Raw genomic sequence first — 131,600 nt, 5'->3', positions numbered from 1 at the left:
TTAGGATTCTTTCCTGCTTTGTTGAAGATTAGTTTACTGTAGACTTGAGAGTCATTTTCTGGGCTCACTGTTGTGTTCCATTGATTTATGGGTCTGTTTTTGTGTCAGTACCATACTGTCTTGATGATTATAACTTTGTAATAGAGCTTGAAGTCTGGCATTGTGATGCCACCAGCTTTGCTTTGCTTTTCAACATTCTTCTGGCTACTGAGGGTCTTTTCTGGTTCCATACAAAATTTAGGATTATTTGTTCCAGCTCTTGTGAAAAATGTTGGTATTTTGATAGGGACTGCACTGAATGTCTAGGTTGTTCTGGGTAGCATAGACATTTTAACAATTTTGTTCTTCCAATCCATGAGCATGGAATGTTCTTCCATTTCTTTGTATCTTCCTTAATTTCTTTCATAAGTGTTCTGTAGTTTTTGGAGTATAGATCCTGTACCTCTTTGGTTAGGTTTAGTCCTAGGTATCTTATGGTTTTTAGTACAACTATAAATTGGATCAATTCCTTAATTTCTCTTTATTCTGTCTCACTGTTAGTATATAGAAATGCAACTGATTTCTGAGTTTTGATTTTATATCCTGCCACATTGCTGAATTCCTATATTCCTATATTCCTGAGTTCTAGCAATTTTGGAGTGGAGTCTTTTGTGTTTCCCACATAAAGTGTCATCTCATCTGAAAAAATGCTCCACATGACTTGGCATCAGCGAAATACAAATCAAAACCACAATGAGATACCACCTCACACCAATCAGAATGGCTAATATTAGCAAGAAAGGAAACAATAAATGTTGGCGAGGATGTGGAGAAAGGGGAACCCTCTTACACTGTTGGTGGGAATGCAAGTTGGTATAGCCACTCTGGAAAACAGTATGGAGGTTCCTCAAGAAGTTAAAAATAGAACTACCCTATGACCAGCAACTGCACTATTGGGTATTTACCCCAAAGATACAAATGTAGTGGTCCAAAGGGGCACCTGCACCCCAATGTTCATAGCAGCAATGTCCACAATAGCCAAACTATGGAAAGAGCCAAGATGTCCATCAATGGAAGAATGGATAAAGAAGAAGTGGTATGTATATATACATATATATACACATACATATATGTATGTATGTACACATACACATACCACTTCATACATACACACATATACATATAGGTATATATACACATATACATGTGTATATACATATATATCACTTCATACATACATACATATACATATATGTATGTATATATGTATATACACATACCACTTCTTTATCCATTCTATTATATTATATCCATAATATTCCATTATATATATATAATGGACTATTACTCAGCCATCAGAAAGGGTGAATACTTACCATTTACATTGTTGTGGCTGGAACTGGAAGGTATAATGCTGAGTGAAATAAGTCCATCAGAGAAAGACAATTATCAAATGGGCTCATTAACATGTGGAACATAAGAAACAGGGCAGAGGACCATAGGGGAAGGGAGGGGAAAACAAAATGGGAAGTCATCAGAGAGGGAGAAAAACCATCAGACTCTTAACTACAGGAAACAAATTGAGCATTGCTGAAAGGGCATGGTTGGGGATTAGGGTAATTGAGTGATGGGCATTAAGGAGGACACATGATGTGATGAGCACTGGGTGTTATACAAAACTGATAAATTATTGAACACTACATCTGACACAACAATGTACTATATATTGGCTAATTAAATTTAAATAAAAAAAATACAGAAGAGCTAATATCTATTCTTCTCAAACTATTCCAAAAATATAGAAGAGGAAGGAAAGTTTCCAAATACATTCTACGAGGCCAGCATTACCCGGATACCAAAACCAAAGACATGACAAAAGAAAACTATAGACCAATATTCCTGATGAACATAGATGCAAAATTCCTCAACAAAATATCAGCAAACTGCATTCAACAATACATTAAAAGGATCATTGGGGTCAAGTGGGATTTACCTCAGGGATGCAAGGATGGTTCAGTATGTGCAAATCAATCAATGTGACACACCACTTCAACAAAATGAAAAATAAAAATCAGATGATCATCTCAATGGATGCTGAAAATCATTTGATTAAATTCAACATCCATTTATGTCAAAAACTTAACAAAGTGGGTGTAGAGGGAACATTCCTCAGTATAATAAAGATCATATATGAAAGATCCACAGGTAACATCATACTCAATGGTGAAAAACTGAGAAAGCTTTCCCTCTAAGACCAGGAATAAGACAAGGATGTCCACTCTCACTACTTCTATTCAACATACTATTGGAAGTCCTAGCCACAGTAATCAAAAGAAAGACAGAAAAATAAGAGGCATCTATTTTGATAAAGAATTAAACTGTCAGCTAACAGGCTCACGAAAAAATATTCATCATCATTAGCCACCAGGGAGATTCAAATCAAAACCACATTGAGATACCACCTTATACCAGTTAGAATGGCCAAAATCAACAAGACAGTAAACAAGTATTGGAGAGGATGTGGAGAAAGGGGAAACCTCTTACACTGTTGGTGGGAATGCAAGTTGGTGCAGCCACTTTGGGAAACACTATGGAGATTCCTTAAGAAATTAAAAACAGAGCTTCCCCATGACCCTGCAATTGCACTCCTGGGTATTTGCCCCCAAAATACAGATGTAGTGAAAAGAAGGACCATCTGTACCCCAATGTTCATAGCAGCAATGGCCACAGTTGCCAAACTGTGGAAAGAGCCAAAATGCCCTTTAACAGATGGCGAGATAAAGAAGATATGGTCCATACATACAATGGAGTATAACGCCTCCATCAGAAAGGATGAATATGCAAATTTTATATAAACATGGACGGGATTGGAGGAGATTATGCTGAGTGAAATAAGTCAAGCAGAGAAAGTAAATTATCATATGGTTTCACTTACTTGAGGAACATAAGAAATAACATGGAGGACATTGGGAGAAGGAGAGGAGAAGTGAGTTGGGGGAAATTGGAGGGGGAGAAAACCATGAGAGACTGTGGACTCTGAGAAACAAACTGAGGCTTTTGGAGGGGAGGGGGGTGGGGGGTTGGATGAGCCTGGTGGTGGGTATTAAAGAGGGCACGTATTGCATGGAGCACTGGTGTAATGCATAAACAATGAATCTTAGAACGCTGAAAAAAAAAAGAAATTACCAAAAAAATAGAGGCAAAAAAAAAAAAAAGAATTAAACTGTCACTATTTGCTGATGACATAATACTATACATAGAAAATCCTAGAAACTTCACCCAAAACTACCAGAAGTAATAAATGAATTCAGTAAAGTTGCAGTACACAAAGTTAATACCCGCAAATCAATACCATTTCTGTATGCTAATGACAAAGTAGCAGAAAGAGAAATTAAGAAAATAGTTCTCTTTACAACTGCACCAAAAAGGATAAAATACCTAGGAATAAACTTAACCTAGAAGGTAAAAGACCTGTATTATAAAAACTATAAAACTTGCATGAAATTGAAGATGACACAAACAAATGGAAAGATATTCCACACTCATGGATTGGAAGAATTAATAGGTAAAATATCCATACTACCCAAAGCGATCTACAGATTCAATGCATTCCCTATCAAAATACCAAGAACTACAACAAATAATCCTAAAATTTGTATAGAATCACAAAAGACCCCATATAGCCAAAAATCATCTTGATAAAGATGAACAAGGTTAGAAGTATCACACTCCCAGATTTTAAGATATACTACAAAGTTGTAGTTATCAAAACAATATAGTACTGAAGCAAAAAAAAAGACTTATATATCAATGGAATAGGATAGAGAGCCCAGACATACATACAAGCTTATGTGGCCAATGAATTTACAATAAATGAGACAAGATTATACAGTGGGGCAAAGACCATCTCTTCAATAAATGGTACTGGGGAACACTGGACACCTACATGCAAGAATGGCCACGAACCACTTTCTTACACCACACACACAAAGTCAAAATGGATTAAAGACTTAAATGTGAGACCTGAAACTGTAAAAGTCCTAAAAGAGAACACAGTAATTTCTCAAATATCAGATGTAGCAACATTTTTCCAGATATGTCTCCTAAGGCAAGAGCAAAAATAAATGATTGGGACTCCATCAAAATAAAAAACTTCAGCACAGTGAATGAAGGATACGAATGTGGAGAAAAAGGAACCCTTGTTTACTGCTAATGGAAATGCAAATTGGTGCAGCCACTGTGGAAAACAGTACGGAGGTCCCTCAAAAAATTAAAATAGAAATACCATATGATCCAACAATTCCACTACTGGGTATATTCTCAAAGAAAATGGAATCACTGCTTTGGAATTTTAGCATTATTTACAGTAGCCCTGATATGGAAGCAACGTAAGTGTCCATGGATAGAAAATGGGTAAGGAAGATGGGATATGTATACATACACACACACACAAGAATATTACGCAGCCATAGAAAAGGGTGAGATTGTGTCATTTGGGACAGCGTGGATGGACCTAGAAGGTATTGTGCTAAGTGAAGTAAGTCAGACTGAGAAAGAAAAATATGACTTCCATCATATGTGGAATCTAAAAAAACCCAAAACCAAATGAGTAAACAAACAAAAAGCAGAACCAGACCTATCAATATAGAGAACACACTGATGGTTGCCAGAGGGGAGCGGGAAGAGGGGTTCGGCAGAATAGGTGAAGGGGGAGGCACCTGGGTGGCTCAGTTGGTTGCGCATCTGCCTTCAGCTCAGGTCATGATCCCAGGGTCCCAGGATGGAGTCCTGCTTCAGGTTCCCTGCTCCCTGGAGAGCCTGCTTCTGCCTCTGCGCCTCTCCCCACTTCATGCTTGCTTGCTCTCTCTCTGTCAAATAAATAATAAATAATCAGTAAAAAAAAAATTGGTGAAGGGATCTATAATGTACAATTGTTGACGGGATTCGTTCTATAACAAATCAAATGCCTGGTAGAGGTTAAGTGCATTATTTGGTTACTTCATAAATAGTAGATATGATAATAAAATAATATTATCATGGTGGAAAAAAAATGGTGAAGGGGAGTGGAAGATTCCATTATTCAGTTATGGAATGAATAAATCATGGGAATAAAAGGCGTAACACAGGGAATATAGTCAATGCAATTGTACTAGCGCTCTATGGGGACAGAGGGCCCCCACACACTTGTCAGGTCACTATGTTGCACACCTGCAACTCATGTAACATTGTGTGTCAACTACACTCAAATTTCAAAAAAAAGTTTAATTAAAAAAAATACAAAATGTCTACAAGTGATTTGGCTCCACCTAACTCTCCTTTTCTGAGTGTGGGAGAGACGTACTGAGTGACTCCCATTGAGGAGAATACAGTGAAAGTGACGGCATGCGACTTCCAAGCTTAGGTTGTAAGAGATTGTGGTTCCCGCCTTCGTCTCACTCTCCAGGATCTGAGAAAAACCAGCTGCCATATTATAAGCAGCCGTGAGGAAAAGGTGCTGAGGAACTAAGGCCTCCTGCCAGCGGCCATGTTGGTGAAACACCTCAGCCATGGTACCTCCCGCCTCAGCCAAGCTTCAAGCTCTGCTTCAGCCCCAGCCGACATCTTGACGGCAACTCACGAGAGACCTAAACCCAACCATGCAGCTTGGCTGCTCCAAAATTCTTAACAGACAGTAACTGGTGTTTTAAGCCCCAGGGGACTGGGACAATTTGCTCTGTGTCAGTAAATCACTAATTTAGCCCTTGAGCCTAATCATATTTGGGGAACTTCGAGAACCTGACAACAGCAACCATATTACTTCGTGTCTCTTACAATTCTCTGCTAGTACGAGGTGGTGGTAGAGGTTTCCCCAAACTGGAACAACACTGCCCTTTTCTCTGAATTCTTACTGCCAATTTGGGGGGACAGAAAGATACAGAAACAGCTTGAATAGTAACTATTGACTCTTGACCGTCTACTGAGCCAAGTGCTTTAGCAACCTTATCTCCTGACAGAAATACCGCTAAGTTATGTGACCTAGATGCTAACTGAGGTCCCCTTACTTTCAGCTCTGGGTAAGATGGCCTGAATCCGGGGTACCTGGGGTGGCTCAGTGGGTTAAGCCTCTGCCTTTGGCTCAGGTCATGATCTCAGGGTCCTGGGATTGAGCCCCGAATCGGGATAGAGCCCCGAATCGGGCTCTCTGCTCAGCAGGGAGCCTGCTTCCCCTTCTCTCTCTGTCTGCCTCTATGCCTACTTGTGATCTCTCTCTGTGTCAAATAAAAAAATAAATAAAATCTTAAAAAAAGAAAAAAGAAAAAAGAAAGATGGCTTGAATACACCTTTCACTTCTTCCCAAAGACAGTGTCCCTGCCCTCCTCTCCCCGCAAGATTCCTGTGAGTTGTGGGGAGGTTAAAGAGCAAGGTTCAGGTTTTTACAGTCTCTCTCAATTATTTTCCACTGTCATACTTCAGTTCATAGCTGGTCTCACACTTGCATTTGACTTGGGTTAGGCTACAATGCAAAGTAGAGAGAGTGCATTTAATACACCCAGCCAGGGCTTATTAAGCCAGCTTATTTTGCTGAAGATCTTGGAAAGACAGGGAGGAGTTTACATTATAGAAACCCAAAACAACTTCAAATAGATATTCCTTTGTTTTATAAATCCTTTGTACCCTCCACATCAGCTAGTTTAGGAATCTCTGTTTTAACCTTTTCTGGTTTCCACATCTACCCCACACATCTGTTACTTTCTAATGCAGATCCGATTATCTCTTTCTCTGGGTCTCCTGCTTACTCATTCATCAAGCTCTCAGGACCTACTTACATCTCAAATGGTTTATCCAAGGTGGAGATGTCAATCCTCTGCTCTCAGTAAATGACAGAATAAGCAGAAAGTTTGACCAACACAGTTAAACTTAACCTAACACAGTTAATCTATAGAACAGTGCCCCAAAGCAACTTCCAATTATTCATTCTTTTCAAGTGCACATGGAATATTTCCCCAAATTGATCATGTACTGGGCCAAACAACTAAAATCCAACAATTCAAAGTATCAAGTTAATACAGAGCATATTCTCTAATGACAATGAAACTAAGCTATAAACAGATAACAAAAAGATAGTGAGAAATCCCTAATAAATAATAAACTTCTAAATAACCCATGTGTCAAATAAGAGCTCACAGTGGAAAATATTTTGAACTAAATAGTAATGAAAATATGGCATATTGAAAGATACAGGTGACTTAAATAGACCGCTGACCCTCTATGGAGCCAAGTGTTCTACCAAAATTATTTTTTGCTAATGAGCATCATTTGAGCCATACAGATATAACTGTATCTGTAGCTATGCTCTATGTAGGTATCTATCTATCATTTATCATCTCCTATTGTTCTGTTCTCTGGATGATCCAGACTAATACAATACCAAAATGGAAAAAAAAATCTTAAATGAAAGTAGAATTATAGGCCAATCTCTATCATGGGCATGGATGCAAAATTCCTAAGCAAAATATTGACAGACTAAATCCAGCATTGTATAAAGAGACAATATGTTATGACTAAGTTAGGTTTATCCCAGGGAAGCAGTCTGTTTAACCTTTGAAAAAGTCAACCAATATAATTCTCCACCTCCACAATATATGAAAAGATTTATCTAAGAAAGCATTTGTTAGAACTTGATACCCTTCATTATTTTTTAAAAGATTTCATTCATTTATTTGAGAAAGAGAATGAGAGAGAGAAAATGTGAGCAGGGAGAGGAGTAGATGGGGAGGGAGAGGGAGGGGAAAGAATCCCAAACAGACTCCACGCTGAGTGTGGAGCCCCACATGGGCCTCAATCCCATGACCTTGAGATAATGACCTGGGATGAAGTCAAGAGTTGGACAACCAACTGACTGAACCACCAAGGCATCCCTCATTCACTATTTTTTAGAAAATGTCTTAGCAATCTGGGAATAAGAAGAAAACTTAATAAAGTATATGTACTTACAGTGAACATGGCAACACTGAACTATTGAAAAAAAAGATTGGAAAAAAAAACTATTGAAAAAAAAAACTATTGAGAAAACTATTGAAAAAAAATTTTTTTCTTGAGATCAGGCATAGCTTTTTTTTTTTTTTAAAGATTTTATTTATTTATATGAGAGAGAAAGAGAGCAAGAGGGAGAGCACAAGAGGAAGGAGAGGGAGAAACAGGCTCCCCACTGAACAGGGAGCCTGACGTGGGGGCTTGATCCCAGGACCCTGAAATCATGACCTGAGCTGAAGGCAGACACTTAACCAACTGAGCCACACAGATGTTCCCAGACATGGCTTTTTTGATGAGGTCAACGAATGCCTGCTATGACCATTTCAGTTGTCCTAGAGGTCCTACCCAGAGCAATAGGGCTAGAAAAACAAATAAAAGGTATAAGGAAAAACAAATAAAAGGTATAAGAATTGGAAAATAAAAAATAAAATTGTCATTAATTCAGACCATATGATTTGTTTATGCAAGAAAACCCACCAGAATCTACAGATAAACTTTTAGAATTACTAGAAGCAGAAATGAAATGGAAAACCCATGTTAGGACAAACTGGAAATAAGTCATCACTCAAAAGAACTTCAAGCCTGCTTCAAGTCATTCTAAGTCTCTGCTCCTTAAAGTATGGAATCATGGACCATCAGCCCTGTATTAGGATTCTCCAGGGAGACAGAACCAATAGGATGGAGATTAGATAGATAGATAGAGATAGATAAATCCATCTATATAAGTGGATTTATAATATGAAATTGGCTCATACAATTACAGAGGCTGAGAAGTCCTATAATCTACCATCGGCAAACTGGAGACCCAGAGGAGCTGGTGGTATAATTCGGTCTGAATCTGAAGGCCTGAACCAGGAAAGCCAACGATACACATTCCAGTCTGGGTTTGAAGGCCCGAGAACCAAGAGGGCTAAGGGCAGGAGAAGATCTATATTCTGCTCAAGCAACCAGGCAGGAAGAAAAAAAGTGTGAATTCCCCCTTCTTCCACCTTTTGTTCTACTCAAGCCCTCACTAAACTGTATGTCGTCCACCCATATGAGGAGAGAAATATACTGAGTCCACAGATCTAAATGCTAATCTCATCCAGACACACCCTTCCAGAAATACTCAGATATGATGCTTAATCTGGGCATCCTCTGGCCTGTCAAGTTGACATGTAAACTTAACCATCACATCACTGACATCACTGGGTGGGGGGAGCTTCTGGAAAATGTGGATTCTCAAGGTTTGCCCCAGTTCTCCTATATCAAAATTTTCACTTTAACAAGAGCCACAAGTTATGTCAGTTGGAGAAGCTCTGATCTTGGTGGACCAAAAAAATCTCAAGCCCTGAACTGAGACTGAGGTGACTCCAAATGGCTGAAGACCCAAGACTCTTGGCAAAATAAGTAAATAAAATATGATAAAATAAAATCCAATGAATAATCCTCTTAGGAGGGAGCTAATAGATCTCAAAGTATTTCTATAAGTAATTCATACACACAATGTCCACTACATAACCAAAGATAACTGAGCACAATAGGGGATAGACACCATAAACCATGATGAGCAGAAACAACAGAAACAGACATACTGAGTCTTCAGGTATGGGATCTATCAGATACAGACTACAAAAATTATGCTTACTATGTTCAAGGACATAAAAGCCATGCTTGAATATTCTGACAGGAAACGAAAACTATAAAAAGTGACGTGGCAGGTTTGAAAAAAAAATTCTAGAATTCTCAAAAAAAACTATACTTGAAATCAAGAATTCAGTGAAATGTTTAAGAAAAAAAAAAAAAAAAAGAGGGGCGCCTGGGTGGCTCAGTGGGTTAAAGCCTTTGCCTTCGCTCAGGTCATGATCCCGGAGTCCTGGGATGGAGCCCCGCATCGGGCTCTCTGCTTGGTGGGGAGCCTGCTTCCCTTCCTCTCTCTGCCTGCTTCTCTGCCTACTTGTGATCTCCATCTCTCAAATACATAAATAAAATCTTTAAAAAAAAAGATTTTATTTATGTATTTGAGAGAGAGAGCTGGCAGGAGTATGGGCAGAGGGAGAGGGAGAAAGAATTTCCAGCAGATTCGATGATGAACAGGGAGCTCCATGCAGGCCTTGATCTTAGGACCCTGAGATCACGACCTGAAATGAAACCAGAAGTCAGAAGTTTAACTGACTGAGCCACCTACGTGCCCTCAGTGAAACGTTTTAATACCAGAATAGAAAACCAGCAGAAGAACTGAAGATAGGTAAGAAGAAACTCAGATCCAGAGATGGAAGTCTCCCAGGAAATAGAGAAAAGGGGAAAAGGCAAATGCATGCATTTTATTTTTGCAAAGACATTATCTTTGGTCTACACATAAAGAAAAACGTAGGGGCTCCTGGGTGGCTCAGTGGGTTAAGCCTCTGCCTTTGGCTCAGGTCATGATCCCAGGGTCCGGGATCGAACCCCAAGTTGGGCTTTCTGCTCAGCGGGGAGTCTGCTTCCCCCTTGCTCTCTGCCTGCTTCTCTGCCCACTTGTCATCTCTGTCTGTCAAATAAATAAATACAATCTTAGAAAAAAAAAGAAAAACATATTTAATAATCTCTTTACACCTTTATGCTAGTGCGCTTCAAAGTCGTGTGCTCTGTGTAAGTCTAAAGATACACCCTTCACTGGTTTTAACAGAAAGTACACAGAGCCCTGGTATTATGTAATCCCCCTTAACCTGATGGTTGTTATTCCAGTGAGTTTAGTCAGAGGGCCTTTAACCATGTGGTCTGGCACACGCTTGCCATTGCTGAGTCCTGAGGTAAAATAAAGGCCCTGATGTTTGGGGTGGGCTGAGGGTGTGGCTGACCACAACTTCCCTGACTCTGGGCCCTCTGAGTAGACCCGCTGGACTGCCTTGAAGTAGGAGGCTCAGGCCTGTGGTAGATTGCGGGAAAGGAGCTCAAGGGGACTGCTTTGGAGACTTCGAGAAGGTGGCTAAACTTGAAATGATTAATAATTTCGCTGGCAACCCAGCGAAATACAACATGCTCTTAGCTCTCCTTATTTTTAGGGGTTCTGAAGAAATCTATGGATTAGAAGTTAAATCAACTGTATGGAAATTTGGGGTTCCTGTTAATGATAGCACCAGAGTTCCTACTCTATAATTGGCTACAGGATGACTGGGAATTCTAATTCCTCTTCAATTGTAGCTTACTTTGTAGAGAAAGAAAGTGGACAGATTCCTCATGTTTGTACTGCTTCCTGGCAGAGTAAGATACTATATAAACATTTTCTTTGCCATAACAGAAATTTTCTAACAATATCCTTGTAAACATTTTCTAACGTTTCTGGCAGTTTTCCACTTGGATTTATTTTTTTCCCTTAAAAATTTTAGCTATCTAGCAATATGTTGACTATGGCTTTTGTTTTCTTTCTATTTTTTCCAGATTCCTTTTACATTTAAGATGATAATTCACTTGTTTCTTCAGTATACCTCTAGGGGGACAGGTATTATGGACGGACTGTGTGCCCCCTCAAATTCCTATGTTGGAATCCTACGTCTAATGTGACGGCATTAGGAGGTAGAGCCTTTGAGAAGAAATTTGGTCACAAGAGTGGAGCTGTCATGAATCTGATTGGTCCTTATAAAGAAGAGACCCAAAAGCTTTCTGTCTCTCTCTCTGCTCTTTATCATGTGACCATACAAGGAGAAGACAGCCGTCTACACTCCAGGAAAAGAGCCCTCACCAGATAGTGGATCTGCCGGCCCCTTGACCTTGGACTTCCCCCTCTCCAGAATTGTGGAAAGTATTTGTTACTGGTTGAAGCCACCCAGTCGATGGTCATTTGTTATATCGGCCCAAACAGACTAGAACAGCTCTGATAGCCCAGAGACTCAACCTGGCGTGGGGGTGGTCAGTAGAGAGGAAGGGAGTCCAGTGGCGAGAAATAGAAACATCCCAATCCCTGTCCCTACTTGACAGTGGTCACTCTTGTAATAGCTGATGTCTCCTCTGTTCCAGAGACCAGGCTTCACCTTTCTTCTCTCTTTGCTATCCAACAAAATTTACACTTAATGGAATCTGGTAACTCAAGAGTTATATTCTCTTGCCTCTCATTTCTTATTTATTTTTTTTTAAGATTTTATTTATTTATTTGACAGACAGAGATCACAAGTAGGCAGAGAGGCAGGCAGAGAGAGAGGAGGAAGCAGGCTCCCTGCTGAGCAGAGAGCCCAAGGTGAGGCTCAATCCGAGGACCCTGAGACCATGACCTGAGCTGAAGGCAGAGGCTTTAACCCACTGAGTCACCCAGGCACCCCTCTTATTTGCTTTTTGAACATCAGTATGCTCTTTTAAATTTTTTTAAGATTTTATTTATTTGACACAGAGAGAGAAAGAGAGAGCACACACAAGCAGGGGGAGCAGCAGGCAGAGGGAGAGAGAAGGGGGCTCCCAGCTGAGCAAGAAGCCCGATGTGGGGCTCGATCCCAGGATCCTGGGATCGAATTTAGGATTTAGGCAAATCCTAAGAGAATTTGCCCATTTCAGCATCCTGGAGTTCATCATCACAGGGCTGGAGAGGACTCCAGAACCCAGGTAAATCAGCTCTTACTCTACAGGTGAGAAGATGGAATTCAGAGGCACTAGGTGACTGATGGAAGGATACAGCTAAACAGTAGAAAAGCTGGATCAAGAACAGTTTTCTTTTTTTAAAATATTTTATTTATTTATTTGACAGACAGAGATCACAAGTAGGCAGAGAGGCAGGTAGAGAAAGAGGCAGGGAAGCAGGCTCCCTGTTGAGCAGAGAGCCCAACTCGGGGCTCAATCCCAGGACCCTGAGATCATGACCTGAGCCGACGGCAGACGCTTAACCCACTGAACCCCCCAGGTGCTCCCACAGTTTTCTTGACTCCCTGGCCCAGCATTCCACCTTCCTGAGGATCCTGCCTCTTGTAAAATTTGCTGGGGAAAAGCATTTCCAGGGAATATCATGAAAATCTGATGCGTAGTCCAAAGCTCTCTACTACGAAAACTGACGTTCCAAACTGAGTTACGGCTGCCTGACTTACACATGTCTCAGATACACGGACGGGGCCCTCGTCCTGGATTTACCACCCTGCTAGGGCAGAGTTGATCCCCCACTGGGGCAGGGCCCACATTTCTGGGGCAGATTTCTTTCCCAGCCACCCCTCTGACCTCATGTGTCTCCTTCACTTTGTCAGACCCAGCGTCAGCTGCCTTGTGGAAGTTCTACTTCCTCCATCTCGTGAGGTCCCTTGACGAGAGGGAAGCCATGTCCACCCACTGGCTAACTTGGTCACCAATGGATTGCCTGCTGGCTGGCTGGCTGTTAGAGTTCATCCCACTTTCCCCTACTCTCCCTCTCTCTTCTGCCCCTCCAACAACACTCCCACCTGAAGGTGGCAGGACTTTGCCTCTGCTGGAAATTTTGAGGGGACAGAGACTCAAAGACCCTCTTGTGGTTAAGGACATTAGCTCCTTCCACCTACGGCGGGGCTCCTTTGGGGTCAGGGTCTACTATCATAGCCCTTGTTCCCTTCCAGTGACTTAGCTGAAGGATCAGGCCAGGGCTCTTTGAACATTTTTAATGTGTATCTCTGTATTATTTAGAATTTAAACATGGAGCAATGCAGTGTATACTCTCGATGTATCTATTTGTAACTTACATGTATGTTTGCCTACAAATTCATATACCAAATACAAGTAAAGCTTAATTTCCCGCCAATATTTTGGGGTAAAAAGAAATAAACACAGAAGTCATAACAGTTTCTCGTTACACTTCCTCCCTCCCCCACCACTTCCCAGAACTGTAGAGGTAGGCAGTGGATGGAACCATAAATGGGACACGTTGGCATTCAGGAGTAGTAATAACAATTGCTGCCCCTTTTGGAGGACCTCCTGTGTGCCAGGCATGGCACCAAGGCCTCCCTTAAAATGTTCCATGGAATTCTTGCAGGGGCACCATGTGGTTAGCATTATTGATTCTCATTTTATTGTTGAGGAAACGGATGCTGAGTTCAGTTCATGATCACCACCAGCAAGAGGCAGGGCAGAATCCAAGTTCGGTCTCTCTGATTTGAACCACGTTTTAGTCGCTGTACCTGCTTCTTCCGGGGTCAACAGCAGACTGCTGCCGAGGGCTTCCCGGGGTTGGGATCTCTGCTGAGCCCTAGACAGACAGATAGCACGTAGCAGACGCTACCTCCCTAAAGCTGTTGCCCTCCTGGGTGGGCTCTGACATCCTGCAGACTCCCTTAGATCTGACTGAAAAGAGTTTGATAAGGTGGAGCCCATTTTATGAGGTTTAAAGAAATCACTGCATGGAATTTGCTGGGGACATTTTTTTTAAACATTAAAATATGGGGTGCCTGGGTGGCTCAGTGGGTTAAAGCCTCTGCCTTTGGCTCGGGTCATGATCCCAGAGTCCTGGGATGGAGCCCTGCATTGGGCTCTCTGCTCAGCAGGGAGCCTGTTTCCCTTCCTCTCTCTCTCTCTACCTGCCTCTCTGCCTACTTGTGATCTCTGCCTGTCAAATAAAAAAATAAAATCTTCTTAAAAAACTTAAAAAAAAACCCTTAAAATACATAATTATGCAGCCTTATAAAACATTGGTAATTCTATTGGCTTTGTGTCTTGGAATCTTATTTTCATTTATAGGGGCATTTCAGGGGGAAAATGCACTTTAAGTTTCAAACACTCAACGTATGAGGTAACTTTTCACAGTCTTTTCAAAGGTCTTGGATTTCCCGAACAACTGACACAGGCAAGAAAGCTATTATGGCATTTTGGAAAGATTTGCAATGAGAAGCATTGATGGAATTTTCAGATACAGTACCAGGTTTTTGTGTATTCCAGCTAATTGATTTGATTATTTCAAAATACTCTAAAGTGAATATAATCATAGGAAAAGAAAAGAAATCATTGCTCCCAATTCTTTTACCAAATAAATAACTCAAAGCCTGACGGTATGTTCTTTGCTCAGCAGGAGTTTGCGTTAGTGTCCCTTACTTACAGAGCCTTGGCCCTTATCAACATAAATATCTAGACATTGAAGGTATTTCTCTTAATCTCCATTACTGTCACCAGATGGCAAGTGACTGCATCCTTAAGTAGTAGTGGCAAATGTCACCAAAATTACTACTTAAACGCCTGTGTTCAGAGACTGAATTTGTTCTTTTCTATACTAGTGACAAAACTTGTTGCTTTGCAGTTGACAAGTCCTTTTCCATCTATAATCTCTTTTTGAGCCCCACTATCGTCTAAAACAGATTACCTATTATTATATAATAACTTATGTCTCACGATTTTGCAGGTTAGAAATTTGGGCAGAACTTGGCTGGGCAGTCCTTCTAAGTGTCACTGACTGGGGTCACTAGCCGGCATGTGTATGGTGGCTGGGCTGGACCAAAGAGTCCAAGTTGGTTTTCCCATATGACTGTGCCCTGATGAGGACAGCTGGAAGGCTAGATTTAGCTGAGCCCTTTAGCTGTTTTCTCTACGTTGTTGGGTAGTTGGACTTTATATATGGTGGCTCAGGGCACCCAAAGTATTTCTTGATAGAAAATGGAAGCTTCTAGAAGAGTAAGGCCTAGACTGGGAAATTGGAATAATGTCACTTCTGCCATATCCTATTTACTATTCAAAGATCGTGAGCCAAGACTCGACTTCTCAATAGGAAAGGTGTCAAAAATGTGTGGCCATCCTTACCCCGCCACAGCTAGATTTCAGGAGTCATCTTCTGCATTCTCCAGCCGAGGAAACTCATACTCAGTCTAACTGAGTTGACTTGCCCAGGATAGCACATTTAGTAACTGCTGATTCTAAGACCGGCATCCATACATTGCAGGACACCTTACTGGACTCAAATAAATATTTTTTGAGGGACATAATATGCAAACACTGCTTCTTGTTTTGCTCTTCCTCTTTGGAAAGTCAGTGGAGACGTCCGGGGCATCCGAAGCCCAGATGGGCCTTCTGTTTCTGTTTCTGTTTCTGACGGTGCATGTCCCCAGTGCCTCTCTTCTCCCGTTTGACCTGTCTGAGGCAGGAATGAGGTGAGGGGCAAGAGGGAGAAAGTGGAAGATGGTTAATCAAGACTTAATTCCACCAAAGCCAGCAATGGGTCACAGCGGTCTTCCTGTGCGGTGCAAATGGCTTTATGTAAAGCACTTCTCAGTCCATGACATTTGCTCTCTTGCTTGGATTTGGTCACAGGAAACTCCGGGATTATTTCTGGAAGCAGGCATTTTGTCTTTACCAATAAGCTACGCTTCCAGCTGCCTTTATGTTGAAATTTCAAAAGATGTTTCTTTTCTCAACTGCTGAAGCACTGGTTAACTTTTTTTCATCTTTCTTTTATAATACAGCCTATTGCTGTAATTTATAATATTTATAATATATCTTAATTATGTCAGATATTATTTATAATATAATCATATTCCTACAATAGCCTCCTGCTACTATAGCCCAATGCTATATAGTAACCTTTCAATTTAAATTTATGCACCAAGTTTTTGTAAATACCTTGCCTCTTCTCTTTCAAAGTGCTGGGACTGGTTTTATTTACTGCGTTTAAGCCTGCCTCATTTTTCACCCAAAACAGCAAACGCACTAAAGAAATCTACAAGGGCACACTGGAAATCTACATCGTATGTTGAGTAGGGAAAAATTCCCTTCCAAGTGCTTCTGAAAGTAACCAGGCTGAACAGCACATCACTTACACAGGGCCACGACTTCAAAGCAACAGCAAAATTAAAGTTCAATCAAAGCATCATTCACTCGGAACATTTTTGCTTTGTGGATATCAAGTACCACATGTACTTGCAGTGGCTAGAATTTCCATAAAAGGAACAACAGGGGTGCTAGATTGCGTTACCTGAAAGTGATGGTAGCTGTTATCACAAAGGGAAAAAAAATTAAGGCAGAGGAAAGATGATAGGAGTAGAGTTAGCTAAAGATGAAAGGCAGAGTGCTTGAGCTCGACAGGGGGATATTAGTGGGCCCGAGAGCTGTGCCCATCTGATGTGTCCCTTTATTATCTCCTTCATTCGCAACGTTTGAGGTTTGGGAAATTTCTGTGATTTCTGAAGTACCACCCGGCCTGCCTCTCTGGCAGTGTGGCTCCGTGTAATGCCCCGGTTTCCAAAATGGAATCTCTGGCTCCTGGAGCCGCCCAAGACAATTATCTGGGTGCAGGAAAAATATTAATTAGAATTACTATTTTATTCCGTCATATTTTAGTGCTTTAAATTTCTGCCTTGGGGTTATGGTGATGGCAATGCTATTGAAAGCCAGGTCCATCAGAGGCTGCTTCGACATCACCGGGGAACCAGGTGATGATTAAAAGTACAAACTCTTGGGTCACATCACCTGGGAACCAGGTGATGGTTAAAAGTACAAACTCTTGGGTCACATCTCAAACCTACGGGGTGTCTGGTGCTCTGGGGAGGGGGCCGGAGGAGCTGTGCCTGAACACCACAGCTGCTGCTGTCACCCACTAAGGTCTGAAGAGCAGACTGGTTTCTGATGTATATATTTATAATTAAGTACATATGGGAGACACACTTGGAAGCTTCTCCTGTGGGGATGGGCAAACACAACAGTTTGAAGATGTGCTGTGGCGGAAATGTGTTAATTCGAGAACCACAGATATCCTTGTCCCTTTTCTTCTACTTTGCTAATTGACCCTGAGTCAAGGAGGGTCGGTTAGCCTCTTGTACTTCCTGGGGGAGATGAAGTAGGTTACTTAAGCACTCCGGAGAATGAGAATCAAGTGAGATGTCACTCTCTCCCGCGGGACTCTTGGGAGTGTCCTATGAGTCTGTGTACATCAGAAACCCGTGGTGAGCCCTGAGCACAGAACAGATGCTCGCTTCTTCTCCACTACCACCCCCCACAACCCACCTCCACCCCGGACGGCTGTGGACCCCACAGCCCAGCGGTTTATGCTTTTCTGCCTGCTAGGGGAGATCTATCAGTCCCGAGCTCATCCGTGTATGTACGGAAGCCAAAAAGATCTCTTACATCTGCAGGCTACAACCTGGTACATTACACTTGGTGAAGCCTGGACCAGAAAGACAGGTGGAGAAGGCAGCAAATGAGTTTACTGGACGTACTGACCTTCCAAGAGTTGCTTATAATTTTAAGCTGCAAAGAAGAGCTGTGTCAGGGATGGGGCTAGAGACTGTAGCGGTTCAACCTCGTGCTGTGAGGGACATTTGGTAAAACCACGACATCACCGAACATCCTCAGAAAGGCGGGAGCCTCAGCCTCCAGCTGCCCGAGCTGCCTGGCAGCCAGACACAGGGCAAGGAGTCCACGGGAGACTGGGAAAAGTGCTGGCCAGAGCTCTTCCCAAGATCCCTAGAAGTACTCCTAACCTCCAGCGTCCTTAGGAATCACCCGGAGAGCCTGTGCCCTTGGTGCATTTCTGGGCCTCACTCCCAGAGATTTTTAGTCTATGGTATGAAGTGGGCCGGGGACCCACTGTATTGTGAGCTGTGTTTGTTCTGTGAACTGTTCAGTGAACTCTATTGTCCACTGTACTGCGAACAAGCTTCCCAGGTGAAAGACTGTAAAGGGTTCGTGCAGAAGAGATTTTATATGCCCTGAATCGCATATGTCTTCAAGATGATAAGCCCTTTCCGAGCTCACTTGCTGTAAGATTTCTTAACCTTCTTCCCTTCACAAATGCCAATGTGATTGCCATTAAGATAAGTGCATGACACTTTCTTATTAATGTATTCACACTGGACAAAACCACAAACGTTGGTAAGGACTCCCTATCAGCTGCAATAATTCCCTGCAGACCGAGGCACTGAAAAGGCTATGTTTCACTAAGTTCCCTACTGTTGAACTAAACACTGCCTCAAAGAAAAACTCATCAAGATATAAAGAAGAGAGAATAGGTGTTAATATGGGGATGACCTTGAATCCACCCATGGTTTTTCAAATAATTCATTAGTAATTTTGAGTACTTAATTACTCAATTACTAGGTTTCCTGGCGCACAAATCACCACTGGCACATCACCGTGGCAGAGCCTGTGGCTGTCCCCTGATGTTTCTTTTCCTTGGGCCTCTGTAAGAAACTTCAAATTTTAGCTGGGCACATGGACACCCGGGGTGGTGGGGGCGGGGGTGGGGAACTACATTTCCCAGCCTCTCTTGCAGCTACAGCGATCATTGTAGGGGTTAGGAACAAGTTTCTGGGGACAGGATATAAAAGGAAGTGGCATGTGAGGTTTCAGACAGGGTCCTTAAAGGGGGCCATTCCCTTTCCTTCCTTCTGTTGCCGAAATGTGGAGATGAAAGCTAAAGACGACATCTTGGACCATGGTGCGGAAAGCAGGTGTTGAGGACGGCAAGGAAAAGCCAAGAAGGAGGAGCCTGGGTGCCTGAAGATGCTGGAGCTGTCATGAGATCCTTGGGCTGTCTATTTACAATATAGAGAACTTTATTTCTATCCTACTTAAACCATTGTTATTTCTGGCTTTTTGACACGTGCTGGAATCTGAAGGTTGAGAGCCTCTAATCCGGCCAACCCGCCTGGGTTTCAGAAGAGGCAAGAAGCCTGGAGAAGTGAATGGCTCACCTGAAATCACATAGCAAGTGAGCACAGACCCAGGAATGAAATCTAGGTATCTTGGCTTCTGGATCAATGCCATTTTTACCACCCCAGGCTTTCACAAAGTCACTGCGAGAAGCCATGCCTAGAATGGAGATCAGAATTCTGCTACTGAACCGAGATGACTGACTGAACACGTGTGCCTACCTATCTCCTGTCCAAAGTCTTGTTGTAAAGGCAGAGAAAACATTTTTAAAAGGGTAAGTCCATGATAGTGTGGGAATACAAAAGATGGTACTGTTAGCAGATTACAGATTGAGCGTTCCTAGAAATATTGCTGAGAAATTCACAAAAGACAGAAGCAGATGGGATTGGACTGAGGAATGTAGCAAGCTGTCCAACTGCATGATACATTGAGGCATCAGGAAGGAAAGCAGAGGACTCCACCTTCTGTCTCGGTCTGCTCAGGCTGCTATAACAAAATAACTATAGACCAGTGGCTTCATGCAACAGATATTTATTTCTCACAGTTCTGGAGGCTGGAAAGTCCAAGATCGAAATGCAGGCAAATTTGGTTCCTGGCTTATAGACAGCTGCCCTCTCTCTCCGTCCTCACATGGTGGAGAAAGCAAGCTCTGGTGTCTCCTCTTTTGTTAGGTTGCTAATCCCATCATGGGAGCTCCATACTCCAGACTTCCTCTAAACCTAATTACCTTCCAAAGGTCCTACCTCCAAATGCATTGGTGGTTAGGGCCTCAACATACCAATTTTAGAGGGACATAAACATTCAGTCCATTACAATTCCCCATGCCACAGCTAAACTCAGGGAGGTCTAAGAAGCTGTTACATTCATAAAACAAGGGGAGAAAACCCTTTGCTGATGGGTTATTATATAGCACATAGTTGAAAACTGAATTACTGAGTAGGAAGACCAACCCAAGAGGTTGGGCTAGAAATCAAAAAGAAGATGGCTAAAGGGGGAAAAAAGTTAAGATTCATGGTGGATAGACCTAGAAGTTTATGCATTTGTGTAGAAGGGAATAATGAAGAGACTGGAGGGGAAGAAATAAAGAAATAGTAGAAGAAAAATGTTCAGGGCTGTACAAAGAGGGATCTTCTCATAGAACACATCCTCTAAATCCTGAATAGGATGAAGGAGACTAAATCCAAGTCAAGAGACACCCTGGTGACATTTCAGAAATCACAGTCCTTGTTGCTACTGGATCTAGACACATTTCAAAATTGCTTAAGACTGTGGGATTGCTACAGCTTCAGTAACTCAATTCCTGAAACAACTCTCCTATACTCTGTTCTCAAAGTGTACAGAACAAGGAGCCAAAGGCTGGGTCTTGATTGATGTGCCTCAAGAGGAAAATGCACAGAAACACTATAAATTTAGATTCTAGGGATAGTATCACATAATACAGAATGCAAAATAATAGTGAGGGAGATAAACAATAATTCATGGTAGAAAATAATATTATATCTGTGCCTGCTCTTAGAGCCCAACAAAAAGAACACCAAGGAAACCTGCTGCTTATAAAGCTAAGTTTATTGAAGTTGCTGAGCAAGAAAAAACATGAGCTGACAAAGACCCTACTCTTTGGAGTAGGGTCTCCAAAGAGAGAAGTTAGGGAAGGATACTTACAGAGTTTATAGGACTGAAGGACATCCCATTCTGTCAAGATTGACAGAATTTGTACATCTGGCCAGTTGCTAGAACTGTCTGTGGTCTTTGGAACACATAAATCCATGTGATGTTACTGTTACTACAGTCTTATCTAGAAACATATGGGTCTGAATGAACTGGTGTTGAAATAATTTGGGTTTAGATAGTTTATATTGAACAATGGTTTGGTACTTTTGAAAAATCAAAGTACAGGGTTTAAAAAAATTTTTGTTTATATGTTTGTTTTTGCAAATTGGGGTTCCCATTTCTTTTCCTCACCTTAGATCTAGGCTACTGCCTGGATGGACACTCAGTGTTGAATGAATTAGTAAATTAACTATTAATGGGGAATCCAGAACAAAGGTAAAGGTCTTAAATGTCTACATGCAGAAGCATATGGCAATGTTGCTTAATGAAAATGCAGATTCCTGGGGATTCTCCCCCCCCCCCCCGCCAGATAATTTGATTCAGTAAGTCTAGCTTTGGGGTGAGGTGATTCTTTTTTTTTTTTTTTAAAGATTTTATTTATTTATTTGACAGAGAGAGATCACAAATAGGCAGAGAGGCAGGCAGAGAGAGAGAGGAGGAAGCAGGCTCCCTGCTGAGCAGAGAGCCCGATGCGGGACTCGATCCCAGGACCCTGAGATCATGACCTGAGCTGAAGGCAGCGGCTTAATCCACTGAGCCACCCAGGCGCCCGGGGTGAGGTGATTCTGATGCAACCGGTCTACAGTGGTCACTTTTGAGAAACTAGTGTAGTGGCATGGGGACAGACAAAGTGGGCTTGAGATGTTAAAAAGTGCAAGGAAGTAAGACCTACAGGTACCGAAGAGATGGTAAGACAGGATGGATATGAACTACGGTCATCAAGAGAATCAAGAGTTATGACCCCCTCAAAACAAGCCAGCTGAGGGAGAAGGGAGTGAATCTGTCCACCTCTAAGAACACACCTGCCTACCCGTCCATGCGTCTCTATGTGATACACAGTGGCAAGCCCTTAGCTGAGAATTAAAAGGATATCAAAGTAGACTGGTGGAGGGGGGGGAGTGGCATTGCCATGGTAGAGCATTTTAGATTACAATGTCCTCATAGATATGTTACTAGGTTATTTCTTATCAATAATAAAAGGCCTACATTGGAATGCATTATGATGTTTTTTATTTTAGTAAATGAACATCAAATTCACCATTTTAGAGTGGACAACTCAGTGGCAGTTGGTCCATTCACAATGTTGTATAGCCATCCCGACTATCTGATTCCAAATCTTTTGCATTATCCTACAATAAAACTCTTTCCCAGGAAGCAGTTATTCAGCCCTGACTCCTACCCCCAGTTCCTGGCAACTGCTGATCTACTCTGTCTCTACAGATTTGTCTATTCTGGATGTTTCATGTAAAATGGAGTCATATGATATGGGACCTTTTGTGTATGTGTTCTTTCACGTGGCACATGTCTCCAAGCTTCCAAGTTTCAACCATGTTGTATCAGTATTCATTCCTTTTTATGGCTAATAACACTCCATTGTATGCATATGCCACAGTTAGTTTATTTATTCATCCATTCATGGACATTTGGGTTGTTTCCATCTTTTGGCTATCATCAAATCAAGTGCATGGATTTGTTTGAGTAGCTGTTCTCAATTGTTTTGGGCCTATATACCCATGGGTGAAATTGCTGGGTCATGTGGTGATTCTGTTTAGCTTTTGAGGAACTGCCAAACTATTTTTCCCAGTGGCTGAACCATTTGACATCCTCATCAGAAATGGACAAGCGTTCCAATTTCTCCACATTTTTGCCAACACTTGGTATTTGTGTTTATTTCTTTTTTAATTATAGCTATTTTGGTGGGTATAAAATGCTATCTCATTGTGGCTTTTATTTGCATCTCCCTAATGACTACCAATGTTGAGCATCTTTTTGATTGTTGGTTGGTTATTTGTATATCTTCTCTGGAGAAATGTCTACTCAAGTCCTTTGCCCACTTGAAAAGTTAGCTGTCCTTTTTTTTTCTTCCCCCTTTCTTATCATTCAGACTGTCAACAATATTTATTGTGAACCTAATGAATGTGGTGCATTTGGGTACGATGCAGAGTTACAAACACAGTAGAAAATATGTTCTTTCTTCCCTTCAGGTCTCATTGGTATCATTAAAAAAAATCTGAATATAGTTGACATGGTTGTCTTTTTGTTACTGGGTTGTAAAAGCTCCTTATATATTCTAGGCCCCAGGCCTTTATCAGACAATACGATTTGAAAACACTTTCTCCAGTCCCATCCATGTTGATGCAAAAGCTGGGCATTCATCCTTTTTGATGGCTGAGTAATATTCCATTGTGTGTATGGACCACATCTGGGCATGTATTGCATGGAGAATTGGGTGTTATACGCAAACAATGAATCTTGGAACACTACATCAAAAACTAATGACGTACTGTATGGTGACTAACATAACATAATAAAAAAATAATAAATAAATAAGTAAACTAGAGGTGTGGCAATAAAAAAAGAAAATACTTTCTCCCATTCTATAGGTTGTCCTATGTTTTTTTTAATAAATTGAATAGATTCAAAATTATCTTTATACTAACATTAGTTTCAGTCCTTTTCATTCTGATATACTTTCTTGAGCGGAAGACTTAGGACAGTATACATATATGCAAACCTATATGGTATAGATTATCTCACTCCTAATCTTAATGTCTGTGGATCAAGTTGCTCACTGGAACATATTTTTCAGGAGTATCAAGGCAGAAAAAAGATTGAGAATCACTTTCCTAGACCAAGGTTTCAAGAATAGGATGATGTACTCCTGATTCCTGCATACCAAAAACTGGTGTAAGGTCTAAAACAGTAACAGGCAGGACACCAACTAACCTAATATCTGAAGTCACACTGAAGCCACACTGACATTGCCATTCAGCCATATGATTGGGATACTTCTGCCTCAGGATCTTTGTACTTGCTGTTTCCTCTAAGGAGTACTCTTTCCCCACATGGCTTGTACTCTCATCTCCTTTAGGTGTCTGCTCATATGGAACCTTCTTTGTAAAGCTTTCAACAACACTCTAGTCATAACTGCAGCCCCCATCCACTCTCTGAAACTCCCTATCCCTCATTCTGCTTTATAATTTTCTTTAGCAACACTGAAAATACCTTATGTTTATTTATATATTTCTGTTTGTTTTCCTTATCTTCAAACAGAAATATAAGCCCATGAAGGCATGGATTTTTTTTAACATTGAGATATAATTCACATACCACACAATTTACCTACTTAACACACAATTTACCTACTTAAGCATACAATTTAATGGATTTTTAAAAATAATCAGATTTGCCTAACCATCATCACAATTTTAGAATATTTTCATTCCTTCCCACCCACAAATACATTCCCATTAGCAGTCACTCTCCTTCTTGCCATCCCCCCACAGGCAATAACTAACTGACTTTTTGTCTCTATAAATTTACCTATTCTGGACATTCCAGAATTGGAATTATGGACATTCCATAAAATTGGAATTATACAATGCATGGTCTTTTGTTACTGGCTTCTTTTGCTTAGCATGCTTTCAAGGTCAATGTTGGAGCATGTATCAGCACTTCGTTCCTTTTCATTGCTAAGTAATATTCCATTGTATAGCTATGCACATTTTATTTATCCATTCATCAGTTAATAGATATGAATAATGTTTCCATGAACATTTGTGTACAAGTTTTTATGTGTATATATGTTTTTATATCTCTTGGGCATATAACTAGGAGAAGAATTGCTGAGTCTGGGTCACATATATTTTTAACCTTAAAAGGAATGCCGAACTATTTTCCAAGTGGCTGTACAGTTTTACATTCTTACTAGCAATGTATGAGGGTTCCAATTTCTTCAACACTTGTTTTCCAACACTTCTGCTGAGACTTGTTATTATCTGCCTTTTTTTTTTTTATAACATTCATCCTACTAGATGTTCAGTGTCTTTTACTGAGGTTTTGATCTGCATTTCCCTAATAGCTAAGATGCTGAGCATCTTTTCATGTTCTTCTTGGACATTTGTATACCTTCTTTGGAGAAATGTTTAACAGATCTTTTGCCCATTTCTTGATTGGGTTATGTATCTTCTTTTTTAGGTTTTTATTTAAATTCTAGTTAGTTAACATATAATGTAATAATAGTTTCAGGTGTACAATATAGTGATTCAACACTTCCATACATCATCCAGTGCTCATCACAAGTGCCCTCCTTAATCCCCTTCACTTATTTCACCCATCCCCCACCCACCTCCACTCTGGTAACCATTATTTTGTACGCTATAGCTAAGAGTCTGTTTCTTGGTTTGCCTCCCCCTCTCTTTTTTCCCCCTTTGCTCATCTGTTGCTTAAAATCCACATTTGAGTAAAATCATATGGTATCTGCTTTTCACTGACTTATTTCAACTTAGCAAATTAGTACTCTCTAGCTCTGTCCATATTGTTGCAAATGGCAAGATTTCATTCTTTTTATGGTTGAGTACTATTTCATTATATATATATGATGAATATATATATATATATATGTATATAATTTTTTTTAACACTCCAAAATTTTTTTTTACTTTAAAAAAAATTTGGATCTTTTGAATTTTACACTTTTTTTTTTTTGGTCTTTAAATGCTTAAATGATGTTGATTCTAATTTGCCACACAAGTAAGTGGGGATTTTTTTCTGGCTCACTTCAACGGGCCTGCTAAGGTACACACCTTCATACAGCCTTTCCCGTTTCCCACGTTCCCATTCCCAGAGTAGTTGCACTCGAAGTTACAGGACAGAAACTGGCCGCAAAGGCGGACAAGGGGAAGCGGGTCCCTCCTGCCTCGATAGATCAGTGCCGCAGACAGAACCCACGTTCTCCGGCGCGCTGTCTTCATTGTAGAGCCGCTTGATGCCGTCGTAGAAGTCATCCACTTCCATCTCCTCCACTTCGCGCTTGGCAGACGTCTGCTTGCCTCCCCACCCCCCGGCCGCCGAGAGACGGTGGTAGAAGGCTGCTGTGCCTCGGACCGGCACTTCCGGTTTGCTGTTGTCCTTGGAGAAACCCAGGTCTGGGCCTGGGACAGAGGAGGGCTGTAATCTGAACACTCCTTTGTCACAGGTCACCAGGGTGTGCTTGAGGGGCCGGTAGACATACACGGAATTGAGTGGCAGGGAAGACGGCAGAGCAGAAAGGTGATGAGCCACGAGCTCCCGACAGTGGATCAGCTGGGAGCTATCCATCTGTGCTTTCTGAAGCAGTTCAATTGTCAGAGGAAGCCAATCAGGAATAAGTTTCTCCATTTCCAAACTAACCATGGCCAGAGCAAGCATGGATCCTTTGAATTGCAGAAGTTGGTTGTGTATATATATCTCACATCTTCTTTATTCATTCATCAGTGGATGAACACCTGGGCTGTTTCCATAATTTGGCTATTGTAGATAATGCTGCTTTAAACATTGGGGTGTCTGTATCCCTTTGAATTAGTATTTTTGTATTCTTGGGGTAATGACCTAGTAATGCAATTGCTGGACCATAAGGTAGCTCATACCCAGAAAGGAGTTGCTACAGCCAATGTCAAAGAGGTTACTGCCTGTGTTCACTTCTCAGATTTTCATGGTTTCCTGTCTCACATTTAGATCTTTAGCCCACTTTGAATTCATTTTTGTGTTTGGTGAAAGAAAGTGGTCTAGTCTCATTATTTTGCATGTTGCTGTCCAGTTTCCCCAACACTATTTGTTGAAGAGACTGTCTTTTCCCCATGGGCTATTCTTTCCTGCTTTGCCAAAGATTAATTGATCATATACTTGTGGGTTCATTTCTGGGGTTTCTATTCTGTTCCACTGATCTATGTGTCTATTTCTATGCCAGTTCCATACTGTTTTGATCACTATAGCTTTCTAATATATCTTGAAGTCTAGAAGTGTGATGCCTCCAGCTTTGCTTTTCTTTTTCAAAGTTGCTTTGGCTATTGGGGTTTCTTGTGGTTCCCTACAAATTTTAGGATTGTGAATTTTAGGATTTTATCTCTGGGAAAAATGCTGTTGGTATTTTGATAGGGATTGAATTTAATGTGTAGAGTACTTTGGGTAGACATTTTAACAATATTTGTTCTTCCAATCCATGATTGGAAGATTGGGATGTTTTTCCATTTCTTTGTGTCATCTTCAATTTCCTTCATCAGTGTTTTATGTTTTCCAAGTACAGGTAAATTTTTAAAGGTGTGAGAGTTCTTTATGTTGTTTAGCTACAAGTCGCTTACTAGATAAACAATTTGCAATATTTTCTCCCATTCTGAGGAGTGTCTTTTTACTTTCAAGATGGTACCCTTAGTAGCACAAGTTTTTAGTTTTGATAAAGTCCAATTCATCTGTATTTTTCTTTTGTTGTTTGTGCTCTTGGCGTCATATCTGAGAAAGCATGGTCTAATCCATGCTTAAGTTCACAAAGGTTTCTGCCTATGTTTTCTTAGAAGAGTTCTATAGTTTTACCTGTTATATTTAGGTCCATGATTCATTTGGGGCTCATTACTGTATGATGTGAGGGAGCAGTACAAGTTTATCCTTTGCCTGTGGACATCCAGTTGTCCCAGTATCGCTGTTGAAAGGACTATCCTTTCTCCATTGAACTGTCTTGACCCCTTGCTGAAAATTACTTAAACATAAATGCTTGTAATTTTAATGTGTGCACTCTCAATTCTATTCTATTGATCTGCATGTCTACCATTATGCCAGTACCACACCGCCCTGACTACTGTAGTCTGTGGTAAGTTTTGAAATTAGGAAGTGAGTCATCCAAACTTATTCATATTTTCAAGATTGTTTTCGCTATTTGGGGTTCCTTGAATTGCCAGAGATAAATTCTTATGTTTCGTTAATTGTTGTATCCCCAGAGTTCAGGACAGTGCTTGATACACAGTAAATGCTAAACAAGTATTATCTGAACAAATAAATGAATTCTCATAAAATTACAACAATAATTATGAAGTGGACATCTCTAAAAAAATATCCTGCTTAGCATTCCTTCCCTCTATTCTTCAGGAAAGAACACTCACGCAGGCTTGGAAAACTACCCCTCACTAACTTCGTGTTGCTCTTTTGGGGTTTCTTACCACAGTGTCCACCACCCCCTGGTCCCGGAAGACAGTATATGACTCAGGGCTGGCCAGTTCCATCCCATCTCCTGCCATACGGAAAGGCTTTGGTATGATCACGTGAGTCAGGCCCTATCAATTAGAGTTCTGTCCTGAGATCACCTGTTTTAAGGAGTGACCCCCCCCACCACCACCAATTGTAAGAGAATGCATTCTACCAAATTGAGAAACGTGCAAAACAACCAACAAAACCACCGCCATCATAAAAACAGGTCAAAACAGATGGGAGTGGCAACAAGACGGAATGGGGAGAGTCTCCTTTTGAGCTCTAGTTCCTGAATCCAGTAGACCCTGAAGCTGTACTATCTCAGCTGACAAGATTCTCAACTGCATACAATGCAACTACTCTGGTTGACTTCTGCAGATGAGGAATTCAGTGGGAGAGCCCTGGGACGCTCACAGAATGCACGGGAAGTTGGAAAAACCTAGCTGAAGCAAGAGCCAAGTAGAGTAGAGCCGGATCCAGATCCTGCCACAGAAGTTGTGGCAGTAACTGCTTTCACTCAGACCCCATCACATCTCCTTCTCTGACTGACTCTCCTGCCTCCCTCTTTCACTTACAAGGACCCTTGCAACTACATAGGGCCCACTGGGAGAATCCAGGATAATCGCCCCATCTCAAAATTCTTAATCATATCTACCAAGTCCCTTTTTGCCATGTTAAGGAACACATTCACAGGTTCCACAGATGAGGGCATGGGACACGCTTGGGGTGCCAATGTTCCGCCACATGAATCATCTGTTGAGTTCTCACCACACTCCTGTGAGGTAAGTGGTGCTACTCTGCTCATTTAAAAAATAAAGACATCTTGCCCAGAGAGTTTAGATAATGTGTCCTGTGTTGAGCAGAAGAGTTCATGTTCAAGTCTCGGCTGCTTTTCCAAAATCTGGTGTGTTACCCTTTCACAACCTTACCACCTGGCTTCAGTAGAGTGGCTGGTTTGGGAGTCTTGGTGAAGAAAATATGGATAGGATCTGACGGATGCATCATCTTTGTGTTTCCCTTCTAATCTGATGAATTGAGAAAAGACAAAACCCTTGGATCGTGAGATACAGTGAAGAGAAGCACCCTAATTCTATGATCCCTATTTCCAAATGCTGGCTTATTCAGCAGCCTCCATCTCAAGCCAATAGAGCTGGCCTTATTTAAGGGGGACATGAGTCTCAAAAAAACCCTCAAATACCAGCTCTTTTAACAAAGCTAAGAGCAACAGTGGCATGAGATAGAGTACGAAGCTGAAATTCTTCAGGCCCTGGAGTTCGAGGGGAAGGATGTACCCAAAAGAGCGATTGTCCTTAACTTGGGAATAATACAAAGATTGGCGAGACAGTAGACTGCTCTCGGCTGACAGAACCACAGAGCATCTCAGGTAGCCTGACCCCTTTAGACCAGGCCTTAGTTGATATTAGGTACAAGGTGAAAACCGTCTTTAATGTTCAGCTATGGACTTTGAGATCTGGAAAATGCTTGATCTTAAAGGCAGCCCCCTAGCACTCAGCATGCACGGACAGTGTAAAAGCTGCTGACTCTTCCCGATGAAATCAGGGCCATCGGCTCTCCAAAGCCAAATTCTAGACAAACCAGAGCCCTTTGTTAACATAAACAAAAGCTGGAGTCTGCATATGCTCGGGGCCTGTAGAAACCATGGGTGAACTGGTGGAGATGAGGGACGTACAGGAAAGCTACTCTGTACTCCACTATTCCCACTTTATCCAGTCCCAGTGGACAAAATGGCCGCCCGTAGAGAGTTAATCGAGTCTTGATTCACGAAATGTTTATTGAGTTTTCGTTTCATGCTGTAGACAATACGAGATCATCCAAGGCAGAGTTTGGGCTCTCAAGGTGAGTCAGCCTGAGAGAGGAGAGGTTTCTCGCATGGAAGGATGGGGCCTGGCAGAGGGAGGAGGCCCATGGACTTAGGAGGAAGGAGAGCTGGGCCAGCTTTGCTCTGTGAGCCAGGACTCTCCAAGTGCAAGTGACAGAAACTAATTTTGAACTACAAATAGGAAATGGAACGTCTTGAGAGCAATTGTCTGGGAAGGCAGGGGATCAGCTAAACCTCAGAAGTGCTTGGAACTAGGGGCCAGATGGCCATCATACTGAGGCCACTGCCTGGGCTCTTCTGGGTGTCTGGAAACCTCTTCCTTCCCACTTAGTTTATTCACTACTCGTTATTCGTGTGTCTCCAGTCACCTCCTCAGGGGAGCCTCCCTTCTTTTCACTCTCTTTCCTGACTGAAGAACAACCAGAGCCTTGACTGGTCTGTTTGAGACTTTGGGGCATATTAGAAAAAGATGACCTTTTTGGGGGGTCATTTGGTGGTGGTCTTTTGGACCACCAAGATGTGAAGAACAAGATGCCCCTCTGAGCAGATGCAGCTTCACACCAAGTCCATGGGTCGGTGAGACTGTACGTAGTACTCCAGCCTCTTTGCCCCCTTGGCTGTGCTCCTTTGTGTAGTGCACAAATTGTACACCTGTACAAAGTTGCTGAGTCAGCTCTGCTATCGTATGCTCTCAAAAACTGTGCTCATTTTCTCCTACTTGTCAAAAGGGCCATTTTACTTTGCTTGCATGGTTACTTAAGGAATGCCTCCTCTGCAAGCTCATAAGCCCCATGAGGGCACCAAGTGGGGATGTTTTTGCTCAACGTGTTATTCCTAGAACCCGGCAGTGTCTGGCACATGGAAGGCCCTTGCTGATGGTTATTTCATGAATAGATGAATGAACAAGCAAGAGATCACGTGCCCACTGGGAGTGGGAGGGATCCTGATTGGCTATCAAAACTTCATCTGATGAATGGTGAGGTGAGCAGTTCCCCCCAAAGAAGCAGGGGTCTTCCTAGCAAAAGAGGGGAAGGCCAGGCAGGAGAAAGTCCAACTGGCCCCACTGCTTCTGTGTCTTTGTCGCCTCGCCTGTGGGGGATGAGGGAATGTGCCCGGCTCACCTCTGAGATTGTCCTGTCCAAACATTCTATTCCCTTTTGTTCCCGTTCTGTTCCTTCCTGCCAAGTTCCGTTCTAGGGAGGCAGGTGTTCAGTGGAAAAAGACATGACTGTGGGCAACCTCAGGCAAAGAAGGGCTTAATGGAGGTGAGCCTGAAGCGGAGTCGGGAAGGGCTGGGACAGAGCTGCCACGGAGACAGGGAGGAGGACAGGCTTGAGGGTGGGAGGCTGGCTGGGGGAGGTATGTTGTTGGTGCTGGGCCACGTGTTTGTTAGTAGTCTTATTTCAAGTGTAAATATCTTTGCGAGGGGTACTATGTTCACGCATGTGTATTTCCCCTGGGTTAGCTTATCGGAGAACAACAAGCCAGTCATGCACAAGGAGCTGAGGGAACGAGACATTGGACGGGTAAGTTTTGATCATCAAAATAGGTCCCAGGGACTACATGCGGCTCTGCGGTGCGTGAAGCAGGCTGATGGCGCTGGGCTCTGTATTTTGCCTGCATGCTGTGGGGCGGCGGGCCCCGTTTTGTTCCATTAGCGGCAGAGTGACTCAGAGGCAGGGGAGAAGGAAGTGTCTCCATTTCCTAACCCAAAAGTGGCGTGAGGAATTTCGGGAATTTCACCCTTCCTGTGGCCCCTGAGTACCATGATCTCTCAGTAACAGTCTGGTCTCCTTCCGATTCTCAGGCAACTCCTCTGTGTCTTTCCTCTGGGATATTGTTTAAGCTTGTTTCAGTCTTGCTCTTACTAGGGAATATAGAGGTTCGCCTTCTCTCACTGAGGATGGACCTCGTTCTAAAAAGGGCAGGGGTTTGTCCAGGAGGGCTGGCCACCAAGCACCACGATGACAGGCGCCCTGGGCTCCTGGCAGGGGAGCTGGAAAAGGGAGAAAAGGCTAGTGGGGAGCAGGGGGCAAGTGGCAAAGGTTGTTTTTTTTTTTTAACTTTTTAATTTTTTTTATAAACATATAATGCATTTTTATACCCAGGGGTACAAGTCTGTGAATCAAAGTGGCAGAGTTTTGACCCCCATGCAGTGGTAATCCTTTAAAGCTGAATCACCTATAACCATACTCTGCTACTTTGAGCCCCACTCTTTTTTTTTTTTTTCTTTTAAATGTTAGCTCCATGCCTAGCTTGGAGCTTAATATGGGGCTTGAACCCACGACCCTGAGATCAAGATCCGAGCTGAGATCAGGAGTCGGACACTTAACCAACTGAGCCATTCAGGCGCCCCTGAGCCCTACTCTTATTTCCCCCAATGGGTAGTCCTGGTGCCAGATCCCCAGATTGTTTTAACAAGGAAGAGAATAAAGTTCCACACCCCGGAACTAGGGAAACCATGTTTCATGTTGCCACTGACGATGGGCAGAGAGAACACAGGACCTTTGCCCTGGCCGCCTAGAGTTACGTTGGGCTTGACTGCCTACTGGTACAAGAAAAATAGGTATAGTTTCCACAATAAAGGACTTGGAATGTGTGTTGGGTTGGGGGGGGATGTTGCACAGGGTGGGCAAACAGTCCTTCATATGAGGCCATATGAAGACGCGACACAGCAAAGTGATGAAAAATACAGATCTGAATCCAGGTTGCCTGGGCTTAATTCTCCCAGATCTACCCTTAACTAGCTGTGTGACTTTGGGGAAGTTACTTTATCTGTCTGTGCCTCAGTCGCCTCACCTGTAAAGCAAGTTTAACAAAAGTTTCTACCTCTCGGGATTGTTGAGAGAATTAAATGAGTTGTCAGGAACACTAGAATAGTGCCTGGTAATAAGTGAGTGGTACTTAAATTAAATGTTTGCCAGTACAGTATTTATAGCCCCCAGTCTATTATCTGTGAATTGGAAAGGTTTCCCCAAGCTACGGTTATCTAAAATTTGAATGGAGGTTTAGAACAGATGAAGGTTGTAGTGACAGAGCTTTGAAACCAGAACCAGGGCCCGTGAGGTGGAGGGATGAAGAATGAGAAGAAAGCAGGTGCAGGGAGTCAAGGTCAGACTTGCCCAGGAAATTGACCAGACTATGGGGGTGGGGCAAGGTGGCTCAGTGGCCCCAGCCCAGTGGGAGCTGCTCAGGGCCTGGGATCAGGGGATGAGAAAATGAAACAATTAGATGAGAGGGAAGGCAAAGGGTCAGTGTGGGCAGGGGAGGACCCAGAGTCTGGCTGGGGGTGGCTGCAGAAAAAGCAGCTTTGACTGCAACCCAGTTTGGAATTGGAGGTGAACGAAACGTGGAAACAGGAGTTTATTTTTGGCATCTCCTCTCCAAAGAGCACTGCTTCTCTCTTGCTCTTTGTCCAATGGTCCAAGACACCACACTGCCTTGAAACTGCTGCGCCCCCCAGAGCCAAGGCTTCCCTCCTCTCCTACTGTTCCACAGCCTGAAACCGTTCACCTCACCCACCAGTTCCCATTACTTGAGCATAGGCCCAGATGACAATCAGACTGGGAAACTCCTCTCTTGCCAACAAATTCCGATGGCCACTGACTCGTCCCTCAAGGGTCTGGATTTTTAAAGGGAAATACTTGTGAACTCAAATGAATGTCTAATCTAGGAGTTCTTAATTTAGGGGGTGATGGGATGGACGTAGAGGGATTTCAGGCCTTTGACAGGGAGAGATCATTTTCAATGATTCTTAAAGGGATCCTGTGACTCCCAACATGTTAAGGGCATTCGCTTTAACCTATCCTGGCTAAGGCAGTATAACAAACTAGAGTGTAAACATTCAGGTCAGTTGGAAGGAAATACATTCCAGTTGGATAAATCTCTCTCTATATGTGTGTAAGTGTGCCTGCACACGTGTGTACACACACACCTGCACACACGCACATGCCTCCAAATTCTTTCCTTTTTCTAATTTGGAACGATAGATCTTTTTCTGAAATACTTGGATTCATTACTTTCTTCCCACAACATGGCTTCTGTGGTAACTTCAGTTGGGGGGGGTTCAGGTGTGTTGGGGGCTTGCGGTCACTGAGGCAGATGTAACCAGCTTGTAGGAGTGGGAATCTGCTTAGTCACAGGTTTCTGTCATCCTACATCCTCTTCCTTTCTAGAACAGGAAGTTCTTACTTCCATAACATGTTATCACCAAGGAAGTGAGCATATATTTTCCTCGGCTCCTGTCCTCCTCTTCCCTCCCCCACTGCCTACTGCTGCCTGCCGGCTCCATCCACTCTCCCAGAATGCTTCACTTTGCCATAATGAGATGCTCGGCTGCCGTGCAGCCACCGACGTCTGGAGATGGATGGGGCCTCCTGTACTGCCCTGAGAGGGATGTTAGAAAGACATTGTATTCATGGAAGCGGGCTAGAAAAGGCGAGGAGAAATGAAGAGCCTGACAGCACACAGAAGCCATTGTACAAGTAAAATGGTTATTTTTTTCTGCCCATACCCTGCTAGCTGGAGTAAGTGAAGCAATGGTATATTTATGAAAGTCACTATAAACCTCATGCATTGTTTAGATTCGATTGGAAAATTATACCTTCTGAGATCGAATTTAATGCAACATCATTAGGACTTGATTAGCTCAATGCGAATGAGGTAAAAATACCCAATTCAGAAAAGAACATGTGGTAATGAACACTATTCTATTCAAACACTCTGTTAAATCCCTAGGCAGGTATGATTTCTGAAAAATAGAAGGCCCTGGGTAAAAAGAAAAAAGAAAGAAAGAAAGAAAGAAAGAAAATAAAAACGCCAGTTTAAGCATTCTATAGTTGTGCTGGAGAAATTAACAACAACAAAAAAAACTGAAATTGAAACACTGATGTCAAATCTCAGCAGAATTAGAAAATTCTTAGCTTTTCTAAGAGATCCCTAAAATGGCAGTTCATAAAGAAGGAAACCCGGATTTTCTAGATAACTTAGAAACAAAGACTCATTTTTACTTGAAAATAGCTCCAAGCATAAAAATTAAACTGTACCTCACACAACTACATGAAGTTCACAAGGAAGTATGTGAAAACATCACATAATTGGGGCTCATGCATTTATTCCTGCTTCTGTCTCCTACTTTTATAAGTGCTTGTACATATGTTATCATATTTATCCCTAGAAGGTATTAATCCTATGTTTATAGATGGAGGAATTAAGGCCCAAACAAGTTTAATGCCTCCTTAAGTGGGAGCGTCTGAATCTTATCCCAGGCTGGCCCAAAGGTAATACTTAAAGACACTTTGCCTCTGGTACAGCAGATTAAAAATCTTTACCAGTAGCTGCATCACTCAGAGAAGGGTAATATGATTTCAAATGACGAGGAAGAGAAATTAGTAACTATGAGAAGACCATATGTACCTCTAGTTATGTAGAATCCCCTGTAATTTACTACAATCTGTTTAATTATTTAGGAATTTCCTATGTACTTCTGAACTTCCAGTATCAATCAATTTTCACTAAGCTAGTTAGTTTGAGTGACACAGCATTGATACTGGGTACTCATTTTTTTTCTTTATTGTGTAAAATCTCACATTTCAGTTTCAAGCTAGACTAATTTCACATGGGTGGCATGTCTTGGTGAAGAACGATTTTGTCCCTAACTCAATGTTCACTGTAAACTCTAGAAAGGAGAAAGGAAGCCAAGTTAGTAAAACACAGTGACTAAGGAGGCAGGGACCAGCTTAGAGGAAAAGGAAGGTTTGGGATGACAGCTGGCTGTGTGGGGGAGGGATTGATTCAAGGATATGGTGAGGCTAACAGGTATGGAGACAGGTACCTTTCTGTGCTCTACTTATACTGACTCATTCACATAGTTCTTACATCATACCTATAAGGTAGTTCCTATTATTATCACTATTTTGCAGATGAGGAAACCAAAACACACAGAGACGTGAAATAATTTCTTTTACATGATGCATTGTCTTCTTAAGCCAGTGGGTCTTTAATCCAGGCCATCTGAATTAAGCCTATGTTCTGCTTCAGGAAAAAAGTATCAAAAGTGTTGCCATGGCTAACAATGCTCAGTGTAGCGTTGGTTCCAGAAAGTTCCATCCCTTAAGATCTCTTTTTTATTGTGGGAGTTACACTATTGCCCCAACAGAAGTTGATGAAAAAAAAAAAAAAAGAAAGAAAACCTTTTAATGTACATTATGAATGCACATGACAGGATATCAATTCTATGAAGTAACCTGGAGCGATTACAAAGAGGTCACTTGCTTGTGTGTCATTGTCAGTGTTCTGACCTCTAGCACAAGAGGGGCAGGGGAAAAGGAAGCTGATGAAAGGAGAGGATGATGCCATCTTTTCAGCTTGCCAATCATGACCAGTTTTGAGGAAGGACTGTCCCTGTTGGTGACACTGGAGGAAAATGTCTATTTCTATGCTTTTCCATTAACTTAATGATTGGAACATGACTACGTACAGGTATTGAAAAACAAAACCTACATTTTTACTACCCTATTAGCATTTGGTAAGTGGCTAATTGCAAAACTGTTCTATGTATATATGTGAAAAGTTATGGTGATATTCTTAGGAAATTAAAAGCTAGACAGCTGAAACTTTTTCCCAGAAGCACAGGCCTCAACGGTTAAAAGGCTAATTCCTGTAGGCTGAAGGGGCTGCCCCCTCCCACTGAGCTATCAGAGTAAGGAAATTATACTCAGCAGTGCCTCATTGGATACTCTAGATAAATAATCTCATTAATAATATATCATGAAGTCGATAGCTGTTATTGAAATAAGGTCAAAAGGCTAAAATAGATAAGAAGGACTGAGTCACCTGGAAATAATCTTTCAGACTCGTTTTTTCATAATATATATCAACAAAGGCAGCCCGAGTGTCTACATACTCAACTCTAGAAAGAGGCCAAGTTTCACTATCTTTTAAAAACACATTCACCTCCATATTACTGTATCCTTAAGTAAATCTCTCAGGCATGGAGGGCATACGTTAACCTGATTAAGAAGAGAGGGAATATTATATAACACGGGGAATTTGACCACTTAGGCACGCTGTTCCTTATTAGCTAGATGGCAAGTTACTGAAAGGTCTAAGCCTCAGTTAACTTCTCTGTAAAATGGGAATAATATTAGTAACCGCCCCCCCCGCCCCTCCCTTAGAGTGTTTTGAGGTTATGTGGAATACTTTAACAAGGAAAGCACTATAAGAGTATAAGAGTAATGCCTACCACATGGGAAACAACTAAAAAAAAAAGTTGGAATCACTTGGATCAGCAAACAGTTATGAGTTTGGAGAAATGAACTATCCTGACTTCTACCAATAGATTTACTTTTTTTGGTTTGTCTGTTTCCATGTAATCCCATCTAGCCTAACTTTTTTTTTTTTTAAAGATTTTATTTATTTATATGACAGATCAACTTGAGAGATCACAAGTAGGCAGAGAGGCAAACAGAAAGAGAAAGAGTGGGGGTGGGGGGAGCAGGCTCCCTGCTGAGCAGAGAGCCTGATGCAGGGCTTGATCCCAGGACCCCAGAGATCATGACCTGAACCAAAGGCAGAGGCTTAACCCATCAAGCCACCCAGGCACCTCTAGCCTGACTCTTGATAACTAGTGGAGCTCTATACACTCTCTCACTTCAATCTGAGGCTGAATGGATTCCTCCCTGACATGACTTCTTTCCAGCTCTCTTCCAATTTTATCAGGGGCTTATCAATTTGTCTAAGCAGGCTCAAGTTTATTTCAGTCTTAGGACTATGCTATTCTCCACTCTGTGCCCCCATCCCCCAACATAAGCAGAACAGCATGCTTTGGTGGGATGTGTGGAATTTGGGGAAAAGTTTTACTCTACCATCACAGTCCCAAGACACTTATTAATTTTCCCCCCAAGGATCTGAATATAAAGGCACAGAAGTGTAACATTATTATCTTACTAAACCATCCTCCACACACAGAGATCAAGTTATTTGGAGATGGTACCAATGAGAAAAAAGTTAAATGTTCTATTACATTTTGAAAAAATTTCCTGTTGAATTTCATAAAAGGGAAGGCAGTATTCCAGCCAGGAAGTATAGGATTTGTATTAGATTGCTATTACAACTCTTAAAAGGGAAGGAAGAGTAGTTTACCCATCTTTGGAGTTTTGACGCTTTGATATGGGTATGGGGGAAAGACCTGGTCTAGGAGTTAAAAAACCCGAGTTTAGTTATTGCTTTGTAATTAACTAGTTGAGTAAGTTGGATTAGACATTTAACTCCTTTGGACTTCAACTTTCATATGCTTAAAATGAGGAAGTTGGATTTTCCCAAGGCTCCTTTCAGATCTAAAATTTCACATTACAGTCAACATTCAGTACACTCTAAGGAACAATTAAGCTTTGTCTACTATTGGAAAGCACTATACATGATGCTAAGGACATAAAGATAAATATAAGAAAATTCCTGCCCTCAAAAGTTTATAGTCTTGTGGATTATTAAAATGATGGGGTGATATCTGCAGAATATCATGTAATCACTCAATTACACCTATTTTACTATTCATACATGTGGGGCCCTGAGTTTTAGCGGACTAAGAATAAGCTTAGCCCCTCAATCTTCAGGCTGTAGTTGACCTACCAAAAAGATGTTTTAAATTACTCTCTGAGTCTATTTTTCATTAGAAAATAACCATAGTGACCTCACTGAAAGTGATGCTGAGAAATAACAAAGGTTGAACATTCTATATATTTTTGTGGACACCACGAGCCAGTAAAGAGCTGGGTGCCACGGGCAAAGAAGCGGGCAGGTCACTCATGTAGCTTAGCCATTACATACATTATCACCAAGTTTGCAGCAAATAAATCAATATAGTAAATGGCTACCTAAAACAAATTAATTGTGAGCTTATTTTAATTTGGAGGTGTCAAGAAGCAAACCTATTTCTGTGCAAAACAACAGTTGTGTCTCAGCCCTTAAAGTACCATGATCAATAAAACATATGTTTTATGTATATAAAATTTTATGATTTAAGCTCTACAGAATTTATTACTTCCTAGATAATGAATAGGTTGCAAACATAAACAGGATAAAGAATGCAGGAGCAGCTTTTCCATTTTGAGTAAGGAGGGACATTCTTAGAGTTAGATCTACCCAACAAGGAACCAAGGAACGCCTCTTTTAGAGTTTAGAAGTGCTTACCATCTCTGCAAGGCCCAGCTGACCAACCAGTCATTCTTAAAATTCACCAATATGGATCAGAATCTTGAGAAGAAACCTACAGTGGATAAATTCAGGACAATTCTGAGATTCTATGATTAGGTGAAGTGATTCATAAATATTCGAATGATAGAAGTATGATAGATATAAAATTACAAGGATGCAATTTACCCATGAGACATTAGGGTTTAAGAGGGACGTAGTATACAACAGGAGTGGTGTGGGACAGAGGAACTGGTTTGATCCAGTTCTTTAAAAATACCTTGGTTATGGCGTGACATTTATCCCGATTTGAAACCTAAATTTCAGAACCCTAAAACTCGAAAGCATTGGCTGAAGAAATCGAAAACCAAAATGTCTAATGTTTTGTTACCAATTATATGTGATGTAATCCTATCCCTTGATTGTATAATGCTCTGGCTGTAGGTTGGGGTAGGGCCTTGGGATACAGATAAGTGGTGTATGTATCCTGTGATTGGGGTGGGAGGGGGCTATCCTCCCTAAATATCTCAAAATATCATTCTGTTACACTATGGTTAAGTGTGATGAGTTGGTTGGGAAGCGTTGAAAAAAGTGGCTGCAACTCATGAAAATGGTGCGAATTCTTGACTTAGGAAGCTCAATGGTCCGACGAATTTACTTACATTAACACCTTCTTTTGCCAAGTAACAGCCAAATGAGGCCCTCTCAGAGTCCGTGAGTTAGATTCAGGCTAGGTGTCCTTGAGGGCTCAGCACCTACCTCCTGGACTTGCCAGTGTGCCAGACGGAAGCTCAGAGCGTGGCCCTAATTTCCTGTATGCGGTGTGGGGCGTATACAGATGTGTGCATGACGGACAATGCCTGGAGCATTCGAAGCCTTTAAAAAGCTTACTCGTGACTAAGGGGGAAGAAGTGTGATGATCCTGGAAAAGACGTGCATCTCGAAAACGGGGAGAGGGCAGATTGTTGTAATTGTTGTACAAGAACTGGGAATTTGTTCCTCACCCGAAGGTTTGCTGGAAGTGAGGACGCGGCGATTCTCTACCCAGTTTCCAGCAGTAGGAAACCCCTCGAAAGAGAAGTCCCAGTCCAAGTTCCGCGCGGACTGGGCTCCCGCTGAGAACGCCTCGGAGGCGTGCGAGACAAGTGGGGGATCCCAGTGGGGGGGGACTCCCCTACTCCTTGTACGGGACACGAGCTGCCCCAACTGTGCTTTCCCTCCTCGGCTCTTCGCGGAACACCACGCGTGCTTTGTTTCAGAGCCGACGCATCTTTCTCGGTTGGTCTGCAGCTCCACCAATCCCGCCCGTGACGGGGCGGGGCTTCAGGGTCAAGGTGGACCAATTCCCCAGCCTCGCCCCTACACGCGCTTTCGGACCCCCGGGGATGAGTGACAGCAGCCGGGTCCAACCTGCTGCTCCAGACCGTGGCCTCCGCCAGGGGCGTTACGGGGACGAGGCGCCGGGGCCAATCGCATTGGAGCTCAAGGGGCGTGGCCTCATTGCCAGCTCTAGACCGGCGCCCTCCGCACTCCTTTTGTCAAATGAGCGACGCGGAGGGGAGGTCCCGCAGCCGAGGTTCAGCCAATGCTTGGAGCCGAGGTGGGCGGGTCGGGTGTGCTGGCGGCTGGTCCTCAGCTCCGAGCAGAGGTGCGGCGAGCCGGTGGGGGGACCGCGAGGCGAGCGCGGGAGCCTGGGCGGAGAGTGGGGTGTGAGCTGCCCGAAAATGCACTCGGATGCCGCCGCTGTCAGTGAGTAACAGAGAGCGAGCGGGCCGGGGCCGGGCGGTTGCCAACACTCTCCACTCCGCTCCCGCAGTCCCCGCCCCGCGCCTCCTGTCCCGAAACGCGCCGGGAGCCCCTGCCCGGGAGCCACCCCTTCCCCTCCCGGGGCCGCGGCGGGCGGTGACGCTGCGGGCGGCGCGGGGCGGGGGCGGGCGTGGGGAGGGAAGGGGCCGGCCTGCCGAGGGAGGGCGGAGGTGAGGGGGGTGGGGACTGGCTCCTTTTCAGTGTTGGGGGCAGGGGGGGCGGGACGTGCGATGAAGGGCTGGGACCGGAGTGCCTGGGGTGAATGGAGGTGGAGGCGGCGGCGGGCGCTAGCGGGCAGGGCCGGGGGTGGCACCGGCGCGGGAAGAGAGAGCGAGGGAGCGAGCTAGCGGGGCGCAGGGGTGAGGATTTCCTAGGGGCTGAGCGGTGCGGGCGGCTCCGTGAGAAAGGCGGGTGAGTGCGAGGGGAGCGCGGGGGCGGGGACAATGGGAAGAAGGGCTAGATGGCGGGGGTGGGGGGAACAATGCGGTGGGGGAATGGGGGTAGCGGCCGAGCGGGGCAGGAGGGCGGGCACGGAGATGAGGGCTGATGTAACGGGAGAGAGCGAGGTTGTGGGAGGGATTGGGGTGTGATGGGATAGTTGGGGAGTCCGGCGGGCTGGAGAGGCATAGAAGGGTGGTGGGGTAACTGGGAGTGGTGAGAGGGGGCAGACGTTGGGGTAATGGGATTGAGCAGGTGTTGGGAAGAGAGGGTAATTGGGAGTGAGAGGAGAGAGAAGAGGGGAGGGTTTGGGGTGACAGGATGGGGGCAGGGGTAAAGGAGTGCGGTGGGGGTGTAGAGCTAGTTGGGAGGAAAGGGGGGTTGGGAGGGGCCAGGGCAGGGGGAGGACTGTCAAGTCCAGATTCGGTCCGCGCGGGGCTTGCGGTGGGGGGGGGTCAGACTATGTTTTCTGGGAGGGGATCCCTCCCCGCGATCAAGACAGAGTCCGTGGAAGGGGGAGCCCTGAGCTTCGGGTGCGGGGAGTGGAGGGGGCGGGGCTGAGGTGGAGGGGGCGGGGAGGTGCCCTGAGGTTGGCGCTGGCCGCGGTTCCCCCAGAGCGGCGGGAAGCGAGGTCAGCGCTGGCGCGGGCTCCGGCTGCGGGACTGGGAGGCGGGGCCGGGACGCGGGCTGCGGGTTTTCCGCGGCGGGATCCGGAGGGGTCGGGCCCTGGAGACCGGGTGTGGGGTTTTGCGCAGGGGAGGTGTTGGGGTCCCAGGCAGTCCGTGGGATTGGCAGTCTGTGACGCAGTTGTCTAATTTCTGGTCGTCAGGTGTGGACGCTGGTGCCTGGGGACCGGCTTCCCTGCAGGGAGGGCCGGGCCAAAGGCCCCGCGGAGCGCTCGCGGGGCGCGACCTCTGCCAAGCTTGCGGGGAGGACGCGTTAGGGGTTTCCTTTAGGGTCTGGCTCCAGTGGCCGGGTGTGAAGGGGAAAGGCGGTCGCGCGGAATTCTGGGACTTGTAGTCCGCGCCGCGCGGAGTCGCGGTTGGGTTGGGTGCACGTGGGTAACTGTGGAAACGAGTCCCAGAATGCAGCGCGCCCCTCGGAGCCTCCCGGCGCTGCTAACTCGTGGTTTATTCCCGGAGGACCCGAGCGAGCCCTTGGGAATCTCTCTCCTCCCCTGGGACTGGAGCGATTCATTGGACCTTCTCCCTGAGTCGCCGGGAGGGGGAGAACCAAGCCAAACGCAGTCCTTTCACACTTGGGTTCTTGATTCCCGAGTTGATTACTTCCCCCTGCATTTAGTGGCCTTATTTGTAGAGTAAATGCTTAGTCTTTTACCTTATAGCACATAGGTTTGGAGAAGCATTCAGGGTGCGGCACCGTCCAAAGCAGATTTTAGGATGCTGTATTTATTGTGGCATCCAGCGTTAAACAGAAGGTTAAAAGGTTTTCGTCTTTAGGTAAATCTGGGAATGCAGTGGGGACCCATGGAACCCTTCTGCCGATAATATAGATTATGTGTTTGCATTTCTTGGGCTCTTTGAACTGCCCAAAGATAGGACTTCCTGAAAGAAGATGGCCTTGAAATGAATTGAGTAATGAAGGTGGCTTGGTGGAATTTAGGGTGGAATTGTGCCCATTCATAAACCCCGCATGAAGCTGAGCGAAGGGAATATAAGATGTCTTCAATTTTGCAAGGGAACGTGGGAAGCAAATGAGGCTAGCAGAAGGTAAACTCAGTGGACAACCTTAAGAGGTTTGTGTGTGTGTGTGTGTGTGTGTGTGTTTTAAGTTGGGGGTGTAATTCTTTTCTCTTGGCCTCTTTAATATTAGAGACCTTCCTCTCTGTAGATGCCCCAGACCCGACATCCTTTGCCAGTTCCTATTACCATTTATTTATATGCTGAATTACCATTTATATGCTGAATTTGAACATTGCAGAATCTGTCATGTAGAGGGCTTTAACATTAGCTCAAAGATGACAGACTTTTTCTGTGATATATAAGGTATTATGAAACTATTGGTAGCTTAGTCGCTAGAAGAATATTACAATGACCCTAATGATAAAATTTTACCAAAAAGTCCTGAAATTTGGAAACCTTTTAGTGTGGTTACAGATATACTGAACTTGATGAAGTGATTAATGATTAAGTCATGCCTGAAAAATTGGGCAATGTATGGTTTTTTCAGGAAAAGATTTCTGTTCATCTTATATTTTACTTAATCTTATGATGAAATATTCAGGAAGCCTGTTGTGATATGTAAGTATGTAATATGGACATGTTTTTTAAAATACGCACTTAATGCTGGAATTTGTTTATATAAAGGGTGAAGTGTCCGAGCTTGAAAACTAGTTATAATTGTGTTATAATTGTATTATATTATAAAATATAATAATATTTTAAAGAAAATATTATGCCAGTAATTTCTTTCCCTTTTTATTTTTGTTACAGCGCAAAGATCAGGTGCCCTTTACACACACACGATCCCCCGTCCTCCGGTCTCCCAAACCCTAGGTTTCTAAACATGATCAGCTGCTACTTTATGCTGTGGATTTCGGGTTCCTCTTCGATTTTTGGTCTTTGGGGAGGTTCTTTATTTTCATGTGAACTAAGATACGTGTTTAAACAGATGTTTCTTCTACTTTACACAGAATTTTTTGTTATTTCATATTGGGAAGGATTTTTAGGTTATCTTGTTTATAACATTGCCAGAAGAGAAAGTCTCCCTCATTTTCTCCATTTTAGAGGACTTCTGCACATTACTCTTTCCTTCCTTTGGTCCTGCCTCCAAGAAGTGCTCCTGTCAATCAATACTTGATCACGCTTTTTCAAATGTTATTTATCATTACATCCCTTTCTGTTTTTATCTTTAGCTGCCCCCAACAGCTCTTACAGGTTACTGCTTTCTTCTTGACTGCAGTACATGTTTGTAACACATGTCTGCATTTTCTCAAGAGTAATGATCTTGTTAACTCAGCAGAATAAAAATCAGCCTGTCAGAAACTGACCTCATGATTTGACCAGTGTTGTATCCATCATTGGGAAGTAACAATACACTACAAAAAATGGCATAGATAACAGAGTTTGTTATTGTGCAGTAGCAAGAAGTGTAGAAAATAGTTGGTTGTAAGGATGGTGCAGTGTCTGATGTTTTTGAAGACTCTAGTCTCTTTGCATCCTTTTTATTCCTCTATTTTTAGTATTTTGGCTTATGGAAAGCCTCGAGCTCATTGCTTCATGTTGGCAATGTGGTTGCTGTGGCCCCAGACATCATGCCTGTGGGAGACAGGGAAGGAAGGAAGATGTTTTCTTATAACGCCCTCTTAGCAGAGAGGAGTCTTCTAGAAGGTCACCTTGGAGACTTCCCATTCAGTTTCATTGGGGAGAACTGATTTCATGGCACTGCTACTTGTAAGGAAGTTTGAAAAACTGGAAGTCTGTCATTTTTTCAGTTTCCTTTGGGAGATGTGGCCTTTGCTAGAGTGGTGGAGCAGTGAGGAGAATGCTCTGGGTTGGCAGCCTACAGGTTATATCCCTGATCCAGCTACTTTGTCCAGCTATCTCTGGCTTGGTCTCAGTCTTTTTTTAATACGTTGATTTATTTTCTGCCTCATTTAAAAATAATTAAAGGTGACTTACTAAGTATAGATAAAAGCCTGCGAAGAGAAGGAAGGTAGGGGCGCCGGGGTGGCTCAGTCAGTTGAGCGTCCGACTCTTAATCTCAGCTCAGGTCATGATCTGGGGGTTGTGCGATTGATCCCAGGGTCAGACTCCACACTCAGTATGGGGTCTCCTTGGAATTCTCTTTCTCCCTCCTTGCCTCTCCTGTCTCTCTCTCATAAGTAAATTTAAAAAACAGAAGGAAAATAAACCATAGATTTACAGGCTGCACATAATTGCTTGCCATATGTTAGAAATAAGCCATATGTTTGGCTCTGAGCTTCCTAGTAGTCCAAACAAAGAGGAAAACAAGACTAATTTCATTCATTCGCAATTCATTTAATAACTCAAGGTGGAAACCTCATTCCTCATCCTCTCGTTTTCCTGGCTGGTGGTGAGAGCAAGACTGCCTCCCCTCCCCCCATGGAACGCTCTCCTACCTGTTGCTGCTGTCCTAGGGCTCACCCATCTTGTTGTTAATCTGAAGTAATCCTTTTGCTAGCCTCAGCCCCTCTCACTTTGTCCTCTGCATCACCAGTTTAATCACCTTTGTCCTTAGGATTGCCCCACACAGAACCTCAAGGGCTCCTGTTTGCTTAATGAAATGCAGACTCCGGAACCTGGGGGTAAATTGGTTTTGTGCTGTTCAAGCTCCGTTTCTGCCCCCTCCCACCCCCTGCCCACTGCGGCCTCCTTGCCCGCTGGCCTCCTTGCCCGCTGCCCTCAGCGCTGCTTCTGCGGAACTGTTCTTTACTGGGTTCCTGTTCCCTCTCTAGCAGACTCATCCTTTCCCTCCGTTGAATCTCCAAAGTTGGGTTTACCTTTGTTCTCAGTTCTGTCTAATACAGCAATAGCTGCTCGTTTACTTGTCCCTTCCACAATTAGAGTCTTACCCCTTTGAGATCTAGGACCGTCTGTTTAGTATCCATTTCTCATCCACGATGGCACTTTGTTTAGGGCCTCAAATAGGTATTGAATTGCACTTAAATGGTCAACTCTTAAGTAGTGAATTATCTGGAAAATTTTAGTTCTCCCTTGTGCTATTCAGCATGCTTCTGAATTGTCTTTCATTATCTTTGGATTGTCTCTACAGGGAATACAAACTCTCACTTACTCATTCGGTCTTTTTTGACAAAGTCAGCCATAAGTAAACCAATTTAAACAATCGTTCTTTTTAAATACGTGCAAAGATACCAGTTTTGAAGAATGTCTGTGGCATGAAGAAATTCTCAAGGAGCAAGTAAAATGCTGTTGATGGACTAAGGGCCCCGGAGTCTGTGTGTGAAAATGTGTGCTTCCATTTTGGATCTCGTATGTAAGTCTTGTGTAGATAAGGTTAAGGCAGGGCTTGACAGGTCTGACATTCCCTGTCTTTTTGTTTTATGGCCAGATTCTGGTCCGTAGGGTTTATTTCATGTTAACTACACATTGAGATCACTGGAAGGCTTTTTTCGTTTAGAAAATAAACTTTGTTAGTTGGAGGTGCATTTTCTGATGATCTGATATTGACGCAGATATCTTTCTATAGTTGGTCATCTTGAATTCGTGTTAATAGCTTTTCATAGCTTGTTCTTTTTTCTTATTCTGAGATTGGGGTTAGGAGAAGTACCTCTTGAAAATTATTCTTTTAAGCAGAACATACATTTAAAAAATAAGCTTTGGGGTGCCTGGGTGGCTCAGTGGGTTAAAGCCTCTGCCTTCAGCTCAAGTCATGATCCCAGGATCCTGGGATCGAGCCCTACATCAGGCTCTCTGCTTAGCAGGAAGCCTGCTTCCTCCTCTCTCTTCTCTCTCTGCCTGCCTCTCTGCTACTTCTGATCTCTGTCTGTCAAATAAATAAAATCTTAAAAAAGTAAAATTAAAAAATATGCTTTAAGTAGAAAAAGATATCGAAATGCATTTTAAGTAGAATCATATATTTTAGCGATTATCACATCACTGTTTCAGAGCTAAGGACTTTTTTTCTCTTGTGTCCTTTCTTCTAGCAGACAAAGTATTTGCTACTCTGGATTTGAATTTTCTTTTAATTAGAAAACACTCTTAATAAGTCATTTTCAATTTAGGAAGGTAGGCTTGTAGTTTTTGAAACTAATATACTGAGTACAACACTAAATGATATGAAAAAAACTCCCACCCTCCCCAAGTCGCATTACCTGTGGTTATGATTCCTTTAAGTTCCCTCTTTGAGGATTTTTTTCTTGTAAATATTTTTTGAAAACCTTTTATTACTTGCTATCACTAGTATTCCCAATGGTGGCGTGTCATCATTTTCTGTTCGTGGTGGGCATCATCAGTCTTCAGGGCCCTGGCTCTTTCCCTGATTGGGAAATTCCTACCTTTGCAGGCCAGGCTGCTCAGACACGCCCACCAGAATGTGAATCCGAAGGCGGAGGCAAGTGTTGGAAAGAAGCAGGGAGCGCCTGGAGGCCCTTTGGAGAGGACAGATAGTGGGGGGCAGCTGCCGGCTGTGGCCCCAGGGGCCAGGCCAGTTCTGGCTGTGTCCATGTGCTCTGCTTTGTGTCCTTAAGTTGTGTGACTTGGTTTTCTGGATTGCCTAGTCCTTCTGTGAACTAACCAATGGCCCTTTAAAAAAAGAAATCACGGTCCTGTTCCATTAGCTGGTTGTTTTCTGATGCTCGAAACTCAGAATCCTGACAGATTGAACATCCGTACCTGTCACTGGTCAAGATGGGGCAGAGGCTCTGGAAGAGACGAGCCGTGATGTGCCTTACTGCCCCGACTGGACTCTGTTCAGGGTCCTAGAGTCCTGATCTGAGGTTACCCAAAGGACAGAAGGAGCACACAGTCAATGTCAGTTGTGGGCACTGCCTTTGCCAATGGTCAGGCGGGCTCTGAGCTGCACATCAGCCACGCTGCTGGATCTCATTATACGGAGCTCCTCACTGCTTGTCTTTTTCCAATCACCTCTTTGTCCTTAAAAAAAAAAAAAAAAGAGAGAGAGAGAGAGAGAGGTGTGATGCTCAGGAGCTAATAGTGCCTAACTTCTGGTGTGTCTTTTTGGATCTAATTTGGGAGTATTAGCCTGGATATATTCTTTGTGCCTTTTTTTGGGTAGAACTCTATTTGATAGTCTATCCTAGACATACTATAAGGTTGAACCTATTTTAAGTGTAAAGCTTGATGAATTTTGATAAATATCTATACTGGCATAACCGCTACTAAAATTAAGGTCCAGAATGTTTTCTTGACCCCCCCCAAAGTTTCCTGTGTGTTCCCTTGCAGTCTGTACTTCTCCATCTCCTACCACAACTTTTGGCTTTTTGTATGTCATCGGAAGCCGCCTTCATGTTAGTTGGTGATTTGTCATCTTGCTGTTCATCGGGATATTACAGTATAAAAAGGTGTGATAAATCTCTCCTTTTTTTTTTTTTCCTGAGCTATTAAGTCCAGAGAAAAACTGTCAGTGCTATATAAATTATAAATCCGGTAGTGCTTTACCACATGGAACTGTCTAGAGTGAAGTTACTCGTCCTTTTCAAGTTTTCCAGTGGATGGCTGTTCTGTACCGCCCAAAGACACAGCCGGCTAGCATTTGCTCCCTGAATGTGATGATGCCTTTTAACTATTATCTGGGTCAGGTTGGGAGACAGTTAATAGTTTAGAGTTGGCCCTAGAGTCAGATTGCCTGGATTCACATCCTTGCTCTGTTAATGTCTTAGCTGCGTAACCGCAGGTGAGTTACTCATCAGCTTCTCTGAGTGCACGCCCGTGTCCTCACGCCTAAAACGTACCTACCACAGGGTATGGAGCTGTTCGGTCTACACTGCTTACTGAGTATCTACCATGTACCAGGCCCTCTTCTTGTCTCTTGTGAAGTTCTCAGTATGGCTTAGGGGAGGGAGCCTGTAAGCCCGTAAACCATACAGTGTGGTTGGAAGTTCTGTAGAGAAGTTAGAGCAGGAGGTGGGGCACACAGGTGCGTGAGCACGGAGGGGAATGGAGTGGAGGATGTTGTAGTTTTTAATAGCAGGGTCACTGCTGGGAGTGAGGGGCATTCCAGGCAGTGGGAAGAGGGATGCAGGGGCTCTGGGAGGGAGCAGACCTGTGGTAGGAATTCCATAGAGGCCGGTGGACTTGGAGTGGAGTGGGGAGCTGGGCAGAGAGGAGGAGGTAGGAGGTGAAATCAGAGTGATCCCAAGGATTAAATGAGAAAAAAACCAAACACAGTTTAGAGAAGTGCTTGGCTCTCTTCTGTTTTAGTTGCTAATGATTGCTGTGTAATGACGCTATCCTCGTTAGGCTTTAAAAGGAGACCCTGGAGAGGAAGAGAGGTTATCAGAAAGAACCAAATGAGGCATTTCCTCACTTAGTCATTCACCAAACATTTGAGGGTTTCTTGTTGCCAGGCAGTGCTGTAACACACGTGACTGGGGGTTTGGGGTTGGGGCCCCGTGTCCAAAGAGCTGCTTCAGGCGGCGTTAGCGGTGCAGGCAGAGAAGTAATGGGCAGCTTAGGTATGGCACGGTGGCAGCGAGGCTGGTTGGGTTGCCCAGAGTGCTTTGGAAACAAATGGGAAGTCAGTAAGATTAGACTTCATGGAAGGGTTAGCATTTATCATGTGGGTTTCGCTTCTGAAGTGTTCCCCCCTGAGGAACAAGTTTTGTGTGTGCCCCCCCCCGGGGGTGGGGGAGGGGGTGCTTTCCCAGGGAAAGAGATAGCAAGGGTCAAAGTACTGAGAACTGGGGTTGGAGAAGGGGGCGTTGGTAGGCTGGGGTGAAAGGGGATAAGGTGAGGGAGGGCAGGAGCCTGGTAGTGAAAGGCTGAGAAGAGGGACCAGAGAGAGGAGAGGAGAAAAGCCACAAGGCAGGGCGCAGGGAGTGTGGCGCAACGAGGGCGTGTGGGGAGGGGCTGACACATGTTTGGTCGTTATTGTTGGGCTGTTCCAGCTGCTTTGCCTTCGTTAGTACATTCAGTCCTCACAACCGCCCACAGGCAGATTGTGTACTGTTAGTGTGCCCATTTTACAGATGGGGAAGTTGAGGTGCAGAAAGGTTAATTAATCTTCTCAAGGTCACACAGCTTCTAAGTGGTGAATGGAGATTCTAACTCGGGCATTCTGACTCCAGGGTCTAGGGGCCCCACCAGTGCCAGTGAAGTCAACATTCTATTTTTGTCTTTGGCCTGTGAATGTTGATGGCAGAGCCAGCTGATGTGGTCATCTCCATTTTGCTTTTGGTTCTTTTGTTCTTAGAAGGGGCCCCAGTAGCATCAGGATGTAGGAGGAATCCCTTCTTTCCCATCCCTCCTGTCCTCTCGTTTCTGTCGTCTTCCCCTCCAGACAGTAGGTTTTAGAAACTGATTCTAAGTGGGGAACTGATCATGGCAAAGAGAAGTATTGCATGCCTTAACTCACTAGTGATGTCGGCATTTTAGTCTTCTTGGGTCTTAATTTTAAACAGACCTGTGTTAACTACTTTTTAAGTACACTTTTTCTAGTATTTTTAAATATAGAAGATACCGGACAACATTGCAGAAAAGCTACAAAGTATAAAATTTACTTTTATAAAGTATACTTTTACAAAGTATAAAATTTACTTTTTAGGGGCGCATTGGTTAAGCGTCTGACTCTTGGTTTTGGCTCAAGTGGTGATCTCAGGGTCGTGGGATTGAACCCCACATTGAGCTCTGTGCTCACCAGGAGTCTGCTTAAGATTTTCTTCCCCTCGCCCCCTGCCACTCTTCCCTCTTGGTATGCTCTCTCTCAAATAAGTAAATTAACCTTAACCAAAACAAAAACAAAACCCAAACCCCTTACCTTTTAGTAGAACTACTAATGTGTTTTCATATAATGTCTTTGAAATTATTTTTTTCTCTTTTTTTTTCTGTAGTTGAGATTAAGTCCTTTTCCGCTTTAATATCCCTTTCTTCAAATACCATTCCCAAAATTTGACCACAGATTACTTGTTCTTAATTAAACAGGAAGCTGAAGAAGATGGTTATACATTCAAGTCCAGGCAGCTGGCTGTTGATGTCATACTTTGAATGACCTGTCACCTTGTCATCCCTTTGGCCTTGTCTCTACTTTCTGATCTGGCTTCAGTGTGTCTTAGTCTCTTTTACGTTCTGATAATAACAGGGGAGTAAAACAGTGCACCTTATGGGCGCATGGGACGGGCCTGTGCTCTGCTCGTGCTTCTTAGGCACCATCTCGTTTCACTGTCGCAGAAGCCTTGTGCAAAGGGGCCCGTTAGAGCAGCTGTACAGATGGGGACACTGAGGCACAGTGAGACTGGGTCACGGGCAGGGTCATTCCACTGGAATGTCACAGAGCTGAGACTCTAGCTCAGGCCTTTCCAACGCCAGAGCAGCAGAACTCTTGTCCCATCAGTGAGATTAAAGGATGATTTTTCCTCTGAACTCTAGAGTGGATCTTTGTTCCTCAGTGGGTGAGGCGGGGCACAGGGAATGAATCTAGGGCCCCTTGTACCTTGTCACACTTGGAGTGCAGCCATGCAGGGTGTCCTGAAGTGGCCGGCTCCTTTGAGATGGCACTGGCAGGCACAGGCCGCGGAGTGGATGACGCAGCTAGGTGGCAGGCCGCCTCTCTGCGCCGGATGGCTTCTCCTCGCAGCCTCTTTTATGGGTCCTGGGAGAGCCCCAAGGAAAAAGCCAGCCGCGGTATGCTTGGATGGCTTTCATTTTGGAGCCTGCGTTCCGTGAAAATGCTGAGTCACCCACAATGACCTGCCTCCCACCCCCTACCCGGGTTCCCCTTGCCATGCCTCACCTTCTGGCTTTTGTGCCTTGTAACGTGGCAAATACTTATTGATCAGGAGAGAGATGCTAATATCTTCCCGCTGCTACTTGGTTTCTCATTTTCACCTGGCTTTTCAGTTTCGTCATCTTTTCCCTGGATCTTGCTCTGGTTCTTTTCAGTGCGCTGCTGGGGTACCAATGACTGAGTTAGATTCTGGTCTGGGGCGTGCGGAGCTTGTCCCGCTAGCGGATTGGCTGCCCGCAGGCTGGGGACTGAGTCGAGAGTGGGGCTAGAGCTCCCTTCTCTCGCTGCTTGTTAGAATCATCTGGGCTGCTGAAACATCAGTGACCCCACTCCCATCCGGATGGTGGCCCTGGCTGTTTTTTCAAGCTTCCAGGTGATTCTCTATGGGCAGCTGCTGGATTAGTTTGAAAGAGGCTTCACTGGCAGGCTTGGTTTGGGCTGTGGGGAAGAGGGCGCTGGGCCGATAGTGCATCCCCGTAGTGCCTACCTCGCGCCGGCTAGAATGAAGAAGATGGTTATACATTCAAGTCCAGGCAGCTGGCTGTTGATGTCATACTTTGAATGACCTGTCACCTTGTCATCCCTTTGGCCTTGTCTCTACTTTCTGATCTGGCTTCAGTGTGTCTTAGTCTCTTTTACGTTCTGATAATAACAGGGGAGTAAAACAGTGCACCTTATGGGCGCATGGGACGGGCCTGTGCTCTGCTCGTGCTTCTTAGGCACCATCTCATTTCACTGTCGCAGAAGCCTTGTGCAAAGGGGCCCGTTAGAGCAGCTGTACAGATGGGGACACTGAGGCACAGTGAGACTGGGTCACGGTTCTAAGCCCATCACATCATGGACTCATTCCGGCCTCGCGGTATCCCTATGAGGCAGGCGCTGTTAGGCATTTTAAAAAGAGATTTCTACTTCCTAGCAAAGAGGGGCATGTCGGATGAAGCTGAACCGCAAACCTAGCACACAAACATAGAGAAATAAATCTAAAGCTGGTGGGGGAAGGAGGTGCTGCTTTTGATAGGGAGTGGGGAGAGCCTCTCTGATGAGGTGACATTTGAATAGGGAGTGCAGTCAGCTGTGAGGCTTTGTGAACACCAGAAGTCATTGTCACGGAGGGCATATTAAATGCAAAGGCCCTGAGGTAGGAATTCACATGAGTCTTCAAGGAAGAGAGTGGCTGGAATGGAGTGAGCAAGGATAATGGAATGACTTAGGTCAGATCATGTAGGGCCTTGTAAGGACTTGTTGAAGACTTAGGTGTTTTTTTTTTTTTTTTTCTTTTATGCTGCAGTAACAAATCTGAAATCTTGTTGACTGAAATCAGACATTGTTACTTGTTCTCTTTATAGGTTGGTAGGGGTCTCTTCTTGACATCACTGGCATTCTCATTCTGTCTGAAGCCCACAGGAAAGAGGGCTCCTGTTTCTAGAAGGAAGGAGACAGGCAAACAGGCAAAAGAATACATTTCAGCTACCATACACCCCTTGACTTTGATAACAGAGTATTTTTCTTTTTCCTTATCACTGAGTAAAATTGACATTTCAGGAGAACGGGCCATATAACCTGTAACTTGGAGAGCCCCTGAGCGTTCTGTACCCCAGTTAGAGAGGCCGGGCTCTGCTCGCTCATGTTCTGGGTCTGTCTGAGAAACATTCAGGACCAATGCTGATTTTGATAACCTTTAATTTTTGTCTGATTTTTGTTTCACTTCTTTTCATTAACATGGTTATTATTCTGCCCCTCCCCTCCCCAAGAGCCTTTACTGCTTTTGTTCATCATTTTCATTGTCATCAAGAAGCATTTATTAAGCACATACCTGTGCACAGTGCTGCATTAAAGTCCTTTATACCTGAGCGCATTGCCCACTGATGGGCCAACTAGAGTCTAGCTAATAATAAAATATTTTTAGGGGCGCCTGGATGGCTCAGTCGGTTAGGCATCTGACTCTTGATTTTGACTCAGTCATGATCTCAAGGTCCTGGGATGGAGCTGCATGTCAGGCTTGTCCCGCTCCCTCCTCTTCTTCCCCTGCAGGCATGCGTGTGTTCTTGCTTTCTCTAAGATAAATAAAACCTTTAGAAAAATTATGAAATACTTTTATTGATTGTTAGTGCTGAGAAGAAAGAGGTGTACTTGAAGTCAAAATAACATTGGTGGTGTTGGTGGTATCTTGTCTGCCCATCTCTTCCCTTTAAATAAAGGTGGTGGGGACCCCTGCGTGGCACAGTTGGTTGACTCTGCTTCGGCCAAGGTCCTGATCTCAGGGTCCTGGGATTAAGGCCCCTGTGGAGCTCGGTGTGGAGTCTGCTTAAGTTCTCCATCTCCCTCTGCCTCTCCCTAAAATAAATAAATAAACAAAAAAAAAGTTGGTAAGTTGTTTTAGATTTAGCCAGTTTTAGTACCTTTTATGAAAATGTTAGTCTAAGTTTGTGTACTTGATTTTTAACAACTTCGAGTGGGAGAGTGTTGCTCTTTTTTCCTTTAACGGAGCCTGGAGATCGATCCGTTCTCGCTCTGATTAGAAATAAGCTAGAATGGAGGAATGGGCTTTGAATTGGGAATTCAAAGATCTGTGAATCACTCCCAGCTTGGCCACAGCCAGCTGTGCGATCCTGCCTGAGCCAGTAAAGGGAGAATTGGACAGATGGACACGAAATACTGAACTCCTCTGTGCCGTCTCCTGAATGCAGTCATAGTGGTTTTTCCTGATAGTGCGATCACGTTTTATCTGGACGATAGTTCTGAGTCCTGGTGTAAGGTCAAAACCCCCTGTATTAAAAACGTCCCTTGGAAATGCTTTTAGAAGGTGCCCCGCTGGAGGTTCCCTGAGATCAGCCCAGCACGGCCCGTTCTTTCCTCCGGCGCTGGAACAGATCTCTGGCTCTTCAGCGGAGCACCAGTTGAAGCAGCTGGCTTGCATTTAGGGACCATGTTTTATGGAAAATACATTTTTAAATACTAGACTCATCCAATGTTGTGAGAGTCACAAAATGTGACTAGCATGTGGAACGGACTGACCGAGCAGCTATGGGATCTGTGTGCTTGTCTCTGGCTTATTCAGTAGAATGGACGGTGGTTATGGGATAAGTGAAGTTTCTTTTCTTCTCTCTTCCTCCTTTCTTTTGTTTTTTCTTTTTTCTTTTTTTTTGCCAAGTGAATGAGGTCGGATTTGTGTGAGTTCCCTGCGGGTGTCGGGAGGCCCCACTGTACTCAGTGTTGTTCCTCTCCACTGGTCCTGCCCCATCTCGAATCAGGCCCTAATCCTTCCTTGCCTCAGTCACTTCCGGTGGTCTTTGTGAGAGGCCATTCTGAAGCCAGGCCACCCACCGTCCATGCCACGCATTTGCTGCCAAGTGATCCTTCTAGACAGTTCCCAAATTGAACACTGCAGCACCTGGACCCACAGCAGTGCTCCTCAGAGTTCTCCACCAACATTCTGCTCTGGCAGAAGTTCAGTGACTTCAATGTCCCCAGGATCCTGGCAGCAGAGCTCGGTGTGGTGACATCTCCTCGAAGTCGTGTGCCGTACTCCTGTCTTTGTGTCCATGTAACACTGTTTCAGGTGAATTACTGCTGAGTAGAATTGATGCTGTTTGAATGTGCCATGTCTGTCTGTGTGATTTGCATACCCCCAGGTGGCCCAGGCGGAGACTGGGCCTTGAGAGAGTAAATCTAGACTGGTAAGCAGGGTTCACGGATTCTTCATGTTCTGACCTTGGCCTTCTTTATGAGTTTCGTCTTTTACCATGCTGCTTCTCACATCTGAAGGTCTAATGGTGTGGATGCCCTTGAAATGCCCTGAACGTACCGAAATTAACATTTGGTGCCTTTGATCTGCGTTCATTCCTTGAGTATTTATTGAGTGCCTATTATGTGCCAGGTATCGCTTTAGGTACTAGGGATGCAGTAATGGGCAAGACCAAGTCCTGGCTTCCACGAAGCTTACCCTTTAAAGGGAGAAGAGGATGACAAAGCTGTGATACAAAGAAAAAGGAAAGGAATGTGTGGGAAAGTGATAAAAGATCGAAGAAGGGGTCCTATTTGTTGCTCCGGCGTGGTTGTGTAAGAAGGCACGTGGTGGTGCAGCCCCGGGAAATGTGAGAGCAGCCATATTCTCATCAGAGAGCAGAAGGCTTGAGGCAAAGCACGAGTGAAGGCCTGAGATTGGAGAATATTCACAGAACAGCGGGAAGCTCACGCGGCTGAGGCAGATAAGCGAGAGGAGGTCAGGTAGGAGATGAGATCGGAGAGACGGGCAGAGGCAGAGCGTGCAGGGCCCCGAACCTAAGAGAAGCGATTTTCTTTCAGCTCAAACACCTTCCCCTTCCATCTATAACTTCTGGGTGAGGTTAAAATTAACTGTAGTCTGTTCCACATGCTAGCTATTTGCCCCTCTCTTTACTGATTCTCTCCTCCTCATTGATTTGAGTGTCATTTTATCGTATATTACTTAAGTATGTGTGTTTACACAGATGTACATTTGTTTATCAGCGCTCTTCCATTGATTTATCTTCTCGCACATCTACCATTCTGTTGTAATTATTGTGCCTTTATACCCAGCATTGGCAAATTACGGCCCACGGGCCAAATTCGGCCTACTACCTAGATTTTATAAATAAAGTTTTATTGGAACACAGCTGCCCTCATTTATTTACGTGTTGTTTATGGCTGCTTTGCCCTCTAATGGCACCAGCGTTGCAACAGAGATGGCATGGCCCACAGAGCTAAAAATGTTTACGATCTGGCCCTCTACAAAGAGTTGACCAACCTCTGCTTTATACTGTGTATTGCTATCTGATAGGGCACGTTCTTCCTCATTCTTCCTTTTCAACAATTTCTTGGCAAGGCCAGAGTGTTTATTCTTTCAGATGAACTTTAGAATCAATCTGCCTGACTCCCTTCCTTTTCTCCACCTCTTTTGGGGTGGAGATCTGGAAGGCAGGAAGAGTAGGAATTTGATTGCATTTAATTTGTAGTTTAGTGCAAAGGGAAAGAGGTTGCTTTTTATAATGCTGAGTGTTTGCATTCCAGTGGTGTAATATCTCTGATATCTCACACTTGTGTGTTTCAGTGAACTTTCATGGTTTTTTCATTTGTATGTTCCGTATTTGTTTATTCTTGTATGTATGACTGCTTTTTGTTGCTATTGTAATTGAGATCATCTCCCCACTGTCTTTGACAACTGACTATGGTATGAGGGAAGGATTTGATTTTTAGGAGTTGCAATTGTTTCTGATCTTCTTCTGGAAACAAACTCCTATTAGGACTGTCAGTTTTTAAAATTTGATTCTTTTGGTTGGTGGTCATTGTCTGAAGTTACATAATTGTTTTCTTCCTAATGTTTGGGCCTGTGGAACTCTATACCTAGGGTAGGTTGGGGACATGGACTTTGACTCCTTCCCCTTCCCCCTCCCCCACTTGTTAATCATTTTTTTCTTTTATCATATATAGGTCACAACAAATGGTAATTACAAAACAACAAACAAAAACGCAGGAAGCTTTATCCCAGTTATCCTCTGTTGATGGTTGTAAGAATACCAGCTCATTTAGGCGTGCTGTTTATTAAGCAGGCTATGCTTTTTTTGCACAGCCAGGTTTGGCTTTTAATACAGGATAATAGGGTTTGCATGTCGTAGAGGTGGGTGAAACCCAGTCAGTGCTTTACTGTGGAGAGTCATTTGATCATGGCATAAGGGTGACTTAACCTAGCATTTATCCTTTGGAATTGAAATATGAGCAGAAGAAAATTTTTATGTATCAGTTAGTGCTTTCCTAAATACGTTCTCTGGAAAGCATTTGATCTTTACCCTTAATATCTATTCCTTAAGGATGTGAAATCTATTTTAGATTTCAAGGTCTGTTACTTGCCCTGAGCACTAAACAGATGAACCATAAATTCAATATGTGTTAACCTTTGTGGATTTATCTTTTAATGCCATTTTGGTCTTTTTTTCTCTGAATTTGTGTCTCCTCCTTAGCTGCTTCTTTCCTTGGTGAAGCTAAAGAGAAAGTATACGTGTTGCTGGTTTCTTTTTCCTTTTGGTGATGCAGTGATGACGTGGTGATGACAATGGATGTGGAAATGGAAAATCCCCGACTGTAGTGTGTCATTTGCGAAATAAACCTTTTAGCTGCATTGCCTGTAGCTGAAAGTTCATATGTAGAACCTGGTCTTAAATGCTCGTCTTTTTTTCCCACTATGTCAAGGTTATCTTTGACTGTCCTCATGGACACCAGTTGATGGTATATGAATATAGAAATGCCATCATAGGCTGTAAAGACATACCAGGCCACATGCCTCAATCACAGAAGTGGCCCCAATTTGGGAGTTGGGGTTTTGGGGTTTGACTTGGACCAATGGAAATTAGGGACCATTTTAGATAGCGGTGTGATACGGAAAATGATGTTAGCGAATGTAGTGATAATTGGTCTCTTTTATTGGACACATAATATGGTCTTGGCATTATAATGGATGTCTGCCTTATCTAGGAATCATAATCTCATTTTATGGATAAGAGCGGTGAGATTTAGGTTAAATAACTGGTAGTCCTGAGATTCACATCACCTTTCAGTCTTCACAGACAGGTTGTAAATCGAAGTGGTATTTTGGCTGTGATTTTTAGTACAGAACTCTGTGTGTGTGTATAGAAGGATTTAGAAATTTTAATTCATTTAGGTGTTTTTTTTTTTTAAGGGGGGGACAGAGGGAGAGGGAGGAGTTTTTTTTTTTTTTTTTTTTCAGATTTTATTTATTTGTTTGACAGAGAGAGAGATAGCAAGAGCAGAAACACAAGCAGGGGAAATGGGAGGAGAAGCAGGCTTCCCACGGAGCAGGGAGCCTGATGGAGGGCTCGATCTCAGGACCTGAGCCAAAGGCAGACACTTAATAACTGAGCCACTCAGGTGCCCCAAGAGAGAGAATCTTAAGCAGGCTTCATACCCAGCCTGATGCCAGGCTCGATCTCTTAACCCTGAGACCATGGCCTGAGCAGAGATCCAAAGTCATATGTTTAACCAACAGAGCCAGCCAGGGGTCCCTCATTTAGATTCTTTTATGTGAATTTCAACAGTTGAATTAACATCAGAGTGGTGAAAAAGTCTAGCATGGGGGTGGGGCATCTGGAAACCTGGGTGCTTGAATGATCTTTGGCAAGCCTCTTTTACTGTGCCCCCCCATGTGGCTTCAGTGAAGACAGAATCTAGATACTTAAATTTCTTCAGTTTTTAGTTTTGGAGGGGGTGGGCAGGAGTTTATTTCAGCATTTAATTTAGAGATGATGATGGATTGTATCATTTGTCTTCTGATTTTGAAATTGAGAGAGTACGAAGAAGGGGAGGTTATGGTGTGGTGATAATGTAGGGCAGGGGGGCTGCTTGTGTTCGGGCTCCCCAAAGCCGCTTGCGGATCAGAGAGCACTGTTGCTCCTAGCTTTAGAGACCCCACCAATGTTTACTAAATATACGCATAAGTAAATAAATGCACACACATGTGTTCACATACTCCAAATGCGTTCCTAAACGTCTTCTGTGCAACTGCACTGATTAAGATGGAAAAATCATGATTCTGGGCCACATTATGTCATCATTTACCTTAAGTATGGCTGAAGCATTCAGATGCTAAACAAGTAACACTTGTCTTTAGTCAAGCCCATTTAGAGTCTGAGGCCCTGCTCTGGTTGTCTCTAAGCCAAAAAATCTGATTAGTTGGGCAGTTCTGGATGGCTGTGAGCAGAGCCTCTGACCATCTCTGCCACTAGGTGAGTCCAGCAGCACACCTGTGTGTGTGTGTGTGTGTGTGTACACGTACGTATGTGCCTGCTGTTCCTGACAGTGACTTGTGAATGCCAGGGGCTCTGCTCTACCGGCCTGCCCAGAACTGGATTCCTGGCACAATTTCGAAAAGAAAGTAAAGCCTTCTAAATACTGGCAGGGAAGTCAGCTTGCTTTCCAGCCTCCGAGTAGCAGCCCAGAGTCCAGCCCAGCACAGACAACTTGTAGTGTCTGCTCTTTGGTCTTTTCTTTGCATCTAATATATGTCCCAAAGAAACTGTTCCAGTGAAAGGCGATTTTTTTCCTTTTTTTTTTTTTTTTAAATCAGAATGGCCTAACTTGGGGGAGTTACAGTATCTCTTCAAGGTTACTTTCAGGCTAACTTTTCTGATGGTAAAGGAACTAGTATAAATCCTGATATTTTATGAAAATACTCTTTGATGTTTATTCAAATATAAAATGGTTTGTAGACTTTCAACTTACATTTATGTAGCCTCATATGTGTGTGCAAGCGACAAGAAACATTTGAATTTAGAGATTCAAAAGCCTAACAGTTGAACGTTTTATGTTGTGTGGGATTCTAAGATGGGGGTATGATTGAGCATGTGATCCTGAAATTATTAGAGACGATGGGGGATAATGTTCTTGGATTTGGACAGGTTTATGAGCATGATTTCTGCTTCTGCATTCCTGGGTTTGTGGCATTTTTTAATCTTGCAGTGCAAGTAACTGTAGGCTCTATCCCTGGGCTCTGGGCTCCTGGCCTCAGCTTGCAGTAGAGTCCTTTGATTTGTCTGTGTTCGCTGGATGGGAGGGGAGGGACTTAGGTTCCATATTTGCTCTCTCTTCTATAAGAGCCAACAAAATAAATATATTGCAAGAAATGCCAAATGGTTGAGATGCTTTTTTATGCTTTCCTGTCCAGGAGCTTGCTTTGATACTGTATTAGTAATTCCGGGGAAGAGAAGGGGAAAAGGAAAGAGAAAGTGAACATGTTTCTTCTGAGATCTTTCTTCTATTTGTGTGACTAATTCGCTAACATTATTGACATTTTTCTCTTATGTTCAGGTTCATTGTTGGTAGGATTTTACAACTACTGAGGGATTTTTGTTTTTCTTTACCGTTCACATGAAAATTTCATGGACTTAGACATTCGGTTGGGAATTTGACTTTATTGCCAGACTTTATTTCTAAGAGATAGGTCAGTAGTTGCATGTTGTATTTTATTTAATAAGTATCAGATTAATGGAGAATACCATTCAGTGGTATCCAAACATTTGTTTTTCTTCATTTCTGAGTTTTCTTCTTTTACACTGTTTTGGCAGCCTGGGAAATAAATGATACTGAATTTTCTTCTTTTTCTTTTAAAGACTTCCAGCTGAACCCTCATCTCTCAACACTGGCAAATATTCATAAGATCTACCACACCCTTAATAAGCTAGTAAGTCAACCTCTTAAAGACAAAACTACCAGCTGTTTAAAGTAGTTGTTTTACGTGTATTTGGTAAAAATTTAGATTATAGATATGAAGATATTGGCTGTTTATGAAAATGTTTATGAATTCTCCTAATTGCTGTGTGGTGTGTGATTTCTTGGTACTAATGAACATATTTCTTACAGAATCTAACAGAAGACGTTGGCCAAGACGATCACCCAACAGGTATCTGTAAATGCTTACACTACTTAATTTTAAATAAGCCTTGTAATATAAAGTTATGAAGGAGAAACACGAGCTGAGAATGCTCTGTGTTGTAATACAGCAACAAGCTGTTACTTGGTTGAGGTGTTTCTTAGGGTGTCTGAGGGAAGCCATGTTATAGCTCCCTCCCAGCAGCCTATCTGTTGTGGGGCTCTGGCTTCTGTCAGAGTAATTCAGTCCCTTTAAAGGGGCTGGGAATCCTCCCTAGTGGTTTCACAGTACTGTTTCTTTACTCAAGTATTTTAGTTTATATTAAAAACTTACTACGGTGATGCGGTTTGAAAAGTATCCCACAATGGTTATTGAATTGAGATGACCGATCATTTGATAGATGAATAGAGTGTTGGATATATGTGTTGTATAGGTCTTGAGGATTTATGAATTGGAAAATGGAAATTAATAATTACAAACAGCTCTCTAGTCCTGTAGTTCTTAAACTTTAGCTAGCTTATAACCCTCCAGGGAGGGCATGTTAAAACAGATTGCTAATCTCCTCCCCCAGAGTTTCTGATTCTGTAGACTGCAGCTAGGGCCTCAGAGCGTGCATTTCTTTCTTTCTTTCTTTCTTTCTTTTTTTTTTTTTTAAGATTTTATTTATTTGACAGCCAGAGATCACAAGCAGCCAGAGAGGCGGGCAGAGAGAGGAGGAAGCAGGTTCCCCGCTGAGTAGAGAGCCTGATGCGGGGCTCGATCCCAGGACCCCGAGATCATGACCTGAGCCGAAGGCAGAGGCCTTAACCCACTGAGCCACCCAGGCGCCCCTAGAGTGTGCATTTCTAACAAGGTCTCCGATGATGCTAGTGCAGCTGCTCAGACGACCACCCTTTGAGAACCACTTCCCCAAACTGTTGCTAATCTGAAGGTTCACAGAAGCTTGGACTTGATCTGTGGTTACTACATCTCCCAGCAAAAATCATTAAAATGTATTTTAAAGTTTTTGAAAATGACCACAGGAGTACAGGCTTATTGGTGAATTTTGAACAGCACAAAAGCGAACGGAATAAAAAGTGACAGTCCTTCTTGCCTCCCAGTCCAGCCTTCCCCCGTTATGCTGTTTAATATGTGTTCTTTCAGGCAGTTTATGTATGCATATGCTTTTATAGTACTTTACAAATTTAGCATCTCCAAGATCATAATGGACATATTATATAGCATCTTGCTTTTTTTTTTCATTTAATGGTATATCTTGGAGGTTTGGGGATTTAGAGCTCTCCTACCTTCTCCTCCAGATTGGTTCAGAACCAGTTGAAAATGAGGTGTAAGATGGAGATTGAAGTAACAGTTTTGTTGGAGGACACAGCTCTGGTGTGCGGCGAGAAGGCGGAGGCTTTTCTGTATTTCACCTGAGGGAGATAGCCTGACGCCCAGTCCCCGCCACAGCCAGACGAGCCCAGGCCGGCGCACCTGCTGTGCCCGCTCCGGCCCGCCAGTTATGACCGCGGAGGAGTGCGAGCTTCTGCCAGCAGACCAGTCTGAAAGGGAGTTCAGAAGGGGCTGGGCCCCTCTGCTCAGCTCTTTCTCCCTGGACCACTAATTAGATCAGTCACTTCTCCTTCCAGAGCGAGGAGTGAGAGAGGTGGTGGGTGGTGGGGGCGGGGGGCAGAGTCTATGCTAGGAATGTTCTAGAAGGCCAGGCCACAGAGGTTCTCTTCACCTGATCTTTCTGTGTCAGTAAATCAACTCCAGGGCAATCAAAAGCAATTTGCTTAATACATTTTGAAAACAATGTTTGCACATGGTTTTAAAAGAAATGTCGAAAAGGTATAAACTAAAAAAATGAAAGTTTCTTTTCCATTTTATTACCCCAGCTGTCATCCCCTGTTAGCAGTCTGCATTTGACTCTCTAGGGGTAACTCTTCAATTCTTGTTTGTCTCCCCAATGATGATGGTATCCCCCCTCAACAGTATATATTTATATGTACCTCTTGTGTTTGTCACTCAGTGTATCTTGATCTTTTTCTAGTAGCACATTTATAAAGCATCTGCTCTATATTTTCATGTCTCTGCATTTTTAAAGTTCATAGATCTATCATAATATTTCTGCAGCCTCCTACTGATACACATTTAAGTCTCTTTGACTCGGCTGCTCTCAATTATGCTGAAATAAAATTTCCAGGGCCAGTTTTAATAGTTCAGAAGTAAAGCACGTTTCTCTCCAATTCTGAACTGATATATTGGTGGGCTCTGAGGAGTTTTTTAAACTTCTGAGTTCACGCAATTTTGACTGAAAACTGAATTTTGTGTTGGTACAGCCTTGAGGTTGTCTCTTCTTTAGCAGAAGTAATAAAACCTCTTAAGTTCTGAATTTTGTACATTATGTAGTTAATTCTGAACTTTAGATTTAAATGAATATTGTTACTATAGTAATTTTATGTCTAAATATTTAACCTGAATGTGGCACTTTAAAAACTGGAAACTATAATTAAGAAAATGAAAGTGGAAAATGTATCTGGCCTCATGCCTCCTCTCTCACCTTGGGGACAGAGGCTGTGTGTGCTGTGTGGTATGGAACGTGCTGGTGCAATGCCTGGTACCTCGTACGTGCCCGTCAGTGTCAATTAGCATTAGTAATTTCTTCGAATAGTCCATTTCATTAGCATTTCCCTATTTGGTTATAGCATCACTTGTGATTTCCATACCTGAGTATGCTTTAAGAGTGTGCTTTAAAAATCAAACATTAAATCTGCTATGTTTGGAAATCCGAGAACATTAATCACCGTAATGCTGCCTTGAATCTTTTCGGCTCCGCCACCGTCTCAGCAGCCTCTATAAGAAACAGTACATGGAGGAGCCAGTCCCAAGTCCAAGAGAGGCTGCTGTCTTCCTGCTCTGTCCCTTCTCACACTTTCCTTTGCTGCTTTTGGTCTTCCTCCCACCGAAAAAAGAAAAAGAGAGACAGACAGAGTTCATCTTGGACAAGTAGCCCCAGATCCAGATTATAGGGAATGAATAAGAAAAGCCAAATGGAAGGGACCAAAAACAATGAATGAGGAGAAAGATGACAGATGTCAGAAGTCAGTGTTTAAAAAGGAACGACAAAATTTTCTTATCTTAAATAGGGAAAAAGTTTCCCATTTAGACCCAAATAGTCTCACTCAGGCAAGCAAGTAGTTCAATGATCTATTCAAGGACATGAAAGAAAATATTAGGTACTAGAAAGGTGTTTTGAAATGTGATCTGTTTATCAACCGAAATCACTATGTCTTTGTGACATTGTTCAGTGACAAGTGAAGCGAAACAGCCATGTGAAAAGTACTGAAGTGGCAGAATGAGCTATGTATGTTATTAACTGAAACAAGGTCATAATAAACTCAATAAAACGAAAAATTAGTGAGATTTTTTTGTGTTAGAACATGCATTTACGCTGTTAGGAAAAGTCAGACAAATTCTCTGATTCTATGGATCTCTTGAGGCCCCAAAACAAAAACATTAAAAAAGAAAAGGCAGTGGAGCACCTACTTAGATACTGTTTATTAAGAATAACAGGTTTAGGGATGCCTGGGTGGCTCAGTCGGTTAAGTGTCTGCCTTAGGCTCGGGTCATGATCTCAGTGTCGCTGGGATCTAGCCCTGCATCAGTCTCCCTACTCAGTGGGAGTCTGCTGCTCCCTCTCATGCACACACTCTCAAATAAATACAATTTTAAAGAAGAAGTGGGGTGCCTGGGTGGCTCAGTGGGTAAAGCCTCTGCCTTCATCTCAGGTCATGATCTCAGGGTCCTGGGATGAAGCCCCACATTGGGCTCCCTGCTCAGCAGGGAGCCTGCTTCCCTTCCTCTCTCTCTCTGCCTGCTGCTCTGCCTCCTTGTGTTTGTGCACTCTCTCTTTCAGGTAAATAAATAAAATCTTAGGAAAAAAAAGTAGTAAGTTTAGCTAAATTATCCTCAAAACAGCAAGCAGGATAGTCATTAAACAGCCTTTGGTCTGATCCAGGTGAACTCGAGTTGCTATTTAAAATAGATTTTGTGGGACCAACTATTAAAATAAATAAGCTGAAGGATGTTGGCAGTATTTCTGATTGTTTAATGTGAAAAGACTTCACCGACTTCCCGATTTATTTGAAAATATAGGCAGTGAATAGAAGATTTCATTTGTTCTATTTAGTACCTGAGATCACTTTGGATCCACTTTAGTGATCCGAAGTTCTTTTAACACTAAATCAAAAATAAGTGAACCTGAACTCAAGTCATAACCCTTGAGTAAAAAAATATAAGCAATTTTTATTGCCTTTTTAAGGACTACACACACACACACACACACACACACACACACACCAGCGTCAGGGTAGATTTCAGACTGTCCATCTAGTGTAGAAATACTGAGACTGAACACCAGGACATCAAGATAATATTAAAGAATGTCAGAGTTTGTGATTGTTAGTTGAGATTCTTCTCCCCCCTTCCTCTTTCTTTATTATTATTATTATCAAAAGGCTTTTCTTTCCTGTGTATCTGCCAAATATTTTTCATGATATAAGATGAATCTTTAAAATCTTTTTCATTCAGTGCTGTCTCTTGGATGATTGGCAAAGAATGAAAACTTGTACCTGTGTTCATTTCAAATGAATTTTGGGATTTCTTAAAGTTCATCTATGGAAGTTGCTTTTTTTTTGTTAAGCACTTACTGATCTAGGAACTTTTGGGTACTCAACTCTAGGTCAGTTTTCTCATCTGTAGAATTGGGACGGTAATAATATCTCTCAGACTTGTGAGGATAACTTTAAAAATGCTTCAGAGTTATTCTTTAAAATGTCCGCCTTTACATTTTGCCTCAATCGATAATGTCACATTGATTGTACTTCCATAGCCACTTCTCGGGGATAAAATAGTACATTATTTGAAGTAGACAACATTTCATAACCTTTTTTTAAGTTCTTTTTCTAGTTTAAAGTTTAATTGAAGTGGATTAAGTGATATAAATTCTGAGTCAGTAAAGCCAAATTTTAATGATACAAATAAATACAAATTTATAAAATATTCATTTAAGTGATTATAATTTTTATTATAAAAGACATTACAGAGGTATTTTAAGAAGCAAACATTCTCGGGGCATCTGGGTGGCTCAGTCGTTAAGTATCTGCCTTCGGCCCAGGTCATTGATCCCAGAGTCCTGGGACCAAGCCTCATCTCTGGCTCCCTGCTTGGCAGGGAGCCTGCTGTTCCCTCTCTCGCTGTATCTCTCTCTGTCAAATAAATACATTAAATCTTTAAAAAAAAAAAAGAAAAAGCAAACATTCTCGAGTATTTTTTGTTTAAAAGAAAGTTTTACTTGCCAGGCGACTTAAAGTTGAGTGCTTATTTTATTGACAATGGAAAAAAAAATCTGAAATGATGATAGACTGTCTATTCATTGGTATTTTAAATATCTGGAAAGGCACTGAGGAAACTTACTTTTTTTTTTTTTAATTTATTTGACAGACAGAGATCACAAGTAGGCAGAGAAGCAGGCAGGGGTTGCGGCGGGGGATGGATAGGAAGCAGATTCCCTACTGAGCAGAGAGCCCCGTGTAGGGTTTGATCCCACGACCCTGAGATCAGGACCTGAGCCGAAGGCAAAGGCTTAACTCACTGAGCCACCCAGGTGCCCCTGTACTGACTTTTTAAATAGAATTTGCTTTACACATGTTTTAGGAACACTTATTTATTGAGAGCCTACTGTAGGATTCTCAGTAATGTATATATCTTATTATTGTACTAAGATACTGTATTAGCTGCTGTGTATGCACAGGTGAACCAGATGGGGCCCTCCAAGCCAGCATGTACCTTTGTGTGTGCACTTACAAACCCTCGGTGTTTGCCCTTGCTCAGGTGGACTCCCTGGAGCTCTGTCGGGGTGGGGGGAAGGGGAGCAGGTTTGGAGCACCTAAGCCTTGAGTTGTGTATTTTGTTGATTTGGTTCATGTGGCAAAGTGTATTGTAAGTAAGCTTGCTTTCCTCAGCATTAAAAAATTGCTTCATGTAGCCTGAAACTTTTCCCTGACGTTACGGGTTCTAGGGTTCTACCTCTGGAGCTATGTTGTGTGGCCCTTTGTATCTACACTGGGGGATGAGTTTGAAACGTCTTTCCTCTGGGGCGGGGTGAATGGATCAGCGAGCCAGTGAGGGCGCTGGGAAGGTGAACAGACGTTGTTTCTTGGTGAGAGATGGCCCCAGGCAGCCACTCGCCTCTGCTGGTCATTCGAGTGATCTAGCAAAAGCCCAGCTAGAAGATAAACATTTTAATACACAACCACCCAAAAAAGAGTGATTTGTGAAACTTTGCACAGAAAACATTCAACAATAAGGAAGAAAATAAGGGAAAGTTGAACAAGTGAACATAAGATGTTTGTGTGTTTGCAGAAAAGAGGATACCCTTGAAAAGGAGGCCTCCGCGAAAGCTAGACCTTGTGCCAGTGTGTCTGTGAGGAAGCAGAGAGCAGAGGAGCTAGTGGCTTAACTTTCATTGGTGAATGTTGGTGGAGACATTATTTTAAGCAGTGTGCATTGTTCGTGGGCTGAGGGGATGTGGTGTGTTTTCCTCCGTGTTCTGCAGACCCTGGTGTAAAGGGGTGGTTATTGCCACGTGAGGTGCTCAGAACCAACCCATCCCCAGTACTGGATGGAAATGACTTTTTTTTTTTAAGAAGGAGAAGGAAAGTGAGCAGTGGAAGGGGGCAGGGAAGGGCAGGAGGAGAGGGAGAGAATCTTAAAATGGATGCAGTGCTCGATCTCATGACCCTGAGGTCATGACCTGAGCTGAAATCATGAGTCCGATGCTGAACGGACTGTGTCACCTAGGCGCCCTGACTTCTCTTTATAAATAGACATCAAGGAGGGGAAAATGATCTTTGAGGTTTAAGACAGGTTTAAGGTTGAGGTTTAAGACTTCCTTCCTTCCTTTCTTTTTTTAAATTGAAGTGTAGTTGACATATGATGTTGTATTAGTTTCAGGTGTACGAAATACTGATTTGATAATTTTGTACATTACATGGGGCTCCCCAGGAAAAGCATTGTTACCACCGCTCACCCTATAAGGTTATTACAATATTATCGACTCTATTCCCTGTGCTCTACTTTGCATCCCTGTGACTTACCTATAAGTGGAAGTTTGTATCTCTTAATCCCTTTCACTTATTTTCTTATTTTGCCCATCCCCCCAGCCCACATCCCCTCTGTCAGCCACCAAATTGTTCTGTTTATGAGTCTGTTTCTGTTTGTTTGTTTTTTCTTTTTTCTTTCTTTCTTTTTTTTTTTTTTAGACTCTACATATATAAGTGAAATCAGACTCTACATATATAAGTGAAATCAGACCACCTCTTCTTTATCTATTCATCTACTGCTGACCACTAAAATTGTTTCCGTTCTGGGCTGTTGTAAATAATGCTGCACCTAGCATTGGAGTCCATATAGTCTTTTCAATTAGTGTTTTTGTTTTTCTTGGGTATAAAGACCCAGCAGCAGAATTGCTGGGTCATAGGTATTCCTATTTTCAATTTTTGGGGGGCACCTCTGTACTGTTTTCCAGAGTGGCCGCACCAGCTTGTCCGCCCACCAGCAGTGCACGATGGTCTTGTTAGCCTCCCGTCCTCGCCAACACGCGCTGTTCCTTGTTTCCAAGCCGTGTGGCCGGCTTTCCTGCAGACCTTACCCCAAAGCATTCATGGACAAGAATAAGTCTCTCTCTTTCTTTCTTTTTTTCTTTCTTTTTTAAAAAGCTTGGGTCACTCTGAAACTCTTTGGACCTTTTTGTACGCTTTAGTGTTATTTATAAACAGGACCATTCTATAGGGAAGACGGGGTGTGTGCGGTGGTGGGAGGCTCTTTCCCCACCTTCCTCTTCCAGTTGCCACTGCTGTTGCTGGGGTCAGAGATACCGTCTGCCTTTTGTCTCCGAAAAACTCTCTGTTGCCATCCTTGCACAGGATCTGGGCGGGAGCTGGAGAAGGGTGACTGCGGGTTGTCTTTTTCGCCCTGTTTGGGGTCGGCTTCCGAGCTAGAGGAGGAGGCAGGATCCTTGAGCTCATGCATCGCTCAGTGCCTGGCACTGGGCAGCCACCCCGTTCGGGCTGTGATCGTGGCTTATGACAGAAGAGGTGCTCTCACCCGATCCGTGCCTGAAGCACGTCGCCCTGGGAACCTAGCTCCATTTGTGAGCCTCACTGTGAACCGGGATTTAGGTTCCAGTCCTGATCAGCGCTCTTCCTGGGGCTGTGACCTGTAGCTATGGACAGCTCTCTCCGTGCCCTCAGAGCAGGTTTCTAGAAAGAGGTCTCTTGTGCCCTGTGCGGGCTCCCTCACCCACATCCCTCTGCAGCCAGGCCCGCCACAGCCTGGCCTCCACCCTTGCCCCTGCCCCCTGCTGCTGTGGGCCCTTCATCCCTCAGTCTGGTGGGGGTCTTCGTGGGGGGCCTTTGCTCCTTCCGGAGCTGACCTCGGCTGCCCTGGACCACACCTCCAAACCTGCTCTCCTCCTTTGGCTTGTAGAGCACAACGCTTTTTCCTTTCCAAGTGTTTCTCCCCGCCCGGGTCTTTCTCAGCTCTGACACATCCACCCTCACCTGGGGCTCTGTCCCGAGTTCTCTGCTTCTCCGACTCTGCTGGCCTCAGAGAGCCACTGAGTAGTGGCTGAGCGCAGGGACTTCGTTGCGGAGCTGCTTGGCTTCCATCATCCACTTCACCTGCTGCTTTCCGGCTGGGACTTAATTGCTCTTCTTCAGTTTCTTCATCTGTGAAAATGGGGACTCTAGCAATGCCTACACAGGGGCGCTGGGGTCCCCCTGAGCAGCGCGGGCATCCGTGCGTTCCGGCCATTAGAAAACGTGTGTCTGTTTATACCCCCACCATTTCTCTACACACAGTGCTTGGCAGCGAAGCACTTCCAAGGCGTGTGTTTCTTCACGAAAGTCCCGAGAGGGAGGCATCATAGTTCTTGCTCTTAAAATGGTGAACCAGAATAGGTCAGTGATGGACCAAGCTGCATAAACTTACTCACTGAGCACAGATCATTCAAACACCAGCACCCTTCTTAAGCTCCCTCTTGTCCTCTGACTCAGGGAGAGCCCGGGCCCTTCTACCAAGGGACTAGTGGCAGGAAGAGAGACATGGGGGTCCTGAACTCACCCCTCAATGCTTTGGGGACCTTGGAAAACCACTTGAGTGTCCAAGCTTTGGTTTTTCCCATCTGTCGAGCAGAGATAACAATCTCTACCTTGCCAGACTGACATTCGGGGTTAGTGTGGGACCCAGATGGCATATCCGGTAGCACCTGTGCCAGGATGGACGCGTTTTAATTATCTTATTATTGTTTTGTAAGTTGTAATGGCTTTAGACAGTCCAAAGCAAGACTGTCTGGGTTTGAACTCCAATTTTGCCACTTAACCTAAGCTCTCCCTGCCCCCCATTCTCTTATCGGCGTAGGCAGTAGTGAGGATTCTCTTTTCATAAGCCGCCGGGTAGGAGGTTAACAAGTGAAGACATCGTGTAAGTGTTAGAATCCGGGCCTGGCTGACCGTGAGGTCCCTGTACATGTTCCCTATTGGGATCATCTGTTAGTACATTTTAGTATCTTTTACCAAATGAAGGTTTGCTTCTGAAAATCCTGACCAAAAGTGGCAGAAGCAGACTAAAAATTAGTATGGAAATTTTGCTCAAGATCCTGTCAGGCTTCTGTCCAAAAAATCTAAATCTTGTTTCTCTGATATCAGCTATCCCTTGAAGCTTAACAATATTGGGACTAATGTACTTGTTTGTATTTTAGATTCAAGGTTACTGGTTGATCTGACCTTGCCTAATGAAATACACAAATGAGATAGCAGTGCAGTTCCTTTTGAAGGAACACTGACCTATGAAAGAGGCCGAAAGCTTTGATGATTTACGTTCGTGTTTTTGGAGAGTAAATGGAAATCATGATAACTTCCGTTTCTAATATGTTTTTTCGGGGCAGGGGGATATTAACTTATTTGTGTCGTTGCTAGGTTTATTTCTTGCCGATAACATTTTCCCAAAGAGGAAACAAAAACCTTTTTTTTTCACCTTAGAACATTTACAAATAACATCAAAACCCTTTACAGTACAAGCCGCGGATGTTCTTAATTTGGCGGGTGGTGCGCTCTGGGGACGTAGGATGTGGCTAAACTGGCTCTTGTGCCCTGTGACCCTTTGTCCCTAGGAAGCCTGCGCTCGTGCAGCTCTCCAGACGGCTTTAGTAAAGTGATGCCGCCGAGGAAAAAGAGAAGACCCGCGTCTGGAGATGACTTATCCGCCAAGAAGAGTAGACACGATGGGTATGTCGCAGAGCCGGTAGATGAGACACGGTGACGTGTGCCAGAGAGGCTCACTTTCAGAGTGTAATGGTCTCGGGATATTTATTTTACATGTGGGTTTATGCACGAAATCCAGATTAGGTAAGTCGAGTTCTTAGAAACTGAACTTTGATCTCGGTCCGTTGAGCCACCAAAACTGGTGTAGAGTCTCTTTCTTTCCTTTCAAGGGCCTGCCGTCTGTGCCCGTTGAGGACCACAGGATCGGTATGTATCTGTCCTCTAAGAGGGTCTCACCAAACACAATCACAGGAATCCATAACTGCTGTCACGAGGGCGCCAGGGATGAGTGGCTGGGGGAGTGCCGGGGGGCCTGGCCGCTCTGAGCGTTACCCGGGCAGACCAGTCAGAGGAGTGAGAATTTCTTTAGAAACCGTGAAAAATGAGACCCTGCAAACCACGTTTCGGTCACTCCGAAAGTCAGTAGACTTGTTTATCTTAGGCATCTTTGATCTTTCACCTGGATTTTCATGAGTCCTTGGGAACAGACATCATAATTTCAATCTTTTTTGCCTTTTTTCCACTTTCCTCCATTCTGGCTCTGTAGGTTACTTCACTTATGGGCCTGAATATTCACTTCTATGAACCAAGGGGATTTAGATGAGATCTTTCTGTTGTTTTCTTGCCATGGTACTTAATATGCTCTGCCTCATTTGGAAGGATAGAGAACTCAACTCTGAAAATGGCATCCCTCGTCCCAGCCCAGATGAGCAGCAAATGTGATCTGTATGTAAGAAGGTAGCAGTGACTAAGACAATCACCAACAAGGCTTCAACCAGTGATTTTCAGCTTTGGGAAGACAGGCACTTGATACTTCTTTTGTGGTGTTGATGCTCTGGTCATGGAGCTGTTAAATGCTGATAGTCACATGGAGTTTGTGACTTGATCCACAGCCCTCGTCACTTCTCACCACGGGCTGGGATAACTCCGTGTGAGAAAGCAGCTTAGAAACTGGTAGCTGCATTGCGGGAGGGTGTGATGTCCTCTTGCCGATAGGATAGCATTTCACTGGCCACCCAAGGGACAGGGGTCTGTAGCTTTGGCTGAGTTTCATTCTTGGTCTTTTAAAAGAAAAAAAACCAACTTTATTTATATACTGTAGTTCTCATCCATGTCAAGCGTACAGTTCAGTGATTTTTACCAAGTAGTTAAGGGTTAATGCAACCATCACACAAACCAGTTTTAGAAGATGTCCACCTCCCCAGTGAGATCCCTGAGGCCCATTCACAGTCCCCCACCTCCAACCCCGTTCTCACCCCCAGATGCCCACAACCCCCCATTTAGCGGCCGTGTACAGATTGGCCTTTCCTGGGCATTTCACGTGAGCGGTGTGTTTGTGTCACGCTTCTTTGACTTAGCATGTTGTTTCTGAGGTTCATTCATGTAATCACATGTATCGGTATCTTTTATTTACCAAATAGTACTCAATTGTCCTTTTTTCTGTAGAGTACTTCGAAGCGGTTCAAACATGGCAGTGTCCTCTGTAGGTCTCCATGTTGTTGATCGGTTACAGTTCGTGAGCTGAGAATGTCTCAGCCCAGGATTGGAAGCTCTCTGAACCGTTGGCCAGTCCCACCTTTGTTTCTGGGTAGTATGGCCTATAGAAGAAATACAAAACTGGGGGGTTTGCTGTTTCAGTATCTTAATACGCTATAGCCATGCTCGGTATGAAAACCCAGAATCTCTAATCAGTATATACAGATATTCTGGTGAATGTCTAGGTCATGAATAAATTCTTACTAAAATGTACTTGTGTATGATCTTTGTAATATATAATATGTAAATTAAAACTATATTCTTAAGTGTTGACATATATATATATATATATATATATGCATACACATACATGTTTAGGCAATTTATATATAAATGAGGAAAAGAAAAGGTATATAGTCAGAAATTTTCTGTTGAAAGGACTGCTTTAAAGATCTTGGCCTTCTCTCCCTTACCCAGATGGGAAATATCTTGGTTCTTAGGTCCCAGTCATCACAAAAGACAGAACTCCTGCAGAGTCCATGTTGCAGGAGCAGGCTGCTGGGCTTCCTGACTTGGTTCTGCAGCTTATGCTGGGTGTTTCCATACCAGTGGGGCACGACAGGAGAGGGGCCGAAGCCAGGCTCCTGTACTTCTCTCTTCTGAGGTTTTTTCCCCTTAGACGCTTGGACATAATTTTATGTTTCTTTTTATTTGCTTAATATTCCCTTGATGTGTCCAGTGCTGATGGGTTCTTCCTTAGACTGCATTCTCTGCCCACCCTGATTTGTAAGACCTGAAAGGAGAATTTAATGCAGAGACAGGAGTGAGTTGTAGGGTCATTGCTGGGAGGAAACACTTCAGCCAGTTCTGGCTGCGTCTCACTATATCATTCTGTAGGTGGTTCTGCCTCGTGAGGTAGAGGGGAGTATATTAAATCAGTCCTTACTGAGAACTTGTTAATCAGAGCAAAACCTGTATCAAGTATTTACCATTTAATTCTGTTTTGGGTCTGACTGTGTTTAAAAGTGTAGTTATAAAAGCTGAAGCTTCCACGTGCAGGAAGCAAAATGTTTAAAATACACTGGAAATACTGGTTGAATAGATGTCTGGTTTGGGTAAAAGAGGAAAAAACTGTCTGCCACTTAAAAGAAACTCCGCATCTTTAAATAATTTCAGACTCCTTTCTCCATTTCTAGCATGTATAGGAAATATGATTCAACCAGAATAAAGACGGAAGAAGAAGCTTTTTCAAGTAAGAGATGCTTAGAGTGGTTCTACGAATATGCAGGTAGGTCCTCGTTCTGAGGCTGTCCCTCATGAAAGGAAGGACTGCCTTAGGAAAGAGTGAAGAATTTAAAAACGTGTACTTTTCTAATGTGGTATGGTGTGCCGTCTCTTCCTGTTTGAGAGAGGGAACATAGTCGAAACAAGTCACCAAATGTCCTATTTATAGCCAGCAGCTAAGCCAAAGAATTCAGAACACTAGAAGGGAACTGAAAAGATGAATACACTTGGGAGAAATACTCGGGATTGCTAGGAAACCTACTTAGAATGCTGGTAGTGGGTGACTCTTTGGTTTGTACATCAAAGTTAAAATAAGCTTTGCTGCTTTGAACCCTTATGTGCGATGGAATTTCTTATATTAAGTGTCTATTTTGAAAGATCATTTGGCAGAAAATGTTTGTTTTGTCATTTAAAGTGGCTCAAATTCCGTCCCTGTGTTTGCAGCTCACAATAACTGGTCGGATAATATCAGATTGAAATCCAGGGTGGCTTGTCACTGTGGCTGTGTGCAGGGTAAAAAGAAAAGGAGTATTTCCAGACAAGTATGAGCTGAAGGCTCTTCTCCTCTTCCTCTTGCAGGGTTTCTGGCCCTCTTCCAGCCTGTGCATTTGACAATTTCAGCCTCTTTCAGACCGATTTTCCTGTCCTCTCTCTCTGCTCCCAACTAGGTTTCATGGACCTCCTGTGCTCTTACTTAAAAAACAAAACAAAAATAAAAAACTGAGCAGATCGGACAGGTCATTCCCTAACACTCCGTTCCAGCCTCGCCTCCTGCTGCAAACTCCGTGCTCCCTCCAGGTTAAAAGACCGCTCCCGGACGCACTGCCGTCCCTCCACCTGGAGGGTTTCCTCTCCGCTCTGCCATCTGACAGCTCTTGCTGGTCATCTTCGAAGCCTCGTCATTAGCTTAATAGCCTTCTTTGTACTGACCCACAACCTTTTCATAACTGGTTCACATACCCTTTTATTACGTGTCAAAGCAAGGGTTCCTCCCGTTGGTCTGATCTACCCCCTACCCCAACCCCTGCACCCCATCCCCTACCTCACCCTGTTCGTTTTCTGGTAAGAACCTTGTCCCTCTGGCCACAGAAGTTGTTCCAGGGGCTGGCAGGTGACTCAGGCCAGGCCAATCAGATCAAGTTCCCAGGGATTTTCAGATTGAAGCTAGGAGAAGCGTGTTTTCTTTTTCTGGGTGGTAGGCTTGAAAGGACATGATCCTGTTTCCCTGTAGGTCTTTGGATTTACCCAGCTACTCCCATATCTTTTACTAATGAATTCTCCCTCATTGCTTGAACTAGTTGGAGCCGGATTTTGTTTGCAGGGCATGGACCTTAGTACAAATACATAGTATTAGAATGTATGTGTTTCCATGTTATATCGAGAGAAAGTGAATCTCTCGAAGACATTTTGTATTCCTAGGAAAAGTGGTTGGCCCTTTGCCAGGTGTTTGATACTTGGGTGCTGAATGTGGTCTTTTCATATTTATATTAGTTTGATTATGAAGTTTTTTTGCTTTCTTGTCTTAGTTCACATTGATTTTTATGGAAGTAGGTTATGAAAAGGAAAAAGTTTTGTCTTTTAAACAGACAAAAAGTACACCTAATTCTGCCATCAGAGCATAGCTATTTTGATGTGTGTGTGTGTGTGTGTGTGTGTGTGTCTTTCCAAGCAAACATCATTTTTTCATGGTATGGCCACATTTCTGTGTCCTTTAAAAAGGGCAGGCTACAGTTTTCCTTGGTGTTTGCTTTTCTCTGGCTCAGGAAGGTGACATTTGGGATAAAGATTAAGCCACATTCTTTAGGTTCCTTGAAATCCCTGCCGGGTGGTTCCTTGCAGTTCATCTCTGCAAACAGTCTTTGTGGGTGCGGCCATCCCTGTTTTCACTCCCTTCCCCCATTTTGTCTTCTTTTCCTGTGTTGGTAAGGAAAAGGGCTTGAAATTGGGTCTAATGAGGAGCTCCAGCTGATACCTGCTTTCCCTTCTAATATCCCAAGCACATGAATAAAAGCTGTAGGTCATTATTCAAGAAAAGCAAATGGTGACGTGACCCAGGGTGACTGTCCGGTTGTGCTGTGGGATGAGTCTGGGGGCGGGGGTGGCAGGCTAGGAGGCTGTGGTGGGGCAGGAGAGGGGATTGGGGCGCTAGCTAGCAAGAGGCAGGCTTTAGCGCCCGTGGTGAGTTCTGTTTCCTTGAGAAAGAGCAACTGGCATGGGCTTGACTCCTTGCGCTTCATCTGGGGTGGGTAGAGGGGCCGTAGGGGCCTTTGTGGTGTATCGTCTCACTGGGGTGCCTCTTCCCTTCTTCCCAGAGTTCATTCCACTCCTTACCCTGCCCCCCACTGCCCATGGCAGACCCCCATCTGCAACAGGAGTCCCAGCTCTTTCCATTAGGATGAAAAAGAACCAGTGTTACCTGAGCAGTTGACCCGATAACGTCTACTTTCTGAAGTCTATCTGAGAATAAGGAATTAAGCCAAACACGTGCCATTGTCGAAGTCAGACTTCCAAGGAAGCTCACATATGTGTAAAGCATAGAAGTTCTCCCAAGCCCTGACTCTAGGTCCTTAGTTTCTGTTTTGGATTAAGTTCTATGACAGGATTGTGTTTGGGTTTACCAAAATGAGATTAAGGACCAGGAGCAGATGCTCAGTGACCAAGTGATCTGTCAGCAAGGGAACAGGGGCTACGGGTAACGCAAGGGACAGTGTGGCCTCGTTTGCCTCAGGGATGCAGCGTCGTGGCATTATGGAAACTTTCCCCTGAGGGCCTGAGGCCACCATGAAAAAGGTTAAATATATTTATGAGGGGCCCCTGCATAGGATGGTGGGGAAAGGGGGGGGGGCTCCTTTTTTTTTTTTTTTTTTTTTAGAGCGTTGTCAGTATATCTCCACTAGCTTGTTACCAGGGCAATCCAGAGCTTAGGATTTTCAATACAACTTTTAAAAATCATCTCCTTCATGCTTCACCTCTAACCACTTCGTGTCAGCCAGTTCTGTATTCAGAACGAAGAATTCTCAGTTCTTAACGGTGGCGTTAAGATGGCTGAATTCTGTGCGTGAATTGATAAATTTCTGATTCCAACGAGCAATGTGATTACAACTAAATCTCAGTGCAGGCACGAGAAAGACCATGGCTAAAAGAGAAAAATTGTTTTAAGTAGCGGAATTATGGGTATCTTTTAAATAACGTTGATTGACAAGGTATAGTTTACGGTTTTTAGGATAAAATACTACTTTGGGCAGAGTCATGCCCCTGCAAGGCATATGGTTAAAACTTGCTTTTTAGAAACAACAGAGGCAAGTATTGTGGGTAATAGGACAATGGCATCACGTAGAATATGGAGGAAAGGAAGAACCGTGGAGAACTTAACATAACAGCCACACAGTATATGTCAGCAAACCTCCCCTGAGGGCCTGCTGGGCGCCAGGCTCTGGGGTGCACTCAGGCCAACAGACACACCTGAGCAGCATTGTCTTTGGGCCGAACGCTGGCAGAGAGAGGCGTCAGTGGCCAGGCTGGAGGGTGGGCAAGGTAGGAAAGTCAGCCGGGACCCACCAAGTGCCTGTGCGCAGGCCTGGGGAAAAGGAGGCACCTTACAAGGCGCAAGGCTCAAGGTTATGGCAGAAGAGCCCTTTCCAGTTGGGAGCAATGGAAACCAAAGACAGGAATTTTAAATGAATTATAAAGTAACTTTTTTTTTCCACATCTGCAACTACCTCTCAAGGGGTCCTCCCAGTAGATACCAAAAAAAGGCATCTGTTCCTAAGAACAAAACCTCTTAGCATAATAGGAACGGGTGGATATTTCAGCACAAGAAGAATTCTTCTTGGCTCTTGTCACTGGAATCTTTACAGTAGTAGAACCATGGCCAGGACAGTGACTCGTACACACGCTTCCGTGCAGGGAGGTGATGGAAGACAGGCCAGTAGCAGAGCGCATGTGCGGGCCCTCGCCTGGGCAGACCACCAGGTATGCGAGGGGCAGCATTTACCGGCCTAGCCTGAACCCATGTGTGTCAGCAAACTGATAAGTGATTTCATCGTGTATTTGCGCATACCTAAGTCCGAGCAGGACGGTCTGAGAGGTCCTGTGCCCGCCTGGTAGGAAAGGGAGAAAACACCTTTTTCTTTGTAGTCTCCTTTGCCCTGACTTTGTCTATTGGAGCGTTTTCCCATGTGGCTGTATTCCTGTGTCATTTGCAGAATATTTACGTGCTGCCCATGTGTCGGTGTCCACACCCTCAAAGGCAGAGCGTGCAGCCTGTCAGGTGGTAAAATGCTGAATGTGTTTTCATATGAGTGAAGAGATATAAGGGTGCTCACCCCTGGCGATGCTTATTTGCCCATGTTTTGGAAATGATGAGCCAGTGCTGTTAGACAAGAGATGGAAAGAATGGGGAATAAGTCATTGGAAGGGAGCAGGCAAAAACGAACATTGGCTGGAGATGAAATGATCAGATTCTCCCTGGAAAGCCACAGAGAATTTCATGGACGAACAGAAACAGCAAATAAACATGGACCTATTCCATGCCTGTAGAATTCTATAAGCAACTTATTTTGGGAAGGCTATTTAAAGGACTGCTTAATAAATGATTGTCTCTGAGGAGTAGGGAAAGGTTGGAGGGGACACTTGCTTTCTAATTTTTTTTCACTTTCACTTTGACATGAACTTTTGTATCGTGTGTGTGTTAATGTAGCAAAACATAACTGGATTAAAAATGCAGTTCTTTTATTTGGATAATAACTTTTATTATTGTCTTATTGTTTAAGTATTATTTAAAGATTTCAGTATTGAAATTTTTGTTTGAACAATAACTTTACCCCCAGTCATCAAGATAAGTAAATTAGGACTATGTAGAAAAACCTGTAAAATAAAAGGAGAAAAAAAGAAAATCCCTGAAAAGGGGAACAGATTTGAATATGTGAAACAAAACATTTTGTAACAAAACAGCACATTTGTGATGCAAAGGAGAATAACAACATGCAGAGAAAGTATTTGCCGGTGGCTGAGTTACAAGGGAAGGGCCTGGGTTTGACTTGCAGGGAGCCAAGGCTTTGAAGCAGGGAAATGACATAAGACTTTCCAACAAGCCCTCTAGGTGATTTCAATATTCATTTTATGTTGAGGACAGCAACCTTATACATTTATTGTTGTTTATTTATTTTTTTTTAAGTTTTTTTTTTAAAGTAATCTGTACATCCAACGTAGCACTTGGACCACAGCCCCAAGATCCAGCGTCACGTGCTCCATGGATCCTGCCCCCCTAGGTGCCTCTGTATATCATTATTTTGTATTGAAATTACTCCTGGTTGGCTCCGGTGGTTAAGCATGCAACTCTTGATCTCCGGATTGTGAGTTCAAGCCCCACGTTGGGTGTACAGATTACTTTAAAAAAGAAAAAAAAATGAAAAAGAAGAAAAAAAAAATGGAATTACTCCTATGCTCTGTCTTCCTTCCTGGAGGGCAGGGCCCATGTTTTCTCCGTCTTTAGCAAAGGTCCACCGTGTGTCAGATCAATGTCATCTGGATGAAACAGAGCTATGAAGATGGTGGGATTCTGCAGGGCTTGCTAGATCTAGGGGGCTGTGCAGAGATTATAGAGCGACTCCTGTATTCCACTCTTCTCTCATTCATTCAGTATGCTTTCTAAAAGCACCTGCTCCGTGCCAGGTGGGGTGCTGAGGGTCCCCTGGAAATACAGTAACTCTTACTTTGGAGGAATCATGAGGGAAAGACACAGGAGCCAGGACTTAACACAGATGGGCTGCATGTGAGAAGATGCTCCTGGAATGACGGGGTCACAGAGGACTGCCCCTCCCAGTCTCTGCAGGGGGGCGTCGGGGGGAGTGGAGGACTCCCTGTCTGGTTTCAGTCTTCAGGACTGAACAAGCCGGCCAGCTAACACTGGGAAGGGGGAGAGGAAGACGAGCTGAGGCCACAGAGAACAGTCTGGTGTTAGGTGTGTGGCAGGACGTGTGTGCGGAGCAAACCACAGGTAAGTGTTTCTGGGGCTCAGTTTTTATTCATTGAGGACTGCTTATTGATTCATTTTGTTCTAAGAAACTTGAGCTGAAGGTGGAGAGATGAGAGGCTGAAGAGGAAGGGAGGCTCTAAATCGTAGAGAACCTTATGGGGTATGCCAAACTTTGGATCTCATCCTCGGGGAGTGGGGAGCCACTGAAGGGCTTGAAGCCAGCATGGAGGTTTATGTCTGGGATGGCTCCTTTAGGTGGCTGTGTGCAGGGTGGGTCGGGGGGTGCGGGGCTATGGAATTCAGAAGATCCCAAGGAGACTGCTGTGGTCATCTGTGTGAGAGAATAAAACCTGAACAGGCTAGCACAGGATAGGTGCACCTCAGAAATATTTGGAAGGCAAAATTGGCATTGCACCTGCTAGTTGACCGGATGTGGAGCATGTAGAAGAAGGGAGAAGTCCAGGATGACTCCCAGGTTTCTGTTTGCTGGTGGGGCCACCAGCTGAGAGGGACTACGGGAGGATAAGCAGGCGTGGCATGGAGAGATGATCTGGTCAGTGAGGTGGTGGCTGAAAATGAAATGCAGGAGGTGGCTCAGGGCAGAAGATGAGTTCAGCTGTGGCCGTTCGACAGGACGTGGTAGACAGTCCCAAGCTAAGAGGGAAAGCGTGGGCCTGAGAGCTTGAGCGCCCTTGCAACTTCCTTGGCAGAGGGTATAGAATGGACTAGGAACTCCACACGTCAAATTTAACAAGTTGGGAGAAAGCAAAGGAACACATGAAGAGGCCAAAAGAGAAGTAGGAGGAAAACCAGATGAGAGAGGGTACTTCCAGAAGCTGTGGGAGGAGGCAAACTTTGTGAAGAAAGAACTCCAAAGTTTCAGATAGCACGGAGAGTTCAGATAAAAACCGGCTGTCTGTTAGATTTGGCAGTGGACGTGTCATTGGTGACCTTGGCAAGAAGAGTTTCAATAGAGAGAGAGGAGCAGAAACTAAATTGCAGTGGTTGAAGAATGAATGGGAGATAAAGTAGAGATAGAACATGTAGGCAGTTCTTTTAGGAGGAAACAAAGCTGAAGCCAGAGTGGGAAGAAAGAGGCTTTATTGCCTTATCAAGAACAGAAAGACTGCTTGCTTTTCTCCTACGGAAGAGAAGTAATTATGTTATTTCCCAGTTAATTTTGTAAAGAATGTTATGTGTTTCTCTGTTGGGTTTCCGGAGATTATTGTATATATTGAAATTATCACCATAATAAGATAGAGCTCTGAGCTCCTTGAAAGAGAAGGAGTTTAACTCAGGTAGCCTTATCTCGAGACACAAATTATGTGTAGCCTGTGTCCTCAGGTTGGAAGACGTGGCAATAAACTGACTTAAATCATTGTGCAGAGCCGAATTCTTTTAAAAGTAATGGAAATTCCAGAATATTTTATAGTTTATACTTGGTGACTTCTTTTTTTCAGAAAGGATTATGGCCAGTGTTACTTGATTTTAGTTTCCTTTAATCATATTTTAACTGTATAACATTACTATAGGAGTAATAGTGTACCTGGTAAGATTAAATTTATAAAAGGTTTCATTTCATCACAGGTACTGATGATGTCGTAGGCCCTGAAGGCATGGAGAAATTCTGTGAAGACATTGGTGTCGAACCAGAAAATGTAAGTGTAGCCTATTAAGGTAGGCAAATCAGCTGACTATTTTCCTTACCTCTTTTGTCCCTTGACAAATAAAGCAACAGTAAAAAAGTAACGGTGTGTGTTATTTTTATGAAGCAATCTAGGCAACAAGTTCCAATCTAATTTGATTTCTAAGCATAATTTTTTTGTTGCAGTTGGTATGGTGTGACTGATTAGTCATTTTTTTCTTGTTTACGTTCTTGTATCTGAAAGTCCTGGTTATAATAAAGTAATTAGGCTAAATGTTTAAAAAGTGGTATGGGCCTGTGTGCTTTCAGTGGGAGATCAGTTTGGAGACTGAGGCACAGTCAGTCTGTCCCCCTCTGTCGTCGTTCCCGCCCAATGTAGAGTTTGTCCAGATCTTTGAATAATTAATTATTCATCAGGGTTTTGAGTAGGTTGTAATGATCAAGAATTTTTCATAGCTTTTCCACTTCTGATCAGATTTAACAGGGATTACTTTTTAGTATATAAAGGCCCTAAATATGTCCTTAAAAAAATTTAATTAGAAGTTACTTTATACAGTTAATTATTTTTTCTTAATTCTTATCATCATGGTATTGTTGAACATTTTTTCCTGTTCCTACATCATCTCTCTTACACTAAAATGAAAAACGATACTCATACAAGTGCCTTGGCTCATTAATCATGCAGTCTAATATTGCATTAGCCTCCGATTTAACAAATCTGTCTTAGCTCCTAAATGAATTTATGATCTAGAAGAGATCTCAAGAGATCATCCCTCTCATTCAGACTCCTCTTGGCAAGATTGCTGGTGCCCATGCTCTTAAAGACCACTGGAAATGAAGACTTCACACTTTTTCTTAAAACTTTTCTTTATCCTGGGGTGCCTAGGTGGCTCAGTGGTTTGGGCCTCTGCTTTCAGCTTGGGTCATGATCTCAGGGTCCTGGGATCAAGCCCCACATCGGGCTCTCTGCTCAGCGGGGAGCCTGCTTCCCCCCCCCCCCCCGCCTGCCTCTCTGCCGACTTGTGATCTCTCTCTATCAAATAGATAAATAAAAATCTTTAAAAAAAAAAAAAAACAACTTTTCTTTATCATTAACATTTCTATGCCTCTGTCCTCCCCCAACTCCCCCCAACGCTTTACTTTTTCTAAAGAGCTTTTAGCTCATTACATGGATTTCTGTCTTTATATTTGTTATTTTAATGTGATCTAGTTCAGGGATCTTAATAAATTATTAAGCCTGCTCTAAAGGTTTAGGGACAGCTGGGTCAATACAGAGTATTTGCTTGATGAGGCCCATAGACTACTAGTCATAGACACAGAAAAGAATATTTCACCAGCTTTATGAAGGAAATTTCCTGATGGTGACTGGGCCAAGGTTGGCAGAGTGTTTTCTGGCCTGAATGGTAAGAGGGGTAAGAGTGAGTTGGGCCCGAGAGCGGACCTAAAGGAGCACAGATGTCAGCCTGGATGGGAGGAGGGGTGGACAGCAGGGCCGGGAAAGGAGGAGATCAGGGTGGCCAGTGTGAGAGGCATTGCAAGAGGCATTGCCGGAGCATTTCCTCCCGGGGCAGGGAGGCCTGTTGGAGAGGAGGCAGTGCTGCCCTTGATTCTGGTTCTTCAGATAGCTGTACTCGGTTACAGAGCTACTGTTAGTATCCTTTTGTGGAGCAGTGATGAGGCCTTTAGTTCTCGATTTCTGTAGGAAAAGAAATAGTCTTGAAATGTGAAATCACACTGAAGACCAGGAGACCGAATTCAGAATATTATCCTAAAATATTTATTAGCGTGCTTCAGTTCTAAGACACCAATAGAAGTTACATTTTATATCATCACTAAGAAAGAAAAACACGTTGCTAAGTAAACTGATATGCATCAATTGTGAACACATCCCAATATCGGAAGTGTTAACATGTGAAAAATAAATGATGAGATATTTTTTTAAAGGCTTGTCTGCTCTGTTGACTTAGCACTTGAAAACACTTTAAAGGTAGGTTGTAGGGCACCTGGGTGGCTCAGTCATTAAGTGTCTGTCTTCGGCTCAGGTCATGATCCCAGGGTTCTGAGATCGAGCCCCACATTGGGGCTCAGTGGGAAGCAATAAATAATGAATAAAATCTTAAAAAAAAAAATACCTGGGTGGCTCAGTTGGTTAAGCAGCTGCCTTCGGCTCAGGTCATGATCCCAGCGTCCTGGGATCGAGTGCCACATCGGGCTCCTTGCTCGGCAGGGAGCCTACTTCTCCCTCTGCCTCTGCCTGCCTCTCTGTCTGCCTGTGCTCGCTCACTCTCCCTGTCTCTCTGACAAATAAATAAATACAATCTTAAAAAAAAAAAAAAATACAGGTTATAAAGCCCTCTCCTTGCCTGAGACTTACAGCTTATAAAATTTAAACAGGCTCGTAAAATTCAAATGTGCTGTCATTTGAATGACAAAATCAACAACAAAATCCTTTATTTAAGTAATTAGCATCCTGATTAGCTACCATAAGAAAAAGTCCATTTTGTGTAAAGAAATACTCATTGCAAATATCGACTTGGCTTTTTAGCTACATTTCTTGCATATTTGTGTGTGTGTGTGTATGTGTGTGTGTGTGTGTGTGTGTGTGTGTGTGTGTGTTTCTGTGTCCTAACCATTGTTTTAACTTAACAGGTGTTTATGTGAACTTTAAATCTCTCCAGTAGAAGATTGAGTATACATATTATGTGAGAAGATACCAAGTTTGAATTAGAAAATGTGGGTCATTTCACCTAGGTAAATTGATATGCCAGAGTCAAAATTCCAAGAAAAGCTAAGGGTTAGGGAGAGATCCACTACTGTGTAAATATTTGGAAGAACGTGTAAGCTCTTTTTGGGAAGTTCTTCTGAGTAGCCTCCTGGTCTCTTAAGTTAAAATTTTTTAACCTGTTAAGCAATGGTATTTTGTGATGATATGCGTGGTATGTGGAAATATTGGTTTACTAATCAGTTCTAGCAATCTACCTAGTAATCTATACTTTTTTAATCTAAGAAATGTAGTAACTTTAAAAATTGACATGTATTGATTTAATTGAGATTTGGTGCAAGGGCTTAGAGAATCAGTTCTCACAGATAATAATTTCCAAGGTGGAAATTTCACCATAAAGTCAGCATGAAGAGAAAGCTTTTCATTAATCTTGCAGTTAGAAATTAGATAAAACTGGACATTTTTAGTCTACAAACTAGCTTGTTGGAGAACAAAAGGACAGACTTGCTGCATCTCCTAAATACTTTTGTTCTGAAGTACTTAATGTGTGTGTTGGCTCTCAGAGGCTAATTAAATCATCTCAAGTGATTTCTAATTGACTGCTTGCCTTACTTTTTTCCTGTTATGTCATCCTCTTACCACCATCACTGTCGGACCCAGTGGGGCCATATGGCTGGTGGCTTGATGTTTGGGGAAGTTCTTCTGGTACTGAAATGAAGCCTTCGAGTCCTGTGTAAAGAAATCAGATTAACTGCCAAACATGGAACATGTTAGTCCCTGGCCAATGTTTGCAGAAACATCTGTTTTCTTCCCATTGTTTTTGCTGTTCTTACAACAGGCAGACACGTAGTCATTTGTCAGTGTATAGCCCCGGTTCAGAACTTGGGTGTCCCTTAGGTATGGCCAACTGTCCAGAGAGAACCAGCCCCACAGAGTGGTGGGGTGGTCCTAGCAAATCCCCATCCCTCTTCTTTACCTGTCTAGGGATGGCCTCCTTTCCTTTTCAGTTACTTCTCGTCTTTTGTTGGGTCTTTGAGGTAGACGAGATGGGAAGGCTTCCTCCTCTTCCACACTCATGGATGGGCAGGGTCAGCTCTGTCGCTGTGCGGAGCCCTGGATAGTTAGAAGCTGGACGTGCCTTTGAAACGTTAGCTTCACACCTTCAGGCATTTATTAAGCTCACCATCAGGAGCTGTGGGCCATCTTTTCTCTAAAGCTGCTAAGTCATAAGCTGTGCCGTAAACAAGAGTTTTTGCGGTTCCTGATACCGCGTTTCCGAGGGTTCCCTAGAAGCCAGAGCAGTGCCCCACTGAGAAGTGATGGGGCTGGGCCACTCAGCCTGTGCTCGGTCCAGGCACCACGCTTCTTCAAGTGGAATGTTGGGCTCCTCTGAGATAATTTTCCTCCAGTTAAATTCACAAACATTAGTATGTGTCTGTGATACGACTCCATTATTACATATGACCCATCGCCCGCCTTTTTATTTTTGTAGCCTGCTGCTCTGCACCTGCTCTTCTCACTTAGTAAACCTTGGAGATGGTTCCCCATTTCTGCTGATGGCTCTACTTCATTTGTCTTAATGGTGGCATAGTATTTCTTTGTGCGGAAAGCATTCAACAAGGAAGTATTTAATTAGGCCCTTATTAATAGATGTGTGGTTGTTCTCGGGCTTTTGCTACTGTAAGTAATACTGCAGAAAATATTGTTGAATAATAACATCTTTGTATACATGTATCTGTAAGGTAACTTTCCATAAGTGGAGTTGCTGGATCAGTAACTGGTTTTAATTTTGGTAAATATTGCGGAATTGCGCTTTGGAGTGGTTAATGGCTTTACACTTCCACTATCATGCATTGTAAGAGTTCATGTTCCTCCCAGCCTTTGTCAGCAGACGGATCATCAAACTTTTTTTTAGATGTTTTCCAAACTAGAACGCATCTTTGAAGTTACCCTGTTCATATTTCAATGACTAAACTATCGTAAACACAGGCATCTGGAAAGTAGTTGATACGTTTTAATTCCTCAGATCTGTCTTTCTCATTTGATTGGTTGTTCTAATTTTTTTTTGTTTGTTTTTATACAGGTAGTTATGCTTGTCCTAGCTTGGAAATTGGATGCACAAAACATGGGTTATTTCACTCTGCAGGAATGGTTGAAAGGAATGACTTCTCTACAGTAAGTCCGGAGGCTGCCCTGGGAGTGGAGTTGTGGGGGAGGCCTCCATGCACTCCCCAGCTGGCTGTTTCCAAGGGAGGTTAGGGAGCCCGGGCTGGGAGACTGGAGGAAGCCAGGTGATCTGGCAGACTTCCTCTGTGGCCATAGGTGTAAAGACCAAATCCCATTTTTACATGGTGAAGAGGACATTATGCATGAATTTAAATTAAAATTTTTATGGAATGTATATTGTTTATTTTAGTATTCTTCTAGAGCAGATCTGCCCAATAGAAGCCTCTTCTCGTAGATGTGAGCCAGTGTGTCATTTTAAACTTTCTAATAGTCCCATTAAAAAAGGTTAAAAGAAACAGGTAAAATTAATTTTAATATATTTTATTTAACTCCAAATATCCAAACTGTAATCAGTATTTTAAAAATTAATGAGCTGTTCTTTTTTTCATATTAAATCTTCAAACTCTGGTGCATGTTTTACATTTCTGGTCCACCTCAGTTTGCATTAATGGCATCTGAAGAGCTCAGTGGCCACGTGTGTCTCGTTGCTGTCCTATCAGCACAGACTTAAAGCTTAAACAGTAAAGGCGTAATAGCATCTGGCTTTCAGGTGGGGGGAAGACTTTGACTTGAGTTTAACTTAGAAATGAAAATATTTGATATCTTCTATTTTATATATTCTGATGTTAGCTTTGGGAAAAAATGGAACGTCATTACGCTGGTAATTAAAAAGTGATAATAGTGATTCTATTTGTATTACCTGAGCCAGAATAAGGGGAAAAAAAACCCAAAAAACCCCAGTGGTTTTATGAGTTCACTTTCCACGCATGCGTGTGTGTGTGTGAGTGAGGGAGAGCACACACTAAGAGTTTCATTCAAGAAAACAGTTGTTACCCTCTGCTGGGCACTGAAGGATACGGTTGGGACGGGTACGTAAATATTTCCGTGGTCCTAGAAGGTGAAGTGCTGATTCTTAACATGGTAACTTTGATCTTTTTTTTTTGCACTTCAACTTGGAATAATAGACTTTGATATTTATTGGATTGACATTGGAGTGGAAATGGTTTTATGGTTTTATTGAAACAATTTGGAACTTGCCAACTTACTAGCGTCATACATTTGTTACTGATAAAAATGCTGTCTTTGCACCTGGCTGTAGTAGTTGATTACGGTTTTCACAGCTGCCTGGTGAAGAAGACAGATCAGGCTTTCTCCTGCACATTTTACAAATGAGGAAACTGAGGCTTAGCAGGGGTACATGATAAAAGGGGCAGAAAGGAGAAGAAGGCCCCAGACTTCTGATTCTTAAGTCAACATTCTTCCTATATCAACTATTGTCTGATGGCGAATGAGTTTTAGGTAAAAGTCAATAGCATGGTGCCTAGAGTTTGAGGGGTTAAGTCCTCTGAAATCTCTTTTTAAAAATTGTGTTTTTGGTGTTGGGCACATCTCCTTGACAGTTCTACTCACTTCCATGGTTTTCCTCTCTGTCTTTCTCTGCTGCCTTCCAAACATGGTACAGGATGGCTGCTCCGTTATAAGGGTCCTTGTCTTGATGAAGGCATGGCCATATCAAGGTTTTATTTCATATCAAGGCTTCAGAGGAGGCACCGTTCTTATTTTTCAGACACACTTTCATTTGTCTTAAGAGGGAGTGCTGAATATCCAATTTACGTCATTCTGGATTCTTCTTGACATTTGCCTTTACCAAAGAAAGTTACACAATGCCAGGCTTTTCCCATGTGGGGGCCACCTTCCCTGGGAAGTGCGCAGCTCCCTGGAGGAGGTGTGCATATGTTTGGGGGGTGCAGAGGGGGATTACAAGAACCCTGCTAGTTCTTCGTTGGGAGCCCTGGTTAACACTTGGTGTGACACACTTGGTGGCAGATGCATTCCTGTACGAAACTTGGCCCTTCCCATTTGGGGCGGAATGACAAGCCCGACCACTCAGGACACTGAGGAGCCTGCTTTCTTTCCTCCTTGTGCAGCTCTCAGACAGCTTTCCCCATGAGGAGGGAAGAGATAATTACTCAGAATAACCTCGAAGGTTCTTTATAGTTCAGAATTAGCATTTTCATCTTGTCAGGTTTTAAGAACCTCCATTCCCCCTCCCTCAGGCCTCCCTAGAGGCATCATTTGAATGGCCAGGACGTGCCAAGCACAGTGTTTCTACATCCTGGGGAAACAAAGTCCATGAACAAGATAGTCCGTTCAGGGCAGGGTCTCGGAAGCAAAGTTCAGGCAAAAGATCTAAAAGTAATAAGGCCACTTTTCTCTAGGCTTCTTGAATTGAGTAAGTACTGTGTTTATACAGTGTGCACGCCCAGTAAATAAGGACAAGAAGTAAGGATGGAAACTAATCACTCATAGGCTGGAAAGACAGAAGGTGGTCCATCTTCTGAATTACTTGTTTTGTCTTCTGTTTTGGATTTTTTTTTTCTTTTTTGCTCTCTTTTAGTTTTATTAAACGTGCCTAGGGAAGTGTTTTGAACTCAAACTGGAATTAAAATTATATGACAGTACCTGTATTTATAACATTTTAGTATATTTGATGAAAATGCTAAGCTTAAAAAAAAAATGGTTACTGTACAGTGGGAAGGTGCCAAAGACAGCCAGCCCATGGGTTTTGGAACCAGAGGTTTGAATGAGCTCCGCCCCTTCCTGGGTGTCTCTGCCAGCGCCCCTCGGGTCAGGAAGGGGGAGTGGTGCGCTGTGGTTCACACCTGAGGTCTCAGAACTCTGCCTGGCCCCACGGGGCCATGTCTCGTGAGTGTTGGAAGGAGTGACAGCAGCTGGTGGGGGACAGTCATTGCTAAGCTTTGTAGATCCTTCTCAGTCAGAAGGCACAGCTCATTTCAGTCGACTCTTTGTTTTGCTTATCGCCTTATTGCAACATGTAGGCTTTAGGTTACGTCTGATGAATTAAGCTTATAGGGATGTTCACCCTAAACAGAACAGAAGAGTGTCAGAGAGGTTGCTGACTCAGCATAGAACTGACGAGGGGCCAGAAAAATACCTGTGGCTAAGTGAAGGGGTAAAGGCCTTTCCCCAGGTAATAGAGAATTTACTTTTGGTTTCAGAACCTTTGACGCTTACTGTTCCAGTTTCTGGTGCTTCTGAGTCTGTTACAGGAGCAAAATCACAAAAGAAACCATCCCACGATAAGTGCACATTTTGTTTTGGGAGGTGATGTCCCTGAGTGGAGTGGCATGGTCTGTCACTCTTGGGCTTGGGCCAGTAGGAGTTTTCTCACTTGTGCTACAATGAAAAGCAGGGAAGATGGGCTGAAGATGTGACTGCTTTCTGGAAAGTCTCTGGCGGCTCGCTTCAGTGCCCCAAACTGGTTTCTTCACAGGCCCTGCTCGTGATCTTGTGGAGTGACCACTAGATGGCGATCTGTGGCTCAAACAGGGTCGCTCAGCAGCCTGTTCCCTGATGGGGGTCAGTCTAGAGACTGTGGGGCATGACCCCCCCTTTTAAAAATTATATTACATTAAATTAAATTAAATTAAATTTTATTTTTAATTTTATTTTTTCAGTGTCCCAAGATTCGTTGTTTATGCACAACACCCAGCACTCCATGCAATAGGTACCCTCCTTAATACCCACCACCAGGCTCACGCATCCTCCTGCCCCCCTCCCTTTCCAAAACCCTCAGTTTGTTTCTGTCCACAGTCTTTCATGGTTTGTCTCCCCCTCCGATTTCCCCCAATTCACTTTTCCTTTCCTCTTCCCAATGTCCTCCGTGTTATTCCTTATGCTCCACATGTAAGTGAAACCATATGATAATTGACTCTCTCTGCTTGACTTATTTCACTCAGCATAATCTCTTCCAGTCCCATCCATGTTGATACAAAAGTTGGGTATTCGTCCTTTCTGATGGAGGCATAATATTCCATTGTATATATGGATTATGTCTTCTTTATCCATTCGTCCATTGAAGGGCATCTTGGCTCTTTCCACAGCTTGGTGATTGTGGCCATTGCTGCTGGGAACACTGGGGTACATATCAGGGCCCCTTTTTAAGCAGATTAAACCCTTTATTGATGATATTAGACCTAAACCACATCACTGTCTTCGGTACATCCACGAAGTGAAAATTATACTTCGGGCATTTTATGCTTTACACTCCAGACAGGAGCTCTGGGTGTCTTTCAAGCAGAAGGATGTCTTTGGCCGGGGTGGGGGCAGGACTCCCAGGCAGGCAGCTGAGCTTCATTCACGTTTGGCCTTGTGGTCCTGCCCGAAGACTCGCAGCTCCTTCCTTTTCTGTTAGCTGTGCAGCCAGAGCTCTTGTCTAGGTGAGGGGTCCCTGCCCTCGAATCTGTTGCAGCAAACATCTTCTTCCTCTCATTGGGCAGGAGTCCCCTAAACCACCTGCCCATATCTGGCCGATGTCCTGTGGCTTTGGTCCTTCACCTGCCCTTCCAGTGAAGAGCAGAGACCTCAGCCTTAAATGTTTTGGGGTTAGCTGGTTGCTCTCCTCTTTGACCCTCCCCCATATTATTAATAAAATATTGTTAGTTATGTATATATAAACAATAAAAAATCAAACCATACAGTAGAATGCCCAATGCAGAGATAGCTTGTTCCCCTCCTGTTTCCTAGACTCCCACTTAGTGCTTTCTTGTATGTCCTTTGAGCCACTGTTCACCCCACATTTGGGGTCTGACACTAGATCTATCTAGGCTATCAACATCTTTTTTTTTTTTTTTTTTTGTCTTCCCCAGTCTTTCTCTATAGAGATCCAGAGTGGGCTTTTCAAGATACAAGCCCAGTTATTGTGGTCTCTCCCATGGTGTAGAGGGTGACTTCCATTTTTTTCCTAGCATTCAATTAAAAAAACAAAACAGTCTGGACCGCAAAACCCTTTACAGCCTGGCCCCACCTCCCTTTCACTTCCCCTCTTCATCTACCCTGTCTAGTCACAGTGGTTTCCTTTTCATCTTAACTTGGCATGCCCCCCCTTCTGCCACTGGGCCTTTGCACGTGCTGTTCCTTTTATCTGAAAGACCCTCTCTGCTAAAAATATTTGGTGTCTGCTTTTAACTGTCAGCAAACATTTCAGTCCCTTCAAGAAGCCTTTTCTGACTTCTAAAATACTCTAATTGTTATCTTTTTTTTTTTTTTTTTACTTTCTAAACATCAGGAAGAGATAGAGGACATTCTAAATTGTTGTAGATTCATAGAAATGAAGCATTTACTCTAATTTTTGGCTTTTAAATATTTTATTATCTCATTAGATTATGGGAACTGTTTTGTAGTTAGCTATAAAAAAGAAACCTTTAGAGATTTATTGCTAAAATAGATCAGTGTGCTCTAGTATGAATCATATTTTAGTATATCAAGTATATAAAATGTTTACTTTGATAAGACTTACAGTATGCATTATTTATACTTAGTATAAGGAAGCACATCCAGCACTGAAAAGGTTAATATCACTGGTAGAAGTGGTGACTCTTGGTTCTCCTTTTTAAGGGCTAGATATTAGGAACAGAAAATCAGTTTGTAAAAATAGCCAATTAGTCTGCTTCCTTAGGAAAAATAAACCGTGTGTCACTTACCTGTAAAAAATGGGTTTTTATCACCAAAACTCCCTGGAGAAATAGCTGATTTCAGGTCTAGGGTAGAGATAGTACAAAGTGAGCTAGGATGTCTTGTGCCAGAAGCAAGGACGTGCTCAGAGACTGACGGGGACATGTCAGAAGGACAGTGGCACCAGCTTGGAGGGGCTGCTGCCCAAATGAGGACAATTTGTGCATCACAAAGATGAAAGGCAATGCAAGATTATAACACTGAATAAAAAGCAAAAATCCTTAAGTCCAGAAGAGAAGAAAGGGGGTGAGTAGAACTTCTCTTTATAGAAGAGCTCCAGCCGGTAGTGTCACAGCAGGGGAGAGTCAGAAAAGTCACCATTTCACATCTTCAAATTTGAAGTCGATTCAAGCAGGTGGGTGCTAAAGCCACCAGATGAAAGTTGTTGAGGAACAGGATTCAGTCTCAAGATAGCAGCCCATAAATTATATACTATTTCAGAGGAGGGAAAGTACCTGTTAGTGGAGAATCTGGGGGATGGTACTTAAATTGAATGAAGCAATTTAGAATCACTCACAATGGGCCAGACTGACATTAGGAGCTTCCCCATGGGACACAGGGAGAAGGATCTCATGGGCAGTGTTCTTACCGTAAGTAGTTAGCTGAAGTATAATCCTAGGGAAATTATCTGACAAACTGGGATTCTGCAAAATGACTTTTTTCGAAAATGGCATCGTCAAGAAAGACAGAAAAAGGCAGGACGCCCTTCTAGAGACTAAGGAGATGAACAGCTAAATGCAGTACATGAGCTTTGATTGGATCCTGGATCAAGAAAAAGCATCTATTAAGAAAATTGGGGGAACAATTGGAAGTTTTGTATATGGGTTGTACATCAGCTAAGAAAGTTCACATTGGTAAAATATTAAGAGTGATGATGGTATTCATACGTTCAGGATTGAAGCATCGTAATGTTGGCCAGGTACTTTCAAATAGTAGCTGGTACAGAAAAAAAGTGCCTGTATGTGAGAAAGTACAAATCTGATAGTATTTGTTATGAACCTAGGGGATGGATATGTGGGTGCCTGTTTACTATCCTTTCCATTTTTCTTTACATTGGAAATTTTTTTAAGTCAAAAATGTGGGAAAAATAAGATCATCATGAATGTGTTCTTCAGGTATTCTGTTTTATATAACGACCCAGTTAAGAAAAAAACTCAGGTTATAATTTGCCTTTATTCTGTTTTTCTAGATGTGATACAACAGAAAAACTCAGAAATACTTTGGAATACTTAAGATCATTATTAAATGATTCTACAAACTTTAAACTTATTTACAGATATGCATTTGACTTTGCACGGGTGAGTTCTCTGGAGCCTATCCAGATGTTTCCCTCCCCCCACCTTTTCTTATTGCCTTTTGAGGTTTGTTTTTACATGCTGCAAGCAACAAAGTTGAGTAAGTTACTCCCAGGATGCTAGTTAGAACTTCTTTCTACATGTACGCTTTCTAAACTAATTGATTCTGGGCAAAAATGTAGCATGTTAGCAGAAAGCTCTGATGGCAGACCTTCAGTTCTTGAGATTGGCTTAGAAGTCATTTGCAAATGGGCATGCGGTAGACCGTTTTCTTAAATGTCTTTGAGACAGGCTTGGGAAAGCTTGTCATTCTGGTGAAACAGCAGACCTTCACCCATTGAGTTACCAGAGTAAACCACTCAGGTAGAATCCAGCTTCCCTCTGGATGCTGTGTTGTGTTTGGGAATCGTTTGAAGTTTAGACCCAAGCGGATTCCAGTGAACGTGACTCAGACATAATTTCTAGTCATCGTGCTGAAAAGTGAGCAATCTTGTTTGTCACATGGTGAGGCCCATCTGAGTGTGTGACCGTGGTTCTGCTGGAGTGAATGAAGTCTCGTTTTCTCAGCCGAGTCACCGTGGGTGGGGAGTCCCGAGGCTCGGGCTGGCGCTGTGTTCATTCACACACAGCCCACGGCCCATACGGTTATACTCTATTCAGGAACGGTGTTGTGGTCTCTGTTAGGCTTGTGCATTTGGTGGATTCAGGTGACGAGGCTTTCTTGATTGATTGGGTTTTAAAGCAGAGAGATCAGGGACAGAGAACTCTTTTTTTTTTTTTTTTTTTAAACATAGTCACCATGCTGATCTTTTCCCCTTTTTACATGCTTTGACTCTGGTAGGTCAGCCCCAAGGGTTTACTTGTCGGTAAATTCTGGTGCATCTGTAATAACACATTAGTAGTTCTCTAGCATGGCCTCATTTGTGAATTTTTGCATTTCTATAACCTACCAATAAAATCACAACACATCAAAGTTTATGTTAGAAATGATATGGTGCAGCTCAGACACAGTGTTGTACTAAATGGCATTTGTGAAGTTGTACATGGGAGTTATTTGCCTGATGCTTTTAGAATAGCTACATGGTTTTTAGGATTAACCACTTTATTACATGAGACCACTTTCCTCCCAGAGTCCGCTGTTCTTACTGTATGGGCGAAGTGTGTTTCAAAGCATTACAGCTTCTCACCAAAATAAGCCCTGTTTTCTAGCTTTTCTGTTTGGGGGTCAGAGATTGCTACACACCCGCTGCTTTAGCCCCGAGTTCCATTTTACTCCTCGCCCCGGCTTGCGACATCCGTGGCCCATCAGTGTGGCCTGTCAGTGTGGCCTGTCGCAGAAGCCCCCTTTGCTGGCCTCTTCCTTGGTGCTTCCACCACAGGCTCGCCACTCGAGGCCCTTGGTACTCCAGGCCTGCGCTGCCACAGTCACCTTGTTTCCACATCCTGTCACTTCTCATCCAGCATCCCGTCAGGAGGGTGTCCCTCGTCTGCCTTCAGCCCCAGGGTCACTGGGCCACCTTCCGGCTCTGCAGAGCCTGCCTTCCGCCCCCGGGCCTTCAGGGTACGTAGTGCTTCACCATGTATTCGGTGTGGCTGTCCCCCAACACACGGTGCGTGACAAGCAGGGGTGGGTTCAGCCTCCTTCACAGAGGAGGGGAGTGGGCTGCGGAGAAGCAGAGACATTGCACCGTGGTCGCGCCGTCCATCAGCAGTAGATTCGGACTCAAACCCAGGGTCTGGTCCCACGTCCAGGCCACGGGTCCCTCGGGTTTCCTTTCTCACAGGACACGTGTGTTGCGACGTCCAGCCCGCTGTTTGCTGAACCTGCTCTGGCCTTTCTGCTTTCTGCCCTTCGTCATCGGGCCCCCCGCCCGCAGCCCTGCTTGCGCTCCCACAGCTCTCTGCCGCCTCCGGCTTCTGGGCCCAGCCACCCGCATCCCCTTGTCCCCTTGCCCACAGCCTCCCCTGCCCTCACACCCTGGGGGTCCTGCCCCCGCCCACCACTGCCGCCGCCTCCAGCGCGGCTGTGGGGTTTGGGCACAGGCCTGCCTTGTCTCCGACGGAGCCAGGGAGTCGGCATTTTCCTTCTTTGCATCCCCAGTAGCAGCCGGCAGAGATCCTTGCTTTTACTGAGCGCTGCCAGTGAATTCATCTTACTGGTAGGTAAGATGACTAACTGCCGCCCATATTAGTCCTCACCAGACACATTCAGTTGGGCCAAAATACGCTCTGAGATGGCTCTGTCATTGGGCCCTTCGGTTCGGTTTGCATCACCGCATCCGCCATTTTGAGGTGGTGTACGTGTTTTCGTTGGCGTTCAGTTCAAGATATTTTCCATTTTCCCTTGTGATTTCTTCTTGGACACGTTGGTTATTTAGAAACGTGTCGTTGATGTTATTTTCCACATATTTAGGCCTTTCCAGGTAATCCTCACGGTGATCCCTGGTTGAATTCCGTTGTGGTCAGAGAACACACAGCACGTGTCATTTCAGTTCACCACACGTGTGGAGACTTGATCTGCGGTCCAGAGTACAGCCTGCCGCGATGAATGTGGTTTTGTGTAAAACGCATCAAGAATGAGTATCCTGCAGCTGTTCGGTGAAGTGTTTTATGACGGTCAGTTAGGTCACGCTGGTTGATAGTGTTGTTCCGGTCTTCTCTGTCCTTCTCGTTGTCTGCCTTCTAGGTTCCGTCCATACCGAGAGAGGAGCGTTGAACTCCCCAGCTTTATTCCTCCTGTCGTTTGCATCACGTATTCTGAAGTGCAGACATTAGGTGTACATACAGGTCATATGGTTACAGATTTTTAAAGCATTGATCCTTTAGCATCATGAAATGTCTCTTTATCTCCAGTAATGTTCCTTGTTCGGAAATTTACTTTGTCTGATACAGATACAGCCGTTCCTACTTTCTTTTGATTAAAGTCTGCAGGATCTGTCTTTTTCCACCCTTTTACTTTAAACCCATTCGTGTCTTTATGTTTAAAGTGGGTTTCTTACCGGTAGGATATAGTTTCCTATGGATAACATATAGACAGTCTGAAAATACCCTCTTGAGATGCTTAAACCATGTACATTTAATGTAATTATTGGTATGGTTAAACTTACGTCTCCTATAGTATTTTTTTCCCTGTTTGTCTCATCTGTTTTGTTCCTTTTTCCCCTTTATCATGATTTCTTGGATTGAGGTATTTTTTTTTAATGGTCCCATTTTAATCATTCCATTCCAGCATTGCCTTAATAGCTGCCTGTTTCATTTTTCTTGTGGTTGCTCTAGGCTTGATGTATACATCTTTATATTTTCACAATCTACAAATAATATTTTACCACTTTATGTATAATGCAAGAACCTTTACAATAGCAGACTTTCCTTTTGCCCTCCCATACTCTCTGCTACTGCTGTGGGACATTGTACTTATACTATAAATTTCACAGTATATTCTCTTAGTCTGTTCAGGCTACTATAACAAGATACCAGAGACTAAGTCGCTTATAAGTAACAGAAATCTGTTTCTTGCAGTTCTGGAGGCTGGGAAGTCCAGGGTCAAGGTGCCAGCAGGTTAGGTCTCTGGTGGTTGCCTGAAGCCTGATCTTGGATTGCTCTCTGCTGTACCCTCACGTGGCAGAGGGGAAGAGGGAGTTCTCTGGGGTCTCCTTTTAGAATGGCATTCACCTCCAGCCTCATGACCTAACCACCTCTCAAAGGCCTCATCTCCTACTACCCGTGACCTTGGGGGGTAGGATTTCCACATACGAATTCAGGGGGAGCCACAAACATCAGACCATAGCATACATTGTTATCACTTTTGCTTTAAATAGACAAAGATATCTTTTATGAGCCATGTTTGTGCTCTTTGACGTAGATCCACATTTCCTCCTGGTATCCTTTGCCTTCTGCCTAAAAAATTCCCTTTAACGTTCCTCATAGTACACGTACTTTCTGGCGGTGAGTTCTCTAAACTTAATTTGCCTTCGATACAGGAGGTGCTTCTCTGGATAAAAGATTAGAGATTGACTGTTAATATTCTTTAAATGATCTCTTTCCCTTGTCTTCTGTCTTAAATAGTTTCCGATGATAAGTCTGATGTTCATTTTTCCATTGAACACAGTGTCTTGTTTTGTAGCTGGTTTTATTCATTTTCTCTCCTTTCTGGCAAGTGGATTACGATACGCCCTGGCCTAATTTTCCTTCTTTTCATTCTGGTTAGGGATTGTTCAGTTTTTTGAATGTGTGGACTTATAGTTTGCATTACGTTGGGAAAGTTGTCAGCTATTATTTCTTCAGCATTTTTTCTGTTCCCCCTTTCTGTCTTTCTGGGTCAGGAGTTAACACCTGTGTTAGAAGCTTGATTTTTGTCCCACAAGCCAGTGATTCCATGTTCAGTTTTGGGGTCTCCCCTTACCCTTTGTAATATTTCTTACTATACCTGCTAATACTGATTTTTTCTTCTTCAGTGTCTAATTCTGCTGTTAATCCTGGCCTGTATATTTATCATTTTAGGTGCTGTATTTTTCAGCTGGATAAGTTCCATCTGAGCCTTTTTTATATCCATTTCTCTCCTCGTTATGTGATAATGTCTTCTCCTACCTTCTTGAACATCTAGAACATGGTTATGACAGGTGTTTTAAAAACTCTGTTTCCTGGTACCATCATGTCTCTCGTTTTTACGTATCTTTCTATTCCTTAATTTTTGTCTTGATTGTGATCATATTTGACAAATTCTCTGCATTCCTAGTAGTTTTTGTTTCTTTGGCTTTTGATTGGATGCCAGGTGTTATTGGTTCCTGAGTTTTGTTGTATTCCTTTAAATAAGACTGAGCTTAAGCATTTTCCTGGGGTACAGTTATAGTTCCTTGGAACCAGACTGATCCTTTGAAAGTCCTGGTCTGGAGCAACCTTCAGTTTTGGGATGATTCAACCCCACTGGTAAGTCTCTTTTGAGGATTCTACCCAAGGCCATGTGTATTAGATCTTTCCACTGTAGCTGGTGGGAACACAGGGTTTTCCGCAGCCCTGCGGAGGTCTGGGACTTTCTTCTTGCTCCTTTTCAGTGAGTGCTTGCTGCCTTCCCTGCACTCAGTCTCTTCTCGCACTTGCACAGATAAGTCCTTGGCCAATGACTAGGGGAGACACTCTGTGGATTTCCAGATACCTCTCTGTGTAGCCCCCGCCCTTGCTGGTATTTTGTCCCACAAATCATAATCACCTTTGCCTCCTTGAACTACAGCCTCTGTCCTTTCCAACTCAGCAGGAACCCCTGGGCTTGGTTTGGCTTCTTCCTCCTGTGTTCTGGGTTGGAACCTGCCTCAGAACAATGAGCGGGTATCACCCTAGGCCTTGCGTCCTATCTCCTTCTAGCGGTCATGGTCCTGTGCTGCCTGTTGTCCATCGTGTGACAGCCATCATTTCAGATAATTGGTCCAGTTTCCCAGTCTTTCAAAGTGAGAGGGGAAATCTGATTTCTCTTACTCCGTCTTGGTTGGGAAAAGTCCATCTCCTCTTTTTGCCCTCTAATATTTATTTTTTCCTTACTAAGAAAGAACTTCTAGAGGTAATAACACATAATTAACACAGCAGACCTTTTAAAACCAAACTTTTAATAGAAATTAAGCTTTCTTATTGTTTCAGTATCCAAAATATTTGCTATTATAAATAACAATGGTTTATGTTAAATACTTCTAATTATACTTTAATATATGAGGAAAGAAGCTATGATACAGTACCAGAAAATGGCAAGATGACCTCTTTGACATCTCTCCACCAAGATTATATAGCCCTATGAATGTGATGGTTTTTTCCCTCACTTTCAAACTTGTAGCCAATTAAAAATAATGGTTAGTTGTCATTATTTTTCTAACTTAATTTTTGACTTGAACTTATTTTTACAATCTCATGGATGTCTTAGAATTGTGAAACTTTAGAGCTGAAAGAAACCACAAGAGACCATGTGGTCCAGTGTTGTCATTGTGCAGATGTTGAGACTGGAAGCCAGAGAGGAGGGGACAGCACGGGGCTCTCCACGCTGCCTTCCCTGACTTCACACTGTCCCCATCTTGTGGTGTCTTGGTGGAGGAAGATGGTGGAACACACACATTCAGGGGTTGAAATGGCCAGTTCTTTCATACAAGTGGGCATTTTTGCAGAAGGGTTCCCCCCCTAATGTAAATATTATTACATAAACAAGTATCATTATATGGACTCATTTAAAATAAAACAGCCATTTTTTCTTGATTCCTTTCTTTTTTTAAGGATCTAGTGAGAATAAGATTGGACAAATGGAATGAGGTAAAAGACTAAATATAGTAATTTGTGTTGATCTGGGAAGAGTTATTAAATATGTTATATTTGGTTTTTCCTGTTTTCTATGGCAGAGGCAGGTAGCCAGCTGCGGTCACGGGGCGAGTGGACACTCAGAGCTTTGAGGAGGGGAGATGGTGGGCCAAGGGGGGCGCGCAGCCCCGTCGTAGCCCCGAGAGGAGCAGGCCTCGTCCGGCCTGGAAGGGAAAGGAGAGAGAGGGGACGTGGGGGGCCTCCTAGAGAGCCAGAGATGATCCGGATGGACAGACCGAGGGCAGGAAGAGGAGGTGGGAGGAGCCACCGCTGGAGGCAGGGAGGCCTTCCGTTGAGGCGCCGGGAGGAGCGGGCAAGTTCTCTGGCGGGAGTTCTTGACCCCGCACTCCTGGAGGTCCAGCTTGAAGAAGTGGAACCTGAGGGCTCCACGGAGGCAGAAGAGCCCGAGCGCCTCTTCCTGGGAGGCGCGGTCGCGGGCTTCGTGGGCGGCAGGCTGCTCTCGGCGCCGGAGGGTGCTCCGCGCGGCCGGTACGGCGCTCCCCGCGGCGGTCCTGGCGGTGCGCGCTTTGCGGGGGCAGGCGGGATGGCAGAGGTTACACGTCTCCCTCGAAGTGAAACAGCAGCTGAGTCATTTCCCTGCAAACCAGCAACGCAGAAGCTGCTAAGGAGCATTACCCAGGCCTGGCGCAGCGGCCCGTGTCGGCAGAGAGTCGGCCCGACGCCGACGCCGACCGAGTCCGCTGCGATCTCGGAGCCGCGGGTCTTCTCTTCTCACGTGGGTCGGTCTCTCCGGGCGTCAGCCGCGCAGTCGCCTAGTTTCCCTGTCTGCGCCCCCGCCGCACGCACCCGCCCGCCCGTCCCTCCACTTTCTTCTCCTGCTCTTCATTGTGAATTCGGAAGAAAACGGGGTGGTCCCCGGGGAGGATGAAAGTAGGCAGGCGGGGCGGTGCGCTCACCCCCGCTTCCTTACCCTGAGCCTCGGGTCGGCGGGGCAGACGCGCTTGCTCACCGCTACCTGTAAAGCTGCGGGGCCTCGGCTGCCGCTGAACCGTTCTCAGGGAGGTGCTGTGCCCCTCACCGAAGCGCTCGGGCGTGGACCTGATGGTTGATGACTGTCATTCAGCTCCCCGTGCCTCAGTTTCCTTATTTATAAAGTGGGGGTTCTAATAGCGCCTGTCCTAACAGAGTCGTCGTATTAAATGTGTTCAAGTATACGGCGCCTTTCACAGCTTTTGGTGCAGTTGAAGTAGTCCTTAAATTACCCTATAGAATTAGGAACAGTTGTTCAATTATTCTACACTGACATGGTTTACGTTGTCTGCATAGCTCAAGTTCCAAATAATGACTTGTTTTCCAAGAGTAGTGCTTACAGTCAGGGAATCTGTGCCAAGTAAAATGACAAGGAAAGACTGTTGGCAGATTTTTTTTCTTTTGTTTTAAAGGAAGTGTCAATAGTTTAGCTTAATTAAGTAATTGTTTTGCAAACATTGTTATCTTAATGAATGCTGGGTAAGTTCTAAGAGCAAAACTATTTCACTTTTCCCAGTGGAAGGGCACTCTTGGGTTTTTTGACATTTTGCTTGTTTTTTCACATGCATTAAAAAAAAAAGACTCCCACTTGAAAAACTGATTTATTGTATTATCAGTTTCAAAAACAGAACCGTATCAAAATTTGAGTTCTTTAGCGCTGTCTTTACCTTGCATTTGTTCCCTTAGGTAGCTATGTTTAGGAGGACTGCATTTTTGCTTTCTTTTTTATAATGCCAGTGGTGACCTAGAAGAATTGCAGGGCATGTGTCATAGGTCTTCAGTTTAGGCCTTTTGATTTCACGCACCAATTTCTGCCTTGGTATTTGCCATTTATGTTTGTGAGTTGTAGTCCCTGTCGGTTTCTTGAGTTCACCTAGTCTCTCTTGAAAACAAGAGGGATTTTTTTTGAAGGTTTTTTTTTTCTTTATACTTTTAATAATTTGGGGCTCCCCTTTTCACATACAAGTTTTTTTTTTTTAAGGTTTTATTTATTTATTTGACAGAGAGCGATCACAAGTAGGCAGAGAAGCAGGCAGAGAGAGAGAGAGAGAGAGAAGGAAGCAGGCTCCCTTTTGTGCAGAGAGCCTGATGTGGGGCTTGATCCCAGGACCCTGAGATCATGACCAGAGCCAAAGGCAGAGGCTTCAGCCCGCTGAGCCACCCAGGCGCCATATTTCACATACAAGTTTTAAGCTGTTAACACTTAGTGAAAATTGGAAATAGAGAATCTGGAAGTTGGGAACCTCATGTACAGAATATCTAGATACCTAGGTGGTGACAGATTCATTTTGTAATACCGCATTTACATATTTAAATCGATTTGTTTCTCTTACTGTTAAGTCATTTGAGCCATTTAAGAAAAAAAGTGCTTAATTTTCATATTTTACAAGAAGACTTATATTGGAACAGTCTTATATAAACAAAGGTAATTTTTATGTATATATTGAATATATGTAAATAGGTACTGCAACTTTAAATCAGACCTTGATAAACATCATCACTTTCTACATTCGCTGCCGTTAGACTTTAGCTTGAGGAATGCATTTAGTCCAGAGATGACACATAACTTCCTCAGATCTCCAGAGTACATTCCTTTGGTTTTACGGCTGCCCCACGAAGAGGCCTGATTCGTCTGTAACTGCGCTTTTAAAAATCTCTGTTTAAGGAAGACAGCAAGGCAGAATCTAGTTGTGTGTTGTAGGGAGTTAGTGTTAGTGTGTCTTTGGTGTCTAGAACCTGTTTGGTTCCTATTATTATTTGAAAAATAAAATTCTTTTCTAAGCTGTTCTCCTAGACAATGGAAGTGTGTGCAAGAGATACCCCCACTTCTTGGGTCAGGAGTAGGCAGGAAGGGAAGTTTGGTTTCTTCTCCTTTAGTCTTGATGGGCCTTTGGGGGTGCTGACGGACTCTTGACAAGACTGCCTCAAGGTCCTTTCTGCTTAGGTTCTGACCTTGAGATGCAGAAGTTTGTCCTTTGCTCCTTGGTTGCTCCAAGAGCAGAGGGTCATCGGGTCAGTGTTGACAGGGTACTATTCAAATTTCTCTCAAGGAGCTTCAGTATTTCTTTGCTGTACTCCTTGAATTTGTTAAGGTGATTTTTTTTTTTTCTTTTTTTAACTGCCCATGATGTCGATGGCTGCCTCATAGCATCCTAGAAGATTCTTTTCACTTCTGATTGGGAGCCCTTTTGCGGAGACTGCCATTAGGATCATTGTCTAGAACCCCCTGGGCGTGTCTCCAGTTTTGCTGGTTAGGAGATGTATGCTGTGGGAGCTCTCAGCCGTGCTGTTCCCAGGAACTTTGAGCGTTTCCATTCATGGTCATTTGCACTTAGTCTGTATCCCCCCCACTGGCAATGTTGGTTTTCAGCGAGATGCCACCGTTCAGACTGCGAGTGCGTCCATAATATCTTTCTCTTATTTGCTAGGCAGAAGATGGTGTTAGTGATTGCGAGCTGCCGGCTGGCACCCTTGCAGAGCAGGAGTAAGTGAGTGCTGTTCAGCTTCCGGTCCTGTGAGTCTGATGCCTTTCCTCCATGTTTTGGCATCACTGCCAAACACATGCATTGAAATTCCTTCATGATCATCAGTTTGTCAGATGATTATATTGTTGCAAAGAGTCTGTCCAGGTCCTTTGTATCTTTTTTTTTTTTTTTTGTCACCTTAGTGTATGTCCATCGTGATGGGGACAGAGGCATTGATGTTGGAAGAAGGCACAACTGTATCAAGGCAAGACTGGCGACGTTAGGCGTAGTGAGCGATTACAAACTCCTCAGGGGGAGCGGGTGTGCAGGACGCCGGTGGCCTCAGCCCTGTGCTACCTGAGCGGTTGTTCAGCAAATGAACTTTGGGCCCCGTCCCGTGGTGCCGCGTGTGTTTTCAACAGTTTGCTCGTTATTTTATTTTTTTGTGGATTGCTTTATAGTGTGGTGTGCTGTTGCTGTGTGCCACACCCATGTTACAGGGAAAGGGGAAGTTGTCCCTTTGCTTGCACAGTGCCTTGCAGAAGTGTGAGCCCCTGAAATGCAGCAAACCGAGGAGGGTGGTTGGCGAGAGGTGGGCAGTCTCGGGCGCACTTCTCCTGTCCTTCTCTCCCTGGGAGTGAGTCCCGCAGCCCTGAGCAAGAGCATATGCGTGGCCAGGAGACAGGCAGAGAACGCCGTGGAAAGGAGGTCCCACCTGTTTGCATGGAACTGTGGAGCTGGGCCCCCACCATCGTCAGACTCTGTATGCGTGGCCTGTAATGGAGAAGGGGGACTTGGACCAACTGACCTGGTCTGTCGGGGAACAGTCCTTAACCCTTTGCGACTGGGACCGAAGACAGACCTGTTGCCCATCTTCCTGTATCTGCATCTGCCCTGTTTGCTGTTGTTGAGCGGGGCCCTCCCATGGGCCGTATTGTTCAAGTCCTTCACTTTCAAATCCAGTGTCATGGCCAGAGATTCCGTGTGTACTAATGAGCACCTCAGTGTTAGAGTCCTCAAGGTAACAGTTAATTTGGTCGGAAGGTATGTGTGGCTCAGACGTGGCTGACCGTGGTGGTCCCAGCGTCATCCCTGAATCTGACGAACACCGAGATGCCGTCCCAAGCGGGATGGCCAGGCGCTCACTCTCCCTTTGTCGAAAATCCTTTTGCTCATTTCCGCTGTAGTTAAAATACCACAAGGAGGCTAGCTTCGGATATGTGAGGTTACCACTCGTGGGCCCAGGTCCTCGGTCCCTTTGCTTAGAAATAGCCTGCTTGTATTTCTGGAATGGAAACTTGTGTGAAAGGTGAGAACGAGAAGGTAGGATCCTTCATCGCAAGTAGAAGTGAACTTGAACTTAATCTGCCCATATTCAGGTTTATGTATTATTGCTTTTCTGGTTTCCTTATAAAATGTTGTCTTTCCCTGGGCTACTAGTTAGGGGTGTTCTGCTAAGATATTCCACATCTAATAAATCCCCGGTAAGGAGGGCTACGGCACAGCGCGTTAGACACGTTGCTCCCCAGTGCGCGGATGCGTTCACCCTCCCGGAATCTCCAGAGCCCCAGCATTTATTAGGAGTTGATTTGATTCCAGCTTTTTAGGTTCAAGAAAAACAATGACAAACACTTAGCAGTGAAATAAAATTGTGGGAAAAAATGATTTTTCTTAAGGAAACCTGATTCCTAAGCATGGAAATCGAAACCTTTAAATTCCATTTAGTAAAGTTACAGGCTTTGGGGTCCATAATTATGATTTGGATAATTACTGTAAATGTCGCAGCAAGTGATTGAGTTGTAGATTTTTCTTTATCCCGTGAAATGATCATAGATACCGTGACTACATAACTAATCACTTTTGCATTAGGGCGGTCACTCAGTTGACATGAATCTTGCCCACAGTAAACTGATACAGCACCGAACTGATTAAGCCGTCCCTTGCATTTGAACCACCCTCCTCCCCCACCTCAGGTTTGGTTCAGGGTTTTTATGGTGTATGACAAATGAGCTGTTTACTAATTTTGTGTTGAAGTGAAATAGAAATTTGGATTATTGGAATTTATTATTTGGGGGCATCTGGCTCATCCTTGTTTTTGTTTGTTAAACAGGAAAAGGACCAGCGCAGCCTAGACATAAACACTGCCAAGTGCATGTTGGGACTGTTATTAGGAAAAATCTGGCCCCTTTTTCCAGTTTTTCACCAATTCTTAGAGGTACCAAATTGTTATTTTATGGAATGTATGTTTGCTTGCTTAGAACTACCAAGTATACTTTATTTAACCATTTCACATAATTTTCTGTTTGTTGTACTTTTCTGCCTATAGGAATGATGGTGACATAATCGTTGTCCGTGAGCAGTTCCCCGTTTTCTCTGAGGCTGTCTGGGGGGCGGGGTGTATATGCCTCATCACTTCCGGTGCAGGTGCATCGGAGATGGCCATGGCTCTGTCCTTCCCGCTCTCTTGCCCCCTTGACCTCCGCTAGGATATCCTGCTCTGTATAGCAGCAGTAAAACAAGGTTTACTTTCTTATGTGGCTATAGATGAATTTTCACTCTTATGAAGCAAAGGTTCAGAAATAGCTGTCCACCTTCTGATGATAGGAGTTGGTCCTGTACTCTTTATCTCCAAGAATGCGGGCACCTAGCTCAATCTAAGGGTTAGGCACACTGACAGCATCTCCCTCAGTTTCCATTTCCTTTGCGTTTGCATTAGAAAAAGTCTCCAGAGCTTGACTCCACCGAGGTTTGCTTGCTCTAAGTGTTAATGATCAAACGTTTTGAGCTGCTCGTTATCGGAGCTGGTTTTGATGCCCTGTGATACTGTAGGACCTGAAAGTAATGGAGACATAAGTTTCAGCTTCGGGGTTGTCACAGACGGCATCCTTCTTGCCCTCCAGACCCAGACCCCTTAAAAAGTGCCCTTTGCTTCAAAGGACTAGGGTCCTGGGTCTTTGAGAAAAACTTGGGCCCTACCCTGACTCCAGCTTCACTCTTGCCTTAATCTTTCTTACAGCTCACTTTATGCAGTGATCCAGAAAAACTTTCAGCTGATCTGATTCTTTGAGGACTGTTACTTAAAATTGCTTTTAACGGTCACTAACCAGGACTCCTCAAGATGGGTATAAGATACAGTTTTTACTGTAAGAAGTATTTATTGATGTGACAGTCCGTGGCTACAAGTGATCTGTTCTAATTTCTCTGGCCGTCCCATGAAATGTTAGCTTTCTTCGAAAAATGAGTAGAAATAAGTCCTGTTCTCAGAGTAGAGCAGAATTTGAGCCCCGGTGCAAGGAGTTTTGTAGCTGAAAGACCTTGCCGCAAGCCAGTCTGACTTGAATGGTTCCAGGAGCATCTTTAGCTGTTTCCAAGACTGATGTTTGCTTTGAGTTGCTTCAGAAGTTTAACTTGTAGTCTGTGCTTTGTTCTTCTTTTACATTAGTTGGCTTTTTTTTTTTTTTTTCCTTTTCAAAGGACACAGCGAGCGTTTCCTTTGAGCTTCTCTTGTGTTTGCACCCTCAAAACCGTGGGCTCAGCTCTCTCTGCTTTTCCCCTCCTTGTATTGGTTCCCAGTGTTCCTGACTTTTAATGGGTAGGATTTAAAAATTGTTGAATCTGAGTTTTAATTTTTCAGTCCTTATACAGGAATTGTGTACTTTGGAAAAAAAAAAATACCTGTGGCATATTTTTTGTCTGAGTGGAATAGGAGAACTACTTCATGGGTGTTCTGATTTACTACTTTTATGATCAGATTCAAGGTTTGAATGATTAGAACAGTAACTCTCTCCAACAGCTAGAGCCCCTAGCTCTGAGACCGCTGCTAGCCCTTCATCAGTTCCTGGAGAGTAACTTCCTGCTGTGTATGTACTTGACATTGAACATGCTGATCAGGCCAGGGATTATTAATGGGGAGCTACTCTTTATTTAGCACCTGCTTTCTGCCAAGCACTGAATGAGGTACTTTACATAAATTATCTCTTGTAATTCTTGCAAAATCTCTATGAAGTAGGTTAATGAGGGCTTTGGCAGTCTAGAAATTTCACTTCTAGGGATAAAAATCAAGTTTCTTTGATGTGCTTGTCATTTTGTGTTGCGCCCTCATAATATTTTCCTAATGGGAATTGTCATCTTAAGTTCTACTTCTGCTGTCTCTGTCCCTCTCCTAGATTGGTGCTTAACATACCTCAAATGAAAGAGTTAACCTTCATGAACTTTATTAAGTTGATGGACACAGCCGTTGAAACTGTGTCATTTGTTCATTGTAAGTGTCAGTAATTCATGTTACTTTTCCCTCCATCAGCAATCAAAATATAAAGTTATTAACAAAGACCAGTGGTGCAATGTGCTAGAGTTTAGCAGGACAATTAACCTTGACCTCAGCAACTACGACGAAGACGGAGCGTGTAAGTACCGGGCACTGGCTGTGCACTCCTGCTCGCTCGCTCTCTCTCTCTGTCTCTCTCTCTTTCTCTCAATCTCTCTCTCTCTCTCACACACACACACACACACACACACACACATCAACCCCACCCCCATCCCAGCCCCCCCATCCATCAGCGCACCCTCCTCACTGGGAAGAGCCTTATAACCCCTTTGTTTTCTCTCTTTCTTCAGGGCCAGTTTTGTTGGACGAGTTTGTGGAGTGGTATAAAGACAAACAGATGTCCTAGGACTTTATGCATAGCAGCGAGAGAGTCACTGTTACCACAGATCTGTCAACCATTAGCCATAAATTGCTGTTTGTATCCAAGCGCATGCTGCTTTTCTTGCACTGTCTCCCTTTTGCAGGGACGTTTTGGTGTTTGCTATTGAATGGGCCGGCTCTGCTTGCTGTGTAGCCTCGTCCTCTTGGAAGGCTGCTTTGCAGTTTGTACCTAACACTACAGATTGGTGACTTTGCCAGCGCCCTCACTGTGATGATGTGTATATTGCTGTTTAAATTTTGTATATGTGTATAAAAAGACAAAGCTTCACCTAGAGATTATTTCTGCAAAACTGTATTGTAAAAATAATTTTTGTGGCATATTTCTAGTCCCTTTTTTCAAACGAACCAGTTATACTCTATTTGGTCTCCAGTGTAGCATTTCAGAACACAAGAGAGAACAACCTTTACCATAAGTGAATGTTGCCAGAATTAACCTCATCGTTTAAGAGGCCAACTAGTGGAAAGAGGTGCGAGTCAGACCTTCGCAGAGGCACATGCCAAATATAATTTGGTTTACTTCAATGTGAGTGTTTTTAAATGATGGAAGGAACAATTATTTGAACATCTCGACACGTACCATGCCACAGATGCTTTCCACCACGCAGGGTGTAGGTTTTTATTCTCTGATGTTAGGCCGTAGTAGTTTGAATATTGGTACAAATGAACAAATTAAAATTGCACCTTTTTAAAATGAGTTTGAAACTCTTGTAAACTTCCTTTGCTGTTTTTGTTTTGGGTTTTTTTGTTTTTGTTTTTGTTTTTGTTTTCCCTTTTGCCTCTCCTTGTCAGTGTTGGGTCTCCCGATGCTTCCCGTGCCATTCTAGGTAACGTTGATTTTGCCTGCTCCGTGGAAACCTGATGGTTTGCTGGCAGTTTGTAACCACAAAGCACCTTTAGTTGTGGTTTAGATTTTTAGTTAAGCTTTCATGGTGTCTAATTTTCTAGTTTTTTTTTGGAAAAAGAACTACACTATAAGTGAGAGGTGTTTTGTTTCATTTTCTTTCATGCTAGGCTTTTCCTGGCAGAATGTCCATTGCAGGCAATGGGCACGGAACCACCAGCACTCAGCTCGTTTTATCGCACGGTGGGACCTTTCCTAGAGGGGCCACTCGTCATTCATTACCCGAGTAATCTGTACAGAAAGGTGATAGCCATTATTTATGTGGATGAGGAAACGAGAGTAAACAGGACGGTATTTTTAGGTTTGTATTTTATGTCTTTTTTTATTTTTTTCTCTTTTTTTTTTTCCTTGCCTTACCCTTCTAGAGGAAATGTATAGGTAACCTGTTTCCCCCTCAACTATCTGGTGCTATTGAATGACTAATTTAGTCCCTAAAGCTTTGTGAAAACATAAAAGTCTAATGATTTAAACCGATAAAAAGCTAATGGTGCATTGGGACAGGTGCATGCAGTAGGTATGAGCAAGATCCGTGATGGGATAATGATTGGAAGAGGTTCGGGTTATCACAAAATCTGGCCAAAAAAAAAAATCTCTTGGACTAAATGTGAACCTTTAAATGCATTAAATGAGCAAAAGCACACAGACAATGCTACTCCTGACCACTATGTCACAGTTTCTTTGCAAACAGTGTTTGGATTTTCATATTATTTTCTCCCTAACGGAACCACCAAAGACAGAAATTTTGTATGTATATACGGTGTGTGTGCATATACAAAATCATGATGCGGTAGAATGAAATCACTCCCTTTTTCTACCAAAAAGAAAGGTTTGGTTTGCTGTGAAATAAACCAGAAGTGTGAAAAACTCTGTAATGATTAAGCAGACTTCATCATTCCTTGCTTAGGAATGGTAGACTCGCCTCTCTACCTTACAACCTCATACCAGTTTGCACAAGTTAATAACCGAAGAGAAGAGAAGGTGTTGACGCAAGCACAGCCCTCGGGACCGATCTGTTCCATCCCAGCAGGTGCCTGATGTTCCAGGGGCGATGGGCCAGAGGCAGGTGTGAATTTGTGAAGAACTTGATTCATTTTCAGAAGTATCCCTCAAAGTTTAAAAAAAAAAAAAAATCACACTTTAAAGGCAACAGGCTTTGCTCTAGTTTTGTTCAAACAAGTAGAAATCATAGATGAAATTATTTTCAGAGTTACGGTTGGTACTGGAGAATGTTTGGGAACACTAAGCACAGTTAATCCTAACATAAGAGAATGGTTACGGGGAGATGTTCCATTTCAGCCACTGTGAACATTTTGATGATCAGGGGAAGAAACCCAAGGGAAAACTATTCGTGATCTGGAATATGGAAAGTAAGTATTCCCAAGCAGTGACGATCTCATACATTTAGAAGACTCCAGATAGTTTTCGAGCTCCCTTGAAAAAGAAGCCTCTGTGCCTGTGGACTGCTTGCCCTTGGCTCTTGATTTTATGCAGTTATTTTTAGAGACGAAAAAGGGCCAAACGAGTAACAAGATGCTTTTCTTTTTAGAAAATGTCCCTAAGTTACATAAAATTGAGCAGTCATCAGACACTTACTTACTGGCTAATGTTCAAGAAATTAGGGTGCCTTCTTCTGGTTTTTCTTTCTTACCTGTCTACACCCTTTCTCTCTTCCCACGGTGTCTTGAACTACACATTGCAATACTCTTTGTCGTCATGATACAACTTTGCGGTGTTTACTGGTAGGTCAGAAATTTCACGATTGAATTTGCCATAAACACCCACTATAATGGTACATGCAGCCTTTTCAAAGCATGAACTCTGAATTAAGTTTTTACAAATCCGACTAGACAAGCCTCTAACCTTCTCCTTTAACAACACATCTGTTGCCTCTCCGTCTCCATTTTAACAGTGCTTTTGAAGTTTATACGGAAAGCTTTCCGAATTAGTGTGTGCCCTTGGTTTTTATTCTTACGACTGCTAAAATACCTCTGTAAGCCTTATCTTTTATTCTTTCATATGTTGTATAATAAATGTATAAAATTCATTGACCAACTAAGTGTTGGGTGTCTGTAAATGAGACCAAAACGTGGGTTGCTTTTCATCCTAAGGCCTTTCCCTGGGGGGTTACTGTTAAACGGACGGCAGCCAGCCTGTAACTGTGAACGCTTCGTGTCGTCAGTATCTGCATTCCGCCCATAGACGTGTGCAAGTTCTGTGACTCCAGCTTAACTGAAACCCTGTTCTGCCACCTAACTTGAGTACAGCAAACTGGTTTTAGGTTTTAATGGAATTGATGTAAAATGATATCCCATAAATAAAAAGTATTTGTGTTTGGTTTCAGAACCGATTCGTGAGTTCTTTCTTCTCTTCTTGGGATTTTGCTTCAAAAACCACGTAAGGTAGTTTTAAAGTATTTTCTCTTTTACTTTTTGGTCCCTCCCTCCCCCGCCACCAAACTCTTTATACCGAAGAATCAAAGCTACAGAAAAAAAAATTCAAGAAATATAATGAACTTCAACCCATCCATATACCTATCACCTAGATTTTCTGCTTGTTAATGTTTTTGCCGCCTTTTCTGTGGCGTTTTGAGTGTGTGTGTGTGTGTGTGTGTGTGTACATACGTACACTTCTCTCTGTGGATAGATTACACTTTTCTTCCTGAACCAAGAGTAAATTACATTATGATGCTTGATACCTAGTATTTCGAAACAAGGACAGTTTAAGAACCACAATACAAGGATCACACTCAAGAAATTTCACATTGATACAGTTCTATTCCCTATAAACAGTCTAGATTAAAATCTCTCTCTTCATACCAATATTGGCCTTGATAGCAATTTTATTCATAATCCGGGGAAAAGCACCATACGTAGCTGTCCTGCCTCTCTCTAGTCTCTTCATCTGGAACAGTTCCAGGTACAGTACAAACCTCCTCAGCCAGACGGTGAATTAAAAAGATACGCTGCGGATTTCTAAAACCTGAGCTAATAATTGAGTGCTTGGGAAATGCCAGAGCCAGGCAGAAGTGCCCACTTCACTGCCTCTGGTACTACCGTCCAATTAGTCTCTAGCGAGTATCAGCCCCGCTTCGCACTCTGAACTTGTCTGATGGTGGAGCATCAGCTCGCCGATGGCAGGACCTCTGGCGCAGCGCGGGTGCCCCGAAAATGCACGTAGAAGGAAGCAAGTCACAAGACCGTGCAGGGCAGAGAATCGTGAGGACCTAAGAAACCTCATGTAAAGATCAGAGAACCAACAGGGACGGATCCAGACTTTTATTTAAGACTCCCAGGAGCTTGAAGGCAAGACAGGAGGTAGAAGATAAGGTTCCTAAAACAGAATCTTCAGGTACACCGTTTTAAATTGGTGACACAGATGGGCTTTCCGCTATCGTTTGGACCAAAGCTGGGCTCAACTCTGGAAAATCCTCTTGCAAATGCCTACAGAGACAAGTAGGTGGAGATGAAGGAAAAGTTTCATTGTCTATGGATGGCAAGCACTGGGAGAGGGCCAGCGGTAGGACGGGCCCAACCTGGGCGGCAGGGAATAGCAGAAAGTCACGAGGCACTTTGTGCAACCCTACAAGGCAGGAACATGAGGTGGGTTTCTCTGGGCAATACTAGTCCGCGTAAAAACCCCAGTCATTGAAATGAGGTTCTCCAGCAATGTAATGAGCAGGATGCCCCGGGGAGGGCATAGATGACTAATGCCTGCCCCCCCACACACACACGCGCACACGCACATGCACACACACACACCCAGCTTGAGCTGCATTGCCGCAGACCTATGAAAGCAAGAGGTTACAGGATGGTTACTCCAACAGAAGCACATTTTTAAAAAAAGATTTTATTTCACAGATGACAAGTAGGCAGAGAGAGGGCAGGTGGGGGGGAAGCAGGCTCCAGGAGCCCGATGCGGGGCTCTATCCCAGGACCTTGAGATCATAACCTGAGCCAAAGGCAGAGGCTTTAACCCACTGAGCCACCCAGGCGCCCCTGGAAGTGCATTTTTAAAAGATAGCTCTTTGAAATTATGGGACATAGAGGTACAGTGAACGGAAAATGGGAAACATTACCTGCAGGAAAAGATGGAAGATCATGGACTCCGCCCCAGAGCTAGAGGGGTGAGGAGGGGAGGGAGCTCCTGGACAGCACCTTTCTTGATTCATCTGAACCCACAGGGAGGCAGGACATGCTCTCCACAGAGCAACATGCATCCCCCCTTTTGACTCCCCTGAACCTTCTCCCCATATCTTTGTGTGAAGAAGAACTTCCAGGTAGAAGATGAGAGAGAAGCTTCTGTGATCCCTTTAAAGAAGAATTGTGACAGCTTGGAAGGGGAAAACCTAGCGCATGAGGAAATGATACAAGAGCTTCCTGGCCCTGTCTACTAGCCTAAGCCCTTGGGGCAGAAGGGAATCCCAAACAGCTCGCTCACTGCTCTTGGCACATTCAGCAGCAGACAGTCGGGTTTATTTCCCACCAGAATCTGTTCCTAACATTTATCTTTAATTGCCACAACAAAACCCAAAACCGTCCCCTGTGTACAAGTCCTTGCTCAGAAATTACAGTGAGTAAGTGGGCTATGCTGACAATAATAATTGGAAACTGAGAAACACAAATTGTCTATGGTAATTAAATGGAAATTTTTTAAAAACATCATTTAAAATGTAATCTCTTCTGAGGAAATGTATTCAGTCCTTTGGAAATAACGCCTTTGCAACCACTCTCTGAAGCATGTGGGCTGTGAAGAGCCGGGCCGATGAGAAGGTAAGCTGAGGAGGGTGTTTTGTTTTGTTTGTTTATTTTTTTGCCTCTGGCACTTTCTAGCTGAGACATCTCGGAATTGCCGAAATTTGAATATTTGAAATTCAAACTAGTGTTTTCTAGAAATCTTGGGATAAATGTGATGAGGAGGGTTGCAGCTGGACTCACAGCCAGTGAACTCATTCACCAAAAAGTTGTCGCCAACTTTCAATAGTATATTAAAAGCCCCCCGCATTTCGGGGCGGCTGAGTGGCTCAGTCAGTTAAGTATCCGACTCCTGATCTTGGCTCAGGTCATGGTCTCAAGGTCGTGAGGTTGTGAACCTCATGGCAGGCTCCGTGCTGGGCGTGGAGCCTGCTTAAGATTCTCTCCCTCCGCCCCTCCCCACTTCTCTCTCTCTCTCTCTGTTTTCCTCCCTCTCCGCCTCCATCTCTTAAAAAACAACAACAACAACAAACCAAGCCACTCCATTTCATGTCTACTCACTTATTTTTTATTTTGGCTTCATTACCTGTGGGGGCTGCTACCTACACCTTCTTGAGAGTGGGACTTGGACAGGAGTTACGACTCCCTCACAGATCACCCTAATAGAATACTATGCCTTGTAGCACCCTATTCTGCATGCCTGAGTGCTCACTAGTGCTTCAAATTCCTCCTCCTCTATTTCTCTCATCGAGGTTGATTTTCACATTTGCAGTGTGATCATTGTAGCAACAGACTTCAACTGTACGTTAGGCACAACTCAGGTGAAATTGGGAACCCAGGCATTAAAATCTTTAAGTGTGCAGAGTCGGGGACTGGGATAAACAGAAAATCGACAGATTGAAAAATCTGGAAGGACCTCGGGGTGTGGGGGTCTGTGCCCACTGGTGTAAGTGGCATAAGCCACTGATAAGTGGTAGACCAGAAAGACACTCTGTTGGTGCCAAGAGTTCCTCTGGAGAATACGGCATTATAGGGTTAGCTGGGACCTGGCGTGGGTTGACTCTCGGGTGCTACAGAGGACACAGAGATAGGATATAGGGACAGCAGAGAGACTGGGCTTTTCAAGACAGGGCGTTTGTGGTTGTCATGAAGAGATATGTAATTGACCAAAAAAATGCCAACAGAAGAAATATCTCAGGAAAAAGGATATGAAATATACCGAGGCAGCTACATCAAGCAGGAGATGGTGAAGCACCATGGAGGAATGACCTCCCAGATCCCCAGAGTTCACTCTGAGGACATCTGACTATAGTTCAAAACTCCTACACAGTGCGAGGCTTCAAGCCACTGAGAAATGCCCTCTTTTCCCTCTCCTGGAGGGTGTACCCCTCTGCCTGCCTTTGGAGACTGGCCCTAAGCCTGTCCACTCACCAGATGGAGGTGACAGGTGCAGAGCACCCCAGCCCACTCCCCACAAGAGAGAGATGGGGGGGGGTTGTCTTCCAGGAGTGTCCTTCCCCAGGCCCAGCCATGAAGCATTTTCATAGAAGGGAGGACACCCATGGGAGGAAGACCCCCAGGGGTTCTGCAAGGGGAGTGGGAAGCTGAGTGCTGGGAGATGAAGGGTCAGACAGTGTGGCAGAGAGATTTAGGGGTGGGGAACCTCCAGCGGCGGGGGGAGCCATGAAGCAAGCAGGGCCAACCTGTGGACAGTGCTCAGAAAAAAGGGAGTTCCCCTACTGACAAATTTCCAGAGACCCCAATCCCAGGCACAGGGAGAGCATGGGCTAGCAGAGACCCAGTACTGTCCAATTGTCACAGTCTTTGCAGCTAAGCAGTTGGAGGACTTAGGTCTCCCCCGTAGCCCACCACCGTCCTCAGGATAAGTTGCTAGAAGGCACCTACAACCTTCTCTCCCTCTTGCTCCAGCATGGAGATTTGGGGATATAAAGGGGCATTTGAGGTCAAGTACTTTTTCAATTCTGACCACAGTGAGATGACATTGCAGGTGACAGACCCGTGACAGGGAGCAAGAAAAAAAATACATGAGACTTTCTGGTACAACACAATCATCTTTGCTACCTTCTACACTGATGTCATGTATGTACTCGTGGATTTTGAGACTTGATTGCCAGCAAACTGTAATGGATTCAAGGGAGGTAGGAGACAGGAAGGCCAGTTGGTGGTTTACTGACAATATTTAACTCCTTTCAGAAGAGAAGACAGCCAGTGAGGTTTTATACTGTGTAAACACCAGTGTTTGACCCTGGTCCCCTGAGACACCTTTCAAGAATCATGGGAAGTATTCCAAAGAAACTGAGGTCTGGAATGTTTACGTAGCTCGTGCTAAGTCAAGCGGCTGGAAGGTGGGAGAGTGAGGGTTAAACTCGGGCAGATGTCTTCACCTCCAGCAGCTTGGTAGGGGGCCATGTGATATGGAGAAAAGGTTGCCACAAGGAGGGGTGAGGCATGTAAGCCCTATGTGTGCTGCTTGGGTCTCTGATGGACTTCCCGGTGCTCCCCTTCTGCTAATTTTATCAAATCCTGAGGAAACACAGAGTTCAGGGATCGGCTGATTTTCAGAAGTGGGAACGTATGGGTTGGTTACACTTCAGCCATGAAATTGAGGTCACTGGAGAAAGAATATATATATATATATATATATATTTTTTTTTAATTTCTTTTCAGCATAACAGGATTCATCGTTTTCGCACCGCACCCAGTGCTCCATATTTTTAAGATTTTATTTATTTGACAGCACAAATAGGGTAGCAGCAGGAAGAGGGAGAGTGAGAAAGAGGCTCCCCACTGAACAAGGAGCCCGACGTGGGGCTCAATCCCAGGACACCAAGATTATGACCCCAACTGAAGGCAGACTCTTAAATGACTGAGCCACCTGGGGACCTTGGAGGGAGAGAATCTTAAGCAGGCTCCGTGCTCAGCATGGAGCCCAATGTAGGGCTTCATCTCATGACCCTGAGACTGTGACGTGGGCTGAAGTCAAGATTCAGACACCCAACCAGCTGAGCCACCCAGGCATGCCTGCTGAGACTTACTTCTCGGCAAGTCTTTCTGCCCTTTTTGAATATGTGAGTTCACACCTATGGATACGGCTATGGCTGACTAACCCAGGGTATGTGCCTGTCCCAGTGGGTACCAATCCATGGACTTCACTGAGCCTCTCGCACTCTCTTCTTCAGAAATCTGAATGAAAATATACTGAAACAGACAGGAGGAAACAGATGGGTATGAGATCTATAATATCATGATGATTTGGGGTAGATTGTCTATTTATTTATTTATTTATGATTTATTTATTTGTTAGAGAGGGACAGGGCACAAGCAGGGGAAATGGCAGACAGAATAGGCAGAGGAAGATGCAGGCTCCCCACTGGGCAAGGAGGCTGGCATTGGGACTTGATTCTAGGACCCGGGGATCATGACCTGAGCTGAAGGCAGAAGCTTTTTTTAAGATTTTTATTTATTTGACACAGAGAGAGAGAGAGATCACAAGTAGGCAGAGAGGCAGGCAGAGAGAAAAGGGGGAAGCAGACTCCCCGCTGAGCAGAGAGCCCTATGCGGGGCTCGATCCCAGGACCCTGGGATCATGACCTGAGCCGAAGGCAGAGGCTTTAACCCACTGAGCCACCCAGGTGCCCCTGAAGGCAGAAGCTTAACTGAGCTGCCCAGGTGTTCCTAGATTGTCATTTTACATTGTTTATATGTCAATAAGTAAAAAGCTGATTGGCACAGAGCATCAGTAAGAAGCAACTACGAGATATGCCGTTTCCTGAAAGACAGATGGAGCAGTTTTAGTCCTCAAAGTTCCAAGACCGGAACCCATTTTCCTAGCTGTCTTTGCTCCACTTTTTTATATCCAGTATCTATAAGACTATTGAAACCATGAAGTGATCTTTCTTTTATTAAAGAAATACCATACAGAACTTTACACTGTATATATGATTTCTTGTATACAATGCAATGTTATTTAATGTTAATCATTCAAAAATAACCAAACCTACCTGCAAAAAGGGGCTAGATTTTTTTATTAAGGAAGGAAAAAAACCAATAGAAAAAGGGCCCATAAGAAATTTGGATATGAGGATTAACTGATGTGGCCTTTAAATAACTATAAATTATATTTATGAGAGAGTATTTCAGCAAAGAATTGGAAACTGTAAAAAAAGAATCCAATGAAAATTATAGAACTGAAAATTTTAATAGATGAAATTAATAACCCAGTGGATAGGAGCTCACAGAAGAGTAATAAGCCCAACCAAGACAGAATTAATGAATAAAAAGTACATCAGAAAACATCTAGACTGAAAAAAACAAATCTAGACTGAAGAACCAAGAAACTAAAAAAGAAAAAAAAAGGTGGAAAACATAGAAACAAGTCAAGAGATTTACAGCACTGTGAAAAGGTCTAAAATACCAATAATTTCAGACCTGGAAAAAGAGGACAGAGGACATGGCAGGGGAATATTTTAAAAACAATGCTTAAGAATTTTCCTAAACTAATGAAAATAGGAGGCCCCAATTCAAGACCCACACAGGACAAATACAAAGCAATATACAAGTAAAACCTCTGAAATAAACAAGACAGAAAACCTTAAAAAGCAGCCACATGTTAAAGTAGAAACCATAAAATACTGAAGATAAATTAAAAACATATAATGACCTGAAAACACTGAAGAGCAGGCAAAAACAGGCAGAGTCTGAAGGTTAGTTGACACCTGAGTTAAGAGAATGCACAGAAAAAAGTTTTTCATTTTCGACAGCTTTTAGTTGAGTTTAGCTTTTTAGCTTTTAGTGATGCTCCAGTCTGTGTACCACATGAGATGAGCAATACTTTAAGAAACTCTGCAGCCTTTCTAATAACAAGAAATCAGATTTCAGGGCAACCACAGCCTCTAGAAAGTGAAGGGGAATCCAGAAACAGATCCAGGAAGGAGAAATCCCAAATTCTGCACATAAACTCTGTCCAAATGTTAAGCCAATCCTTGAATCACACATATGCAGGGCAGGCTGCCAGTAGCCCAGCTAAAGATTAAACTACTGAAATGTGAGGTGCCACACAATAGACAGAATTTGCTTTTTGAACCTAAGCAAATTAACCAACACCCTTTGGAGGAATATAACAGAACACAGAATTTCCACAACAAAGCAATCACAATATCCAGGATACAACCCCAACTTACTTGAACATGTGAAGAATCAATAAAATATAAGCAAATCTCAGAAGATAAGATTATCAATGGAGACTGGTCTTGAGGTGATCCAAATGTTAGATTAGCAGATAAGAATTTTAAAGTGGATGTAATGACTGGCTAAAAACATAAAGGAAAACGTGGTCATTAGAAGGGAAAGGATGGGAGATCTCAATAGAAGAATAAGAACTATAAAATACATCCAAATGGGAATTCTAGGAGTAAAAAATACCTCAAATGAAAAGTTCACAAGAAGAAGATTCAATAAAAATGAAGATAGATTAATGAATAGTAATCCAATTTGAAAAACAGGAAAATTTTTAAGAAATGAATAGAAGCTCATGCATCTATGGGACACCAGCAAAGATTTAAAATACATTATGATTGGAGTTTCAGATGGAAAAAATGGGAAAAATGAGACAAAAAGAAAAAAGACATACCAAAAACCCATAAATAACCAAAGGCTAGATTTTCCCCCAAATTAGTGTAACACATACATTTGTAGGTTTAAGAAGTTCAGGAAACCTGAAATAAGATAAATATGAGCAAAACCATGCCTAGGCACATCATAGTCAAACTGCTGAAAACTAAAGAAAAAGAAAATCACATAAGTAGCAGGGTAAAAAAACCAAAGCACTACACACAGGAGAACAATCATTTCAGTAACCTTCACTCCTCACCAAACACAAAGAATTTGAGAAGATCTTGGACCAATACCTTCAGAAAGCTAAAATCAATAATAAGATTGTTAACCCAGAATTTCTACACTCAGTGCAAATATCCTTCAAAAATAAAGGCAAAGACATTTTCAGATAACTGAAAATCAAGAAAATATGTTCCCAGCAGTTTTGTAGTATGAGAAATATTAAAGGAAATTGTTCAGGCTGAATTGAAATCCTATCAGATACAAATGGTACAGAATGTGTAGGACAAGTTAATAAAAGGGAAGCAATGGAGTAATCTAACTAATGAAAATGAAGAGAAGACAAGAGATAAGCAAAAAAAGAAAAGAAAAGAGATAAACACAGGATACATAGTATAATACATACAGTAAGATAGTACACGTAAACCCAAATACATCAGGAATTAGATTCATTGCATATGGACAAATTACATGACTTAAAAGACAAAGATCTTTAGAACAACAGCAACATGACCCTAACTATATGCTGCCTGTAAGAGGCAACTCTTAATACCAAAATATTTAAATAATAGGGTAGATTAAGATGAGTCATTGCAAACATTACCAAAGACAAGGCCGGTAAAGCACTTCTAACATCAGACAAAATGGATTTCAAGACAATTGACATTACTGAAGATAAGGAGGGAAATTTCAGAGCTGTAAAATGTTCAATCCACCAAGAAAATAAAATAATTCTAAATCTTATGAACCTTGTAACATGACTTCGAGATATAAGAAGCCAAAAGTGATAGGATCGAAAGGAGAAACTGACAAGTCTACATAGTTGGAGATTTTATCCCATCTCTCTCACTGACCGATAGAACAAGCCAACAACTAGGCATGAAAGCTACTCAACATGTGATCAACACAATTATCAAACTTGACTAACTTGATACATAGGACACTGCTTTCAACAACTTCAAAATACGCAATTTATTTTTTAAGCAAACACAAAACAATACCCAAACTAACCATATACTGGATCAAAAAGTAAGTCTCAACGGATATCCGATCAAGTACCAATACTGCAAAACTAAATAATGGTCTCAGAATTCAGGAGAGCAGTTACCCTGGGAAGGGAGCTAATGGCTGGAATAAGACCAGAAAATGCCACTGGAATGTTGATTACGTGCTGATTATGTTCTGATTGTGTTTCTCAATCTGGGAGCTGGCCTCTTGGCTTTATACTCAGTTTGGAAATGTATTGCTGTGTACTTATGAGCGCTTTCCTAATGTTCTGCCCAAGAAATTAACAATAGCAGCAAAACCCTCCTACAAAGCAAAATAAAACAAAACTTCAAGCCTAGGTGTCCCTACCAATGAGTTCTTCCAAACACTGAAGGAAGAGATACACTAACACTTCGAATCTTGTTTTTATAATGTCATTGTAACCTAGGAACTCTACAGGAAAAAGTATTGTAGGTCAATTTCTTTTAAGACATAGGTATAAAACTCTAAATTATCACATCAAATTGAAGCAAAATATAAAGATCATCAAATTGAGCTTATTCCAGAAATGAAAAATTGGTTTCACTTTTGAAAATCAATCAATGCAATCTACTGAATTTATAAAATAAGAAAAAAATCATATAATTCATATAATCTTCCTAGATAAAAGATTTCATACAACTAAGCATCTGAGATTCATTAATTAAGCATCTGATGATTCATAACAGTTAATCATCTGAAAGATGCAAATCAGAATCCCAGGGAGACACTCCTATTCTCACCCTAGAATAAAATGACTGACAATACCCAGTTTTGATGAGAATACGGAGCAACTGGAACTCATGCGTGTCTAGCACAAGTGCAATTTGGTACAAATACTGTGGAAAATTGTTTGGTTTTATCATACAGATACCCAGTGATTGATCATTTCCCCACTAGTTATATACTCATCAGAAATGCTTACATAGAGGGTATGTGCTATGGTGAGTGCTGTAAAATGGCGATTCACAGACCTGTACTCCTGGGGCTAATAATATTATTTTTTATATGTTTATTAAAAAATAATAAAAATTAAAAAAAAAAAAAAGAAATGCTTACATAGGGTCACCTGGGTGGCTCAGTCAGTTAGACATCTGCCTTCGGCTTGGATTATGACCCCAGGGACCTGGGATCGAGCCCCATGTGGGGCTCCCTGCTCAGCTGGAAGCAAGATCCTCCCTGTCCCTCTGCTTCCTCTGCTCATGCTCACTCTTTCTTCCTCAAATAAATAAATAAAATCTAAAAAAATTTAAAAAGACATTGAAATCTATGTTCAATTTTAGTAAATGTGTTGCCAAAGTGAGCAGGAAATCTATGTTCAGAACAAACTACATACAACAGCTTATGTGATTGTTTTGGTTCTAATATAAAATGAAAGAAACAAGTTGCAAATTCATTCTCTGTTATTCCATGTATTTAAGTTTCAAAACCAAGAAAACTAATTTATCGTGTTAGAAATCAGGACAGTGGTTAGCTCTGAGTAAGAGAGAAGGAGTGATCATTTGGAAAGAGAATGGGTGAGGGGCGAAGTTCAAAGTTCAAGGTTCTGGCCGTGACTTTATCTCAGGATGATTGTAATACATGTTTCCTCATTTTGTGACAACTCACGAAGTGGTTCATTTACTGTTTGTACCCTTTTTTGGTATATGTATTTTAGGTCAATCAAAGAACTTATTCTAACTTGATAGAATAGGATATCACCCATTTCCTGGAAGTTCCAAAATCTTTTAATTTCCTGGTTCTTGTTCTGGAAGACAGCAATAATTTAGCCTAGGAGTGTGTAAACCCTCACATAGCCCAAGAATCAGGCCAGTGGGCCCAATGCAGAGCTATAGATGTGATACAGATGTGATACAGATGTTATATAGATGTGATACAGATGTTATGCAGATGTGATATAGAGGTGATGCAGATGTTATATAGATACGATGCAGATGTGATACAGATGCGATACAGATGCGATACAGATGTGTACAGTTGTGACACAGATGTGATATAGATGTATACAGTTGTGATACAGATGTGATATAGATGTGCTACAGATGTGATATGGCATGCAAAAAGATAAATTCCTTAGCTGGCATGACGGAACCACAAAGCTGTCAATGACCTCAAAGACCAGAAGATGATTTAGGAAAATCCTTTCTGGGACTGGGGTTTGAAAGAAGGCTCCCTTAACGAACACCCTGTGGGAACTGTCCTGTTCCTCCTCTGTTGGTCAGTAGAGGATGGCTCAGGAATCGCAAGCAATTGAGACATGAGGAGTTTGCCACCAAAATAATCATGGGTACCCTCTGCTGAGTGCTTTGTATGCCCCAGGCTCTGTCCTAAGCATTTTGTAGACAATAACTCATTGACGCCCTCACTACAAATGTATTATCTTCATTAAACAGATGAAATTATCAAAGGCACACACTGATGTAACAATTTCTCCAAAGTCACAAAGAAGAGAAGAAACAAACTTCGAACCAGACAATCTGGCCACAGAGCCCCAGACTCTTAACTTCTAACCACACCGCTCCTCCAGGCTAATTAGCAACTTTCCAAACTGCATTTGCATATATGCTCCATAACCATACAGAAGGAATACAGCTTTTTATGCACTGGAAGACTATTCTTCCCACCCAAGGAAATTTTTCCCCCTCTGCTGGCTGTGGTTAGAAACTCATCAGTGTGGAAAGCCCTTGCTTTGGCAGATTTGTAATAGAAAACTCTCCCTCCTGCCTCGTAAAGCAGGAAGCTTGGAATTAGGGGAGGCTGCTTAGCAACTAGAAGCTTCTGACCCTAGGCGAGCCTGGCTGTGACAATGAGCAATTCTATCCATTTCTGGAAGCAGTAGGAATCCTCTCTTTGCAGAACTCTGTTCTGCTCAAGACCCTGTTTGTTCTAAATCCTCATTTCTCAGGAAAAAGAGAGAATATGGACTGCATATCATTTTGTAACATTAGACTTTTCTCAATAGACTTTTCTCTTTTCTCAGTTAGACTCCAGTGTATTTTTTGTTAGAGTTTCTTGGTTTTGATTTATCTGTGCCCAGGAAGATAGAAGAAATTCAATGAATTTGTTTTTTGTTCCGTTTTTCTGATGAGCCACAGGGCCAAGGTGGAAACCAGCAATCCGAATATTGACAACCATTTCCTTCCCTTAAGCTGGTAAGATTGTTCTGCATTTCCAAAGTTCCAAATTTCTGCTTGATCTGACTTCGTCTTATAGTAAGGGAAAGCTAGTTACTTCTTCAAATTAAGTTTGAAGCAACTAAATGGAAAAGGTTCAAGTAATTCTCTAACAGCTAAAATATTACGTATCGTGTCATTATGACTCATTTCCTTCTGGAAATGTGTTTCTGGAAATGCTTGGCTGAGGAAAGTGATTTCAGACCAGTAGAACCCCGACATGGCAGAGTGTTTAGGGGTGTGATCTTTCCGGGAACTCTGATCCCAGCCCGGGTAACTGTTGGGGGTCCGCAGATGGCAAAGCCTTTCTTGGCTGCAAGGAAGCTTGGCTGAAGCCAGCGTGCATTGTTGTAACCGCTGCGATGTGTCTGCTTGTCTGGGCAGCGACCTCGGGGTATAATACCTGCTACCCACAGCTCATCTCAAGCAGCTTAATTGTAGGAAGACACATTTTAAGGGATACTTAGATGCTGAGTTGGTGTTGCTGCAACTCGATTTTTTACAGTCACTGAATAGGTGAACAAGAAGCATAGACATGCCAAGTTTCTAAGGAGCCAACCCTCCCCGGACTTCTGGTTTCTATTTCTTGGAGAGGAGCTGATTCAGATGTTCTCAGTGGGCCAGACTCGGGTTCTGTTGTTTTGCTCGTACATTCCCACGCTGCGGCAGCTACTGACCACGTGCCATCAGACACTTTCCCTGTTATTCTGACTTTGTGAGTAATCAGACCTTTCTGTCCTCCTGTAACTTTAAAGCTTTCCCATCGAAGTAATACATGGACATGGTCGTGGATGGTGACATTCGGACGGGAGTCTAGCGACAACCAAGTCACCTGTAGACTCATTCTTAGCTCAGTCCACTCCTTATCACGTTTTTTAATTTCCAAGAACTTCCTCTTACTGCTGGGTGATTTGTTCCCTGATGTCTCTGTTCACTGCTGAATCATTTCATCCGGTTGGTTTAGCCCGGCCTTTCTCTTCAGTGTTTTTGGGTCTGAATCAAACAAGTGAGGGTCTACCAAGAAATCTGAAAACTCCCCACTTTTCTGGAACCTCTCAGAGAGCTGAAGTTATAGGTCAACCCACAGACTTGAAATCTAAGGGAAGCCAGGAACCTCCCAGGAGGAGGGGGCCGTGAGCCCTTGCTCGGCCCCAGGCGGAGGCTCCTGGGTGCGTACAAGCCAGTAACAAGAATTTAACGAAGATTTGTGATGGATTGCTGAAGGCTGAGTGTGACCAGCACAGGAATACAGAATCCCTTGGAGCTACCATATTTGTACCCATTTGCACATTCTTCACTGATCTCCCCACATGCTCACAAGAGAAGCTGGGGACAAGGTGGTGAGAACGTTGTGTGTCATGGCCAGGGAACACGGAGTTTAGGGAGGCAACTCTCTTAGAGCAGGCCTGCTCTTCGTCTGCGGCAAGAGGTCACCTCAGCCCTCAGGCTGCTCCCTACAAACACAGCCCTGAGAAGCAGCCAGAAAAGGAGGAGAGAGCCTTGCTTGCCTTCTTGGCACACCCAGGAAGAACATGGCGGGTCGCCTCTCCCAATGAGGTCAAGAACCAGTCTCAGAGGACCAGGCCCAGGAAGTTCCTTCACCAAATGGAGTAGATCCTTCTCTGTTCACCAAGCCTAGGCCACAGGCTTGCTGTTGAGGACGGGAGGATCTGAAATCGTGGAAGTGGAAAGTTGGAAGCTGCCCCTGCTGGTCCGAGGGACTGGAGGGGGTAAGGAGAGCAGAAGTAGGGAGGCAGGAAGGAGATGTGCTTCCTCGATATGGAGGAGGATGAGACCAGGGTCCCTCAAGATGGGTGACATGAGCCCGGGGAAATGCTGACGGCATCAGTCAGGGCTCTGGGAAGGGATCACCTCAGACCTCCCCCCCACATCTCCCCACAGACCTGGGACCACCACAGCCAAGAGGCAGACTCAGCCATCAGCATGGTTAGGAGATGAGGGGCTGACAGTGAGCTTCCCAGAGCTGCTCCTTGTAGCCCCGCGGTGTGGCTCAGACCCAGCCGGTCCCACCATCCCCCCGAGGCCTGTACTGGACCTGATGCAGGTGCCTCCCCAGCCATGTGCTGCTGGCTCCTAAGCCTCATTTTCTTCATCCTTGTAACAGGGATAAGAATAGCACCTATCCCATTGGCTTATAGAACCACTTTGTGCCTCAGTTTCCTTATCTGCAAAATGAAGATAATAATATAACTTATTTCTCTCCCCTCCCGGTTTCATAGAGTTATAACTGACATCCAGACTGTATCTGTTTGCGGTGCTCACCACAATGACTTGACACACATATAGTGTGAAAAGATCATCACAGTAACTTCCATTAGCCTCTATCATCTCATATAAAGTCACTTATTTCAAATGATGGCTGTAAGGATTAAATAATTGAACAGGGGGAAAGCCCTTAAAACAGTGTCTGGGGCTCACAAGCACCGTATAAAAGCTTATGGCTGTGACTCTATTCCCACGTTAGATTTGCTTCATCAGAGTGTCTTCATGCAGCGCAGGACTTAGGAAATGAATATATTTAAGCGGCACAGAATTGGAGCCTTTTAGAATGGAAATGGATTTTTAAAAAAATTAATCCAGTCCAAACGTTTTGTGTTGTAAATGACTAAAAGAGGCTCAGAGTAGCAGAGCTGGACATGGACCAGCCCGTAAGGGAGGGCCGGGACTAGAATCCAGTCCAGAGCTCTTTCCAACATGCCACACTGTGCTCTGCTGTCACCATGTGCCAAGGGCCCTGATGAAGCCAGAGCTTTTGCCACGACAGTCCAGTTTGGGTCCATAAGGCAGCACGGAAGCTTAATGGCAGAATTTGGAAATTACCCCCAATAACACCACCCTCCCCTGTCTTCAGTTTGGGAATGCCTGTTGAAACCTGACTCTTTAATCCCATAATACCAAGCACTGTTACAGAGCTACCCCACCCCCCACCCTCCCCCACCCTCCCCCACCCTCCCCCCACCTCACCCCACCCTACCTCACCCCGGGGCTCCACCTTTCAGCCAGAATTCCAGGGATTATACAGGAAAGTACTTCTGAGTCTTCCTAAATGAACTCTCCCTGTCCCACCTCTTAATTCTCCCTGAGGTGTCTCTTGCCCAGGGAGAGTTTATGTAATATTCTGCTGAGATCAAAGCACAGTAATTTTTTTGGCAGTTGGATGTTAATTAGTCATTTATCTTTGAACTCTGCTTTTTTTACTTTCAGGCTGCTGGCCTCCAACTGTGGAAAACCATGTGTCTTAGAGTGCTTTCTGCAAACCCGCATCTATTCTTTCCTCCCCTATGGCACGGTCATCTCCCCAGTGCGGACCCCTTTGACGTCTTGTTAGTTTAGAAGGCGTGCGAGAGCACCTCAGTGAGAAGGGTAGTCTGGAGTGAGACTGGGTTCGAGCCCTGGCTTTGCCACTCGTGTGCCGTGGTGAGCACTTGTGGGGAAGCTGCCCAGCCTCCCTCCAAGCCCATGCACCAGAGCTGCCTCGACTGGGCACGTGCGAACCGCCTTGCTATGTCTTTTCCCAGCTCTGTGTTCAGTGACTTCCTCTTGGCCGCTTGACCTTGGCCATGGTGATGTTTTATGCCATGAACATGGACAAATACTGCAGATTAGTACCGTCCTCCCTCCCTAAGCTGCTTGTTAAACATTGACCAGCCCGTCTCGGTCTCAGAGCCTAGTTTCTTCATCCACGTGTTGGGATCGACAACAGGGTGTATCCCATGGGGCTCTCGTGAGAGTTAAATGAGATCAAGTACAGCAACACCTTGGAGATCTCGCAGGTTGGATTCCAGATTGCCACAGGAGAGCCGACATCATGATAGAGCAAGTCCAACGAACTTTCTGAGGTTCCAGTGCATGTAAAAGTTATCTTGACACGATACTGGAGTCCAGTGAGTGCTCAATAATATTATGTCTAAAAATAATGTACATACTTTAATTAAAAAATATGGCTAAAAAATGTTAAACCTCATCTTAGCCTTTAGCAAATCATAACTGTTTTGCTGGTGGAGGGTCTTGTCTAGATATTAGGGGCTGCTGTCAGATCGGGGTGGTGGTTGTTGAAGGCTGGGGTGACTGTGGCAGTTTCTCGAAGCAAGACAACAATGAAGCTTGCCCCATCTACTGTCTTCCTTTCACAAACGATCTCTCTGTAGCACGTGGTGCTGTTTGATAGCATCTTAGCCACAGTAGACCACTTTTCCAAATTGGAGTCAATCTTCTCGAACCCTGCTGCTGCTTTATCCACTAAGTTTAGGTAAAATTCTAAATCTGTTGTTGTCCTCTCAACAATCTTCACAGCGTCTTCCCCAAGAAGCATTTCCATCTCGAGAAACCACTTTCTTTGCTCATCATGAGAAGCAGCCCCTCATCTGTTTAGGTCGGATCATGAGCTGTAGCCATCCAGTCCCGTCTTCAGGCTCCGCTTCTCAGTCTAGATCTCTTGCTATTTCCACCACACCTGCGCTTCCTTCCTCCGCTGAAGTCTGGAACCCCTAAAGCCCTCCATGAGGTTTGGAATCCACTTCTTCCAAACTCCTGTTCATGTGACTATTTGGATCTTTCTCCATGAATCATGAATGTTCTTAATGGCATCTTGAATGGTGAATCCTTTCCGGAAGGTTTTCGGTGTACTTTGCCTGGCTCCCTCAGAGAAATCATTGTTTATGGCAACTATAGCCCTATAAAATTTCTTAACTAATAAGATTGGAAAGTCAAAATGACTCCTTAATCCATGAGCTGAAGAATGGATGTCGCGTTAGCGGGCATGCAAAGCCACTGACCTCGTTGTCCATCTGTTAGAGTTCTTGGGTGACTGACCAGGTGATGGCCAGTGAGCAGTCATATTTTCAAAGGAAATTTTTTTCTGAGCAGCAGATCTCAACAGTGGGCTTAAGGTATTCAGTAAACCATGCTGTAAACAGATGTGCTGTCATCCAGGCTGTGTTGTGCTGTCGTAAAACACAGAGTAGATTCAGCATCATTCTTAAGGGCACTAGGATTTCTGAGATGGTAAAGTGGCACTGGTTTCAACCTAATGTCACCAGCTGCATTAGCCCCTCACAAGAGGGTCAGCCTGTCCTTTGAAGCTTGAAGCCAGACATTGATTTCTTCTCTCTAACTGAAAGTTCTAGATGCAGCATTGCCACAAGCCTTTGATTTGTCAAAAATGCAATATCCGCAAAGAACAAACAGGGCACAACAAACGAGGTACGGCTGGATGTAAAATACCCAGGAAGCACCTGGTGTAGAGTGTTCAGTGTGGTTGCTGTTTTTAGCCAGCCCCTAATTAGCTAGTACCTCCTACCTGTTTCCACTCTAGCCCATCACTTAGTCACTCAACAGACACTATTTTCAGCGCTGCGATGCTCCATTCGCCCTACATCAGGTTTCTCCTCCTTTCCTACTGCCTGTGATAATTTTTCCCAAACCCAGCCAGACCGCAGACGTATTCTGAATCACAGTTTCTGCGAATGAGGGATGAGGAGGACAGAAGATGTGAGGGAGAAGGGAAATAGAGAGAAAATGTAGCTGGAAACAACTGCTTTACCACTTCAGGGAGTACGTGTCAAAGCGCTTCCACAAATTATTTGCTGTCCTGGAACTGACATTCCCACATCCTTCTGGTTATGCCTCAATAAAACATGAGCAGCTGCACCTGTCCATGGGCATGAACACAGGTGTGGGTAAGACCGCTAGCTTGCACGTGGACACACATGCGTGTGTGTGAGTGTGCGAGCATGTGAGCAGACGTGCACACACACACACACACCAGCATGGGGAGGATTCTTAACTGGATGATGGTGGAAACTTCTCCAGTGGAGGGTGCTGCCTTCCATTCAGTTCTTCTGGAATGTTCCCCAGGCTCTTTGCTGTTTATTCCATTTCCTGTTTGGCTTCCAGCTTTCTTGTCTGTCAAAATCATCACCTCTTGATGGAAGAAGGGAAAGGAGGCTACATGGAGACTGTGCCCACCAGATGCCAAAAAGCCACCGCGCCTGCCTGGGTACGTACAAAAGCTAACTTTTCCCTGAACTGACCAATTATCGATTTGGTTTGCAAATCTGTGTTGTGATTTGATCTGAGCCCCAGTGGAATGGTGGGGGGGGGCTGAAACTATTAAGTGTCTTTACTTTTAATGTTTACGAGGTTAATTATTGAGACCAAGGCTCTACACACACCCTGGAAAAGAGGGCAGGAAGAGGTGTTTTTCCACTCACTCTCTCCAACTTCTTTTTGCCCACATCCTTACCATAGCTTACCTGGCTCTTCCTCGATTTTCCAGCTGGCTAGCTGCTGACATCCCTCTCCTACTCCCCCTAAAGCCCGTAAACCCGATCCAGATCCCTTGGTTGTTTTCCTAGCTAAGGTGCTCCAGATACAGACAAATTTCCTCTCTCCCAAGTTGAGTGCTGCAGAATTTGAAAGGTTTTAGGAAGAGCTTCATTAAGAACTTAAAGGGAGGCTAGTCCTGGGCTGGCGTTCGCTAGTGTGATTCTACTCATTATAAAGATATCGAAATATTGTGTATGACACCATCTTCTGTAGAGAAAACCGTAAATACTCCCAAAAGCTGTTAGTGGTGATAAAATGCAGTGAAGTTGCAGGATATGAAAGCAACATACAAACATCAGTGACATTTCTGTACAGTAAGAAAAAACCATCCAAAAATTAAATAAGGAAAATAATCCCATTTACAATATCATCAAAAACAATAAAAGAACCAGGAATAAATTTCCCCAAGGAGATTAAATAGCTGTACACTGAAAACTATAAAACATGATGAAAGAAATTAAAGAAGACACAGAATAATGGAAGATAGGTTGTGTTCATGGACTGGAAGAATTAATATTGTTAAAAATGTCCATTCTACGCAAAGTGATCTACAGATTCAATGCAATCCCTTCCAAAATTCCAGAGGCATTTTTTCACAGAAATGGAAATAAGCAATTCTAAAATTCAGTACAACATCAAAAGACTCCAAGTAGCTGAATCAGTCTTGTACAGAAAGAACAAAGCGGGGGTATCACATTTCCTGATTTTAAAATGGACTATAAAGCCATAATAATCAAAACTCTATGGTACCCACCTGAAAACAGACCCATGGAACAGAAAAGAGAATCTAGAAATAAATGTTTACATTTATTTACAGTCAGTTGATGTTTTGACAAGGGTGCCAAGAACACACAAGGGGGAAAGGCGAGTCTCCCCAGTAAATGGTGTTGGAAAACTGGGATATCTACGTACATAAGCCTGAAATTAGACCCTTCTGTCACACCATATACAAAAACCAACTCAAAATGTATTAAAGGTTTAAACATAAGACCTGGCACTGTGAAACCACTAGAAGAAAACAGGAGAAAAATTTCTTGACATTGGTCTGGCCAGTGATTTTTCTGGATATGATCCAACAGCACAAGCAACAAAAGCAGAAAGAGACAAATGGGGACCACATCAAACCAAAAAGCTTCTGTACAGCAAAGGAAACAAGTCAACAGAATAAAGCAA

At 43.5% G+C, this 131,600-nt stretch overlaps 2 protein-coding genes across 5 annotated transcripts; one reads left to right on the top strand and one right to left on the bottom strand.

Annotated features, from left to right (window-relative positions):
• Positions 1–25,991: 25,991 nt before the first annotated feature.
• LOC122890195 (cyclin-I-like) lies at positions 25,992–29,352 on the bottom strand. The gene is made up of 2 exons (XM_044225932.1): positions 29,261–29,352; positions 25,992–26,587 (listed from the first exon to the last, which is right to left on the bottom strand). Exons 1-2 carry the CDS (start codon positions 29,350–29,352, stop codon positions 25,996–25,998), a joined length of 684 nt encoding a protein of 227 aa, XP_044081867.1. The 3' UTR covers positions 25,992–25,995.
• Positions 29,353–41,005: 11,653 nt separating this feature from the next.
• On the top strand, positions 41,006–111,679 carry DCUN1D4 (defective in cullin neddylation 1 domain containing 4). 4 transcript variants are annotated; one of them, XM_044225817.1, is made up of 11 exons: positions 41,006–41,125; positions 61,162–61,232; positions 61,412–61,451; positions 71,635–71,749; positions 74,458–74,549; positions 82,110–82,180; positions 86,973–87,064; positions 93,840–93,948; positions 105,841–105,945; positions 108,031–108,133; positions 108,345–111,679. In XM_044225817.1, the coding sequence occupies exons 1-11, from the start codon at positions 41,101–41,103 to the stop codon at positions 108,398–108,400; spliced, it is 879 nt and encodes a 292-aa protein (XP_044081752.1). In that variant the 5' UTR covers positions 41,006–41,100; the 3' UTR covers positions 108,401–111,679. The 4 variants fall into 4 exon arrangements, with proteins under 4 accessions (XP_044081752.1, XP_044081753.1, XP_044081755.1 ...); XM_044225820.1 differs by lacking the exon at positions 41,006–41,125 and adding an exon at positions 41,425–41,440; XM_044225819.1 differs by lacking the exon at positions 41,006–41,125 and adding an exon at positions 55,565–55,583.
• Positions 111,680–131,600: the final 19,921 nt, after the last annotated feature.

The sequence above is a fragment of the Neovison vison genome, chromosome 11 (assembly GCF_020171115.1).
Source record: "Neovison vison isolate M4711 chromosome 11, ASM_NN_V1, whole genome shotgun sequence".
Classification (NCBI taxonomy): Eukaryota; Metazoa; Chordata; class Mammalia; order Carnivora; family Mustelidae; genus Neogale; species Neogale vison.
Note: the sequence above shows the minus strand (reverse complement) of the source record. Positions and strands in the feature narration are given on the sequence as shown.

What these genes read in the sequence shown, in the direction of transcription:
- LOC122890195 (XM_044225932.1), bottom strand. Translation starts at nt 29,352, where the DNA reads ATGATGCATCCGTCAGATCCTATCCATATTTTCTTCACCAAGACTCCC. An exon ending in GGTGGTAAGGTTGTGAAAGG is followed by an intron (nt 26,588 to 29,260) that starts GTAACACACCAG and finishes TGAATAAAGAAG; the next exon opens with ATGTGAGATATATATACACA.
- DCUN1D4 (XM_044225817.1), top strand. Translation starts at nt 41,101, where the DNA reads ATGCACTCGGATGCCGCCGCTGTCA. An exon ending in ACCACACCCTTAATAAGCTA is followed by an intron (nt 61,233 to 61,411) that starts GTAAGTCAACCT and finishes TATTTCTTACAG; the next exon opens with AATCTAACAGAAGACGTTGG. An exon ending in TTTTTCACCAATTCTTAGAG is followed by an intron (nt 105,946 to 108,030) that starts GTACCAAATTGT and finishes TCCCTCCATCAG; the next exon opens with CAATCAAAATATAAAGTTAT.